Raw genomic sequence first — 124,370 nt, forward strand, 5'->3', positions numbered from 1 at the left:
AAAAGGCTGACATCCTGCTGTGCACTCAATCAACTTCTTAAATTATTTTTTAAGGGAAACCTCTCTATGAAAATGAATAATATGGCTATGTATGAGAGTGCACATGAAAAGATTAACTCTGGAAAACAAATATAAAATTTCATTGTAATAACTGCTAGTCCTAACCATATTTCTTTTTATTGCTCATTTCAGGGTTTTATTAGAGATTCATGTTGTACAGGTAAGAAAGACATTGATGTTAGGTATTATTAGAAACTCTCTATGGATTTTGAATATAATTTGTACCTGAAGAAGTGAAAATTATTTCAGCTAGCTAGTTACAGGACATGAATTAGTTTGACATTAATTAGACTAGTATTATTCATTAGTTACAGATTCCCAGGCAGCAATTGACTTCACATTTTTTCCTATGGCGAAGTCTTAAAACACATTTCATAAAAGACTCAGTGAATTATTTGGTTAAGAAAAACCAGACCTTTCTGACAGAAAATTAATCAGCACACAGCAAGCTATTGACTGGATGAGAAGATTATCTGTAACCACCTAGCAAAAAAATTATTAAATTGGAACAATTTTCCTTCACAAAATGCTGATTCAATGTAAAGAAGAATATTTGCATCACCAAAAATCTAATGAAAATAAAGAAATAATTTTTCCCTCAGCTTTAAACAATGACTTTTTAATTGTCATTTTATCAGTTTTATTAATTAAAGTGATCAAAATAAGATTCAAGAAATACTACTGGGAATGTTTAGGAGTATAGTATTCTGATAATGTGAGGAAGCAAAAAGAAGGAACAAGGGAAGAAATCCTGCATGTGACTATTCCACTCTGTTTCTCCCTAATGTTAAATTTTTTTTTGACATGTAAGTAGAAGTACTCAATTTAGAACATTTTGATAATAACATAATAATAGTTAAGAAACTGAAAATATTATGCCAGATTGCTCTTTTCAAAACAAAATATCAGAAATTCTGTTTCACCAGTAAAATTTTACCACAATTTTTTGTTGGTATTTGAATTTTTTGTTTGTTTGTTTTTTGCTATCAAATAGAAATTTCAGGCCTTATCAGATCAGGTAACCCCCTCTTATGTTGCACATCAACTACACACAAGACGTTAGCATACCATAATTGCTTTGGGTTTTTTAGGCTTCAAGGTAATGTGTCCTGCTGCTTCAGATTGCACCCATGTTGGCGTTAGTGTGACTAAGACACAAAATGTTCATCTTGTACTTGATCCACCGATGTACAAAAGTCACTGTGTGCCAACAACCAGCAGCAAAACATAATAAAACTTGCTACACTCAGAACTACACTTGTCAGTCAGCATGTCCTTTCTGCAACCTCACATATGCCCTAATTGCTGTTACAAGTGGCCTCAAATATAGCTGTAAAAATGATGAAATAAAAAATAAATTCTTTCACAGCACTAGCTAGTTACCTAGTTCTTACAAGTTTTGTAATGGATTTCCTGAAGTTCTGCTTCTTTGAGATAAATGTCTCAAACTTCAGACAGCAAGTATTGGCAGCTGAAAGCAATAGATCTCCGAGGTTTGTAAACTGGACTGAAAGTGTTATGGAAACAGATTTATGTTCTGCATATTTTAAATTGCTGAGGAGAACTCAGTATAAAAGATGCAAACTGCAAACAAACAAACAGCCTTATTTTTCTGGGTTAAAAAAAGACGTAAACAGAGCTTGTTTGCTTGCTTGTGCGCACCAGGATTTGAAGAGATGAATGGTAGATTTTTGATTTATCAAACTCTGCTGACTCAGTCTTTATGTTATTCGTTACTTCTGAATTGCAAGGGCACATTTCTTTCCCTCAGTAATTTTTTTACATACTAGAACATTAACATATTGAGAGAAATATCTAAGAAGAAAAATAAGCAGTTGCATTCTGTGTTTTTCCATTGGCTTGTTGTCGTTGCTGCTTTAGGTGCATTTTGCCTAAAAAGTGGTCATATTACTGATTAATATATTGACTTAGTAATTTAGGGTTAGATGTCAATAAGAACTATTTTACAGTAATACATTAATTCTATTATGCTATCAGTCCTTCATATGTTCTAAAGACAGGTAAAACTGACAACAAGGGCTTGGGCAATCATAATATTCAGAAAAGAAGTTAAAAGAAAGAAAGAAAAACAAACAAATGAGTAAGAAAATATCCTAGAAAGAGTACAATAAACTCTGTTAGTACCCTCCTGAGCATAAAATAAAGCACTTTTCCCCTCCACACCGACAGACAATTAACTGGCATGTTAACAAGATACATCAAGACTTAATAAGACAGCACCATTACCATGATTATCACCTTATTAATTTCACGATTATAAGCCGCACCATTTTGACTAAAATTTTGGTCCAAACCCAAAGTGCGGTTTATAATCAGGTGCGGCTTATATACGGACAAAGAACAAAAAGTTGCTGTTTTAGTTTGGAGGACAAGTGTCTGCTGAGAAAGGCAGGAATTTCTCTTTGAAATGGAGAATGTAAACCCCCTCCCTCCAAATTATAATTTTGAAATCAAGGGGTTTTCAGGTAAAAATATGGGAATTAGGAATAACAGTTCTTTACTAGGGAAATTAAAATAGAAATACAGTAGTACAAAGAAACAAACCCCAAACCCTGACAAAGTCAGAGTACAACCTGACACCCCATCAGGCAGGGTGTTGGTAGCAGTCCCATTAAATGGTGGCTGCAGTCCTCTTGGAGTGATAGATGTGATTCAATTGAAGCAGTGGTTCTATAGAAGGTGGAGTTTCCCACTGGAGGTCCAGTGGTGATGTGGAGGAATCCGGTTTTCCTCTGGAGTCCAGTGGAGAAAGGGGCTCCCTTAGTGTCCCAAAACCTCTGTTTTTATCTTGGTAAGAAATGTTGGGCTCTTCCCCCTGGTTGGAGCATCTCCCAATGGGATGCAGTAATTTTATCAGTCCCACAGTGGGACTCAATGGGCCATTAGCAGAAAATGACTCGCTGGAGGAAGGATGGGTTGTGAAAAGATAAAGAACAATGCCCTGCCTGATTTCAATGGATGACTCATTAGCAGAATATCTGCCGTTGAGATAAGGATCACTGCCCCCACCCTCAACAGATGGTGATAGAATAGATACCTTTCATCACACCCTGTATTGTAATGTGCGGCTTATAATCAGGTGCGGCTTATCTATGGACAAAGAACGAAGTGTTGCTGAAACCCAGAAGTGCGGCTTATACTCAGTGTGGCTTATAATCATGAAATTACTGTAATTCACCTATTAGTAGAAGTGCCGTACTAATCGGATTTTAATGCATCATTTTAAACATGAAGATAATATTATTATAATACTCATTAGGGTGATGTCTGTTGAAGTAAAATTTGTAGTACATATATTTGTATTTTCCTAATACAGCTAAATAGCCTACATCCTCTAACGTAGAAACAGTGCCTAATAAAATGTCCTGCTATTATGCATGAATTTGTGACTAGGTTTTCAGGGCATTTGGAATTGAATCCAGAAAAAATCTTAAGTACCTCACTTAAAGAAAATATGGGTGTTTGCAACTAAGGAAATTATTCACTCAAATACCAGATGCAATAATAGAAACAACTTTCTTTATCTCACATTACAGTGTGGTCTGATAAAATCTACCATCAGTTTTAGAAGAGGGATAGAAACTCAGGACCTCTGCTTTGAAGGATCACTTTAGCACCATCAGATTCTTGCAGGTTTATCACTGCCGAATTTTACACTGTTCTCTGAGGGCACTGCTTCAGCCAAGAAAGAAAGCAGAAATTCAGCTAAGCCAGGAGAACATAGCAAAGAATAGAATACAAAGTGTGGGCCTAAACCCCTTTTTAACTTTTTTTGGGGGAAGGTGGGGAAGTGCCACATCATGTTTAATTTGAAACAATCTCAACAAACTATAAATACGTTTTTTACACTCACTTTACATGAGCTGTACTGTTACAGATTAAAATTTACCACTTTATTAATAATCACCTAGGATGTTTTGAAACAAAACCAATTGTCATTGACTCTGTCAGGCTTTGGATTGGGCCCATAGACATTCATTTGAGAGATCAGTGTGAGAAATTAAGAGATTATCTCATTTGAATTTCATACAGAAATCTCAAAGAGATTTATTTTATAAGAAATAGTAGACTTGCTATGCTTTGCAACAGTTAACTCTTAACTGATTTACACTTGATAACTGTTGTGGCCAATTGAGAGCAATTATTGGAAAAAGTTTAAAATCTATCTTAAAAAATCACTTTGAATGGGTTTTCAGACTGGGAACTATGTATTGGACCCTGCTAGCTTCAAGGCCTGCTAGTGGGGCTATTATTACCTCCTCATGTTCTGTTTCCATTCTCAGAATGAGTTCAATCCTAGGTCTACATGTGAAATATTTACGCCTTATGCAAAGAACCAGCTTATTTGTGCAATGAGTCTATGTTGAAGTGCTGCACATTGGTTTATTCAGTCTCCTCTTTTGAAATATGATGTGGTCCCTGATGTGATGTCAAACTTGACACTGTCTGGCTGAGGGATAAAGCTAATTAGATAAAAACTAGTAAGATACAGAAATAACACACCTGAAAGTTTAATACTGAACTTGAAATTAGCCGGAAAATAATTATTCTGGGCACCCAAAAGAAGCTTGGGTCTTTTTTCCTGATTAGAAATATTAAACCTATATTATAATCATCAATTCTAGATGCTTAAATAAGATGCTCAAATCAGTAGTGCAGCTAGCTTAGATTTTGGATATTGTGAGTAGAATAAAGATAAGTAACTCAAGAGATCAATTTAGTCTTAATGTGGGAAGACGCACCACAAGAATTTCCACATTTATTATAAAATGAGTCTGCCACCCCACCAGACCTTTGGTTCGGACTTTTGAGTTTCTTAAGTTTGGTCACCAGCAGTTAAATTTGTAGTATGAAAGAAATAATAAATTAATTAAATTAATTAGCATTGTTAGACAAAGAAGTATAGAACATGGAGGGGATGGTTCATATTAATAAAAGCTGTATAGACTTGTCTTCAGGAAATCAGATATTGTTGTTATTTGTACTATTTCACTGAATATAGCTGTAAAGTGGCAAAGTTTGTAAAACTACAGGAAAAATGAAAATTGGAATTTGAAAAAAACCATAGAATTTCAGATATTCATGAAGGTCCAGTTTGGCACACAGAGGTAAAGTGTCATATAAACCAGATTTCGACTACAAGCCACTAGTTAAAACAAGTAGTTGTGCCATCCAGGACAATTATTACTTCAACTTCAGTGTTACAAGTTGCATACAGTATTTTTATGTGATATGTGTTTAGATGAATTAATTTACATCAAATTTATTTACTTCAAATGTTTTGGAACTTTTGGGGAAGTGGGGGAGGTTAGGTCAATAACACACACTTTTAGTTTGTGATATTTGAATGGGAAGTCACAGTTTCAGATATGGCATTGCTGAGGTTTCAGAATGTCACTCCCCAACCCAGAGCCCCCTCTACTCTGTTGAGAGAGACAAGCGACAGCGATTATGGGTTAAAGATAAGAACTTTTTACTGGAAACAGCAATGAGAAAAGTAAATGAGCAGGAACAGCAGAAAGGTTAATAACAAAAGTGTAGGAAAAAAAGGAGCAGAGCCAAGCTCAACTGCAGCTATGCCATCCAAAACTGGTCTCTCTGGCATTATATTGCTGCTCTGCTCACCAAACTTTTTCCCTGAATGACACTCATTGAAAGGTGGCAATTGCTAAATATTGGATATTAAAAATATTCAACCAGTAAAGAAACATATTAGATGTTTTACACATTTTAATCAAATGCTACAAATATTTAAAATAAAAAGCACAATACTTTAAGACTGTTCTAATAAAAAACATATTAACTTTTAATCACAGTTGCTTCATAAACTCACAGCTCACTTTGCCACACAGCTACTGGGTATTTTAAAAAGATATATTATCCTAGCAGTACTTTCCTTCAGGCAGCACCAGAGGTAAAATAAATCAGCAAGCAGAAATAAGTCATAGTCATCTCTTGTTTTGCCTTTAGGAACCAGATACACATCAACAGTACTAGAGATACTGCCATAAAACTCAGAACATAAACTGAGAGGAATCAGCATGAAAATATAATCAATATGTCATATTATGAATTGTACTCCTGCACATTCATGTTTTCCATCTCGTTTCCAAGTAGGAAAAAAAAAAGAATCTTAATGTTCCTATTTTAATATAAAATTGAGCTCCTCGTGTGTATACTCCATAGGGAACACCCTCCAAGTCTCCTTTGTGTTTCAAGAGTTAGGATGAGAATTGTGGATGTATAGAAGAAATAGTTCCAGCTCAAACCAATGCACTTCTTACTTCCATGATAATTCCAATTGTAATTTGGACAATCTTGCGTACTAGTTACTAAAAGGGGAGGTAAGCAGTTGGTTTCAGAGCATTTGTAGATTTTGTCTCAGTTGATGGTGGGCAAAGCCCTTCATTAATCTAAAGCTAAGTTGCATTTTTGTTAGGTGGAGCCTTGGCTTCCATTCTCACAACTTTCAGGGACTCCCGGGCAGTTTCACCATTTCCCTTTTCTAGTCCCATTTGACATGGAGTTCACAAATGGAAGAAGTGTTCCTCTGGGGCTTCAGGTCCATTCTCTGGTGAACCATGTCATGACCATTATGTTCCTTATGTCTTTCCTGACTGGCTACCTTGGCTCTGCCATCCTGCTTTCTATCTATAAGACCAGGTAGAATTCCACAATGCCCTTGCTGGCGAGCTTACAGGTATCGTATGTAGCTATCCTCAGAATGCACATGTAGGCCTTGCTCAGATGCTTGTGCAGTTGAATACTGAGAATCTCCAGGAATGAAGGGGATGAAGACTCCTTAGCCTTTTTTGGACAACCTGTTCCAATATCTTCCTGAAAATATTTTTTGTAGTATTTTTTCATAATTTGTATTGTAACTTGGAATTTTTGCCCCTTTTCCTAATGCTGGAAAGAGCCTGGCTGTATCTTCTCTGCATTCCACCATTAGACACTTGAATACCATAAAAATAGCTGCTTCTCTTTGGCTTTCGATACTAAAGGCAAAACCTCTCTTCCTGGACCTCTCTTCCTGCGCTGTGTCCATCCAGATATCTTGGCTGCTTTCTGCTGGAGTAGCTCCAGCAAGTCAATGTACTAGGAAGCTCAAAGTTGCAGTCAGTACCCTCCAGGTAGTTTTCTGTATCCTTTCCTCCAAGATCAGAGCTCATATTTTCAGAGTCTAAGCACATTATGTACTTCACAAGCAGAGATAATGTGAAATGGGATTATTAAGAAAGTAAATGCTCCATAAAAATTGCCACTTGGTCAGTTTACTCTCTACAAGTGCACAACGACTTCAAAGGCATGAAAGATAAAAACTGAAAATTAATGATTATATTATGATTGCAGCAATGATGATCATTAGAGAAAAGAGTAGTGCATGCCTGGGAAATGTGTGAATCATATCTGATTTTTCTGCCCTTGCTCTCCCTCATAATACTATGAAACATGTTTCCTCCAATAGATTTTCACCATTTTCACCATTTTCTGTGAAGCAAGTTGCAAATAGAAATTCAAATGGATAGTATTTAGGTATTTATAAAGGTATTCAGGTATTTATGAAAATCATATCCCACAAAACATACAAATGGAAAAAGTCCTCAAACATTCAGTAAATAGTTTATGTTTCTATAAAACAAACATAATAGATTTTAAAACAATTTCTTTTCTCCTTAAATTGTATAATGATCAATCAAAAGTCATTTTCGTGAATCAGCTCACCAAAAAATGATAGCTCATTTGCATGCTAATGCAACAAATGCTATGCCAATGTTTTCAGTGGTTTTTTTATTGTACATCTTACAGCGGCAGATTCAACACTGTGAAGCATCCATGAGCATTATAGGAAGGGATAGATAATGATAAACCTTCTTAATTATTGCAAGGTTTGGGAAGGATACACATGTTCAAACATCTGAATCAAAATCTGGAACACATGAAGCTGACAGAGAAATACACAATAAGGTCTGGTGGTCCAACATTTTTATCTAACTCTTTAATTTTATTTTTCTCTGAATTGTATAACTGTATTCCCCACATTTACACTTCAGCAGAGAAAAATGCTTTTCTCCGGTAAGCTGTGAATCCTCTTAAGATAGAGGAAGATGGAAACCTCCTTTCTCTGAGAAGAGCTGATATTGACAGAGAGTAGGGCAGCAGCAAAGCAAAGCTTGTTCTTGGACCAATTTCCATAGCCCCTGGGAATGTAGTGTAAAGAATTTCGGTAAACAATTACATTTCCACAAAGAGATTCAGGCTGCTATAAATCACTTCACTTCTTGTTCTTAAACAAAACCATTTCATTTACCAACTACTTGCTTTTGACAGGCTGTGGCAGGATGAGAGAAGGAGACATCTGTGTTGCAGCTTCACTGTCTTGAAAGCTTAAGAGTTTTTAATGTTTCTGCGCCAGAATCTCTGAATACTTTAGACCACAACACAATAGATGTTTTTTCCCAGAAATTTTGTAGTAAACATGACATATGAGAGATGAAAAGAAGGAAGAGTTTGAATTCAGTATGGGAGTGCATCCTGAGATATCCATTACACATTCTTATACATGTCAAGGTAAGGCAATAAACTGAAGAGGACTAAAAGTTGTACTATGTTTACAATACATATCAATATATCTGAAGGGAGGGTGTCAAGAGGATGGATCCAGGCTCTTCCCAGTGCTGCCAAGCAATAGGACAAGAGGCAACAGGCAGAAACTGACGCACTGGAAGTTCCATCTGAGTATGAGGCAGAACTTTACTGTGTAGATGATCAAGAAGATTGCAGAGAGAGGTTCTGAAGTCTCTCTTATGGGAGGTACTCAGGAACCATCTGGACAGAATCTTATGCCATGTGCTCTGGGATGACCCTTAGGCAGGGAGGTTGGACCAGATGGCCCACTGTGGTCCTTTCCAACTTGACCCATTCTGTGATTCTGATAGGTACCAAAATCCTATCACCAGTGGATTTATAAGTGTAATACCATCATTGATTCTCCATAAACCTAGACACTGAGGAGCAGAAATCACATTGAAAGTCAACAAAACATATACTTTTGTCTATGCCTTAGATTTTACTATGTTTTACTATCATTTCTCCCTAACAGAATCACCCTCAAGAAATCCTACTACTTGTAAAAATTAATGAACTTTTAAATAATTCATAACCCTTGAAATGAACAAAATCAATTTTGCCTGCCAACATAATTTGAGAATGGGGAGATATTAAACTTGAATGCAACAAAATCTTGGTAGCATCTAAATATGAAAAAGTAATCTGTTCTGTTTCTTATATTATAGCACTCTTCTTTTTCCCATCTCTTCATTTTTCCAATGTTCTCAGGAGTGGCATCTCTTATGCCACTGCAGTGCCTTGAAACATCTAAATGATTTTCAGCTGTAGCATAAAGAAATTAATTCATTTGCCCAGAATTGGAAAATCAAGGAATAGAACTGATACAAGTTCAACACCTAAAAGAGGATGAAACATTGCTGCGGATGTGCTTATAATACTGCTGAAGATACTGTTAGTCCTCCACTTAGACAATGTTAGCTAACAGAGTAGAGATTTAGGACTGGAAATGTCTTAACCCAGTTTGTGTCAAATGCATTGCAACCTTTGTTAATTTTCTATAAATTTAGTTAGAAAGTACCTTTGTGTGTCAGTATTTACAATTCAATTTCAGGTGTCACAGGACTTTGCTGTCAGGCAAATGGAGTTTAAGGTTAATAATAGCATTAATAGGGAGCAAAGCAAAGTTTGTACGGAGAGAGAGGGTGTTTTATAATTTTATATGCTATATATTACTGGAAAAAGCCCCAAACAAATCTATAATGCATAAACTTTTCCTAAACTCTGAAAGAGATGCCAAAATTATCAGGATTTTAAACCATTCATTAAAATTATTTTTCAGGGTTTTACACCCCAAGTATGGGCATTTTAAATGGTTTCTCTCTGAAGGAAAACATTTCAGCTCCTTCTTTCAGGAGGAAATATTTCAGCTTCTTTCTGCTTTAGAAAGTAGACGAAAAGCTGTTTGACAGTAGGAAAATAGGTGTTCAGGCAAAAATTATATTCCACAGCAATCTGATTCTAAATGGACAGTGGGAACAAGTCCACTTGACTTACTACAAACCACATACCCCTTCTGCAAATCAAGTACCTCCTTCATCTGCATGCATTCCTTTGCAGTGTGCACATAAAAAGCCTTAAATAGTGTAAGAAGGTATTATGATTAAGAAATGCAGCCATTTGATCCTTATTCCTTATAAATGTAGGTAATTTCTTATTTACACAAGTATGGATGGTTTTGCAGGTACTGCATATTTGAGTAATGATTATTGCTTTGAGCACAATGTCTATATGTTGTTACTAGATCCCTAATCACGGAAAGCTGTTATTCAGCTATAAATTATTATCACGACTTCTATTACACACATACTAGTTATAGTGCAGTTTTCTTTAAGATTGATATGGTAGATTTCTACAAAAATAGCAATGCAATGCGAGTAATATTTTATTTTATATCTTTGGAAGTGTGAAAGTAGGTCAAGTTCTGAGCCAAAAAACATGTTGAAAACTTTTAATTATATGCTGGAATGCTGCAGAAGATTACACTCACTTCATAAGTCAGAATCAAAACCGTGTTAGGTACATTAAACAGTGGGCACTCTGAAGTCATTCAAGTGATTGCTGTAACACTCAACACTTATTCACCATGCATCCAAACTTCCTCCACTGCAAAACAGTTGGATGAGATTGTGAACATCTTTTAAATCAAATGTCATCTATCAACAATAAAACTATGAAGACTGTCTATTTTGATGCCATGCTATGCATAAGAAAAAAGCAAAGTTTGTTACAATTTGAAAAGAAAAAAATTCCCAGACCATTGTCAAGTTGAACGTCAAAGTATGGGATGGATGTCAATATGTTGAAGATAAAAAGGAAATATTACAACAGTAGGAAAAGAACCTCTGTCTTCCCATATAAAGTTGGAATCTCTTTGGCTACAAAGAAAAAAGTTACAGGGTACCAAGGCACAGGTCAGGCTATTGAAAGATTGGGGGATTGAAAGAATTTTGAGAAATTCTTCACGTGAAGAGACAATTTGTATAAGAAAGGTGTGTAGATGGGAAAACTAATCAAAAAATATTCAGATATGATCAGCTCACTTGTTTGATTACAGAGAAATTTTAAATGAAAATACTTTCAATACTTTCAATGTGCTGCTGAAAGCCAGTGTTCTCATTTGATGTCTGGTTGATTCTTGCATGATTCTATGAACTTAAATATTATAAGCTTTGGGATTGTAATGATCAGGTATAATTTAGTAGAAATATAACAAAAAGGCATAAACTCCATGATGCTCAGCAATTAAGAGAAGTGGGGAGTAAGAAGGAAGTTGGTTTACTACACTAATATTTTTAATTAGAATTTTCTGATCAAGAAAATAGTACAGTTGTACTCAATAGGCTTCTAATTTTCTATGCTTATGTACTAAATGATCTGTTGAATGCAAAATAGGGGTTTGATTAATCTTCTGACTTATTCCTTGTACAAAATCTGATGTGAAGCTTAATGTTCTTATTTGAAAGAGAAACTTTCTCTCACATGTTTGTTCTAAAAAAAAGTATTCAGATGAAAATTAACTTCTAACCGCCTGGGGGGAAATGTTGTTTGTTGTATAAATAGCTATAAAGTCACTCACAATGAGAACTTTTAACACAGATTGAAAAAAAAAAAAAGAACACCCAACCAAAACTATGACTATGACATGCTGGTACTCCAAGACAGTTTAAGGATTTAACCTGCACATGTGGTAAAAAATTAGCCAAGATACATGGGTATTTATTTGGTGACACCTTCATTCGTGCAGCAAAACTCAGATAGTCATGGCTTAAATCCCCAACCCTCCCAGTTCAGTCTCAGTCTGGGGTTAACCCTCCACCATGAATGTTAAAAAGATGGGAATAGGCGATTTTATTTACTGTGAATGAAAGTAAGACCATACCTGAGAAGGTATTTTTAAGTTAGGTGATCAAATTTACTTCGGTTTCTGGTTATTTATCTCTGGTTTATTAGGGCAGCTTCAGGAAAGACCACATGCAATAGCTGGTAACCAAAAGGAGGTGACTAAAGTTAGCTGACTTACTTTTCCAAATGCCTGATTTCCTTACAGTTAACAATCCCCTACTTAGTATCAGTTAATGGGTGTATATCCAGTCCATGAACAAATGAGTCCATCCTTAGAGTCCTGACCAATTGTAGTATCAGCTCTGACCTTTATGAAGGGAGATAAAAATTCCTCCTGTGTGCTCGTGACTTCCTTTTCAGTCAGTGTCAGCTGGCCAACTCCCTTCTAAAACTCTCACTGAAACATTTCATCCATCTTAGAATCACCCATGGAAAAGGTCCTGGGTCTGCCCTAAAGCTCCTAACAAACAGCTTAAAAATTCCAATTTGTTGGAACACAGAAGCCTGGGAGTTTTGACCTTTCTGTACTTTATGACACTGACCCCACAAGGGAACACTGCTTTTGACTTCAGGCCTTGGAGAAGGCTTCCAAATTTGAGTAATGGAATTAAAATCACAGGTGTGTAGTTAGAATAAAAGTGTAATTTCACATAGTGAAGGGTTTTGAATTAGGGTTTTAAAATATAGAAAGAAGTATGGCACAAGATAGAAGTTCTTAGGTATTGTCTCTTTCTCCTTTTCTGTTCCTTCTTCATGTTATCAGACAGTAGATTTTGGTTGGATAGTTAGTGCTGCACTGCAGGTCACAGAGATTTGGTTATTGGGTCAAAAGTATAAACAATATAGATGTTAGTTTTTAATTAGACTGTTTAGCCTTAAAAAACCTTGTAACTACCTAGATGTACCTCCATTTTGCTCACTTTTAGCAGGAACTCTCTGTACTATAGATAGGATTTAATAAACAACCGAACCTGAACATGAAAAAATGCGTCTCCTTCATGTTTTAATCCTAACTCTAAGTAAAGGCAGAAGAAAACAAAAACAAGCCACTAATTACAGTAATTTCACGAATACAAGCCGCAGCAATTTGACAAAAATTTTGGTGGAAACCCGGAAGTGTGGCTAATAGTCAGGGGCGACTAATTTGTGAATAATTTTCTGACATTTACAACCCCAGACGTGCCAGCCAGGGTGCCGAGCCAAGCACCTGCCAGTAAAAACCGGCATTCCGCGATTGTTACAGTGTTACTGTGTTGCCCTGGTTCCCTGCAGGCAGCATGGGGGTGGGGAGAGAGGCGGGAGAGCTCTCTTTCCTCCTCTGCCGCAGCCCAGGGGAGGACGGGGGGGGGGGCGCGCTGCCATTGCTGCGGTTCGGGGAGCCGACGGGGGGGGGTGCCGCCATTGCCGCGGCTCGGGGAGCCGACGGGGGCCCTGCGCCGCCATTGCCACGGCCCGGGGAGGACGGTGGGGGGAGGCGTCGCCATTGCCGCGGCTCCGGGAGCCGACGGGAGCCCCGCGCAGCCATTGCCGCGGCCCGGGGAGGGGGGAGGAAGTGCGCGCCGCCATTGCCGCGGCTCGGGGAGCCGACGGGAGCCCCGCGTAGCCATTGTTGTGGCCCGGGGAGGCGGGTGGAAGCGCGCGCTGCCATTGCCGCGTCTCGGGGAGCCGACGGGAGCCCCGCGCAGCCATTGCCGCGGCTCGGGGAGGAGGTGGGGTGCTTTGTTCGCTCCCGCCGCCGGCGCCACGGGTGCGGGAAAGCTCCGTCCCCGCCCACCGCCGCTGCCGTAGGAGCGGGGGAAGCTCCGTCCCTGCCTGCCACCGCGGGGCAGCGCCGACCCGGGGTGACCGAGCCCAGTGGCAGCGGCGGCCGGCCCCGAGCGGCAGCACCGGGCTGGGCCACCTGGCCCCGTCGGCAGCCCCTAGCGGGCCGAGCCTGCACAGCCTTAGCTCAGCCAGTAAACCCCACCCTCCCACGGTTCTGTTACTAATTGCACACGGGTCCTCGCTGCGAACGACAGAGCGACTTATATTCGGTTGCGGCTTATTTATGGACAAAAATCGAAATATTTGCCAACACCCAGAGATGCGGCTTATACTCAGTGCGGCTTGTATTCGTGAATTTACTGTAAGTAGTACTACAAACCACTTACACCAATTCTTTGCAAGAAGGTCTTTAAGGCATCAACCTTTGCACTTGCACAGAACAAATCTTTACACTTCTAAAAAAAGTGAGCTGCCCCACTGCAGATGGATTCAAGAAGGAACTTCAACAACAAATGGCCAGCCTTGTGCGATGGGAATGAAGAATATTATGCTTGATGATTCAAACTGCATCCCTCAGGAACTGTTCCCTTGCTCCCAGAAATTGAATTAACAATGAAATTAATGAAGTTACCCAGTGGACTTCGACCTTCAGAAGTTGAAGGTTCATGTCTATTTATGCATGCAAATGAATGTCAGCAATCAAACAGTTATATCTATCAAGTCTTTACTGATCTTATGAGCAGTCACATAATCCAGCAACAATATGAGTTATTCATATTATCAACCTGGCTCACTGTGAATCATAGTGTTCACTTCAAAGTACAAGTGGCCCTAATAAATTTTATCCTATTTTAAAACTGATTTCTAAATTCCTTTTTCACTGCCCAGTGGACATTTCAAGCGGACATTCCAAGCGGAGTTTTATTACCACGTATGCACCAATTCAGAGTTGCCTCCTCAACACTATGCAGCACTGAAACTCTGGGGCTTCAACTGTCATGTTGTGCTGATATATCTCCTTGCCAAGATAGTCTCCAAGGTTTTGTTTTTTAAAACAGACCAGAATTTTGGAAATATAAGCGGTTTTCAGAAATTATAGCTAACAAGGTGCTCATAGCAAATTAGTCTTTTAGTATATGAAACATAAAATTTGGTACAAAGTACAGTAATATTTGACATATGGATGTGCAATCTATTTCTGATGTAACAGCATATCTGATGGTGTTAAAATCAGATTATTAAAATTACTAGAGATGACTCTGCCCAAATTAAGGTTCAAGTGAGACCATATGCCAAAAGCAATAGCACAGATTTTATTTAGCAGCAAATGTGAGAGAAACAGAATAACAAGGGGGCAGGGGGAAAGAAAGAGAGTGACTTTATCCACAAGTGGCAGGGGGAAAGAATCCACAGAATGCAGAATCTGTTGCTTTTATAGTCACTCAGATTCAGGTAGGAATGACTAGGCATCTTCCCTTGGGCAGAGAGTTTCTCACTGGATGATGTAATGTTGTGAATCTCGGGATATTTTATGAGTCTTTGACATCTTCAGAGATGCTGCAGTTGTCTCTCAGTGTAATTGAATCAATCACGATCCATCAGTCAAGACGAATACCTTCATCCTACATCTCAATGTCCCTGTCTCAATTAGAAAGGGACTATTCACAGATTAGTGATTATGTAAGGAAGGACATTGCCATGATGAGGAGGACTTATTCCACCTCTCAGGATTTACCTCTCATCAGTCTCTTCCCTTATCTGGAAACCAGACTTCCAGTGTGACCAAAATGAGCCTAAACCATCCCTTGAACCTGTTGCAAGTTGCAATACTTTCGAGAAATCTCTGGAGGTTCTGTCAAGTGTAACATTATTTTAAATTACAAAGATATTGGCAGGCAATCCATTGCAAAACATGAGTAGTTCAGACTTTCAGAACAAAAATAATTTTCAGATCAAAAAATTTTCAGATCAAAAATAATGTTAGATGCATATTACTTTACTGATCCTATGGACTGGAAGAGCAGATGCTTTAATGACCACTAGAGGGTAATTAATTTATAGTATTTCTGGGAAAAGATAATGGCTAGGATTTCAAAATATCAGAGATATTCTGATACAAGATTATCATACTCTAAACTATCCATTCTTTACAGATTAAATTCCTAATCAATTATTTGATACTATTCTATTATTTTAAGCTCCAGAATGTTGTTAAAGTCATTTGATGTCAGCCGAAAAGCCGCACTTAACAGTCAAAAAAACCCTACCTTGTATGTGCCAAATCCCTTACATTCCATGGCCTAATTTGCTGCTATTTTTAATGAACAGATTTTGTGTATTCTAAAATTCGGTGCTTAGTACCAATTTGATACATTAGTATCTCTGAATTCAACAGAATATAAGCTTTGGAACTCTAAATCCTTAAGAATTCATTTCTGAAGGGCTCATCCTCTCTAGAAATAAACTTGATAACTAAAAAAAAGTAGTAGTTTAGGATGATTGCACATAAGTCAATAAACCCTAAAATAACCTTGAGCAACGTTGTTGATGTGTGTACTATTGTGTTCCTAGAAGTCAATGTCTGTTATGTTCATTTTTTTTTTCCCATCTTCACTAAGCCTATGAGAGTATGGTCCCTTATTAATTCAACCATAAAATTATTTGAGTCACAGAAATTATACTAGCTGAGTTGTTATTATTCCCAGAAAATCAAGCTTTAGGTATGAAGTCCATTTAGCAGACTGGTTGATTATGTGTATTAAATTCAATTTAAACAAATCTAGAACAACACAAAGCTTGTATTTGAAGAGCAATTCTGCAGTTGAATCAGGTTTCTTCTTTGAAAATATTTATGGTGCCTTCTGCCAGCCAGATTTCATAAATGTTCTGTAGAAATCTAAGGGATATTTTACTGTATAGAATGTGGCTGGATTATTTCAGTATGGTTTATGAAAATATTACTGTTGCTAAAAACAAATTAAAGATCTAGCACTGAAAAATTTTACAGCTATCAGTTGTGTTATAAACACTGTTTTATGCACACCGCTCTTATTATTAAAGGCATAGATAACACATAGTCAGATGTACATTTGAGGCTAATTCTTACAAATGGTTTGCATATTTATTCTATTTATAGCCACAAAAAAAGTAGCCCAAACACGAAATGTACAACAAAAACTGTAGGGAACTAGAGAATTAACCAGCACCAGGTTATCTGTCTTCTCCCAGAGCCTCTGAACTGTTTTCAAGGAGCTGAGCATTTTACAGAAGGAAATCCTGATTCTTGCCCTTATGGTCACCACATCCCTTCTATCATAAAACATCTCTCAGGATTTATTCACATCTTTCAACTCTTGATGGATCCACCTCAGATATTAGTATGGATTTGCCTGTAGGAATATACAGAAAGATGTAGGTGTTTTCCATCTTGCTCCTCTGCCAAAATCAAAGGGTAAGATTCTTCTGGAATATCACATAAGTATTTTTATTTGAATTAGTTGAAATGTCTGCCCAGGGCAGAAGGAAGATGGAAGGCAAGAAAACAAAAACGTTTTAGGTATTAAACACCAGTGCTGAAAAATATCTATATTCCTCACTAAAACGGACACCAGAACAATTTTTCTTTGATATATATAAAATCTGCGTGTTATTAGAAGTATTTGTATATTCTGAATTACTATGAGATCCTTCATAGCTTCATGTTAATTTCTTTCTGTAATCAGATTTACTAAAGCAAAGCAAGGAATACACAGATTTATAAATACAAATAACAAGCTATACTTGAAAACAATATTTTTCTTTTTGGGAAGTATTGTCTTAAATGTATGCATAAAATGCCAATCATACCTCTGAAACTGCACCAAAAATTCTCTGAGAAATTCTCAGCACTCTGCTTATCTTTGTGTCTCTGTGTAAACCAGACAAGTGCAAATAAATTATTTTCACTCCTACAATCATACTTGAAATATTTGATACAATTTTGTTTATAATTCTGTTGAAAATTCAGTCTAATTTTATTTTGGTTTACATTTATCTCCTTTTATTCTGTTACTCGTGCACTTTTCATGTAGCGGCTTACTTGAAAACATGCCACCTTACAACATTTGGGGGATCCATCCTTACATCAACACGATACTGGGTATGTGATACAGAGAGTCTTGAGCAATCCAAAGGGACGTTGCATGTGCACCCTCATCAGTAAAAAAAAATTGCCAAATAGATCCTGATATAGAGTTTGAAGAAAATATGCAGGGACATGACTGATCTAGAAATATTGATCTCACTCCAATGAATTTTGAATATGAGTAATTTCCAAAATTTCAGTACTCACTTCCATCTCAAGATTTTTCTAGTTTGGTTCCATCTTCCATTTTTTAGACTTAGTCAGAAGAATTAAAGGAAACTTTTAGGTCATAACTTTGAGGACAGAATTCTCACTTATTTGACTGTTTCTTGGTGTGTCTGGTTTTGTGATAGGCCTGTAATCTGAGTGTCCCTGTTTCAGCATATAAAAATTTATTTCCCTATTTCTCACTGTCTGCAAATATATTTTTCAGACTCAGTAGCTGTACAACGAAGAAAAAATAATTCCTAGTGAAGTAATAGCAATTGTTTTTACCTAGTGAGGCAATTACAGCTTAAGCTACCCAATTTCAGATTTAATATATACCCAAAGCAACTTCCTTTCCCAGTGAGAAGAAAAATAAAATAAACTTGTATCTCTGAACATTCTTTACAATGGACATAATGGTTTTACTAATATTTCATAAAAGGTAGATCTTCAGCAACAGAAGAGAATTGGTTTTCAAATTCAGAATATAAATATTCTCTATGACATCAAGAATTCTGAACTAGCAATTCTCTATAAATATAGAAAAAGATGTCAGTGAAGTCTGGGAGTGGTATTTCTATAAGACAGGCCTTAGTGATATAGCAAGTTGTTAAATTAAGAATTCAGAGAAACCCTAAAATCCGAATGAATTTTTTGTTCTGATTTGAAGCAATACTAAGGACAGAACTGGTCGGAACAGATGATATTACATCCTCCTGCCTGAAACCAACAGCCACGTTGTTCTAGCCTCACTAAGGTCCTGCTATCTGCTGCTGTACAACCTTCCCAGAGGACAGATTTAGATTTGATATAAGGAACCTTATTTGAGCAAGGCAAGATAACCTCCAGCAGACCCTTAGAAACTCAACCATTCTGTGATTTTGTAAAGTAGAATTTTAAAAATACATTAAAATTATAAGCAAAAATATACAAGGTTTAATTTGTCTAGGCATGGTAATCATAAGAACTATTATTAAAAGAAAAAAAAAAAAAAACAAAACCACAGGTGTGGGTGTCGGATTTTGTATTTTGGGGGGTTTCTTCAAGAAGTGAGAGAGGAGTTGAGGAGCAAAAGCCATACCAAAAGACTGCTACACATAAGTGATGAATTTGCCAATCATGTAGAAAAGACAAAAACATACAGTGTTAAGAAAACAAACAAGACTGTATAGTTATATCCCAAAGTGGCAACAAAACAATTTACATTCTAATAAAAGCAGAGGAAGATGTTAAACAGAGGTTAACAAGGCTAGATAGTTTCAACCAGCAGGGCAAGCTGTAACTGAGACGGTCTCTGCTGATTATTGCTGATTTCCAATAACCTTTAAAAACCAAGGAAATTCCAGAAGGCTGAAAGAAACTGTGGAGTGCAAATACTGAAAAGATGACCTGCACATTGACCAGCCACTCCAACTAACATTGCTGCTAGACAAAATAATTGAGACAGATTAATAAAAATTTAAATGCTGTAAATGCAATTACAGTAATTTCACAACTATAAGGCACACCCTTTTGACTAAAATTTTCCCTCGAACCCGGAAGTGTGCCTTATAGTCCAGTGCCCCTTATCTGATAGACAAAGTTGCGACATTTGCTACCCCGGAAGTGCAAGCTGCGAGCCGAGCTGGGACCCACGGGAGGCGCGGCCGCCGCACGGGGAGAGAGCTGGGACCCGCAGGGAAGTGCAGTTGAGGGGGGGAGCCGGGACACAGCCGGGAGCTGCAGCCACAGGGAGGGACCCAGACTGCCTGTGGTTCGGGATTGCCATGGTTCAGGGTTGCTCGCCCTCAGTTGGCCATCTGGTGTGGTCACCCTTCTCAGCATGTCCTCTGGTATTGGTCTGTCTCTGTAGTCTCCTGGGAACCGCTTTTCATTTACTCAACAGAAGACGTGCTAACGAGTATTGCACTCAGTGTCTATAAGCCCCTAATTACCAGGATTAGATAACAAAGGGCATTTCATTACACTAAGGGACCTGGTTGTCCCCTCAGGCATTGCAGCCACTGGAGCAGTGAAGCGAGATGGCACCACCAGGTCAGTCGTCCCAGGTTTGAGAAGAGTGAAGGGAAATAAACTCCCCAAAAAACTCCCTAGCTGCATCTCTATTTCCATGTTGTTTTGCATGGTTGGTTGCTTTTAATTTAAAATCTGCCTCGTAAGCTAGTCTCCTCTGTGGAGCCATGCCGAGCTCATGCTCGCCATTAACACTCACCCTCAGTACCGCCTTCACCCGCCACGTAGGCAAGAAGCTTTTCTCTGATTGGTTTATCGTGGTCAGAAATGTGGGATTTGTCTAAATCTCCACGCCCAAACAATCCCAGGGGGAAGCTGGGACCCGCGTTTCTGACCACAATGAACCAATCAGAGAAAAGCTTCTTGCCTACCCGTGAGTGAAGGCGTTACTGAGGGTGGTTGTTAACGGCGAGAGTGAGTTCAACACGGACCACACCAGATCCTAGCCGCCAGCGAGCAGACCCTCCCCATGTGCAATCCGGCTCCCTCCTCGCGGCTAGAGCTCCCAGCTGGTCCCAGTTGTGTCCCCGCTGTCTGCCAGCTGTCTGCCTCCGCTCTCTCCCCACTCTGTCCCGGCTGTGTCCCCGCTCTCTGTCGGCTCTCTCCCAGCTCTTTCTCAGCTCCTGCTCAGCGGCTGTGGGCAGTCCCCAGCCGCCCCAAACCGTGGGCAGTCCCGAGCCGCACCAGCCGGCGTCAGCAGCGTGCAGGAGTGCCGGGGCCCACCCGCTCACGGGGAGGGAGCCTGGGGCTGCATTTAAAGGCTACACCAATCTCTTAAAATGTTTCCAATTTGAGCACATGCCAGTAAACCCGCAATGGCGCGATTCTGTTACTAATTCGTTACTTTGTTGCGCACTGCACGGCTCCTCGCTGCACAACAAAAGTGCACCTTATAGTCCGGTGCGCCTTATCTGATCTACAACGTTGCAAAATGTGCCGGCTCCCAGGGGGTGCGCCTTATAGTCCCGTGCGCCTTATGGTCATTAAACTACTGTACTGAAAATTAACATATTTTTTTAAAAGTAGATCTTAGTAAAGCATCCTGATCTTCTGAAAGCTTCTTTCATTTCTGAGAATACGAGATTGGATTACAAGGAATTTGCAGATATACATATATATGTCTGTTTCTGCATACATTAATATAGTATGTATTTTGATTTCTGAAGGCAATTGAATGGCAGTGTACACTATTTTAACCAAGAGTCAAAATTATTGCAAATGTGGCACTCTAAATATCTCAAAATGTAATCGTAACAAAGGAAATGAGTGGTTTCTAGTGAAAACCAGTGGAAGTCTGTTTTCCAGTTCTTCATTGTTTGAACAGCAGAAAAATGCATAGTCTATCAAACTGAAGATGACTTGAAGTTTTCATGTCAAAAGCTTGTGACAACTAAGTCAGCTGGTAAAAGGAAGCATTAGGCATTTCAATGTGACCATGTTTGAAATCATGAACTTAGGGTAAAGACATAGCTCCAGACCAGGACATTCAATGCCAGGAGGAAATACGTCAAAACCCTGACAGGTATGTGACTTGGGAAAGAAGACAAAGAAACTGTACCCCTCTGAAAAATGAGACAGAGAATCTGATGACAACTGACATGGAGAAGTCTGATGTGCTCAGCAACATTTTTCCTCAAGTTTTCCCTGCCAACTGAATTTCCCACATCTCTCAAAACCCTGAATATAAAGGCAGAGACTCACTCTATCATAGGAACAGACCAGATTCAAGGCCATCTGGGGAACCTGAACATAGACCTAAGTCCATAGAACCTGATAAGATGCATCTCGGGGTCCTGAGGGAACTGGCAGATATAAGCAGCTCTCTATCACTTCAGAATAGTCATGACAGTCAAGCAAAATCCCTAATGTCTGGAAAAAGGAAAACATTGCACCCATTTATAAAATGTGTAAAAATGGATACACTGAGAACTGTCAACAAGTCAGCCTCTGTGACTAGGATGTTCATGAAATAGACTCTCCTAGAAACTCTGCCAAAGAATATGAATGACAAGGAGATATAGTAGGGAAAGTAATTATGGTATCATGGAAGGCAAATCATACCTGAAAAGCCTGCTGGCCTTCTACAAAGGAATAACTCTGTTGGTAGACGAGAGAAGAGCTTCTGATATAACCTACCAGGTCAATGACACAGTTCTACACAACACACTTGTCTCTAAAGTGGAGAAATATGGGTTTGACACATTAATTGTTAGATGGATAAGGATTTACTGGACAGCCATGCCCAACAAGTCAATGGCTCAAAGTCCAAATGACCTAGACTATGGGGTTGAGTGTACCCTTAGCAAGTTTGTGGAATGAAATCAAACTGAGTGGTGCTGTTGATGTGAGTGAGGGAACAGATACCATCCAGAGAAACATGGGCAGGCTTGAGGAGTGGTTCCATGTGAACCTCATGAAGTTCAACAAATCCAAGTGTAAGGTCCATCACCTAGGTTAGGGCAATCTCCAGCAGCAGTACAAACTGGGGAATGAAAGGATTGAGAGCAAAGAAGTGCTTGGGGATAGTGGCAGATGAAAACTCGTGTGAGCCAGCAATGTGCGCTTTCAGCCCAGAAAGCTAATAGGATCCTGGAATGCATAAAAAGCAGTATGGCCAGCAGGTTGCGAGAGGTCACACTGCCCCGCTACTCTGCTGTCCTCAGACCTGATATGGAGCACTGAGCCCAGTTCTGGGGCCCCCAGCAGAAGAAAGACATTGACATATTGGAGTTTGTTGGCATGAGGGCCATGGAAACAGTCAGAGGGCTTCTCCTTTTCATAAAGAGAAGCTGAAAGAATTGAAGTGGTTAATCTTGGGGAAAAAAGGCTCTAGGCAGACCTTTCCATACTTAAAAGTAGCCTACAAGAAAGATAAAGACATATTTTTTCCCAGAGCATGTACTGATAGTATGAGAGGAACATCTTTAAAGTAAAGAGGGCAGATGAAGGAATGAATCGGAATAGACTGCCCAGAGAAGCTGCAAATATCCCATCCCTGGAAGGGTTTAGGGTCAAGTTGGACAGGGTATTGAGGAATCTGGTTTGGTGAAATGTATCCCTACTTGTGGGGTGGGGTTGGACTAGACGACCTTTTAAGGTCTCTTCCAACCCAAACAATTCCCTGGTTCACTGATTCTATGATCTGTAAAGCAGAAAGAAGTAATAATACAATCTACCATAACACTATAGCTGGGCTGGATAGTTTCTAGCTTTACAAGTTATGAATATGTAGATTTGGTAGCATAATTCACTCACAGAATTCCTCGCACACAATTTTTTTCCATATGAATAAAACCTATACGCTGTACTGACCTAAAGTCTAAAATTGCATTTTATGTATAATTATGAACAGAGTTAATAAAAACAGTCCCTATAATTAGATTCTAATAGTTGTGTTTTGAAAAAAAATAAATCTCAATTTCATTTGTAATATCTGATTATCAGATTTAACAGGTCAGGATTATGGCACAGCAATTAAGCAGTGAAGGAATTTCAATTGAGTTATTACCTGTGTACCTAGCTTTCACAAACAGTTTAATTAATCAGGAATCAATGAAGACTATCTCCCTTAGTTTCAGGCTCAGCAAATTACAGTAATTTCTCGACTATAAGGCACACCCTTTTGTCTAAAATTTTCGCCCGAACCCAGAAGTGCGCCTTATAGTCCAGTGCTCCTTATATATGGGTAAAAGTTCGGAAATTTGCCAAGCTGGAAGTGTGAGCCACGAGCCGCGGGGGGAGCCGGCAGGGCCGAGGTTGCTGGGTGGAGGCGGGGCCATGAGGCTGGGGCTGCTGGGTGCAGGGGGGTCCAGGGGCCTGCAGCGCCCCTCCTGCCAGGTACAGGCAGGCCCGGGGGCCCACAGCACCCCAGCAGGCATGCCCCAGCCCCGGGGAGGCTGCACAGAGCGGCAGTGGGCATAGCCCAGCCCCGGAGAGGCGGGGCCGAGCAGCGGCAGGCATAGCCTGGCTCCGCTGGGTACAGGTGGGGCCAGGGGCCCATGGCTGCCGGGTTGAGGCAGGGCCTCGGCCAACAACCACGTGGGGGGAGCTGGAGGTGGATCCTCGCTGCAAAAAAAAAGTGCACCTTATAGTCAGTGCGCCTTATATGATCTACAAAGTTGCAAATTTTGCCGATTCCCGGGGTGTGCGCCTTATAGTCCGGTGTGCCTTATGGTCATGAAATTACTGTACTCAATACAGTGAGAATCAAAGAAAAGCCAATGGAGTCAGTTTATTGCTAGAGGAAAGTGTAGGAAGAGGGCAGAGGGTTGGAAGTAAGATGATTAACAAAATCAGAACGGAGGCATGTGAAAAATGGCAAATGAATTAGGAGCAGAAGCAAACAGGTGTATGATCTGCTGGTGTACATTTTTTGGAAAAAGTTTGGAACAGTAATAGATATCTTCTCTTATCTAGGGAGAATTTTTCTATCATTTCTAACAACTTGGCTGTACCAGGGAAGAAGCAGGTAGGGCACTCATCATACAAATGACAGTATGCCCGCTAGCATAATTTTTTGGCTGTAAAACCAAAGGAAAAAGCCAGCTTGCTGAAGCTTGGGAGCGTGTATCCAGCAGAGCCTGTCCTGTAGAGGATATGCTTCTGACTCTGTTCCTCACAGAACCTCCCTCTTTTCCTCATGCAATGCTAATGCTGTGGACAGGGCAAACTACTCCCTGTGGCTCCATTCCTCAGAAGAAAAATAAATATTGTGTGGGAGACAACCTGAGCCCTTGTTCAGCACATCCCTCTCCCTTTTTTTCCCATAGCCCAGAACAGTGGTGGTGGCCACTAGTTTTAATCTCTGACTGTGTTTTAAAATTAATTCATTAACCTTTTTTTTTTTTAAAAGATATTTGAATTTTTATTGGTGTTGAGGGAAAATATGTTACTATATTTCACGCAAAATGTAGGTAGAGTCTAAAGATCTTAGGAAGGTATCTGTGGTTGAAACCTGAGTCAACAGGATGTAAATTTAGGGGTTTTTTTGTTTTCCTGTGTGTTGGTTTGCTGCTCTAGAGGGTTTGTTTTGTTTTGTTTTGTTTTGTTTTGCTTTTTGCTTTTCCCAAACCACAGTATTCCTTCTATTTCCATAAAATTAGTAAAGCACATCCCAATTTAATTGCATTTCAAAGTGTATTCCAATAATTTTACAACAATGATACTTAAAGCCAGTATGTAAAACATGAAAATGTTAAATAGGCTGTGTTTCCTACTGTGTTTCATCTCATTGCTTTAGGCCTTTAGACAATAATTCTTCCTTTTCTTCTCTGGCAAACCTTCCATCACAGACTTTGTGCTTCTCGTTATGGAAATGGACCCTTGCAGTCTCCTCAGCTCATATCTTTTGTATTGCCTCTCTCTTTATATTCCAGGTTTTCATTGGGTTCACAGTAAATGCCAGCTTAAGTACACAAGATGATTAAGCAATCAATAAGAGACATTTTATCAATATTTAGGTGATGATATATCAGTTTTACAAAATCAAACAGAATGTTTATGTTATATTTAGACTCTCCTTAAATTTCTACAAGAAAAAAATACTTTCCCTTTAAGCTGGGACTTAAATATTCTAGATACAAATAATAAATGTTCATTCTAAAACATTATATTTGTTTGTGGGACAGAAAATCCTTTGGCTAGAACAGTTCAAATGCTTTCTGGCTTCTAGAAAATATTTTTAGCTGCGTATTTATTTACACATTGAAAGCTGTAACCCAACTTGAGCTTTTATCCATTTAAATGCAAAACTGGCAACAAAGTTCTTAGCCATGCTGAGTCAATTTTAGTCACTTATTTATTTAAAACATATTTTTGGAGCGCATATACCTCTTAAAATAAAATATTTGATAAATATTTCAAATGGTGATAAATATTAACATCAAATAATGAACCGTAAGTGTAAATAAGTTTGCCCATCCCTCAATGGACTTAGCATGATCGTTTGCGTAAGTAAAATGTCCGAAAGAACCATCTCTCCACCAGGAGACTGTAAAATCAAAAAATCTCTAGCTTTTTTTAGGCAGAGAAAAGAGGTAAACGTGAATGTCAATATCCTTTTCTGCTCTGAATTATCTGCTGTTCAACCTGGAAGACCCAATCAGAAGAGGCTGTCTACTACTACAGTGAATGAATACTGAGACAATTTCTGAGGTAAGAAAGGTCTCAGCTTTATTGCAGAGTCATTAAAATCAAGTGCTCAAGTTCTTTGTAAATGTTAAGCATAGGACTTAAGAATTCTTTTATATTACCTATGTTGTCTTCACAGTTGGAACTGCAAGTGGCTCAAAAGAATTGATTACTGATTACTGCAATTTTGTACATCACCAAATTTAGAGTTTTAACATGTTCTGCAATTAGCTGGCAGTCTCAGATTATCTACCTATGTAATGCCAATGAAGTAGCTGGATAAATGAAGTGCAGTACAGATAAAATCAATGTTAGTTCAAAGGCTGAAGTCTGAAGAACTTTTTAAATAATTTCTAGTATCTCATACCAATGGACTGAATCATGAACTCATTAACAAAAAACATAACCACACTGTTCCTAAAATCTGTGCCATAATTTCCATTTTCTTCAGCACAAGAAGGCACAAGCTAATGGGCTGCTCTCTTATCCTACAGGTCTTCCTGAACTTTTAAAGAAGGATCTAATCTCTATGTGGATTTTGAAATTAATGCTATAATTTTAAATTATTTAAAATTTTTAAGACTAATACATTTACCGAGTGACTCATCTTTTCATCTAATGAAGAAGACGCATCTCTCTTCTCTAACATTTCCTAGTTGAAGTTTCCTACACATTGCACTTTTATATGATGAGCATGACATCTATTCAGGACATAGACACGAGCAGGGGAACACCTCAAAATTTAACCAGTTACCTTATTTTGACCTTTAAGACTGATCACTCAGAGTGAGATCAGCTTTTGAAAATCTAAAAAAAGAAAATCCAGAAACTCCCCCATGGTTTGTGCTTAGTTTGTTATTGTCCCAAACATTAAAAGTATTACAGTCTTAAAAACTCCTAAATATTGTGACAAATACTAAACTGTAAACATGAGATCTGACAATTTTAAAGACTTAGAGATCCAAGTTAAAGTCCTGAAGAACTTCTAAAGGAAAATCTCCTGTCTGTAACAGATTCGTTGTAATGTGATTTATTAAAGAAGAGGTGCAGTCTTATTTCTAATTAATTATATATAAATAATTTCCTATCACAACTGCAGTAACTGAAATAGTCTCCTGTGTTAAAAGTACCCGAGTTTAAAAAAAAGTAAACAAAAAGAGAAAATAAAATTATATTTCTCATCTTCTTTCAAAAGAAAAAAACTATTCAGAAACAAGTTTTCGATTCACAGTCTTCAACTTCATCTTCAAACTTTCTTTTAGATTGGACTTATTAAAGAACTTTTCTTAAAGAATTTATTGGATTTCCAAAAATATCATTAGGTCTGAGACATTATCTAACAGAATAGATGACATCTCATATGCCCAGGACAGGTGTACACCTTTCACCAGACCAGGTTGCTCAGAGCTCAACCCAACCTGGCCTCTTAAAAAGAACTTTCTTGTACAATGCCTTGCTCTTTCAAAAGGGACATTACTCCTTTCCAATACTTTTCTCAGGAAAATCTGGGTGTCGTGCAGTCAAAGGTAAAAGATGCATATTTTTTCTGTAACATGTCTTAATGATTTATTATACATGCCTCCCATTTGATTTCTGTACCAAGTCTTGTAAAATGGGTTCAAACTTCAGTTTGAGCAGTGCTATGGGACCTATGACTAAAGTAAGACAAGTATCAGAACTAGAAGTTTTAATAACTCTGTACCGATTACATTTGCATTGCATAAAAAACCACATGATATAAAAACAAGAAAAAACTTATCTGTGAAAGATAATTACTTGCAAAGTGAATTCCTTTCACAGCGAAGGAGATGATCCTATAATTAATACCTTGAACATTCTTTTTAAGTAACAAGGTTGCTGCTTTGTGTGTTTGGGTTTTTTATAGGAATACAAATGAGTATTAGTCTACCCATATTCATATTCTTATCATTTAATCTTAGCCACATAAAAGACTGTAAAGTACTAAATTTGTATTTTCTGTGTTACTTTTTATCATGTGATGACCTCTCCTGGTTGAGTTGTTCATTAGCCTTGATTCCAGAAGGGTGTTTTCATTCCTCCAAGCTTATTTAAAAAATTAAAAGTGCAGGAATATGAAGAATTCATTGCCAGAGTATGAAAACATGACCATGAATAGTACTGACAGTAAGATCTGAGCATTAATGTGTGTGATATTGTATCACAGTGTATGTTTATTATACCACAGGATAGGCTTTCAACACCCACTTCATCTAGAGATAAAACTGAATGAGATTAAAAGCTTTCAACATGATCACTTCTCAATCAGTATTACTGAGAGATTCCATTTTAACGATTTTGTTGGTGTGTAACAAAAGTCTGCTATGTTCTCTTCATTTTTTAAAGCAGAAGATGCACGAACAGGGGAAGACACAGCTACAACCACACTTTCAACGTATTCCAACTGGTTTCCCTGTAGACAGGACACCAATGCAGTTTGCCTCATCAGACCCTGAATTTTCCCTTCAGGGTGGATGGTAATTTAGAAACAAAATTAATTTTGGATACTTTCCAGCCTGGCCAGCATACTCACTTTCTTTGTACACCCACTGTTGGTGCTGCGTTGCTCCTCTCTCTCACAAGAGAAACATGACCTTTAGGAAATTCCTGGTTTTAGCAGGCAGAGCTCTCCTCCAAACTGCCTTTTTATGCTGCAATATTCAGTACGGTATCTGCCCCTTAGTGAGCTGCCACGTAGTGGTCCCAGAAAGACAACAGCTCTGGGGAACAGCAGTTAATCCTACCTGATGTTCACTGATTATTGACACTTGTTCTCCTGTAAACACAGATATTCCAGGAAGAACTCAGTCTTTTATGGTAAAAAAGAAGATGAAGTAGGTTAGAGTTTCACAGATAATTTCCATAAAATCTGATTATACCTGTAACGGAAAACTTACATATGTCACAAAAAAGCACCAAAAAGCAAATTAATAGGTAGCCCAACTACACCAACACCAACAATGGAATGTCTCCCGGCTCCCTCCCGGCATGTCCCAGCTCTCTCGGCGCGGCAGCCACGGCTCCCGCAGCTACCAGCTCTTTCCCCGCGCGGCAGCCGTGGCAGGACCCGGCTCTCTCCCCATGCGGCAGCCGCGGCTCCCACAAGTCCCAGTTCTCTCCCTGCACTGCGGCTGTGGCTCCCCTGGGTCCCAGTTTTCTCCCCACATGGCGGCCGCGGTTCCCTCAGATCCCAGCTCGGCTCGCAGCTCGCACTTCCGGGGCGGCAAATGTCACAACTTTGTTCATCATATAAGGTGCACCGGACTATAAGGCGCACTTCCAGGTTCGGGCCAAAATTTTAGACAAAAGGGTGCATCTTATAGTCGTGAAATTACTGTAGTTTCTTTATTGAATATCATGTACTGGTGAGAAAGAAGCAGTTATACATGTCATAAAGATGGAGACAGAAATCTGTCTGAAATAAAACAAAATTGCCTTTACTTATGACAGTTATTGTCACAGTGAGTGAGAATGTACATTTAAGTTGCCTTTTCAGCTGGATTTTTAAATATTACAGTATTTCAGAAGTGATTAATGTTAGGTGCAGCACAAGAAAAGGCACTATGTTACTTTAACTTGTGAATCTGATGGTTCAATGGCCATGTGTCCCTGGAATTCTCATAGAATAGAATTCAATTTCCTGCTTGTGACTGGAAAATGTATTTGCTTTCAGAAAAGTTCTATTGCAATAGTGAAATGATTGACATGAATTCATGATGAAGCAGTGCACTACATACACTATTCCTTTAAACACTACGCAGTGCTATGCTTTCCTTGAAAATACATTAGCAATAACAAATATTTGTTTTACTGACAAGAAATTAACACTTTTTTAACTAAAAACTGAATGAGGGTTTGTGATTTCAAACAAATCATAATCTACTGGGTATCTACTTTTCTAGAAGAAAAACAAAGTATCTAACTTAAAACAGAAACATTAAAAGTAATTCATGCAGAAGTACCACAAATTCCATTTTCCATTATTACAAAAGTATGAAATACCTTGATATATTATTACTTTGTCTAGTTGCCCTTCAGAATAAATTATTTTCTGGTGTTCCTTTCTACATAAAAGGCTTAACTATTTCACCTAAAGTTGTTGTGTGTCTGACAAAGGCACTTCCAAAACTTTGGCTCTCTAGCAGTTTGATACAAATGTCATAGCTTTAAAATGTCAGTGTCTGGAAAGCTTAGATATTCAAAGAAATATCTTCATGTCATTCTTCACAGTGAAAGAGGAGGCAGGTGTGAGCATACCCACGAGATGAAGACCTGGCTGTATCAGTAGCAGCACAGGCAAGGTTTTGGCCTCTGTGATTGAGGAAAAAGTACTTTGATGAAATGAGGCAAGAGTGTTTTGGCAAATGGGCTCATTAACCTGGAGAGAAGAACTGTAGCTAAGGTATATTGGGGTAGTGTTGTCATAATTCAAAGAGAAGGCATGGTGCAGGAGAGTAAAAAAATCATTAGGGCACCAGAGGGAAATGAAACTTGCATGTTTTCATTCTTTCTCTTCTCTGCTAAAAGAAGACTGTAGGTGATGGAAAAGTCCACTTTTTGGGAAACACATGAGAGCTGCAGAGGTTGACACCATTACGTTTACAGAGATGTAGTTTGGTAGATCTCACCAGAGCACTCCAATGACCTGACGCATGGTTTTTCAGGAGGGACAGGCTGGAAAGGTGAGGAGGAAGGGTTTTGCTGTACACAAGGGAATGGTTGGAGTTCACAGAGCTTTCACCAATGAGGAAGTGGTGATGAGTCTGCTGAGAATTTTTGTTTAAGTTTAGAGAAGAGACTGTCATGGGCAGCATAGGCTTGTGCTGCAGAAGAAAAAACTAAGACATAAATGAAGCCTGCAAACAGCCGAAAGAAAATTTGCAATCACAAGAATCTGTATCTGAATGTTTGCTGTAAAGGCAGGAGAACTGGGCACAAACAATCCAGGAGATTTTTAGTGTGTAAGACAATTTATTGTTGCAGGTAATTGATCAGCCATTCAGTGAAACTTTCTTCAAACTATTGCTGTTCACAATCAGTAAATAAATCATAAAAATTTAAGTAGGATAATTAGGTTACAAGCTGTCTCTAAAATAGTAAGCAACCAGACAGCTACAGCTCTTGACCTTCTTGCTGACCAGTCTACTCAGATGAGAAATGCAATATTCCAACACCGGATGGTCTTAGACTATTTATTAGCAGAAGAAGGGGGAGTGTGTGGTAAATTTAATGACTCAAACTGCTGTTTGCAAATAGATGACAATGGAAAGGTGGTGAAAGAAATAGCAAAAGGAGTAAGAAAATTAGCTCATGTACCCGTCCAAACATGGAAAGGATGGGAATGGGACATGTTTTCATGGCTATCTGTGGGTTAAACAACTGCTTTTCTTCCTCTTATGTGCTGTAGCAACTCTAATCTTTTTACCATCCCTTGCTTAGTACAACTTATTCAACATGCAATCGAAGGAATGGAGGTAATAGCCATGCCTACTGATCCAGAGATGGCTATAGGAGGACAGAAACTGATGTCACTGCAAATAATTGCAAAACCAAAAAGGACCTAGGAACAAGAGATTAAGTTAATGATAGATAAAGTTTGTAAAGACAGTTATATAAAAATTAAAAGGGGAGGGATTGAGAGGAACGCTGGATTTGTATTTACAAACAAACTGTGGGTCTGCTGGTAGATAAGGCTAGCACTCAGAGATAGAAGAAACAATGGGATTGATTGCACTGATTAATGAATGGAAAAAGACATTTGCCTTTACAAACAAACTGTAGAAATGAAACTGGGTATTGGAAGATGAAAGAAACAATGGGGGGGGAAACTATGAATTCTGTAAGAATTAAAAATTGAAAGGGACGGTTATACATTAGAGGGGAATCTTAGGCGTTTGGGAAGTCTGTGCCTCTCAAGTACCTCAGACAATGGGGAAAGAGAGAGGGAAACGCGGCAGGGAAAATAGGATAAAAAGGAGGCTGCGTCCTCCAAAAATCTGAGAGATCCCAGGGGAATGCCCCATGGCCTCTCCCTTTATTTGAATAAGGCAAAAGGGACTCCTTTGTCTCCTTTTTGGACATAAACCTCTAGGGTTTGTGGATTAACTTTCCTGATAATAGCAAAGGGATAGAACTAACTAATGAAACTGCATTTAATATAAATAATTGGATTAATATTGGACAACAAATGTTAAATGCTGCTTTAAAAGATGATAAAAACGCAATTAATGCTTTAAAACCATGGAAAGTTATCTTGAAGTTGCTAAAAGATAAAAGCCGATTTCTGCATGGAAGAAAATGTACCTACTTTATGCGGAGAGACTTTACTGACCGGCAAAACTTTAATAGCCAGCTCAGAAACTCTTAATTTATCCAAAACGGCTGTAGAGGAGGGAAAGAATTAACCCCAACATGGCGGCGACCGCTGTAGAGCGGGGAGAGAAATAACCCCAACATGGCGGCGACCGCATGGCAGCCGCACGGAAAAAAGAAACAAAAAAATACCAGGTGGAGCACAGCTCCAGCCCGGACCAGCTCTGGTGGGAGCTACCCCTTGCTCCGACCCAACCCAGCTGGGTGGTGCTCCCGGTCACGGCCCTGTCTCAGAGGGGAGGAGTCCCGAACCCGGCACAGCCTCTGCAGGGCGTGTCGTCGGCAGAGAAAGAAGGCGCGGGCCTGCCCGGAGTCGCCATGGAAACCCCTGCCCACAGCTGCCCGGAGAAGGAAATCCCCGATGACGGCACTCTAGGAATACCCAGGAGCACCTTGAGAAGCCACCGGAACCAGAAATAGAAAGCGCCAGAGCTCCGAAAAACTCTTTAGCTCCGAAAACTTCTAGATCACTCACTTGCACAGTAAAGGGTGGTCTGAGAGTTCTTATTTTGCAGTCAGGGCGCAGCAGGGCACGAAAGAAGACTCGAGAGCTGATGTTCTGAGGTTTCCAAGGTTGTTTATTCTTCCTTATCTAAGGAATTTTCTGTCTACCTTACAGCGGTCCACTCTGCAACTCATCCAAGGCTGTTCTCCTGCCCTCCGGGGCAGGACTTATCTTTTATACCCTAATTTACGTCTACTTTATTTACAATTAATCACCAATGCTTTATACCCACTTTACACCGAGCAGTTTTCCTTTCACCAATCCCGAGTTGGCATCCTGGCCCAGAAAATGGATGCCATGAAGAAGAAGAAGAATTTCTTACTACGCCACAAATCCTCCATCTTGTGTCCAAAACCCCCTAATATAAACAATCTTTAAAACCTTACTTTTCTACCTTTTAACACACCAATTTACACTCTACTTATTTCTGTAATTCTGTATATAAAGATGGTAATTTCTCCCAGGGACTTAGATCGAACTCACAGGGATTTTTGGCACCTTGCCAAGGCTTCTGAGCCCCCTGTACTGGCTCCAGGGAAGCCAGGGGAATATCCTGGGTTCCCACATCTCCCCCCTCTGTTTGCACTACAAGAACCCCTTTAGTTGCCCTGTCTATAGCCCACCATATGCATTGAATAATGCATGGCAAAACAAACAACAGAATTACGAGTCCTACCAATATATACAATCCTATCCTTTAAAGTTCCCTCCACACTGGCGAAAAGCTAAAAAAATCAAATACACCATCCAACAACGGTCCAGTAACTTCTCCAAGTTTGGTTACACCTTCCTGTAACTGTTTTATATCTTTGTGAATTGATTTGGAACGATTGGATAGATTCATGCAGCACATTCCCTCAAATTCTTCACATCCATGTCCATGAGTTAACAATAAATAATCGATTGCTGCCCTGTTTTGAAGAGTGGCTCTCCTTACACTGTCGACATCTGTTAACAAGTCACTCATTGCAAGTGAAACTGCTTTAGAATGTTTGCTGAGCCAACAACCTATATGATCCAATTGTGCCAAGGCCGCCCCCGAAGCTATCTGGGGTGAGAAAATCGCTGCTGCGATTCTCCGTGCCTTATTCCATGTGTAGACATTATCATCACAATCCTGATCATATTGTTAAATTGCTGTCTTATTTCTATTTTTTTAACTTTTTCAAAATTTTCAAGTCTGGTGTTAAAAGCGAAAGCCTCCCAATGCTGCATGGACCTCCCTATATGTTTGCAGGGATACCTGGCCAAATTCTGTCCCCACATATGAAAAATGTTGCTCTTGGCAATTGTGCTGGAACTCGAAAGGATGGTTTGTTTGATACCCTAGTATAATTACACCAAAAAGAAGCATTTTTATATACATTGCGAATCGGAGTGACATCTAACGTCTTATTATCTGCTATTCCCAAAATGTTAAACTCTATACAAAAGTCCATCATTGTTGACCCCAGAATTTCTAATTCTTGAGGTTCAAAAGGAGCTACTGGAAGAAATTGAACCCACCAAGCATGTTGTAAATGGCTTCTTTGGCTTGGAATGCGTCAAACATATGGTGTCTAAACCCGCCGCATGAGCTAAATTCTCCCAAACGTTCTCCCTTGGTTGCATTATTGGTAAATCCGCCCCACTGCTTAACGCAATAGACAGCATCATTAGACATAAAACCATTGGAATGAACATTTTCAATTTCCAGTCCTTAAGTTCTTTATGTGTTGTCCAAAGAGGAGTTCACGATCTCTGCTTCTGGTTCTGTCCGTGAGCTCTCCTCTCCACGTCCAGGGACTGTATCTGCTTGTGTTTGAGCCCGATACGGTTTCACGTTTCTTGCTGGCACCCACTTCGGCCCTCTCTCTGTGGAGACACAAGCAAAACCCTTCCCCCAAGTAGTTACAGTAATTTCACGACCATAAGGCGCACCGGACTATAAGGCGCACCCCCCGGGAGCCGGCACATTTTGCAACTTTGTAGATCAGATAAGGCGCACCGGACTATAAGGCGCACTTTTTTTTTGCCGCGAAGATCCGTGCCACACGCAACAAAGTAACGAATTAGTAACAAAAACCCGCGATCGTGGAGTTTACTGGCAGGGGCTCAATTTGGAAATATTTTTCAGAGATCGGTGTAGGCTTTCAAAGGCAGTCCCAGGCGCCCTCCCCGTGCAGTGGGCCCTGGCACTCCCGCCCGCCCCTAGTGCCGGCTGGCGCGGCTCGGTGCAGCCGCTGGGCCACCTCCCCATTGCGGCTCCGTTCTGCCGTGGTGCTGTTCCCCCTCATGGCTCCGCGAAGCTGCCGTGCCATTCCCTCGCTCAGCTCGGGGCTCCTGCCATGCCACCTGTCCCTCACTGGGCTCGGTGCCGCCACCATGCCGCCCGTCCCTTCCTTGGCTCGGCACTCCTGCTGTGCCGCCTGTCCCCTTGCTCGGCTCGGTGGTGCGGCCGCCCTGCCGCCCGTCGCTCGCTCGGCTTGGTGCTCCTGCCGTGCCGCCCGTGTCTCGCTCAGCTCGGCGGCGCCGCCGCCCTGCCGCCTGTCCCTCGCTCGGATCGGCTCCGCTGCCGTGCCGTTCCGCCTCGTGGCTCCGTTGCGGCACCATGCTGTTCCCCCTCGCGGCTCTGCGGAGCAGCCCTGCCGCCTATCCCTTGCTCGGCTCGGTGGTGCCACTGCCCTGCCGCCCATCCCTCGCTCGGCTCGGCGGCGCCAACAGCCCTGCCTCCCGTCCCTCGCTCAGCTCGGCGCACTGCGGCCCTGTCGGCCCCTATCGCGCTGTGGCCCCGCTGCCTCCAGCACCGCAGCCCCACTGGCCGCGCCTGCCCTATCAGCTGTGGCGCCGCTGCCCCCAGCACTGCGGTCCCGTCGGCCCCTATCGGGCTGTGGCCCCGCTGCCTCCAGCACCGCGGCCCCGCTGGCCGCGCCTGCCCCTATTAGCTGTGGCGCCGCTGCCCCCAGCACTGCGGTCCCATCAGCCCCTATCAGGCTGTGGCCTCGCTGCCTCCAGCACCGCGGCCCCACTGGCCGCGCCTGCCCCTATTAGCTGTGGCGCCGCTGCCCCCAGCACTGCGGTCCCGTCGGCCCCTATCGGGCTGTGGCCCCTCGGCTCAGGCCGCCGCGCACAACAAAGTAACAAAGTAGTAACGCCTCCCTGCCCACACTGCTCCCGGTGCCTGGGGCCCCCAGGGCTGCCCCTGCCTTCCAGCCCGTGCTGCTCCCTGTGCCTAGGGCCGCCTGGGGCCGCCCCCCGCCTTCCAGCCCGCACTGCTCCCTGTGCCTAGGGCTGCCTGGGGCCACCCCCCGCCTTCCAGCCCGTGCTGCTCCCTGTGCCTGGGGCTGCCCGGGGCTACCCTCTGCCTTCCTGCTCGCGCTGCTCCCTGTGCCTGGGGCCGCCTGCGGCTGCCCCACCATGGCTACTCGGCGCTCCCGCGGCACCGCCCCCCCTCGCAGCTCTCACTTCCGGGGTGGCAAATTTCGCAACTTCATAGATCAGATAAGGCGCACCGGACTATAAGGCGCACTTCCGGGTTTAGGGAAAAATTTTAGTCATAAGGGTGTGCCTTATAGTCGTGAAATTACTGTAGTTTGAAAGGTCCTCTCATTACCCAAGAGCTGCAGAAAAGTGGTAAGAACAAAGAAAGCCTGGTTGCACCAAGGATTGTCTTGGGAGCAGGTGAGCAGTATGGAGGTATAGATTCTTGCCTTGTGTTGTGGGGAGTGTGGAGAAACGGGCAGCTGCCTGTTGGGCAGCACTACTCCCCAGATGGGCCCTGGATGTCCAGGTGTGCTGAGGGTGCTCCAGCCTGTGCTGCAGGCTTCAACCATCTCTGCTAAAGAAAGCTGACCTGGAATTGCACTGATGACCCTCTTGCATTCCTGATTAGCGTTTGCAAATGCAAGACTTTTTAACAAATGCAGTTTGGCTGCTTCATCAGTCACTTGCCTATCCACTGCTTGAGTGAGCCTATCTGTGAATGAGGAGTAACTCTCTGAAGCACCTTGTTTGATCTCTGTATAAATTGTGTCTTGCATACCTGCTGGTGCAATCTGTAGAATTGCCTTACGGGCAGCTTCTTTTATGTCTATCAATACATCACGTGGAAGTCTCGCTGCTTGCTGAGCTGGGTTGTCCTCTGGTGGATCACCTGCTAACTGCGCCAAAGTGAGAGCTGCATTTGGCCCACCTTGATATTTTGTTCTCAGCTCCTGCAGAGCCCTTCTCCATCTGCTGTCCCAGATGAGTGCCTGTGTGTCTGTAAGAATCAATGACACAAGAGACCTGAGATCATATGGAGTTAAATCATATATGTTGAAAGTACCTTTTAAAAGTTGTTTAAAATATGAAGATCCCAGTCCATTGTCTCTTATTGCTCTGATCAAATCCTTGATCACTTCATGAGTTAATCTCTCCCATCTTGGGTTCTGCCCTTGGGCATCATAAGCCACTGGCATTGCAATGTCCCCTGTACCAATCACTGGACATGCTCTATCTCTTGCCAGATTTCTTCTTATGTCTGCCCAATCTATCACTGCCTGCGGTGCAGATGGTTGTGCTTCCATTGGCACTGACCTGTGGGAAGAAGCTATTTGCTGTGTCTGGGTCTATGCCGCTTCACTCACCGATATTGCTGGTACCTGCACTCTCTGTGTTGTTTCTGGTCTTGGCTGTGGAACAACGATCTGCGACTCTTGAGTTGTCCGGAAAATCTGTGGAATCTCTGCCCTCATCTCTGGATGAGATTCCAAGCTTGCTCCTATGTGCTGCAAAAAAGCTTTGATAATTTCTTTTGGAGTCATAATTGATTGTCCTTGGCCTGATGCACTAGCACCTGTTGCCCACGCCGGAATCCCCTCCGACGCTGTAATACACAGTGTATCACCCTGTTGCTCTTTCGGACTTTCCTGCAACCTTTTCTTGGAAGAGGATTTTTTGTAAGAAGTTGGAAAAAAGTCTTGTATTGTTAAGGTTTTGCCACTAGCTGTTCGCCCCGTTAGGATTGACTGTGCCTTTTGTTTCACCTTTTTGCTGCTTATTTTTTCTGGTGAATCTGGGAAACTCTTCAAAGTTTCACACAGTTCCTGCAACTTCTGTGAAACACTTTCAATTATTGCTTTCCTGTGAAACTGTCTGCTTGGTTGCCACGGAAGCGGAGACTCACTGCCGAGACCAGCTGTGTCTGTGCCGAGGGAAACGCCTCCTGCCTGGGCACGCCCCGTCTCCGCTTGCAGAACCCCGGGGGTGTGGTCACTTCTGTCCCGACCACGCCTCCCCACTGCCCGCACCGACGTAGCCCTGCCCTTGGACACGCCTCCTCTCGTATCCTGATCTCCCTCACTGTCACTTGTCTCAGCCCCCTCCGAGCTAGACCCGCCTACTTCGCTCTCATTTGAGCTGTCACTTTGTTTTCTGCTCCGCCCCCTCTTCGCTTCCGGACTCTCCGCCCCTATCGCTGACACTTCCGTGTTTCGCGTTCCCCGCGCACGCCCACCGCGCTTCGCCGCCATCGCGCACGCGCCCGACGCTGTCCCCGTTGCTATGGTCACCGCACTTGCTTTTTCTGTGTCCGCTACGGTTCGGACTGTTACTCCCCCCGCCGCCGCCGCCGCCGCCGCCGCCGCGCCCGCGCTATCCGCGCATGCCGCGTCCGACGTTCCCGCGATCGGCATGGAGCTCGCCGCCCCGCCCACACCGGGGCTGGAGGTCAGCGCAGCCCTCCCCGCTCCTGGGGTTGAGGCTGGCCCGCGTACCCCGGCCGCCCCACCCGTCCCGCGCGTCCCGGCCGCCGCCGCGATTGGCTGAGTCCCGCCTATCCCCGCGACTGCGCGCACCGAATCCGCGCTTTTCCCCGCAGTGTCCGCGGTAGTTTTTGACTTTCCCGTCTCCGCCTCTTGCCCCACCCGTCCTCCCTAGAGGTGCTTGTACCGCCCCCCCGCGCTCTGGGGACAAGGTGTCTGAGAGGCTGTAAAAACAGAAATCTAAGTCCTCCAACTCACTCGGGAAAATTTCTAGCTTAAGCTTTCCTTTCCTGGGATGAGGTGTTCAAGGTATTCCTGGGGATCCTGGGGTTTCTAGGGATACACCTTGACCTTCTTCGGGTCCTTCATCTATATCTGAAGCCCCTTGCTGATAGCAAGATTCCTCCGCTGGCTGATGGCCAGACGGCAAAAGACCTCCCTCCCCCAGCTGCTGGCTAGAGTGGGATCCTCCCTCTGCTCCCGAGGGACCCAGTATCGCTCTTCGGCAACTCTGTAAATTTGCACTTCTGTGCGAAATAACTTCCAGCATCACCCGTGCCGGAGACAAGAGCTCTAACGCCTCTTTATCTCTCTAAGTTGCTAAGTGGTACAAAGATCTATTGATCTGTTCACAAAAACTTGGCTCGAATAATAAATCCGCCTCGGCACTTGGAAACCTGAGCTTCACCCATAAAAGCAGGCTTTTAAGTTCCTTATCTGGGATGGGCATGGGATGAGCTGACATCTCCCCTTTTAGGGTGGCTAGGAGATTGATTTGTTCCTGGCTGAATCCACCCCCCATGTTCTGAATTTTGACCTGTCTTACCAAAAGCAAGTCCTCTAAGTCGAGCCGGATGGTTTTTCCTGGTCTCTGGCCAGCAGATCACAGGAGAGGAGTCCCGGGTTTCCTCCCTTCCGATTCTGGCTTGGAGCTGTGATATATGTTATAATTCGTGTTTATATAAAAGGATTGTATGAAATAAAATGAAGTAAAAAGACACTTAAAACACCAAGCACCCGGGGCCATAGACAAGGGCCGTAATTAGCATGTCAACAGACCTAGCCCGGCTATCTCCACAACGGACTGGAAGAGGACCTGTTAAGTACCACATATCAGACAGCTGATCACCTCCGCTGGTTCCCGTAAGCACTCCCACGGAAAATTACACATCAATGCAGAGCAGACACAGCCTTCATCAACACGCAGGAAAGACCTTTGTCCAGGGCAGCACCAGAAAAAAAGATTTAATCTAAATATGAGAATCTGCAGCAGGAACAAAGGAAATTCTCGCCTCAGGCCAGGAAAAACTGTATAAAGCTGGACTCTTTGAGATGGCAGGGTGTAAACACAGGGGGATCTGATGCGGTAGAAATCAGATCAGCGTGTGTGTCCACCCAGTGCCGACCCCGGCTCGGCGCTGTCGTGTTTTCGCTTGTGGCTTCCCAGGACCGTATTTTCGGTCGCAAAAATAAAAATTGCTGTTTTGCTATTTAATTCGACTTGATTCGCTTATTATCTATAACAGAGCTGTCTTCCGCTCAGCGAAGGTCAAAATCTCTTCCCTGCAGCCTTCTCTGGCGTGCCTGCCTCTGGGATGTCTTCGGTCGACGGTGCTCACCTTTGTGAAGCCACCTCGAGCCCACTGCGCTCTCGCCCTCTTCTTGCTGGCCCTCTTCACACCTGCTTGTCGCCCACTTCACGCCCACGCCGAGGCCAGAGCTGATGCCCACTTCACGTGCCCACCCAGGGACGCCAAACTGTGACAGGCGGCGACCTCTTTTATGGTCAGAGATCACTCACCTGCACAGTAAAGGGTGGTCTGAGAGTTCTTATTTTGCAGTCAGGGCGCAGCAGGGCACGAAAGAAGACTCGAGAGCTGATGTTCTGAGGTTTCCAAGGTTGTTTATTCTTCCTTATCTAAGGAATTTTCTGTCTACCTTACAGCGGTCCACTCTGCAACTCATCCAAGGCTGTTCTCCTGCCCTCCGGGGCAGGACTTATCTTTTATACCCTAATTTACGTCTACTTTATTTACAATTAATCACCAATACTTTATACCCACTTTACACCGAGCAGTTTTCCTTTCACCAATCCCGAGTTGGCATCCTGGCCCAGAAAATGGATGCCATGAAGAAGAAGAAGAATTTCTTACTACGCCACAAATCCTCCATCTTGTGTCCAAAACCCCCTAATATAAACAATCTTTAAAACCTTACTTTTCTACCTTTTAACACACCAATTTACACTCTACTTATTTCTGCGACTCTGTAATTCTGTATATAAAGATGGTAATTTCTCCCAGGGACTTAGATCGAACTCACAGGGATTTTTGGCACCTTGCCAAGGCTTCTGAGCCCCCTGTAGAGGCTCCGGGGAAGCCAGGGCAATGTCCTGGGTTCCCACAGCTGCAATTGTTTCATTGTATCAAAAGCCGAAAATGGATCAATTCCAAAAGATTGCAGCACAAGAAAACACTCAGGACATCCAGGAAAATAATGCAAAACACCTTAATGTTATCAAAGAGCTGGAAACAGCTCCAGCTCCATCTGATCCTGCAGTGATCTCCGTAGCCAAGGTAGTGACCACACTTTCAAATTCATTTACATCTCCAGCTGAAAACTGTAAGTTGTTAAGGAAAGAGGGAGAAAAACTGCCTAGTTTAATCAATACCCAGCGTCCATAGGGACAGGGAAATTTTTCCCCGGGAAAAGAAACACACACTAACCTTTCATTAAGCTATAAAGGGGAGAAACACAAAAGATATAAAAAGGGAATGTTTGCAACCAAGTATCATTTCCAAACAGCCCACATGAAAAACCACCATCTCAAGGAGGGGGTGAAACTCAAAAACCTTCACAAACCAGAATGTGGGGAAAAACCCTTTAAAAGAACCCACCAAGTGAAAATCAGCAAAAAAAGAATTACCAAAATAAAGCTCTGTAGGAACAATAGCAAGCAAGTCAATCTAAAAAGATATCACCAGACACATAGAAAAGCTAAAACACAGCGACAGAATATAAACTATCTTTTCAATATATGTAGCAGGATATTACAGTAATTTCACGACTATAAGGTGCACCCTTTATACTAAAATTTTCCCTCGAACCCGGAAGTGCGCCTTATAGTCCGGTGCGCCTTATCTGATGTACAAAGCGGCGAAATTTGCCAAACCGGAAGTGTGAGCTGAGAGCCGTGGGGGGAGCCGGAAGTGCCACAGCAGCCGGCTGGGGGTGGGCCCAGAGGCCCGTGGCACTGCCCCTGCCGGGTGGAGGCGGGCCAGGGGGCCCGAGGCACCGCCCCTCTCCGATCCAGGCAGTCCTGGGGTCCCATGGCTGCCGCGTGAATGTGGGCTAGGGAGGCCGCGGCACCCGTCTTCCCGGGTCCAGGCAGTCCCGGGAGCCCATGGCTGCCGCGTCAATGTGGGCAAGGGGGGCCGCGGCACCCGCCTTCCCGGGTCCAGGAAGTCCCGGGAGCCCATGGCTGCCGGGTGAATGTGGGCTAGGGGGGCCGCGGCACCCCCCTTCCCGGGTGGAAGCAGTCCCGGGAGCCCATGGCTGCCGGATGAAGGCAGGCTAGGGGGCCGGCGGCACCCCCCTTCCCGGGTGGAAGTAGTCCCGGGAGCCCACGGCTGCCGGATGAAGGCAGGCTAGGGGGCCGGCAGCAACCCCGCTCCTGGGTCCAGGCAGTCCCGGGGAGCCATGGCTGCCGCGTGAATGCGGGCTATGGGGGCCGTGGCACCCCCGCTCCTGGGTCCAGGCAGTCCCGGGGAGCCTTGGCTGCCGCGTGAATGCGGCTAGGGGGGCCGCGGCACCCCCGCTCCCGGGTGGAAGTAGTCCCGGGAGCCCACGGCTGCCAGATGAAGGTGGGCTAGGGGGCCGGCGGCACCCCCGCTCCTGGGTCCAGGCAGTCCCGGGGAGCCATGGCTGCCGGATGAATGTGGGCTGGGGGGCTGACGACACCCCCACTCCTGGGTCCAGGCGGTCCCGGGGGCCCATGGCTGCCGGGTCCAGGGTGGCCTGGTGGCTCGCGGCACCGCCCCTACCGGGTGGAGGCGGGCCCGGCGGCCAATGGCTGCCGGGTTGAGGTGGGGCCTCGGCCAGCAACCACACGGGGTGAGCTGGGGGCGGGGCCTCGCTGCAAAAAAAAAGTGCGCCATATCTGATCTACAAAGTTGCGAATTTTGCCAAATCCGGGGGGGTGTGCCTTATAGTTGTGAAATTACTGTACTTGCCTCATGTCTTGAGACAGTGAAAATAAAAACTGGAAAACTTAAAGACATTAACCCAAGTGATGTTTACCCTCAGGAGGGTTCAGCAGCTGCTTTGCCCATCTCTAATCTAAATTCGTCAAAGCCTGTATATTTTGCAAACTTTACTAACTTAATATTTTCCTTGTTAACTTGTTCTCCTACAGTTGCTAAAAACGTGTTTTATCAATGCAGCAAATACATGTTAATATTTTATAAGTATATGTTGAAGTTGGCACCACAATGTTTGTTAATGTTGTCTGTATACATTGCACTAGCATTATATATCATTAGCCATCCAGAAAAACTTGAGGATGTTACTTCCTTTAACATTATAAATTTAATGAATAAAAATTATGTGAATTAGTTTGGTAGGGGGTATTTCATTGTCAAATTAAAATTGCATGGTTTTCTAAAATACTTACCACTTTTCAAAATTTAGCAAAGGTTTGGTTTTAAAATATAATAGAAAAATATTTTACCTAACCTAATATTTCAGCTCTGGCCAGGTTGGAATACTGACTAAGCCAAAGGAATGTGTACCATCAAAACCTTCTCAGTCTATTTCAATCGTGGCCAGATTGGGATTGACTGACAAAGAGAGAAAATTATAAAATTCAGATATTTCTGAGTTAAAATTGAAAACAAGTAATTTGGACTAGTTGAAATAGCCTTGCAAAAGCTAAAACCTTTTACTTTGAGGTAAACATAAAGAATCTTATCAAGAGAAAATTCTCCTAAGTTATCATTTAAAAGGAAAATACTTGAACAGTATTAAACAATAAAATTGGATTGTAAAATATCAACAATTATGATTTTCACCAAACTAAGGTAATTCAAAATGCACATTTTCTCTGTTCTAATTTCAAAAAACAAAGAAAGGGGGAGTAAAGTGAATTGGAAACATTTGTGTTCTTAATTGAAACAGTCTTAAGTTAAAAGGTTTATTGGTTAAATAAAAAACGGGAGACTAAGGAATAAAAGAAAGATGTATGTTCTTATTAGAAATGGTTTTAAGTTAAATGGTATTTTGCTTATAAAATGTTAATGGTTTCAAACCGAATGGTTCATTTTTAATGTTGAATTGTAACATTATAATTGAACGTTGTAATTGAACCTGTAATATGAGTAACAGAGATAGTACATATCTCAGAAATTGCTGATAACTGACACTTTAGATTTCAGTGACTTAGCACATGTTGGTGATCAAAAGGAGGGTATATCTTCCACACTTGCTTGTGAAGATAACAACAAGGAGAGACCAGAACCTAGACAGGACCCCTGGATTTACACAGCAAGAAAAGCTGAGATGTATAAAATCTACAAAGAGCACAACAGCAAAGCCCAGTTCACCTGTCACAAAACTGAGTTTATCTCCTACTGCAGAGTTGAAGGACACTGAAATAACAAAGTTGTTTGTTTTCAGAATAGTTTCCTGTTTACAAATTGTTTTGCTAAGTTGAAATTTTGCAGTTTTAAAGCTACAAAATATTCTCCTGCTTATAAATTGTTTTGCTAAATTGAAATTTTGTACAGTTCTGAAGTTAAATGTTTTAAGTTATAATGTTGTTTAAAAGACCAAATAATTCCTGAACATAAGTATTGCAGCCTCAGGTATGGGAAATCCATCGACGACCAAGAAAACTAAATTTGGCAAAATTTTAAATACGTTGTCAATGTCATCTTGCATGCAAAAGGATCCTTACAGGTAAGATAACAAAGAACAAGCTGCATATTTGCATTTTAAATTTTTTTTTCAAATTAATAAAAAAGAAACTGGGAATTGTCACAGTATAAGCTGGCTTATACTGTACCAAATAAGGAAAAGGAAATATGGGATTTTTAAATGGAAATTCGGGATTTTCGGGAAGACAAAAATTGAGATGCTTTTAATTGGAAATCTTGGGAATTTCGGGGTAAAACTCGGGATCTTTTCAATGGAAACTTTGGGATTTTGGGAAGGAAATTTGGGGAATCTTAGAAGGAACATTTGGGATTTTCTAACTGAAAATCTGGGATGCTTTAACAGGAACTTTGGGAACTTTTGAAAGAAGTTTTGGGATTATTCGAAGGAAATCTTGGGAATATCCACCGAACATTTGGGATCTTCCAGAAGAAAAACTTCGCGATCTTTTAATTTAAAACGTGGGATTTTTGGGTGGAAATTCTGGGAATTTTCGAAGGAAATGTCGGGATCTTACGAAGGAAAATTTGGTATTTCGGGAAAGAAAATTTGGGAATCTTTATCATTTCATTCTTCGGGATTGTCCTATGCCTCGAATACGAATTTAAAGTCGCTCCGTTTGGTCGCATCCCACGTCGAACGTCGAGCGAAATCGATCCCTTCGGTCGCGCAGTGCGTCTCGTCGAAATCGACGATCACCTTCCCACCGGAGACGGATCGCTTCCGCGTCACGAGACGGCCGAGCGATCGAACATGTACGATTCGTTCGCTCTCTTTTCGCCCTTTCTCTTCCCCTTCTCCTCCTCCCGCTCCTCCGTTCCGGCCGCCTTCCCGTCCCCATTCTCTCCGGGACGCGCCGCCGACCGGGACGGGTCCCGGGGACTCGGGATCGCCCGCGAACGCGAGACGGCACCCCCTCTTCGAGTGCCGAGGGAGGGATCGAAACCCCGAGGGCTCGGAACCCTCTTGTCCCCGAGAGTCGCGGTCGGGCTCCCGGAGCGCTCGGGGTCGAGATCCCCCCGCACCGAGGCGTCGGGAGCCGGCTCCCGAAAGTCGGGCCCGGCGGGCGTCCCCGGGAGGGGGTGGGGTCGTGCTCCGAGGCCCGAGGGGCGGATCCTCCAGGTCGGGCTCGGGAGAGGCCCCGAGAGGATCGGGCTCGGGAGACGGCCCCGAGCTCGGGAACGGGAGCCCGAGGCGTTCGAACGATCGGGACGGAAAAAAAAATTCTCCGACATGGGGACATCCCGGTCCCCACCGCCGCTTCCTCCGAGGCCAGGATTGGAGCCGCCCGAGATCGGCGCGGCGACCGCCGAGACCTCGGGATCCGAATCGCCCCGACGCGGATCGGGACGGGGGGAATCCCCGAGGATCGGGGCCAGGAGCCCCGGAGCTCGGGACCCCTTTGCCCCGAGCGCGGGGACGGGCGCCCCGCGAAGACCGGGGACGGCGTTCCTCCCCTCGCCCCACGCCTAAGTGTCCCGGGCCCGGGATCCCCGACGCTCGGGCCCGGCGAGCCGAGTGCTCGGGCTCGGCAGCCCCCGAGTGGTCGGGAAGGGCGATCGGGAGATCGGGATCCGAACCCCCTGCCGTCGGGACGACGGCCGCGGGAAAAAGAGCTCGGCGTCGGAATCCCGAAGGCGTCGGGGCGGCGAGAGGGACCGGGCGTCGGGGTCCCGCGGCAGCGGATCGGGACGGCGACGACCCCGAGCTCGGGCTCAGCGAGCCGACGACGAGCTCCGACCGTGAGCCCCCGAGCGGGGGTCGCGATGGTTCTTTCGACCGCGGGGCGCCAAAGACAACGGCGAGAGACCGAGGTTTCGTTCGGCGGCGAGCGGCGAAGCGGTTCATGGAATGGCGAGAGGGAGAGAGGTGAGAAGATGACGGACTGGAGAGGGACAGAGAGAGACAGAGAGAACAGGGGTAATAGGTACCAACAGATGGGACGTCCCCAGATCGTCCGACCATGTCTTCCATTCGTGGGCAGAAAGAAATCTCCAAAGTTCCTTCGGAGAGTAACCATTTCATAGTCCATCTCGAGGCCAGGGGCCGCTGGCCGAAAGGCAGGGAGATTTACGGGCTATGGTGTTCAGAGGACCGTGGCTTCGAGAGTCAGGCGCGGAAAGTACGGCCGCTCCAGCCCCGTACTCGCCCGAGTCCCTCGTACCGTGCCGGCCTGGCGCACACGCAAGCATCTCCGCGCGGTCCCTCGGGCAGAGCGGAGCTCCTGGCCAGCGTGAGAGGCGGGGTCCCGGGGTCTCGGGGGTCTCGATTTCTGACGGCGATCGTGAGGCGGATCGGGCGATCTTCGGACCAACCCTTGCAACCCCCCGCCGCCCCCCGAGTATCGGGCCGGCAATCCCGAGGCGGCCGGGCTCGCGCGGTCTTTCCTCCCGGGCCGCTCGCCCTCGTCGTCCCCCTGGGCCCTCCCCGGGCTCTTTTCTGCCCCGCGCCCTACCCCGTCTCGTCCCGCCTTCGTGCGGGTTCTGCCCGGTCCCGCTCCCTTTTACCTCCCGGTTCGCTACTGCTTCTCCCCGCGGTGCCTCTGTCCCCGTCTGTCCCCGAGTGTCCCTGCCGTGACCCCGGGATTGCTCTCCCGTCCCTTTTTCCTGCTGGGACCCTGTGCCCCTCGTTCCCCCTCATACCCTCTTTGTCGAGCTCGTCCCCCGTCTCTGTGCCCCGGTGGTCCCCTCCTCTGGGCCGCTCCATTCCCCTGTCCGTTGCCGGTCTCTTTGTGGTGTCCTCCTGATCGTCTCGCCGTTCTCTTTCCCCGAGTGTCCCCGGGTTCTTCCCACTCGCTCTCCCCGATCTTTCCACGTCCGTACAGTTCGCCCGTCTTCTGCACGGTCCTTCTCCTTTCCCGTGCCTGATGTCTGCCGCGTCTCCCGGCTCTCCCCGGGTCCTCTTCTCCCCGCGTGTCCCCACTGTCTTTAGCCCGGGATCTCCTGCCCTGAGCTTCCCGGTTCCTCGTTCACCGTCCTATGTTCCCTCTATGTCTCCTTCCAGGTTTGTCGTTCCCTGATGTTCCCCTCTTTCCTCCGGGTGTCTTCCTCAGGTCTTGCCGGTCCCTTCCCGAGTCAGAGCGTGTCCTTGCCGGTGTCCTCGTCCTGATCCCGAATGCCTTTTCCCCCGCCGTGATGTTCCCCGTGTCACGGAGCTTGTTGTTCTTCCCGCTGCGTCCCTGCGGTCCTTTGGCCCTGGATTCCCTCGGGGCGCGTGTCCATTGTGTGCAGTTGTTGCTCTTCGTTTTTACCCCGGGAGTCTTTGCCGGTCCTTGGCGTCTTGCTTGGCGACTTGGTCACGGTCTCTTCTCCCCGAAGCTTTGTGTGCCCTGATGTGTGGCCGCTGTTTTTCCCCTGGAGCTTTTCCCCATGGGACACCGTCAGTCGCCTGGGGTCTCCTTGGTAGCCTTTTGGCCGGTCCCTGTTTGCGCCTCTCACATCCCGCAGGTCGTGGCTGCCTTGTGTTCCCCGATGTCGCCCCGGTCTTGTCGCAGGTCGTCCGGTGTCTTTGCACTTCCTTTGCCCGGTTTCTCCTGGGTGACTTCTTTTTCCCTCCGGAGGCGTTCCTCAGTTGTGCCATCGGGAGTCTCGTTGTGGCTTTGTCCTCCACGCTCCCGCCGTGGCGCAGGTGTTTTGCCCCGGTTTTGCCCTGGGCTGTGTTTGCTCATGTGCTCCTCGGCGTTACCCAGGAGTCTCTTTAGCCCGGGCCCCGCAGGTGGTCGGTTTGCCCGTCAGTCGCCCCTATGGTCTTGGCCGGTCTCTTGTCGCCGATGTGTCCTGATCTTGCTTTCTCCGCGGTTTTGCCCGGGCTGTCTCTGCCCGTGTGCCCCTCGGCGTTACCCAGGAGAGCCTTTGCGCCGTTTTGCCCGATTCGCCGCTCCCCGTCCTTCGGGCCGCCTGTCTCCCCTTGCGGTTCCTGAGCGCTCCTCTCCGCAGCCTTCGCCCACCAGTAGCCGGGACGACGGTCCATTGTTTGTCCCGGGAGCGGCCGCAGCCGCGCTTCCCTGGCCCCCGGGCAGGTGCGGGGCTCCCCCGGCCCCGGCGCCCAGAAGCGTTCCGCGGGGAGCGCGGCGACCTGGAGGGGGCAAACAGGTGGGGTCCCGGCGCAACCTCGGGCCCTGCACAATGTGTGAGGAGTGCGGCAAAGGTGAGTGGGAGCCTGACAAATGACGGGAGCGTGGCACTTTGCGCCGCACTTCGCATAGCAGGGCACGGCGAGCGGGGCGCGGCGCGCCACCCGCTTCGGGCCCTTGTGTTCTCCCCCTCTTTTGCCCCGGCCTGGCCCAGAGATGTCTTTGGTGCCCTCCTCTTGGCCCTGTTCCTTCGCTGCTTTTGCCCTTGTTTTCTACCCCCCGAAATTTTTTTTTTCTTTTTTTCCCCCCGGTGTTTTTTCTCTTTTTTTCTCCCGCTTTGGCGCTTTGGGGTCCCCCCCGCTCTTTTGCCTGGTTTCTTCCCCGCCCTTGCTCTTCAGGGGTTCCTTCCCCCGTGAGTCCCTGCTGTTCTCCCCCTTTTTTCCCCGCGGTGTTGGTTTTCCCCCCCTTTCCCCTTTTCACCCTCTCTCTCCGCATTCTTTCCCCGGTTTTCCACTTTCTCTCCAGGCTGTTTCCCCGTTCCGTTCCAGCCCCCTCCCCCATTCGCCTCGTTTCCCCCGCTTTTTGCTCCCCGCCCCGCCTCTTTCCCGGCTTCTTCTCTAGTTTTTCCCCGGGTTTCCCCGTGCTTTGCCCCCGGTTTCCCCCTTTGGCCGGGATCTTCCCCCTGGATTTTCTCCCCTTTTCCCCGCCTTGAGTTTCCCCTTTTTCCCCCCGGTTTTGTTCTTTCCCCCCATTTCTCCCCCCTTGCCCTGTTTTCTTTCCGCTTTTTTCCCCAGCCTTCCTCCCCACTTTGTTTCTATTTACCCCCCAACTTGGCCGTAGTTCCCCTCTTTCTCCCGGTTTCTCCCCCTTTTCCCCCTGTTTCTTTCCATTCTTGCCCCGGCTGCCCCCTGTTTCCCCGGCTTTCTCTACCCCGTTTCGTTCCAAGTTTTTGTTTCCCCCCTCCCCCTATTGTTCCCCTGCTGCCCCGTTTTTTTTTCCCCCTTTCCCCCCCGGTTCTCCTGTTTCTTTCCCTGCTGTTTTTTCCCATTTCCCCCCGGGTTTTTGTTACCTTCTTTTCCTTTTTTCCCTGGTTTTTCTCCCCATTTTTCCTCCCGCCTCGCTTCAGGTTTTTTTTTCCCCTGCGTCTCCTGGGCTTTCTCATTTTTTTCTGCAAGTCTTCCTCGTTTTCCCCGATCGTTCCTCCAGTGTTTCTTGCCATTCGCCTCCCCTCGTTCCCTGGCACGTCTCCCATTTGTTCTTCCTCTTTTCTCCCCGTTCTTATAACTTTTTTTACCCCCATTTGACCCCCCTCTCCCCTGTTCTTCCTGTCCTTTTTGCCCTCCGTCGTTTTCCCATTCTCTTCCCCCCGCTGGTGTCTCTTCCTCTTCCCCTCTTTGGCTCTTTTCTCCCCTGCTTCTCCCTCCAATTTCCCCCGAGTCTTCTCTTTTCCCCAATCGTTCTCCCCGTTGCCCCGCTTTTTGCTCCTTTTGTTTTCCCACGGTTGCTGCCCTCCCGCTCTCGTTTCCCCCCTGAGTTTTCTCCTCCCCTCTTGCCTTGTCGTTTCCCCACTTTTCTCTTTCCTCCGTTCCCCCGCTTTTTATCGCTTTCTTCGTCCCATTTGATCACCTTCTTCCCCTGGTCGTTCCCCTCTTTTCCCGGTCTTTTCCCCGCTTCTTTCCCCATTCTTCCCCGTTCCTCCCCCATTCCTTTCCCCTTTTTCCCCAGTTCCTTTTATGCCTTTATTTCCCTTTCCTCCCCTTTTCTTTCCCCTCCGTTTTCTCGTCCCCTCTTTTCAGTTTCCCTTCCCCTTCGTTCCCTGGGTGTTTTGTCCTTTTCCCCCCATTTCACCTCATCTCCCCACATCGTTCCCCGGGGGTTCTTTCCGTTCTCCTCCCGTCCCTCCCTGTCACGTTCCCCGTTCCTCTTTCCTCTTTCCCCTGCATTGTTATCATTCTTTGTCTTTCCATTCGATCCCTTCTTCCCCCCTATTTTTTCCCCTTTCTTTCCCCCGTCCTTCTCCCATGTTTTTTTCCCCCCCGGTTTTGTTTTTTTCCCCTCTTTTCCCCCTGTTTTTTTCTGAGTTCTATCTCCCCTCCCCCCCCCCCCCCCATTCCCCCCCCTTGCCCTCCTTTTTTCCCCTTTTTCTCCCTCGGCTCCCTTCCCTTTCTTTTCGTTTCCCCCCGGGTTGTCCCCTCTTTTCCCCCATTGCCCCTCCCGCTTTTCCCCCCAGTTCTCCCGTTTCTTTCCCCGGCGTTCCCCCTTTTGTCCCTGGTTCCTTCCCCTCGCCTTTTTCCCGTTCCTTTCCCCCGCTCCCCCCGAACTGCCTCCCCTTCCCGTCTGTGTCTGTCGCGGCTTTGCCCCTGTCTTGCCCCGGCTCGGTGTCCGTCCCTCCTTCCCCCCGCTTCTCCCCTTTCGCTCCGGGACGTTCTCCCCTCTCTTCTTCCTCTTTTGTTCCCCCTTGCCCTTCTATTTCTTTTCCCCCTCACCCCCCTCTCTTCCCCATGTCGCGTCCCCCCGTTCTCCCCGAGTTTTCTTCCCCACCTTGATTTTCCCCCCCCCTTTTTTTTTTTTTTTTCCTTTTTCCCCCGCTCTTTTCCCTGGGTTTTCCCCCCGCCCCTTTCTCCCGCACGTGTCCCGTCCCCTCCCCGCCCATCTTTTTGTTCCCATTTTCTCCCCCGCTCGCCGTCGAGTGGTTTTCCCCCCATTCTTTGCCCCCCTCTGCCCTGCTTTCCCCCCCCCCCCCCCCTTTTTTTTTCACCCGTTTTTTTTGGTGTTCCCCTTTCTTCTTTTCTTCCCCATGTCGTCCGTGTTCTCCCCTGTTGCGGCGGTGAGCGGTGGTGGAGTGCCGCGACCTTCTGGAAAGGACGTCTGAGAGGCACAGGCATGTCCTCGCTCCCGGGTGGAGCGACCAGCTTTTTTGTGAGGCCCCGCTTCGGCCAGCACTGGAGAGAGGGACGGGAGCAGCATTTGGAATTCCAAGGCGAATTGGTCTTCTTCCTCAGAGGGGTCCAGGGATGAACTAGCTCGAGGGGTCTGAGGGAGCAGGTTTCATACACGGGATGAAACTGAGGATAACAGGGGCGGTACAAAGGGGAAGGGGGGGGGGGGCAATAGGGCACAACCGATTAACATATTGTGGGAAACCAGGATATTCCCCTGGCTTCCCTGGAATCTGGGCAAGGTGCCTTGGCAAGATGTCCAAAACCACTGTGAGTTCGATTTAAGTCCCTGGGAGAAATTACCGTCTTTATACGAAGAATCACAAAGTCACAAAAAAATAAGTAGAGTATAAATTAGATTGTTAGAAAGTAGAAAAGTGAAGTTTTAAAAATTGTTTATATTAGGGATCTGAACACAAGATGGAGGAATTAGGGCGTAGTATGTCTCTTCTTCTTCACGGCATCCATCTTTTGGGTTAGGATGTCAGTTCTGGACTGGTTTAAGGGAAAACTGGACAACGCAATGTAGGTGTCATGTATTGGAGATTAATTATAAACAATGTATGAGTAATTTATAGTATAAAAGATAAGTTCTGCCCTGGAGGGCAGGCAGAAAGCCTTGAAGGAGGTGCAGGATGAACCGCTGCAAGTCAGAGAGAAAATTCCTTAGATAAGAAAGAATGAACAACCTTGGAAACCTCAGAAAACGGCTTTTGACTCTTCCTTCGGTGCCCGGGTTGAAAAATAAGAACTCTCAAACCACCACTATGTGCGGTGAGTGATCTCACACCCTAACAGAGATCGCCGCTGGCCACACATATAACAGAGGGGCATATCGGGGATAACTTTTCCATCACCACTAAGAAGAGGGAGTGCTTAAAGGCATTTCCTCCAGGGGAGGGGGACAAGTTCTGTCCCAGGTGGGCCATCGGCCTCCACACTGTTTAACAAGGAGCTGTTGCACTCAGCTTATTGACTGATTGTACCTTATTGCTTAAATGCCAAGGCTGCTTTAAATTGAGACTGACTGCCACATACGATTTTCAAATCAAGGACATTTGTATCTTGGGAACAGTCAATTAGTTCATATTTGCCTCATAATTTTGTGTCTTCTATATGAAATGGACAGCATCCCTGACAAAAAGTAATTTTAAAAAGAATATAATCATCAGACATTAAAGAGGCTTTTGTGGTTTTGCTTTTAAAGACTGACATGGTTTATATCTTATTCTAAGTAGGAATTGCAAGGGAAAAATTGCAACATAAAACGTCCCATCTTTCAAAACAAATGGTGAAGGCAAACTTTACTTACTTTCTAGGGTTACAAGCCAATTTTACACTATAATTTTTCTGTTGCACTGTGATGCTCCTTTTTTTTTCCGCTACGGGCTTAAACAATAAAGATTTGCCTGATTATACAATAACAAATTCAGTATGCTATTTCCAAATGCAAATTATAACATTGAATTTTCCTTATTTTACTCTCACATTCAAGTACTTCTACTAATGACAGCACCTGTACTAGGATTAAATCTAAACAATACAGTTTCTATTGCAATTCTGTGGAACAGTTATATAATAAAATCAATTCTAGGTGAAATGGAGAAAAGTGAAAAACTGCATTTCTGGGTAAGAGGGCATTTGTATATCCATTATTTAAAAGAACCTTCTTTAGTTCTGTTTGATAGTGTGTACAGAGGACAAGAGAAACTTATACGTTGACAGTGGCTACCACACAAGCGAAACACTTCACAGGTACTCAGATATGCACACTACTTCTTTGGGAGGATCTTTACCACCATCCTTGGCATCTCAAATAAATCTCTCCTCACACGGAAGGTGTTATTCAAACAGATACCACATGAGCTCAGTAGAACAAGAATGCATGGCATAAGCACTTTTGATTTACTAAGAAATGTTTTCTCAGTACTCACCCAGCTCTGCATACACGTATATATACAATGCCTTAATAGTTTCCAAGAATAAGCCTGTAATTTTATTGCTCTGTTTAATGACTAAGTGTACGAAGTTGTGAGGAAATACTCCATTGGTAGGTGAAATAGATGGAGATAGTAGAGGTTCTGAAATATTCCTTTCTAAATGCACAGGAGGTATTTGTCCCGTAACTGACTCTGCCAACAGAAAGATATGTTTTGCGATCAAAAGGATTGCACTTAAACCCCAATTTCTAAAATACTGACATTATTCCAGTATTCTTTAAAAAATAAGAGTAGGACTGAGATCTGTGGAGAGTCTTCTGTTATACATGCAAAGGCATTAAACCTACTATAGTCTTTTAATGTAAGAGAGAGTATTTCCAGTTAAAAAATACAAGATAAATAAAAAGTAGAGCAAACTCCATCTATGTGTCAGGCAGGTGTAAGTTTTACTCTACAATTTAGCCAAGTACAGTTCAGAAACATGGAGTAGAGAGACAGGTGTTCAATTAATAAGTGTCTTCTATGGAGCTATGTTTCTCCATTCTCAAATGTGTATAATAAAATTTCTTTTGACCCCATGTCAGATGAACAGGATTCTCCTTTCTGGCAGATCTCCAGACAGTTAACATACTACTCACAACAGGTGCAATGAAGAATGTCCCATGAGATTAAGTGCAATGCTGCACTTCTCCACTTGTGACTGATTCTCTCAGTTTTTCCTTTCTGACAGTCTTGATTTTTCAGACCTTTTAAAGTTCCATGCTCTTCATTGTCCTGTGGGACACATCCCAATCTCCAGAGACCAAAAAAAACCAAAGTCTTGAAGAAGAAGAAATCCTCATGTCCTACGGTGAATCTGCAAGCTGAAGGCAAGATAATCAACATACAGAACAAGATACCAGAGCTAAAATGAAGACATCTGTGTTGTCTATACTATTGACCGGCAGACCACTACTCCAGTCTATACATTTTACCACCAGGATGAGCCCAATTTGAGCCTTGCCTGAACTGCAGACAGATTGCACACCAGCTAACTCTCATTTACCTGGAACAGATCCTTCATGACTGACAGTATGCTGAATTAATAATTATGAAACATTATGAATCCAGGTAGCTACTCAATATTAATTATTACAAACTGTGTATAGATAAATCTATTAGGCATAAAGTTTTCCAAGTCTGAAAGTAAGATCAGACCTAGACACACCTAAATGCCATAAAGAATTTAGAAAGCAAAGGGGTGCTCCTCAGCAGGAAGGACACAAATCTGTCTTCATCGATTTCAAAGCAGAACAATGCTTTTTTACTTTTTTTAAGCTAGCAACACTGCATGATTTGCAGTTGGCTTTAAAAATAAAAACAGCTTGTAGAACTTTTATTGCCTATTCATGCTTTAATAGGTGCTTTAATATGAAAGGAAATTGCCCAAATATTGCAGTAAATGTAACTGAGTAGTGCCATTCTTTTACTTTTGTTTTTGCTTTCTCAAGCTGATTAAGGTAGAGATGAATCACTGTGTCCATAGGGACTCCTTAGGGAAATGTCTTCATAGGGAGGGTGGATTTTGCAATTTCTCACAGTAGCATCCTTGGGAGCACCCACACTGGAGTATTTTTGAGTAGCAAAAAGCTGGGGATGGACTCTGGGAGCTCATCCAGTGCACTTCTACTCAGGCTGGGATGTAATTGCTCCTGCTCTCCTGTGTACTCTAAAAACTCTGTGCGGTCCATGTTGGGTTCTCAGCATCATCTGTCCCATGTGATGGTTCCCATCCTGGTATGTCACTCTGCTTCCTTCATACAAAATGGTTTCACTTGGAAAAGACCAGTTTGGGTTTGACTTGAGACCAGAGGTTTGGAGCTGAGCAAGCCATGGCCTTTTGCTGGGGATCTTCTAAAGCAGCAGCATCTCAGTGCTCTTACTGGTTCTTATCACACTCTACAAAGGCTGTAGGAACAAAACTCCACTGTAGTCTTCAGTGCCTGTCCACACCATCAGACAGGCTGTTCCAAATCTCTGCTGGTTCTGCAGACTATTGGCTCTTGGCATTTAGTGCAGATTTTCTTCCTCCTGTCTGCTCTTATGTTGCAGATCACACCATTTGTTTTGTGAGTGGTTTTATGTCCATCACAGAGGTGCAAACCCATTGTCTTGTTTGCAGCTTTTCCCCTCAAAGCTTCTGATTTAATCCATGCATTCCCTAAAGTGGCCATGGGTCGTTTTCCCTGGTTGTTTAAATTGACCAGTTTGAAGGAAGGGTAAGCAGCACTAGCGAAGAGGTTTCCAGGTGGAGCCAAAACATCCTAGAAGAAAGTAATCTGGCTTCATACTTACACTCCAGAACTGGTAGCAGGCTTAAAAATCCCCCATGAACCCATGGCATTGTTTGCTAATTGTTTGTCATGTATAATCCAGATTAAATTCTGCTATAAATGCCATTCTGCAGGTAATTTGAGCAAGTTACACAGGCCTGCAGGTATGAAACATTAGTTAATTCATGTATTTCTTAGTGTGGTATCTTTGCATTCTCCATGTAATGTTAGCCATGGAGCCGAAGTTTGCACTGGATTTCCTAGAAATTGCTGCAAGTGGAGAGCCAGGAGGATCGTCTAATGCATTTTTGGGTAATGGGAATTAAATATTCCCTGGTTTTTCTGGTAGAAATGGGCTTTGGAGAAAGCTGAGGTGAACTCCAAAGTCTTTGCAAATAACTAAAGTGTGTTGTTTTAATTTCCTCCCATGTTGGCACGATCCTGATGTTTGAAGTGAATCTCTTTCATCCAAACTGAGCTAATTAATACATTCTCAAGTGGAAATGGAAAACTATTGACTGTTGTCCTTTTGACACCTTTTTTTTTGTCTTGCAAGGCCACATGACATTTTCCTCTCAGAGAAAACTGCTTTCCTTCAGCTGTTCTTGAAATGGTGTTTTCCAGTTCTTTAGCTCTTCCACTTTCTCCGAACTTACCAAGAAAGCTATTTAAAAACTTACAGCATAAACTGGACTCAGCTATCTGTGCCTTTTAGCAGGCACTCTTTCCCCACAGTTGGTCAATGAGTTTATGATAAATGTCAACAATTTAACCCTCTTGGTCAGAATTTGTATTTTCCATTTAATGTCCATGTAGACCTGTAGGCATTCCTTCATCTGTCTTATCTCTTTTGGTTTTGAACTCTTTTCTTCAACTTGCCAAAATCTGTTTGAAGTCTTGTCTTTGAAAGTTCTTGCAGCCACTCCCAATATGTTGACCCTTCTAATTGTTATAGTTGCTTGATTTTATTGTGTTAGCCAGTAAAGAAATTGTTGAAGGTAGTTGAGTCTGAACCATTTACAAGATCAAATTTTAAGTTACAAGTTACAAATTACAAGTTGACAGCCAACTACTGATGACACTTTAAAGTACAATTTTCCAGGAGCTGTGCCCTGTTTCATGAGCTTGCTTAGGACGCTGCCACCTGAGGCTGTGGCAGAAAACCCTCTTGAATTCAGGGCACATCACAACTGCTGCTGTCCCATGTCTGCCAGCACAGTTCCCCTGCCAAGGAAACCAAAATAGCTCTACGTGGCCTGTTCTCAGCAATTTCATTGCTACTTCATTGCCTTGCTATTTGCCTGGTGCTTATACACTGTTTAGCAAATAGTCTTTTTTTGGGATTTATTTTTTTCTTTAAGGGTTTCAGGGTGACTGTGGCCTCACAGCTGTGCTGTTGGTGCTGAACAACAAATCAGTGCCTGAGGTTGAGAGGAACTCAGGGGAGGCTATGAACTGGCTGGGGGTGTGGGTAGCAGGTCTGACCCTGGCTCTCAGTTTATTTGAATTATATGTGAATTTATAGGTGCACTTTGTGCTCTGCACAGCTTTGTAATAACCTCCTGTGCAGTGGGAGTTCTTAGAGCTGCCTTTTCCTTTTGTAAAATATAACTTGGATTCCACAACAACTTTGCACTTCAGTATTTTGAATTTGAGTCATATCTTTAAAAGGATGCTCGTGCTAGCTTTGCTATGAACTGAAAAACTTCTGGAATCTGCCTTTGGTAATGCTGGCAGCATGGATGGTTTTCTTTGGTCTTAAATTTTTGAATGCTCAGCTCCTGCTAAGAGCGAAATCCCTGACAAAAATATTTTGCTACTCATCTTGAGAATAAGACCTGCTTTCTCCCCAGTGTCAATGACTGACAACAATTTAAACATCTCTAAAAATAACTTTTGTAAGTAATTCAGCAATGAAAAATATTCTTATTATATTTCTCTGGGTGAAGCAAGATCATCTTATTTGGAATATACTGTTGGTAATTTTCAAACCTTTTCTGCTCTGCCTGGAGTATATTAGAAATGGGAATTGCTAAAATGTGAATTAAATTCCAGATAAGAAAACTTCTGTTATGCAAAGGAAATTCCATTTTGGCTCTTAACTTACCTGTTACATCCCAGTTAAATAGAAAATACTCTTGGTTTCATTTTTCTTGTCAAGGACTTTGTTTTTTATTTTTATAAATACAGCATCCATCTTGTGTTAGTTTACTGTCTTTTTTCTTCTTCTTGAGCTCACATGAAATTGCAATTGAGGCTTTTTTTACATGTGGAACCATACATGCACTCTAGATAGTAGCTAAAACCAATTAATTTTTCTAATTAGCAAAATATTTTTGGATTTTTATTTTTCAAGGGATGTATATGGAAACACAGTGAAAATCTTGATATTTGAAGAGACATGCCAGTGTCTTTTCTGAAGTGATGCCTTAGGAGACTGAACACAGGACAACTATGGACTGTGTAAAATATTCTTCATCTCAGTGCTGCCACCAGGTTTACCTTGCCTATGCCAGAGTCCAAGTTTTAACATTCCAACTTTAATGTGCATCTCTTTATACCATGGAAGGTGATTAAGAATCTGCTTTTCCTTAGTGCCCTTTGTCCATAGGTCACTGCATGCAAGCAATATAATCTTGTCATCCTGAGAAGAGCAGATGGGCTGGTTCCTTCTGGAAAACAATAATTCACTGTGCTTTTCACTTTCCCCTGCGAAATTTTGTCTTTAAAGCCCTGCTGTGATGGCACACCTGGGAAAAGGAGGAGCAGGGGTCACTGCTTAGTGCTTAGTGCAGGATTGACTTTTTCTCCTTGGAAAGAAAGAGGAGTCCCCACGGGAGGGGGGCTGCATCCTCGTCAAAGGCAGGGCCATGAGCTGTGGGACTGTCTCCCACTTCAGGTGCTCTAAGCCACACTCAAACACCAGTGCTGAAGGCATCTGATTTCTGTCACCTTTTTCAATCACCTGACTTTTAACCTCTGAGACAATGATTTGTCCTTCCAATGTGGCACTCAGTGTAACTTCTTTTCCCCAAATTAAGCTTTTATTTGTTTCCTGTCACAGCACAGATGATTTTGAGTACAGTAATTTCACGATTATAAGCCACACCATTTTGACTAAAATTTTGGTCTGAACCCAAAGTGCGGCTTATAATCAGGTGCGACTTATATATGGACAAAGAATGGAAAGTTGCTGTTTTAGTCTGGAGGACAGGTGTCTGCTGAGAAAGGCAGGAGCTTCTCTTTGAAATGGAGAATGTAAACCCCCTCCCTCCAAATTATTATAATTTTGAAATCAAGGGGCTTTCAGGCAAAAATATGGGTATTAGGAATAACAGTTCTTTACTAGGGAAATTAAAATAGAAATACAGTACTACAAAGAAACAAACTCCAAACCCTGACAAAGTCAGAGTATAACCTGACACCCTGTCAGGCAGGGTGTTGGTAGCAGTCCCATTAAATGGTGGTTGCATCCTCCTGCAGTGACAGATGTGATTCAGTTGAAGCAGTGCTCCTGCAGAAGGTGCAGTTTCCCTCTAAAGGTCCAGTGGTGATGTGAAGAAATCCCAGTTTTCCTCTGGAGTCCAGTGGAGAAAGGGGCTCCCTTAGTGTCCCAAAACCTCTGTTTTTATCTTGGTAAGAAATGTTGGGCTCTTTCCCCTGGCTGGAGCAACTTCCAATGGGATGCAGTAATTTTATCAGTCCCAAAGTGGGACTCAATGGGCCATTAGCAGAAAATGACTCACTGGAGGAAGGATGAGTTTTGAAAAGATAAAGAACAATGCCCTGCCTGGTTTAAATGGATGGCCCATTAGCAGAATATCTGCCATTGAGATAAGGATCACTGCCCCCACCCTCAACAGATGGTGATAGAATAGATACCTTTTATCACGTTCTTTATTGTAACTTTATTGCGGCTTATAATCAGGTGCGGCTTATGTATGGACAAAGAATGAAAAGTTGCTGGCACCCGGAAGTGCGGCTTATAGTCAGTGCGGCTTATAATAGTGAAATTACTGTAATCCTGAACCCTGTTTTTCTGGCATCAATGAACCCCAGGGAAGCAACTTGGTTCCTTTGATCAGTGACAGCTTTGGAAATCCTGGTGCCTTGCTCCTGTTGCTGTGTCAGTCACACATCTGGAGCTGGCAGTAGTTTGTCACACATCAGATGTTTTGGAAGAATGGCCAGTGCAGCTTTTACCTGTGGCAGAAAGTTCTGTTCAGCCTCGTGGTTAGATGGAAGGTGTTCCCCTGTGTTCATGTCTGTGTGCATAAATAAATGTGCATCAGTTCAATTTCTAGCGTAGCTTTCTTGGAAATCTTCCAATGGTCATATTTTATTTGGGAAATCAGTTTTAAAAGGCTAAGTTAAAAAAAATTAGCTAAAACATGTATGAGAGAAGTTTTATATTAAACCAGTCTTCTGGGATGCAGGAAACTCAAGGTCAAGTTTCTGCTATGCAGGTTTTCCCTCTGCCCTCCTGTGAGTCCTGGAAGTATTATTTGCCTGTTTAGAACTATGCCCGCCACATATTTAGTTTTCATTTTGTTTTCAAGCTCCTTCCCAGTCTGAAAAGGGAGAATAGGATCTAGATTGCTTTTCTAGTTTTGGTTGAATATTTGTGGTTTACAGTTCTAGATGAAAGTAAATGTTTCTAAAATGGCAGGATGTCTTCTTTAAATTTTTGTATCCCTATTTCATTTTGAAAAGGACTGTTGAAGGGAGAAGTTATTTTCTTATGTTTTTGTTGTCTTCTGAAATCATAATATTGTCCAAGTCTCTACTGTGTTTGTGTAGGTTCATATGTATACAAGTTTTCTTTTACTGCTAGTAAATCATCTTTCTCAAGCAGTGTTTTGGGAAATATAGAGTAAAATATCTTGATTTCTAATGCAGCCTCAGCTGGAGCTCAGTAGGAGCTCAAACAATTACCCTTACCAAGTTGGGGCCAAAGAATGCTGGAAGATGTGTCCAGCCAGAAGTGATCCCGTGCTGTAAGACAGAACTAGTTTTTCTCTGTTCTTTGACAGTCTGGGCTGAATAATGCCTTTTACAATTTTTTTCCCCAAGTACAGTAATTTCACAAATACAAGCCGCATGGAGTATAAGCCGCACTCCTGGTGCGTCGACAACATTGATGTCTTTGTCAATAAAAAAGCCGCACCCGAGTATTAGCCGCACTTTCATTTGTAGCGAGGATCCGTGTGCAACTTCCACAAAATTGCCAATTAGTAACAGGATCGCGGCATAGTGGGGTTTACTGGCTCGGAGCGGGGCCGGGTAGTCTCGACCTGCTCATGGTTGCTGACGGGGCCAAGTGGCCCAGCTCGGTGCCACGGCTCGGCGGGGCCGCTCAGGGCCGGCCAGGCGGTGCTGCCGCTGTCGCCGCCAGGCTCGGTCTTTCCCCCTCACCGTCCGCACTGCTGCCACCGCATTTGCTCGCCCTGGCCGGCACTGCAGGTCCCCGCACTGCCAGGCTCCCCCACGCTGTTGGCCCCGGTTCTGCTGGGCTCCCCTGCGCTGCTAGCCGCGGTTCTGCTGGGCTCCCCCGCACTGCTAGCCGCGGTTCTGCTGGGCTCCCCCGCACTGCTAGCCCCAGTTCTGCTGGGCTTCCCTGCGCCGCTGGGCAGCCCCACTCGCCGGGCTTCCCGCTTCTGCCATGCTCCCCTGAGCAGCCGGGCTCCCCTGCACTGCTAGCCCCCGCTCTGCCGGGCTCGCCCGCCCTGCTGGCTTGGGCTCTGCTGCCTGCCCCCCGCACCGCTGGCCCCGCCTCTGCCAGGCTTTCCCACCTCTGCTGGGGCTGGCCGGGCTCCAGCTTGGCTTGGGGCTGCCGCGGGCTCTTACTTCCGTGTTGGCAGCTTTTAGAATATTGTTAATATATTAGCCGCCCTGGAGTACTAGCCGCACTTCTGGGTTTCCACCAAAATTTTGGTGAAAATGGTGCGGCTTGTATTTGTGGAATTACTGTATTTGAATAGCTGGTTTATTCCATAGAACAGGTTTTGTTCAGCAGCAAGCAGCAAAGCACTTTATTGAGGGCAAACAACTCAGTTTTGGGGTAATGGTGAGAGGGACAGAGATAAAGATGAGGTAGAGAAGAGAGAATAGGGGGAATAGCTACCAGCAGATGGGTCTTCCATCTGTGGGGAGAAAGAAGTCTCACAGTCTCTACAGAAAGTAGTAATTTTATAGCCCATTTTAAGGTGAGTGGCTGCTGGCCAAAAGGTAAGGAGATTCATGGACTATTGTGTGTGAGGCCTATCGCTCAGGCGCAGAAAGTACGGCTCCTTCAGGCCATACCTGCCTGAATGCAGTGCACCTTGACAGTACAGCACACACCTGAACACAGTCCATTGGCAAGCATCCACCCTAGCCAGGCCCAGCAGCTCCTGCCCGGAGTGAGAAGTGGGGTCCAGGGGTCTCAGGGTCTCAGTCTCTGATGATGATTGTGAGGCAGAATCAGGCAATCTTCAGACCGACCCTTACACCACCCCATGAATCATGATCATTGCCAGGAGTGCTTCTTTGTGGTGTTGTTCTGAAGTCCTCAGGACTTGTCCAAGTTGGTAGCACATCCCAGAAAAATAGAGACAGGAAGGTAGACAGAATAGAAAAGCAGGCAGAAGATAAGGGAAAGAAAAAAAAAGAAAAGGAAAACAAACAAATAATCAATTTTCAATTATTCAAATTTTTTTTTCCTTAAGTAGAAAATAATCAATTTCTGATTACAAAGAAAATAAAAAATACAATGCAACTAAAATAATAAATTTTAATCAATATTCCAAAAGGAAAACGACTAAACTAAGCAATTTTAAATTAATATTCAAAAATGCAGCACAAACAAAAAATAAGCAGTTTTAATCAATAACAGGTTCTACAAAAGCAAAAATCACATCTTGCATTTTTAGTGAAATTACAGACACAAAGATTTGAATAATTTTCCGTACTCACTACTAAAACAAAAAAACAAAAACAAAAAAACTATTACAAGCAGTTTTTAAGCGTGCACATCTATTGCCTAAAGGTGTTTCAAGGAATTTCGTTTGCATGATTTTCAAAGTTACAATCATTCTGTTCTGTGTCTAAGAAAATATCTTGAGCTCTGATTGCGTTACTTTCACAGATAAACTCCCGTTGTTCCCAGACAATGCAAGTTTCCAAATTAACAGTTTGCCACTTCCCACCAATTTGATGGGCCCATTTTCTATGCTCAACGGATAGAGAACAGCTCCTTCATGATTCAGCCCTAATGCAATGACAGGGAATATTGAATGCACTGAAGCATTGCATTCTGTCAGTACAAAGGCTGTGGCTGTGTTTGTGCTGGGGTCGTAGGTAAAATTTAGTAGGTTCCACCAGGATTGGAATTCTCTTTCAAAGTTAGTGGCAGTATCCCAGATTACCAAATTTCAGTAGGAAAAGTACGTTCCTCACCTCCTCTTATAATAGAGGCAGCAACTGATTGCATCCACAATTGAGCCTGGACACAACTTAGAGCTAAAGAAATGTTATAGCAAATTTATCCATCAGATCCATCAGTATTTCTGAATCAATGCTATTCAAAATTCCCAATCCTGTTCCCACAACACCGGTTATGTCTCTTATTGACAATTTGTCTTGTTTGAAAAGCTATGCCAAATTAAACAATTTTAATTACAGTAATTTCACGAATACAAGTTGCAGCAATTAGACAAAAATTTTGGTGGAAACCCGGAAGTGCGGCTAATATTTGGGTGCGGCTAATTTATGAACAAAAATGTGATATCTGCCCTTACCTAGTATCATACCAGTCCAGTCCCAAGCCAAAACAGTTTGAAATCCATGGTTTCCCGTTGTTCTGATGATGAACCAATCAGAGAACAGCTTATTGCCTGCCTGTGGATGGCGGCGTTACTGAGGGGTGGGGGTTGTTATCGGGGTGAGTTACCTCGGCGAGTTACCTCGGCAGTTCGATAAAAGTGTGTGATATTTCTCTGTACTTTTTAAAGTGTTTTCAGTCTTGTGTGGCTGCAGGGCTGGCTGGGCTCGCAGGGAGAGGGCTGGGGGAGCCGCTCAGCCTGCAGGGAGAGGGCTAGAGCGGCCGCTCGCCCCGCGGGGCTGCGAGGGCTACAGCGGCCGCTCCTGTGCCAGCACGGAGATGTGGCTCCGCTCGGAGCTCAGCTGCCTGCCCGCGCGGCTGAGCGGCTGTTTAAAGGCAATGCAGATCCATTGGGAATGCTCGCAAAATGACCACACTATTGTTCCTGTCTTTTTCGGCTTGTAAATAAAGGGTGTGTCTTTTTTCACTTGGAAACAATGTTTCCGAGGTCGGCAGTAAGCCAGTAAGCCCCGGCGATCCCGCGATTGTGTTACTAAATGACGACTTTGTGAAAGTTCGCGGCGAACTAAAGTGCGGCTAATATTCCGGGTGCGGCTTATTTATTGACAAAGACATCAATGTTGCCAACACACCGGATATGCGGCTTATACTCCGTGCGGCTTGTATTCGTGAATTTACTGTATATACGGTCCAATTTCAAAAATTTTCAGGTTCAGTATAACCGGTGGTTGAGTGTTAGGTGTTACAACATTAACATCAGGTTATCCCCAGTATTTTGTATTATTTTTACCACACATGATTTTACGGGAAAAATTGTACAACAATTAAGTTAAACCAACAATTCTGATTTTAGATTTCAGAGTATAGAATACAGCTGTGAGGTCCTGTGCCATAACCATATACAAGTTTGATGAGGGATTCAGCAATTTATCTTCATGTCCTGCAGTGTTCCGTGAAAAGTAAACACAACAGAATCTGCCACAAAGAGGCAGGGGGTTAAAATGATGGAACTATTCAGCATGTAACGTGGACAGGAATTCTGTTGAGTGGAGGCCACTCTGTACCTCCTTTAGACACAGCACAGGAGTCAGTGTTGATGCAAACAAGAGAGGCAATCTGTACCTCAGGTTGGAAAACACCCCAAACAGCTATCAGCAAACTCCAAACTACTACTAGCTCCCTGTCTCTTATCATTCTTTTCTTAAACCAAGAATTTCCTGTCTGTTTGGGGGAGAAAGGAGAGGCTACAGTGATTATCGAGGCAGGTTTGTTTTGGCTACTAGCCAAGCTCTCAGTTTCTTGAATTGTCAGATTTTTTACAGCTCCTTTTGTCACTGAGAAGGTGCTACAGTAATGCTCTATCTGGTCATACCACTTCCTTACTGAGGAGCTCTGGACCAACCCGTCAGCAGGGAGGGTCCCAGTGGTGGTTGTCTTCAATGCCTTCAGTTTCTGAGAAGGTTCTTGAGTTTTCGCTGGGGTAATTTGAAAATTAAGGCTTTCCAAACGGGAGATTATTTTTTGTTCAATATTCCCCACTACTTCTATTTCGCCTTCTCCCACAGAAAAACTATTAATAAATTGATAAACAGCCACGTTGTCAGGTTTGGGTTTTTGCACTGGCCATATAGGAGAGTCAAAAGAAGAATTAGTATTAATTATTGTTTCCTGGTCTTGCAAATCCTGTATAACTGGTTTGATCCCTTCTTTGGCACCAGAGGGAAGAGGGCATTGTTTTACATTTACAGGTAATTGCACAGGTGATTTATAGCCAGCAGTGAATTTTATTTCAAGCATAATTTGCAAGCAGGCAGCTTTGTGAAAGTTTTCTATGAGTTGGTTGGGGGTACCAATTAAAGCTACAGGGCCTTTCCTTTCCAAGAGGTGAAGTCCCCCTGCCCAATAAGCTGAGTTAGGGACCATGAGTTACGTTGGTCTCCTGTTGTTAAGGAAACCCCATGTCCCCAGTACCCACTAATTACTTGGTCTGACAATTCAGCAGCAGTGAATAGGATTTCTTTAGTGGTTACTTGTGGGTCAAAATCCTCATCATTGATACAATTGAATTCTGGTTTAATTACCGGTTTCAAGCTAGGGCAGCAATGTTCCCCACAATTTCTCATCCCAGTTAGTTCTTTATGACGATTTATTTGATTGATTTCCTTCTCTTCTGTTTCTGTTGGTGAGTCAGTGTGTTTTAATGTTTGGAGATATTCTAGTCTTAGGGAGGCTTTAAAAAAATTAATTTCATCCCTTAAAATGTGATTCTTATTCCTTTTTTCATCTAATTGTTTTTGCAAAATTTCCACTAAATTTTGTGTAGAGTCAATAATTGCTTTTTCGTCACTTCTTCGCCTAGAGTGAGTTTCCATAGTTGCCATAAGGCAGGCTCCCAAAACTGAGCAGAGAATGGTCTTATTTTGGCCCAGTTTGAATTTTGTTTGATGTTGCAAAGATTGTATTCTATCAATCACATTTTGTAGATTAAATCAGTTATTGTGTGCCCATTCTTCCCCCACTTTAGATGGTTTGGAATTGTATTTAGCCAGCAAAGCATAAAATGCAGCTTTATCTTCTGTACTATGATTTTCACTCATTTTATGGGTTAGAGAAGAAGGACTACTATAGGAAAACTAGTAACTTAAATCACACACACAGCCTTCACTGTGTTAAACCCCTTACTTCCCGGAGAAAAAGAACAGAAGCAGAAATTACACACACATACAAGCTACACAGGAAGCACCCTTTCTTTAAGCAAAGTCAATACAACACATATAACAACAGGAAAACAGGAAAAACTTGCACAACTTAAAATAAAATGAAGACAATGTCCGCCTAGGCTATCCAGTGCTTGCAGTCTGTATTGTCTAAATGAGGAAGGCACATCTGCACAGAAGGAGACGGCTTAGGTGGTAAGCAGGGGGAAAAGGGAGTTTTGTTATGGCAAAGATAAATCTGGAAGTGCACACATCCCAACGACTGCTTCATCATCTTCATACACAAATTCCATCCACCATTAACTCCAGCAAAAAGGAGACACACGTTTTCACAGCTTTTACCCAGTGCGCGTGGGTGTGGAACACTGTGGACACCGTTTAGAAAACCTTGTATAAAGGTCAGTCAGCAAACGGGAACAACAATTTCAAAACTGGAAAATAATGTAGTCTTTTGCCATGAAAGGCAATGGAAATAGTAGGAACAGTGCAAGGCAAACCATTTCTCTGATACTTTCTCAGCACTCCTCCTCCGCCACGTGGAAAAAATCACTCCCCAAAGCAGCACAAGAACATGCAGCCAGTGAACATACAGGCTGCTGGCTTAGTAAGAGAGCCAGGCTTCTGAGAACAATCCTCAAGCTATCTCTGCCAGGAACCATGAATGTGGACAAAATGCAATCTCCTCCCATTCCTCATACAGGAGTGGATTGATGTTAATAGAAAGATGAATTTTCTACTAGCGAGCAAAGAGATTTTAATCCTCTGCCTTGCAAGCATGGAAACAAACCTTTCCAAAGACCACAACTAATTGCCTTTCTATGTAAGTGACAATATTGGGGTTCTTCGTTTCCCGCGTGACCACAAGTTCTTTCCACACCTCCTCACAGTCCTGGTGCTGAAGATCAATTTGTTTTATGGCCACCTACTACAACGACGTTGAAAGCCATTAGGAACAGACATTACAAGAGCCTCTTTCTCCACCTGCTCAGGATGCCTTGTGACTTCAGTTAAACAGGACTCTAAACATCAACCACAAAACACTAATAACACTCTCTGCACACACAGACTTCTCAAATGGCCTTTGTTTGTCACCACTATTATCATTTGCACACGTTTTGCAAGTCAAAACAATTCTGCTAAATTATGGTCTTTGCTCTGTTGAGGAAAAACTGAAACCTCTGAAAATACATTAGCATTTCTAGGGGCTTTGACCAGTGTTTCAGAAACTGCTGCCATTCTGGGTTGTGTGCCAAATAAAACACACACATACATTAGGGAGAAAATGCTGTCCAAAAAAGAACTCCAAGGCGATTCAAAATAAAGTTACTATCCTAGCAAATCCTAACTCCTTCACTTTGGATTTTGCATCTCTGAAGAACATTCTTGAACATGGTTTAGACTAGTAATTATTTAGTGGGTGTCAAAATGCACAGCACTGCAGGTGGATAAGGAAACTACGAGGAACATGGAGCTCTGTGTGTTGAGAGTCAGAAACAAGAATTCAGGACACTGAACCTTTAGCCCAAAGAGCACTGGGGCTCTCCAAGACACCACCATCCTATAAAGAGATGTCACTGATACAGGACCAACACAAGGCTCTAATGTTTAAGGCTCTTCATCAACTTCCTCTCATCATTCTGTGTGTGTGTGTGTGCGTGCATGTGTGGACCAGTCTCCTGAGGACTGAAATGCAAAACTCCACTCCAGACAAGATCTCTCCATCTTTAGGTCTTGCCTTACATCTTCCAGTTGAAACACATGATGGAAAACAATGGGAAATGCTATCTGTGTCTAGGCTACCTAGGCTTAAAAGGAATGGGGCCAGAATGCTGGCTGTTTCCAGGAGCTAATCTATGCATATTTCTCCTGTAAATCCAAGAATGTCTGTCCCTCTCTGAAAGACAGCACTGCCATCCTTGCATTCATCTAGGTAAGTAGGAAGGACAAAGTCTGTCCAGAATGCATTTTGCAGCCTACCCCCAGGCAGCATTCTCCTTCTGCTCTGTCCACAGAAGGAAAGCCTCAAAAGCTGCAAAATCTTCATGGGCTGTTGGCATTTACCGTTCGTCCTGTGGTAGTGTCAAAAGCCTAATAAACTGTTCCAAAACCCCTGGAAACAGAACAGTGGCAAGAACAGAGAAGCTGTTCAGGAGCTCTCTGCCGCCTGCAGTGTCTCTCAAACACCAGGGTTTATCTACTCTTTAGCCAGTCGCACAGCAGCCCAGCAGCCCTCTGCCATGCAGCATGCCCAAGGGATAAGCTGGCCCAACAGGAAGAAAAAGGACTGCTACAAATCTCAAATGTACACACTAGATTATGTGTGCAGGGATATTGTTCACCTTTCCTTTTCATGTCTATGCATGTGTCATGCATTTCCAGGCACTGAAGCACACAGTCCTGTTGGGCCTTATCACCTCTCTCTTTTGATTCTATCTCTAAAAGTCAGGCAACACGACACAGCCTTTCTTATGGTCCTGAGCACTGAAATTGTTTTCCATATTATATTGGAAAGAAATGCTACTGAGAGCTGTTATTTGACAACTATCAGGTGGGGAGCTGCTCTGTCTCTGCTTGTTCTTCACCCATTATTGTGGCTCTATATTACTTAGAACCATACAAAATCATGTCTCCTAGGAAAAGAAGCAAACTGCTTCCACACACTTGAGGGATAGGAGGGCTTGCAGGTCCTGCTCCTTGAGGCAGGCAAGACATTGTCAACTTCCAGTTATCTTTGATGATGCCCAGTGATCAGTACTGAGGCAGGGACAATCTACAGCCAGGGTTCGAAAATTCTTGCAACTGGTCTGACTTCCCACTTGATATTACAGCAGCAAAATACCTGGCCCATGGTTCTGTAGAAGTAAGCGTGGCTGCACTCACCCACAGCCAATACATTTCCACCCAGTGTATTTCTTTTCCAGATGTCCCACATTTACAGCATGTCCTGAAAGAAAAAAAATTCAAGAAGCAAACTTCAAAACAGTGATTGAGGTAAGTACAGTAATTTCACGACTATTAGGCGCACCCTTTTGATTAAAATTTCGGCCTGAACCTGGAAGTGCACCTTATAGTCCGGTGCACCTTATATATGGACAAAGTTCGGAAATTTGCCAACCTGGAAGTGTGAGCTGTGAGCTGCGGGGGGAGCTGGCAGGGCCGCAGCAGTCAGGTGCAGGTGGGCCCATGGGGTCGCGGCTGTTGGCGGGGCCACGGCCAGCAACTGTGTGGGGGGAGCCAGCGGCGGATCCTTGCCGCAAAAACGTGCTCCTTATAGTCCAGTGTGCCTTATATATGGGCAAAAGTTCGGAAGGTTGCTGACACCCAGAAGTGCGCCTTATAATCCGGTGCGCCTTATAGTCGTGAAATTACTGTACTTAGTATTCCAAGAATGTTTACTGGCTGGGTATTACCCATGATAAAGTTTCTGGTACCGGAGGAACATGCAGCAGAGGGGCTGCAGGCTTGCTCCTGGGAATTGCCTGCAGGGCAGTTTTATCTGACTGTGCCACATAGATATGTCTCTGATGTATTTCCCAGCCATTCAACTAACATATCAAAGAAGGACTGTAAAAAAAGTATCCTCTTTTTCTTCTTTTGGTGCAATTTGAAAAGACCTCTTCCTCTCTGATTCCTAGGGATTGTTCTAGGAATATAATTTTTTAATATTTGGGGCATTTGAAAACATCTCTTCCTCTGGTATTTATGCTGTCACCTGATATTCTTTTCAAGGAGGTTGGGGTAAACAAAATGTACAACTCCTATCCAAATGAACTGTACAAGGAATTGTAGAAGCACTAACAGTCATTAAACCAACACTAGTATGAAACCAGCCCACAGTCCTCTGAAGTATTTTGTCTCCAATGACTGGTGAAAAGTCAGGAGTTCAGGGGCCATCTAGGAAGCCAGTTATTCTGATTAGTTTGGCCAGAGTAGCCCACACATGTTCACTGAGTCATTTGCTGTGTTGCAGCCTTCTGCTGCTCAGGAAACAATCCCCGCTTTTGCCTTTCCTGCAAGGGAAGTACAGACAAAGCCCACCCAGTCCCAGCTGCCCTCAAAGGCAAGAAGGAGTCACCCAAGTGCACCCTGGGTGCCTCCAAGCACATGAACAGCTTCTGTAGGGACTCCAAAATGTCTGTCTGACACCAAAGTCAGGAGGAGGAAAATGTGGTACAGTTCATGCTGAGGCAAAGATACAACACACTGCTTGATCGCACAAGGACATACTCAGCAGCTCCAGGCAATGCTTCTCTCTCTCCTGGTGCAGCTGCTCTGATTCCTGGCTTGAGCTGGGTGAACTGCTGGTTCTGTGGTTTTCAAGCTGCGCAGAGGAGGCTTCTTTGAAGGATGCTGCTACAGGGGCAGCTTTGATGGCATGGCCCGCATCCATCTGGGAGAAAGAAATTTGTTTGTGTCAGTAAGGCAGCTGGCAGAGATGTCTTAGGGAGCGCTTTTCAAAGGCAGGCCCTTAGGAACAACATTTGTGTTAGGCTGCAAGCTGAGCTGTCCTCTCTTTCACCTCAAGTCAGACCTCACCAAGCAACCAGAGACTCCAGCTTGCCACAGCCAGCTGTGAAGCCAGGTGAAGCCAAGGCAAACGCTGCAGCTGCTGCTCTGCCAGAGAGCCTCAGCTGGGCAGGGATGGCACCCACTGTGCCGTGGGCTGTTCCTGCCACCAGAGCTGAGTGATGCTTTTGAGCCAGCAGTGACAACTGGCGGGAGAACGAAGGGGCCTTTTCCTGCGGCAGCACTTATGGACACAGCAGGGCCGCCTGCGGGACAGAGCTTCGAACCCCACAAAGTAAAGCAGAGGGAGACGGTAGGAAAAGGCTTCCTCTGAAGCCTTTTTTGCTATGGAAAAGAAGGGAGCCAAGTGACAGCATCAGCAGCAGGGCCCGATCCCTGCTCCCTGCCCGCAGTGAGGGGCGGCTGCCTCTGGGGGGCGCCATGGGAAGGGAACGCGCCTGCGCGGGGCGGGCGGGGCGCGGCAGCCGCCAGGGGGCGCCGGGGGCGGGGCGGGGCCCCTCTGTGATGGGGTGAGCCTCGGGCAGGTGCGAAGGAGTGCGGAGGCACAGCCGTGCGTGTGCGTGCGCAGCGCACAGCGCCAGGGCATGGACAGAGCCAGGGCATGGCCAGCTTGAGTGCAGGCTGCCAGGAACGGAATCTTGCCATGGAGTGCAGGATTTCGGGAGTTTTGATTGCCAGGGCTGCGCTGAGCTGGCAGGGCACAAAGCCTCCTCAAGCACCAGTGCCTCCTCTCCAGGCTTCCTGCAGTGCCTTTGCCCACAGGGTCCAGTCAGCTAGGCTGGGGGCAGGCTCCGCTGATATTAGGAAGAGATGTTTTCCACAGTGGAAAAAAGCCAAAACAAAAAAAAGCAACCAACCAACCAAAATACCTTAAATCCCCCAATAAAAACAGAAAGAATACATTACTTTCTGGGCTGAGTTCCTCAGAGGTGAAGCCAAAATTCTGAGGTTCCCAGAGAAATACAGAAATAGGACTGAAGGCACCATCTACCCCTCCGCCTTAAGGTCCAGAATCCTTTCTATCACAGGAAAACATAGAACAGAGACGCTCAGGGAATAAATTTAACTCTAATGATCATTTGCTTTCTGGTGTTTGAGGCTCTTACTTGCATGTCCAAGGAAATACAGAGCCCTGGCAACCCAAGGCCTTATGCCGAGCAGTGAAACGCACAAGGGCAGGGCAAATGGCTGCCAAATTATAATTTCCACCTCACAGTTGAAGCAGCAGCAGCAGGAGCAAAAGGGAAATGTCTTGTGACTTCTGGACAGTCTCTGGGGATACTTGCTGAGCACTAATTCTTGCTCACTTGTTCACTCACTTCTGTAACATGTCAGCATTGCTTTGGCTGGTCCCTCTCCATTTTTAAAGACTACCAAGACATTTGGGCACTGCAGGCTTAGTTACCCATAAATAAAGGACACAAGTGTTGATGAACTCCCAGTAATTTCAACAGCAGAATACCTGCCCCCACTCCGAGATAGTTCTTGTTTAGATAAGAAGCTAATTCTGGTTTCTTTCTCATGCTTCTAGAAGCTGGAGATTTGGGTGCATTCCTTTAGTTACATATAGTTAGAGAGCATCTGGCAGATGAAGCGTGTATATGTACACTATGAATGACATTAAATATTGACAAGTCAGGCAGGAGAACACTGTGTTCTGTCTACCTGCAGAGTGACTTGGAAGTGCTGATGAGCTCAGGGCTGTGAGCAGAGGCTGGACTTTTGCTCATTGGCAGAGACTTTGTGGGCACAGCCACCCGTGTGGGATATGCCAGGCAAGAGCAATTTGAGCTTTGGCTGCTCTTACAAACTCAGCTGGGCTTTCTGTGCTGGGTTAGGTGATGAAGAAAGGCTGCCCAATCACCTAGAGGGGCCTGCTTTGCTATTTGAAGTGGTAGAAATAGTTTTACTGTATCTCAGTTTCTGTGCAAGCCATTTTCCGTACTCAGGTGAAGAGATCTCAGGCACACCTCTCTGGAAAAACTGCCACTCTGTGCCAGAAACAATTTCTCTTCTTCTTCACAACTTGTAGGTCAGAGAAGGAGAGCCTGCAGTGCAGCCTGCTGGAGGCTTGGCAGCACGTTTTGGAGCTGGAAATGACCGAGAGCCATCTGGAAAGCCAATTCGGTCAGCCAAAAAGGCCAAGGAGCTGATCCTTGGTGAGAGCCTCATGTGCTTTGTTTCTGGTGATTGTCCTGCCTAGTGCAGTTGCTCCAAAGCCAGCTCTGTCCGCAGGGGTTCCGAGGAGTGAAGCAGCTGGGGGCTGGTCCCTCCTTGCCTGAAACTGAAAGGGCTTAAGGTCAGCAGAGTCCTCTGCTTGTGTAGTGTCTCACTGTTACCATTTGTTATGTTTGCAGAGGATGTGAAGAGCCTTCGCTGTGAACTGACAGCTGTAAGGCCTTTCAGCAAGCGGCAATGTGAAAAAATGGCTGAACAGCTCCGCTGGGCTGAAGGGCAGTGTACCAATGCTCTCAGACTGTGGCACTGTGCTCAGGAAGAGGAAAACAGGAAGCTGGAAAAACTGGTAGGAAAGAATACGTCCCTGAATTTTTCAGGCAAGCTTGGTGGGCTGGCTTAGCAGAAGAGCAGTCTGAGTATGTGGCATGGCTGCAAGCCTCTGCTGTAGGTCACACATTGCTGGGCCAGGCAGCAGAGGGCTTCAAGGGCTCGTACTTGAGAACCTGAGAAGCTCCAGAGGACAGTGCTGGGACAGTAAATGCAGCCAAAGTTTGAGGATGGGTATAAGCCAAGTTGCCCAGGAGGCTAGGTGGTCGCCACACAAAGCATGGCAGCCAAGGGGCAGGATCTTGCCCACAGCCTCATGTCATGCAGCAGACTGCTGGGCTTGCTTCCAACTGCTGTCCCAGCACCTGGGTTCCTTGTTTTCTGCCCTTCCACGGTGGACAGACGTCTTCCCTTTGGGCCTGAAGCATATGCAACAGGCCCCACGTTGCAGCTGGTGGCCTGTCTTGGGATTAGGGCAGCAGGAAATGGGGACCTGCTGCTGTCCCCCAAGAACCTGGGTGAGGTCACCGGTGAGGCAGGGTGGGGGTGAGAGTGATGTGGGCTTTGGCCATGGGCACTGCTCGGCTGGGCTGGAGCAGACCCGGCTGTGCTAGGGCTGCTCAGCTCAGCTGCTCCGGCTGTCACTGGGGCTGTCCTCAGGCAAGGCAGCTGTTCCAGCATGGTTTGGGAGTCATGCCAGCTGTGCCAGGTTGCTAGGGGCTTCTGGACAGTCCCACCAAGGCTGCTCTCACCAAATCCTTGCTCGGTCAGCCTGGCTTTTGTTTCTAACCGTCCTGGGCAGGTTCTGAGTTTTTCTCTTCCCTGATGGGAGTGCAGGTGCTGCCAAGAGAAATGTCCCGATACTGCCTCAGTGTTCCCTTTGCTTGCCCAATGTTCCTTCTGCTGTCCCTGTCCAGGAGGCTTCACAGCAGGGGAGGAAGAGACTGAGGAAGAGCCTGGGAATATCAGCAGCTGGAATCCCTCCTAATTTAGTTTTATTTATAGATGTGTAGTGTTGCAATGAGATAGCCACAAGAAAAGACATATTTACATATGTAGATTTATATGTGCATAGATACAGTCATAAAAGTATTTAGTTGTATTTAAATATGCACACACATACGATGTCATGTAGAGAACATGTATATACAGTAATTTCACGACCATAAGGTGCACTGGACTATAAGGCGCACCCCCCGGGAGTCGGCAAAATTCGCAACTTTGTAGATCAGATAAGGCGCACCAGACTATGAGGTGCACTTTTTTTTTGCAGCGAGGCTCCGCCTCCAGCTCACCCCATGCCGTTGCTGGCTGAGGCCCTGCCTCAATCCAACAGCCATTGGCCCCCGGGCCCGCCTGTACCTGGCACGGGCAGTGCCCCGAGCCACCGGGCCCCCTGCACCCGGCAACCATGGGCCCCCGGGACTGCCTGGACCTGGGATGGGCGGTGCCACGGGCCCCCTGGGCGCCATTCACCCGGCAGCCATGGGCCCCTGGGACTGCCTGGACCTGGGAGGGGGGGTGCTGTGGGCCCCCTGGCCCGCCTCCACCTGGCAGCTGTGGGCCCCCTGGCCTGCCTCCACCCGGCAGGGGCGGTGCCGTGGGCCTCTGGGCCCGCCTCCACCCGGCTGCCGTCGCACTTCGGGCTCGCCCCACGGCTCACAGCTCACACTTCCGGTTTGGCAAATTTCGCAACTTTGTACATCAGATAAGGCACACCGGGCTATAAGGCGCACTTCTGGGTTTGAGGGAAAATTTTAGTCAAAAGGGTGCGCCTTACGGTCGTGAAATTACTGTTTATATATGTATTTATGTGTGCAGGTATATACATATATGCATGTACAGTAATTTCACGACTAAAAGGTGCACTGGATTATAAGGTGCACCTCTGGGAGTTGGCAAAATTCCAATCTTTTCCCATATATAAGGCACACCGGACTATAAGGTGCACCTTTTTTTTGCAGCGAGGATCCACGGGCAACAAAGTAAAGAATTACTAAAGGAATTGCGTGATCGCGGGGTTTACTGGTAGATGCTCAATTTGCAAACATTTTTCACAGATTGGTGTAGCCTTTAAATGCAGCCCCAAGCGCCCTCCCCTTGTGTGGGCCCCGCACTCCTGCCCGTCCCCGGCGCTGGCTGACAAGGCGCGGCTCAGGGTGGCTGTGGCTTGCGGCGGTTTGAGACTGCCGTGACTCAAGGCGGCTCGGGGCTGCTGTGGCGCAGCCATGGCTCATACTTCTGGGTTGGCTTGGAGTGGTCGCGGCTTCTGCGTCAGCCCGCTCCCTCCCTCCCCGTGCCCCACTGGCAATCTGGGAGCGCTGCGCTGCCCCGATGCTACAGGTGCCCCGTGCTGCGCCAGGAGCTCCATGCCCCCCTGGTGCTCTGGGAGCTGCATGTTGCTGTGGGGCCCCAGTGCTCCGGGAGCCGCCTGCCGCTCGAGGAGCCCCGTGACCCCTGGCGCTGTGGGAGCCCTGCACCCCTGAGACACTCCAGGAGCCACGTGCCGCTCTGGGAGCCCCGCGCCCCCCCGGGCTTTTCCCCCCTGCCGGCACTGCCCTGATGCTGCCGGGCTCGCCCCGTGCCACGCTGCCGTGATCCCGCTGGGCTCTCCCCATGCCGGCACTGCCCTGATGCTGCTGGCTTTCCCTCGACACCCGTGCTGTGCCGCCAGGGTTTCCCCCCCACGCCGGGCTGCTCCGCCACTGCCAGCTTTCCCCCCATGCCGGCACTGCCCCAATGCCGCCAGGCTTGCCTCGATCCCGCTGGGCTCACCCCAGACCGGCTCTGACCCAATGCCGCTGGGCTCGCCCCACGCTGGCACTGCCCCGACGTGGCACTGTCCTGATGCCGTCGGGCTCACCCCATGCTGGAGCTGCCCCACGCCGCCGGCTTTCCCCCCCTGCCTGGGCTGTGCCACCAGGCTTTCCCCCCCACGCCCAGGCTGCTCCACCACTGCTAGCTTTCCCCCCACGCCAGCGCTGCCCCAATGCCGCCAGGCTCACCTGGTGTTGTTGCTGCCCCGATGCCGCCGGGCTCGCCCCATGCTGGCACTGCACTGATGCTTCTGGGCTCACCCACACTGGTGCTGTGCCGTTGCCACCTGCTTTCCTCCCCAGCCTGGGCTGTGCTGCCGTGCTTTCCCCCACACCGCCTGGCAGCACTGCTGCTGCCAGCTTTCCCCCAATGCGGTGCTGCCCCAAGGCCACCAGGCTCGCCCCATGCCAGTGCAGCCCCGATGCTACCAGCTTTCCCCCCTGACCTGGGCTGCACCGCCGGGCTTTCCCCCCTACACCTGGGCTGCTCCGCCAATGCCAGCTTCTCCCCCATGCTGGCGCTGCCACAATGCCACCAGTGCTGCCCTGACCCGGTGCTGCTCCAATGCTGCTGGGCTCGCCCTGATCCCGCCGGGCTAGCCCCAGACCAGGGCTGCCCCGGTGCCATCGGGCTTGCCCCATGCTGGTGCTGCGCCGATGCTGCCGGGCTCGCCCCGTGCCGGTGCTATGCTGATGCCGCCAGCTTTCCCCCCCAGCCCAGGCTGTGCCACTGCGCTTCCCCACCCCCCGCCTGGGCTGCTCCACTGCCGCCGGCTTTCCTGCCGTGCCGGCGCTGCCCTGATGCCACCGGGCTCGCCCCGCGCCGGTGCAGCCCCAATGCCGCCGGGCTTGCCTCACGCTTGCACTGCCCCGGCTCGGTGCTGCCCTGATGCCGCTGGGCTCGCCCCGCACCAGCGCTGGCCCAGCCCGGCGCTGTCCTGATGCTGCCGCTGGGCAGGCTCTGCTCGGCTCGGGGCTGTTGTGGGCTCGCACTACCGGGTTGGCAAATTTCCGAACTTTGTCCATATATAAGGCACACTGGACTATAAGGCGCACTTCCGGGTTTGGTCCAAAATTTTAGTCAAAAGTGTGTGCCTTATAGTAGTGAAATTACTGTAGTTATATGTGTATCATTCTGTCTCTAAATGTACGTTGTTCTATTCATGTCTGTATTTAGTTCTCTTAGCATATATACATTGTGTATTTGTATAATTCTACTGATGAAGCTGTATGCATTTTTATATTAGTACATTGACATCGATATGTTTATATCTAGTTTTGTTATGTATATTTTTATATGTCTTGTTATATGTAATATGGAAAACTTAATACATATTTGCACTATGTATTGTTATGGGTATATATGTATATATTTCTATTTAAATATGTATGGAGTTGTATACTTCTGTCATTCTAGTTGTTTAGTTTTAGGCCTAGGGTTATTTAGAGAGGAATGGGATATTTCTGTATTTGTATATAGGCTTTAAAGTCATAGTAATAGGGTATAAATCGTTAAACTTCAAATGGTCTTTGTGTATGAGTGGATTAGAGGTCTGAAATAATTTAATTTCCTAAACTGAATTTGATAGTTCTCTGTATTTACATAGCAAGATTGTAACAATAAATTAGTTTTTTAAGACTTACATTGATATTTATATCTTTATATGTAGGCAGATTGGGTGGAGCAATTTATAAGGAATTAGATTTTTATGCTGAAGTTGATTTGAATGTATTTGTACATTAGCAGTGCAAGTGTATTGCAATAAATTAAATGTTTCAACTAAAAGAAGTGCAGATTTATGTTATCCAGAGCGATTAGCAAATGTAGATATGATGATGTTGGAGGATTTTTGCCAAGAACATCTCCAGTCATGCTCAGTAGATCCCCAGCTGCCGTCAAGGTTGGCTAGGAAACCACAGATTTGGGATGGTAGCAGAGGCACACTGTTGGGAATAACTCACTGCAAAGGCCTGTGGAGAAAACAGGACTCCACTGAGAACAGAACTGCAACTAGGAGGCATGCACTGAGGAGAAATGCATACTCCATCACACAGGGAGTTCTTTAGGAAGTGCTCTAAGTTTCCCTCTGAAGATCATCCTGCAGATGAGAACCGAAGAGGGATCCTGAGCCAGCTCCCTGACTTTGGCACCACTTGGGCAAATGAGCTGGAACCTACATGGGTCATTAGATGTAATAATTTAAAATCCTTAATAATGTTTCGTGGAATCTGTACTTGCCTACAGTAATTTTCTACTTCCTAGAAAAAAGATTATTCTCTCTTGTCTGGGACTGTACTGATATGATCTGTGTTTCACCTTTTGTCTCTCTTTAACTGGGATTCATAACTGTGGGGTCCCTATGAATCAAAGACTCATTCATTCTAAGTATGATTCAAATATTTCAACTTTGTTCCTGGTCCAGCAGGCCAGAACTCAGATGACAGGGCAGGATGATCTTAAAATTTTTCTGCTAGTTCTGCGTGCTCTGTGCAATGCAAGGAGAAAAGCAGTATTTCCAGGAATAAATCCAAGACCAAGTGAAGAAAATAGAATACAATAATTTCAGGATTACAAGCTGCACCATTTTTACTAAAATTTTGGTCCGAACCCAAAGTGCGGTTTATAATCAGGTGTGGCTTATATATGGACAAAGAACGGAAAATTGCTGTTTTAGTTTGGAGTACAGGTGTCTGCTGAGAAAGGCAGGAGCTTCTCTTTGAAATGGAGAATGTAAACCCCCTCCCTCCAAATCATTATAATTTTAAAATCAAGGGGCTCTCAGGCAAAAATATGGGAATTAGGAATAACAGTTCTTTACTAGGGAAATTAAAATAGAAATACAGTACTACAAAGAAACAAACTCCAAACCCTGACAAAGTCAGAGTACAACCTGACACCCTGTCAGGCAGGGTGTTGGTAGCAGTCCCATTTAATGGTGGTTGCATCCTCCTGCAGTGACAGATGTGATTCAGTTGGAGCAGTGCTCCTGCAGAAGGTGCAGTTTCCCTCTATAGGTCCAGTGGTGATGTGGAGAAATCCGGTTTTCCTCTGGAGTCCAGTGGAGAAAGGGTTCTCTTAGTGTCCCAAAACCTCTGTTTTTATCTTGGTAAGAAATGTTGGGCTCTTTCCCCTGGCTGGAGCAACTTCCAATGGGATGAAGTAATTTTATCAGTCTCACAGTGGGACTCAATGGGCCATTAGCAGAAAATGACTTGCTGGAGGAAGGATGGGTTGTGAAAAGATAAAGAACAACGCCCTGCCTGGTTTAAATGGATGGCCCATTAGCAGAATATCTCCCACAGAGATAAGGATCACTGCCCCCACCCTCAACAGATGGTGATAGAATAGATACCTTTTATCACACTCTGTAATTGTTACGCAAGACAGTCGCCGACACCCGGATGTGCGGCTTATAATCAGGTGTGGCTTATAATTGTGAAATTACTGTACTTTGCAAGTATTCTTGGAGCAGGATCCAGATCATATTTAACAGGTGTTATACTGCAGGTAGTACTACACAGAATTTCAGGACAAAAACCAAGTATTTAAGATTTGAGGAGCTGTTAAATTATGAAATGAATGAATCTCAGATGAATAAAGCCTGTCTCAAAACGGTCTGCTGAAACACTAATTGAACACAAGCACTGGCCTGACTTATAAGAGAGTGATGAACTATTAACACTTGCAAGAATGGCAACCACATGAGACAAAACACATCTTGATTATGCCCTGACATCACGTGAGAAGTGTGAAGAGGTCAAACCATAAATCTCGGAGTATGCCACGGCCTTGTCCATAAACTCAATACGTCTGAGGTGCTATGTCAATAACAGATGACCAAGCACACCTGTAGTAACCACACTATAAAAGCAGAATAAACAAGACTTTATCAGTACCTGAAATGCTAGTCCTTGGGGTAGAGATGTGACAGACCAACAGCAGACTCACAAATGACTTGCTTTTTTTTCTTCTTGTATGTGTGGTGAGTTTAAACCCTATCAGCCCAAGAACCCATGGACTACGTGTAACAGAAGCCTGACTTTTCAAGTATATGTATGCAAACTAGATCCAGAATTCCAATACTCTGACATCACAACAGTCAGTTAAAAGGCCAGGGTCTTCACCCTCAAGAAGGTCAGTCATTCAAAATAATCTGTCTACTCAAAATACACATAGAGCCTTTAGGGAAGCCTGGATGCTCATTCAGAAGAGGATAAGCTTGATTTCCATGTGTGCTTGCCTCTCAATACAAGATTGTGAAACTAATGGTCTGTATCCTGGCATCAACAAAGCGGTGTTCTGAGACCTCACGGCTGCCAGGTTCTGCACACAGCCCCAGGCAGCTTTTGAGTTTAAGAGACTTTGCATAGTCCTGTATCTAGGCATAAACCTTGGAAACAAGAGTACGGAACCTGTTTATACTATAATCTCTCTCTGGACCTCAGTCTGCTGAGTTTTACCCCACAAACCACCTACTGGGATTTCCACATAAAGCTGAACACAGGAAACCACATTCCACTAGCTTCCAAAACACAAAACCTGCTTTCCTTAGAATCCCATAGCATATGCTACTAAGTGTGGTGTCCTCAAATTAGTTGTGACTCATTACCAGCCCATGCCTGAGCTCAGAACATCAGAAAGAAATTCAGCACTTAACATCAGAACAAATACTCTAGAAGACTGTGTCCATCAAACAAGGCTTGCCTTCACATTATCATATAACCCCAGAGGAACCTACACCTGAAGAACATCAGAGAATTTTGTACCCTGATACCAGAGCAGCAAGACAGCAGTTCTGAGCCAGAAACTCTGAAGGCACACAAACATTAAAACAGCAGGATCAGATTTATTTATCCACAAGCCTCACACAAGTGTGTGCTCCTACTGCAGCCAGCCAGATGATGTGCCAAGCTATGAGCTCATGTGGTGTGGGCTTGGGATCTGTCCCACAGAGCAGTAGCTGAGCACAGCTTCCGTCAAAGAGACCACCTGGAGAGAGATGGTTCAGCTCAGCATGGAGAAAGATGACTCTCAGTCATCCCACACATGCCAAAAATAATGAACAAACGTTCCACAGAATCCATGCAGCTCCAGCCAAGTCTTTTTTTAAAAAGGACAGCAGTGAGTTTACTCTTTCTTATGGCATAATGCAGCCATTCATATGTGATAGCTGGTCATTTAATGGGATTTACTCTTGCATAACCCATACAGCACAAACGAAGGAGAACAATGACAGAGGCTCCAATCTAGACATTCACAGGTTCTTGTAGCCTTCACATGGATAAAATATCACCAGGTGCTGACACAGAAAATTAGTTCAGCAAGCTGCATAAACAGAAAACTTCACCCAGAGACATGACAATAATGTTTAGGCATTTTTGATGCCTGCTCTCCTTGTATTGATCCCATCTCATTCACCCTGGCTCTTCCCATTTACTTATTAATACTGCAACTCAGTGAGTAGACAGGAGCCAGCATTTTCCCTTTTCTCCCATGGGATTTTTTTCACAACTATGAAAAATGTTAAACTCTAATACCTGGTATTGATCATTGAGCTTCCTACATTCAATGTTCTTTAAAAAGTAGTTATTGTATTGTCATTCCCAGTAATGGAAGTCATAAGGTATATAGGTGTTTAAACAATGCATAATGAAAAGACTAGTGCAAAAATCCTGTAAATCAATTAAAAATAATTTTTTTCTTTTCCTGTGAAATACATTTTATAGTCTATGAGCAGAAGACATCAATATCTAAACTCTTGCATGTATGTTATAGAATGTCCTTTGTCAACCAGTCACCTCAGCCCTGAAGACAGGAACTCATGATTCATTGCTGTTTAGCTTCTAGAAAGGGAGCCAGTTTAGAAGATGTACTGCTCAGTCACAATCAGTAATAGCAAGACTAGTACAACACAGTACAAGGCCATCCTGCCCTCAGTGCTGACTACTATGGGTGAATAGGAAGGTACTGCTGCAGTGCTTCTGCACAGCAGTGACTACAGGGACAGCATGAAGATCCTCTTCCTCCTGCAGCCTCCCAGAGCTCCTGATTCTGAATTAAACCATTAGGACTCCTTATAGTTTCCATAACTTGTAGTTTATATTAATTTATACTAGTGTATCTCTTATTGGTTATTTCAGATAAAACTTTCAAAATGTTTTTGCAAGTGAAGGGCTAGAAAACTACATTTTGTGGGTTGTGGACCAGCCCATTGCAGATTAGCTGTGAAATTGGAAAAAAGGGACAATTTAGGAGACTTCTTTCTCTGTACAGACAATAGGCCCTCTTTTGAATCACTCATTATAATTCCCTGGTTTGATGAGACCACTGAGGACTGAATGACTTTCCTTGGAAATGCAGCACTGGTTTCCTTTCAGAATCTGATTAATGCTATTCCGGTTATACAGGAGAGAAGGCAGTAGCCTTTTTGCCACAGTAGCTTTGAATTCTATAATAATTTTGCTGATTTGAAGACACTGACGGAGGGGTTGCAATTGTCATTTTGTTAAGATAAAATGAAGTGTAGGAAGTGAAGGAATATGCTTTTCCAGTCTTGTCTCCTGCTCCTGTGACCACTGGAGAAAGCAAAAAAAGATACAGATTACATTTGGAGCTCTGGTTTTGCCTCTTCTCTCTGAATTGTTTAATCTTCATCATCTGCTTTCCTTGAACAAGGCAACCTAAATTTCTCCACTGAAGAATAGAATCAATCTTCTAAATTTTTTTCCTTGTGACCTATGCATCTCTTAGTTCATTCAGCACTGTCTTCAAAGCAAATCTCTCCCCAAGATAACCCATGTGGTACAGGACATAGTTATTGCTCTCATTTTCAGTGGTGTCAACAAGCAACAAGTCTATTGCTGAAAAGCTAGGAGAATTTTCTTCCATATATGTATTTTCACCAGTTCTGTTTTGCAAGCTTTGAATTTATATGCTGGTGGCAGAATGATAGGAGATAAAGACTAACTGGTAATTGAAACTGATACACAATTTCTCACACAGGATTTCTGTCTGTAAAGCAAGATCACATCAAACTTGCCACCATCTATAAAATGCTCCTCCTTCAGAGCTGTACTACACAGTCTACTTTTGGATTTAGTCTTACTGGGAAAATAAACAAGTGCTGATATTCATAAAGTACCCTGAACTTCAAACACTATGCATATAAATACCAAAGAGGAGCTATAGAAATAAATATCCTTAACATCTTAGAAATACAGAAGAAATAAAGTAGCAAAGCACCAAAGCTGTTCCAAGGTAAACCTGATAAGTTTTAGAGCAAATGAAAAATGAGTCAGTATTAAAAAAAATGGATTCAGGACTTCTGTGTGGCCAGAGACACAGAAAGCAAGGTATTTTTGAATGGTTAGGTGCTGCCAACAGAAGAGCAATTACTCTCTCATTTCACAGGGAAGTGTTGGATATTTAGTTTCCTAACAGAGCTGTAGATGAAGAGCAAATAGTCTGTTGAGAAACAAGCTTCCACATGCCAACCTTAATTTTCATGATTTTCAGAATCTCATGTGCCACATGACACCGCAAATTATTTGAGCCTTACGAATTTGACTGGGGCCAAAAGACTTTGTTTATAAATACAGAGCGTAAAGGTCCATTGACAGAAACAAGCCTTCCAGCCTTAAGTGGAAAGGAAGATTTTACACAGAAAGTTCCACATGCTGTTCCTCATCTCGTACACAGAAAGGGAGGTCCTTGCCACACTTAAATCAAAATGAGGCTTATGCACTGCCTTAGAAGTATCTGGTATTCAGGCAAGTCTTCTACATGGGAATGGATTTAATTTATTAATCCACTATGAGATGTGATAAGTAAACATACATTTAATAGTTACAGTAATTTCATGACTATAAGGCGCACCCTTATGACTAAAATTTTCCCCTAAACCCGGAAGTACGCCTTATAGTCCGGTGCGCCTTATATGATCAACAAAGTTGCGATATTTGCCACCCCAGAAGTGAGAGCCGCGAGGGGGGGCAGCGCCGCGGGAGCGTCGAGTAGCCATGGGGGGGGCAGCCGCGGGCAGCCCCAGGCACGGGGAGCAGCGTGGGCTGGAAGGCAGGGGGCGGCCCCAGGCGGCCCTAGGCACAGGGAGCAGCGCGGGCTGGAAGGCGGGGGGTGGCCCCAGGCGGCCCTAGGCACAGGGAGCAGCGCGGGCTGGAAGGCAGGGGGCGGCCCCAGGTGGCCCTAGGCACAGGGAGCAGCGTGGGCAGGGAGGCGTTACTACTTTGTTACTTTGTTGTGCGCGGCGGCCTGAGCCGAGGGGCCACAGCCCGATAGGGGCCGACGGGACCGCAGTGCTGGGGGCAGCGGCCCCACAGCTGATAGGGGCAGGCACGGCCAGCGGGGCTGCGGCCAGCAGGGGCCAATGGGGCCGCGGTGCTGGAGGCAGCGGGGCCACAGCCCGATAGGGGTCGACGGGACCGCAGTGTTGGGGGCTGCGGCCCCACAGCTGATAGGGGCAGGCACAGCCAGCGGGGCTGCGGTCAGCAGGGGCCAATGGAGCCGCGGTGCTGGAGGCAGCGGGGCCACAGCCCGATAGGGGCCGACGGGGCCGCAGTGTGCCGAGCTGAGCAAGGGACAGGAGGCAGGGCAGTTGGCGCCACCAAGCCGAGCGAGGGATGGGTGGCAGGGCAGTGGCACCACTGAGCCGAGCAAGGGACGGGTGGCAGGGCTGCTCCGCGGAGCCGCAAGGGGGAACAGCATGGTGCCACAACGGAGCTGCGAGGTGGAACGGCACGGCAGCGGAGCCGATCTGAGCGAGGGACAGGCGGCAGGGCGGCGGCGCTGCCGAGCCGAAGCAAGGGACGGGCGGCATGGTGGCCACGCCACCGAGCCAAGCGAGACACGGGTGGCACGGCAGGAGCACCAAGCCGAGCGAGGGACAGGCGGCATGGCGGCGGCGCTGCCGAGCTGAGCGAGACACGGGCGGCAGGGCGGCCGCGCCACCGAGTCGAGCAAGGGGACAGGCGGCACAGCAGGAGTGCTGAGCCGAGCAAGGGACGGGCGGCATGGTGGCGGCGCCGAGCCCAGTGAGGGACAGGCGGCATGGCAGGAGCGCCAAGCCGAGCGAGGGAACGGCACGGTGGCTCCGCGGAGCCATGAGGGGGAACAGCACCACAGCAGAACGGAGTCGCAAGGGGGAGGCGGCCCCGCGGCTGCGCTGAGCCGCGCCAACCGGCACTGGGGGCGGGCGGGAGTGCCAAGGCCCACTGCACGGGGAGGGCGCCTGGGGCTGCCTTTGAAAGCCTACGCCGATCTGTGAAAAATGTTTCCAAATTGAGACCCTGCCAGTAAACTCTACGATCGCGGGTTTCCGTTACTAATTCGTTACTTTGTTGCGTGTGGCACGGATCTTCGCGGCAAAAAAAAAGTGCACCTTATAGTCCGGTGCGCCTTATCTGATCTACAAAGTTGCAAAATGTGCCGGCTCCCGGGGGGTGCGCCTTATAGTCTGGTGCGCCTTATGGTTGTGAAATTACTGTAATTACATATTTAAGAGAAGTATTTCATATATTTAATAATTTTGTATATTTAGTCCCATCAAGTCTAATGCAGAAAAAAGGAATCAACCACAAGTCTACTGTTCAGGTAATTTCTTAACAACAAGCTGCCATCAGCAACATCAGTAGCCAAGGAACTCAGGAACGGCAGCATCTGTTCATTCCTGCTTTATTCTAATGATCTAACAAACTTAAGAACAGCATCAGTGATCAATAGGAAGAAAAAGGTGCTTGTTAAACTTTGTGTTATTTTATGAAAACACATACTATCTTACAAAAACACTGCCAAATGCCTTTGAAGATTTTAGACTAATGTAAGTTTAGTTCATTAATGGTATCATTAAGGATAGGTCAGCATTTTGGAAAAGAACACACTGGAACAACATCAACAGGAGTAGGAAAGTTGCTTTGAAAACTGGAGAACATATGTTAGACATAAACTAGCAGCTTTGCATACCAGAAAACTGAGAATCTGGGCAATGCTATTAAAATAAAAGCATCTGCAGCAGAAAGAAAACATCAGAAGTAGCAACAGGGAGAGAATTCACATCCACATACCGGGAGTGCGAGTTGTTACCAGTCTGACTAGTTTTCTATTCTTCCCAAGGACACAAAACCTACAGGCTCATAAACCCAAAGCTTTAGGAGAAAAGAAAAAGGACCCAACCAAACCATACATATCAGAAACTGTGTTTCATTTGAAGGAATAGGGTAAAGAAATGCAAGGAAAGCTATTCCATGTTAGTAATGTAACAAGTAGAAAGTGAAGCAGTTTCCCTTACCTGCCCTTCTCCCATTGACCGAAAGAAAGCCTAAGGTAAAGAATTCCAGATATATGGGAAAAGGTCTTTCATAAATCTGATGTATTTTTCCAGAGCACAGAAACAGATCAGACCCCCAACAAGACTGAGTAGCTGATGCTGGAACACTTCCATGGCAAGCAAAGGTAGTGAGCTTGTATGAATCAGACACTCTGCATGGAAAATGCCTCTTTCCAGCACACTGTTAGTCTCTGATACTTGGCAGAAAAGTGAGAGGATTAATCAAGTCACATGATTTTTCCAGGAAATGTCCAGGATTTAGATTAGCATAACATCCCTACATTACACCCACATTTGTAAACTACTGAGATAATCCAAATTAAACAATGATTTCTGATGTTTGCCTTAGGGGAAAGGTTTCACTCCTTTTCTGGAAACTGCACAAACCCAAAAACTAATTTTATTGTTGTTGTTTGCATTCACAGGGACCAGAGATGGGTCTAAACCAAATCTCTGAAAAAAAATACTCCAAATAGAGATCAACACTTCTTCTTACAATGAAGAGTTAAATTATAGCCCCAACACTTCTGGGACAAATTCACACTGACACCAGAAAAAAAAAGAAAAAAAAAAAGAAAAAAAAAAAGAAATAGATTTATCATGTTACATTACTGACACCTTCAGATAGAAAAGAAAATGTCTAGATCACATGGAAGGTAACACTAGCTTATCTGTAACAAGAAGAAAAAAAAATCATAACTGTCTTAGCTTAACAAAACCCAGTTTCCTCACACTAAATCTGTCTTAATTTTCCCCTCAGGGAAAGTAAGCCCAGTCAAATAAATAAGGTTTGAATATTACATTTACAAAAGTATTTACAAACAGTCATGAATAACCCAGAGAATCACTCACTATTCAAGGAATACTTCAAATTTGAAGAGGTTTCACTGTTTCCTACATGAAAAAACAATGGTAAAATTTAAATTAATTTTAATTTGAAATTAATTTTAAATTAATGCCTCCAAACTTAAAAGAATCCCTTCTATTTGATGAATGGAATCAAAACACAGTCTTCCACAGCTGTCAGTCTTCTCTTCTGGACTTCATTGTTCTGTTTCCATTTCCTCTTCCTGCGGTTTGTAATGGGTCTCGGATAGGTCTACAGAGCTTCACAGGCCCAATATGAGTAAATCAGGCCAAGATAACAAGAAAAAAAATGAACAAATTCTTCAGAATGTGAGGAATTTTTCATTGAGGCCCGTGTATGTTTTGCTTCTGAGGTAAGGTTTTTTCACCTCTCTGATTTCCACAGGAATCACTGAAAGAACTTTACACAGTGAATGGGTAGAAAGTTCCTTCGGTGACCACATTTTCTCACTTAATCTCCCTTCAGTACAGCCAGGCCACCGCTAAAAAATTCCCATAAAATTTTGAGCATGAACAGGTCAATGCACAGGACAATATTGTTTTCTGGTCCAGTAATTATTTTTCTTTGCATATTTCCATGTAAATATTCCCTGACACCTGTAATGGTATGAATATCATATTTAAAACCTTAAGTTTATTAATACGAAATCTGTAGAAAAGTAAGCAGCTGTATCCTAAAAAAATCAATTTTGAGTTCCTATCTTATTAACTGAAAGACACAATTATTGACATTCTGGATGAAACAGCCATGCAATTTCCTAAATTCTAGCATGATAGTTTTGCCTGGCTGAGTCCATGTTTCCAGAATTTTAATTAGAAATTTACTGGAATCAACAGTATCTGATATATAGAGGAAAACACATAAGTGGCTGAAGCTGAGTTTCTTTGTGAAAATATGCAAACAGTTGCAAATAGTTCTAGATAGTACCTATTTCTTGTTATTCCTAGATTTATTTTTTAAACAATCTTGATTAACACTGTCATAAAGACTATGATTACCAGGTCTGTATTTCAGGTGAGAAATCTAAGTCTGAAGCACTATTACATGAACAAGAAATTAAATAAAATCACTTCCACTGTGGTACAGAATGAACTAAAGAAACTATTTTAGGAACATTATAGCAGATGATCATGTAAAAAGCAAATATCTGTGTTGTTCATGTGCTTGGTACAATTACATGTAACCATCCCCCCCAGAAAAAACCAAAACAAAACACCTGTTAATCTGTATATTTTTATTTATAAAAGGTATAGCAAAATATTAATGAATTACATGCATATGTTAGATGTTCCTTTGTGGGAACTACACCTTATTTAGCAGGTGCCTTTGTGTGTTCATCAGTATTGCAATCAAATGGCACTCATACTAACTTCATAATTAATGAAAACCTTCCAATACCTTATCTCATGGCAGAGTTAAGGTTCAGTGACTGGAATTATGGAGGTAGAAATGATCTGAAGAAGGAGGAACCTTATAAAAGAATATACCCAAAAATATTGTTGGTTTTTAAGCATAAAGGAAATATTTAAAAACAGAAGATCACTGAAAAATATTTGCTGCAATGCTTTCCCTCCACAGGTCTTCAGCAAACAGAAAATAAAAGTCACATTCTTAGCCAGCAGTGAGAAAATGGATAGCTCAGATTTCTCTTCTCACTTTGATTACGCCTTTAAATGCCACTTCTAGTATCTGCAGTCACTGTTCCTCTTGCCATTCAAATCCACGAAGGCAGTCACTTCCCGAAGCTTTTGGTGTGAATTACCCACGTTTCTTAGATCCAATTCAGACTGGTCATTGATGTGCTACACACAGAGTAATGCTTTTCAGATTTTCTTAACTGTATTTTAATTCAAGTGGGGATCAAAAAAGTCATTAGACCACCATGGTTCCATGTCAAAGTCTTTCAAAATCTTCTTTTGATTTGATTATTTTCAAAAATCTTGGCTCATGCTTGCAGGGAATTGAGAACTTCAACAAGATTAATTTCTCTGCTGTCTTCCAACACTTCAAAGCTCCTACCACATTTTCAAAGGTTCACACTTTATCCTCAGAGAAACAGATAAGCATTGTCAAGTATTTTCAAAGAAAGAAATATAGATGCAGGTGTTATTGAAATATAGATATGGGCATATTTGACCCAGATGATAACTCAGTCCATGAGTCTGGACCTCTTTACCACTGTACTATCTGAGCCTACTGTAGTAATCCCCAGGCTCATTATGATTCCTTGCTGATAAGCTTTTACTGTATATATAAGACACAACAGGACACTAGCCATTTCTCCTTATTGAAACACAAGTCAGTCCTCCACATATCTATGTTTCCTTTTCCTACCATGTTTATACATAGTAGCACCACTTCTCTGCAGAGAGGCGGTTACAAGCAAAATGTGAGAGGAGGGGACTGTGATATAAAAAGAAAAATGTATCTTAACAAAAATAGATTTGTTGATACTGGCTCACAGACACACACACACACAAAAATCTTTAAATATTAAAAAATCCCCTGTCATTTCCCTACTCTCCTTGCTCTGCTGCAAAGTTATGAGGGCTCATTCATAACAACAGTGACAATTGCTGCAGAACACTGTGGTGTGATTGAGGATGACAAAAACACAGAGAGAGAATGCCTACACAATGCACATATATGGACATAGCCTGAAAATTTTAGTTGACACTTACACAGGGAACAATCTGGGCGCAAATATCCTCTTTGCCCCATATGTTCTGTATCACTTACCCAAGAGTAAATACATGCATGAAATCAATCTGAACCACTAGGATCTTTCATCTCCTCACTGATACCAAGGATTGCATACGGAATAAGGCAGTGGTGAATGAACCTCATGATCTTTACAGGGAGTTTTGCCTCAAGAAACTACAGGCAGCCACTGAAACAGAACTCAAAGATCTTGTTGAAATAGCACCCAAGTACAGGTAAACACAGAAATTCACAACTTGAGATTTTCTCATAGCATTCCTTCCTATAAAATGGCTTGCAGATTTAAAAAAAGTAAAAAGCAAACCAGTTTACATGTAAAAAACATGGTGTGCAGGTGTGCAAGAATGTTTCTAAGCCAGAGAATTGTGTGCATGTCTGTCACAATTGAGGTAGACTTTTTTTGTTGCTCCAAATATGTTCCAGCATATACTTATTTAAGGTCTTGGCAATGCTAAAGAAACTTGTGTCTTCAGTCTCTTTCAAGGCAGGCATTTTGCCTAACTCTTTGACATTGAAAGTGCATTTTCTTCATCCCCAGGTTGTGCAGGCTTGCTGTTTCCTCTTAATGTTAAAAATGAGTATCTCAGTCCTCCTGCCATACTAAGGAAAAGAGAATGAACAGTGGTGTCAGAGATATGTCACAGATGTCATTTCATAGGTATGTACCTTTCCTCCTGAAGGGCTAAAGAACACCAGCTATCATAAACTAGGAGTGCCTCAGAGTTATGTAATCCATCTGAGAAAGCAGCCCTGAGCAAGCAAAGATCAACTACTAGTTGCTCACACAGATTCATAAACACAGACGATAATCTAAGCACAGGAAGTTAGAACTTATATTCAGTGGGCACAACTCATTCAGTCAGTGTTCTCACTTCCCACACCACACCTGGTTTTTACTTGGCAGCCTCACAGCTCAGAACTGCTGCTCATAACAGAAGTAAAAAGAAATAATTCAGTTCCACACAGTAAAACTGCGGGCATATATTCACAATTAGGTCTTACCACAGTAAGATTTAGTATCTGAAAACAAACATGAAAAGACATAACTAACTGTAATGAACTTTACATCCTGAGGTAATGCTTCTTCAGGCCAGTAGTTTCAAAATTGCATCACGCAAATGAGTCCAGTCAAGTGAAACCTAAAACTAGAACTCACTGAGAAATTTTCAGCTTTAATAAAAAAAAGCTATTCAAGTTTCACTTACCAAATATTTAGCCCTACAAAGTTCAACATGGAGAATATGTAATCTCCACCAATCAACATTCCAATGTAAGCAATGGATATATTCTGAAAAGGAAACAAAAGTAATCCATTTTTTAAAGTCTGATTTCATCTCCATGAATACAAGTGCTTTTCTAAGGAAATAGCTATACTGTATTGCTGACCACTCTAATATCAGCCTTTAAATTCATTTCATGGGATGTCAGCCTTCTAGATAATGTAGCAATAAAAAGATTAATAAAATCAGTATGTTTTCTAAATGTATGTGACCTTCTAGGGGAAAAAAGCACTATCTGATATTAGGCAAAATGGAGCTAAGGCCACTTTTTCAAAATTTATTTCTTTATCATCTTCGGAATTCAAATCCCATTTCTTAAAAGTGAGTTTTGGGTTCTCCAGCATAAAAAGTTGCAGTAAAAGTTCATCATTATCAGCTTAAGAGGGTTATCTGCTTACTTTTCCAACTAAATGTGCAGTGAAATCACTTGGTACAGGTTCAAGACAGGCACAGTTTAAAGATTCTACCTCTCATCTACCTGCATCAAGTTTTGGAAAAATAGCCCCCTAAAGACAGAAGGAAAGATGTAGAAATGTATAATCATTTTACCAACACGGTGTTGCTTTCAATTGTTTCAGCAGCTGGCCTGGACAATGACATCTGTCTCTACCAGTATCTAATGGAGAGCGCTGCAACATAACCTGATTCTCAACTTCAGAGCTGCTCAAAGTGTGTCAAAGAGTATTACAGCATAGAAAACAGAAATGGTCTTGCCCTGACTTAATAGTTTGATGCAGATATATGAAATTTAAAAGAACACTTTCAGGGCCACAGAACGAAAACTACTAAACTAATCTTGCAGCTTTCAAAAAAGAAAAAGAATGTAGAAAGAGAAGTACCACTCTCCTTTTGCAGATTTTGTTATGGTGAATGTGTTGTTTTCCTTAGTCATGGATGGGATTCACTAGTGTGCTTAAGCTAGTTTGAATTCTGAAAATGTTTTGCTCACAGCTGCTTAAGTTTTATCTTTACTCAAACTCTCAGCTTTACAGTTCTGTGCTTCTCTCCAAACTGGCCTACAAAAAAAAGAGCACGGGCAATGAGGGATGTTCCTAGACCTGCTGTCCTCATCAATACAAAGCAAGATACACAATTTTAAATTAAACTGGGTTAAAGAAAACAGACTGCAAGGACACCAGGTCCAGCTTTTAAGACATACATGTTTCGGTGTTGATCAAATTGACCAGAATTTGTAGAAACTGGAATTAAATAGTCCCTTCAGCTAGAACATTAGTTCTCACACAGAGGCTGAGGCACTTAACCATAAAGCACACTCTCTACTTCAGGTTAGTCATTATTCTGTATCTATGGAAGCCCTATGTATCAGCTGCAAAGGAAATCAGTTTAGCCCAAAGTAAAAGAGGGTTAGTCCCTATCAGTTCACCTGGATTTGCATCAGGGCATCTTGACTAACACACGGTAACCTAATAAACAACAGAGGCATAAGATAGTGCCTGAGGAAATGTGGCTAAATGTACATCCTTTAATTAAAATTGTTCCAGTTTCTCTTGTAGGAGAAATAAAAATAGATCAATAGTAACAATGTTTTCTGGAGCACATCTGACTTTCAATGCAAGAGAACAGGGTCACTTTGTGGTGTGACTTTGGCACAAGCAGCGTCTCAGTATTAGCCCTCATTTTGAGTTTCCATCCCAAAGAAGAATCAAGATCACTGCTGAGCCAATGCTCTTTCCTATCTATTTGAGCACTTATATTTCCCTCTTCTGGTCCATAACTCACCTTGATGGCACCAACTACTGTTGTTGTGAGCGCAGAATTGTAATGACTGCACAGGACAGTAGAATACATCAAGAGAAACCTAAATAAAGGATAAAATTTTATAAATTCCTGCCAGGGAGCTAAGAAGTTTAGCATTACTTCAAGATGGTCAACGTTTTCTGGATCAGTGTTTTTCTAGGCTCTGTAGTCCCATCTGTTTCCAACCCTTATAAAAGAATTTCTGTGAATCTCTGTTTAAAGTTTATGATGGGCATATACAGAATATTCAAAATAGATGTGAAAATATGCTACTTGAGCTCTAGCAGAAACATCTCTTCTTTCTGTGCTGTTTATATATGAGTATTTGAAGTTAGTTTGACCTCTCAGTTGCAATGTGGAAGAGAATAAATTTATACAACTTTATACAATTCTTTTTTACTCTGCAGTTTCAACAGTATGAAAGCATTGTTTCATTACTTTTAAGTCTCCCACACTTTTCCAGCTGTTTTAAAGAACAGACACACTGAAACAGTTCCTATACTCAAGGACTTAACGTGCTATTAACTGCAAAAAAGGTAGGTGATCGAAAGAGACAGACGGAAGACACAGTACAGAAAATAAAAAGCTAAATGTCATGTTGTCCAGCACCGTACAGTGAAGCCAAAACTGTGAGGTCAAAAATCCACACAGCATTGAACAGTTATTTACACCATTGGAGAGAATTAAAAGTTAAGACATGGAAAAAAACCATTTCCTTTAAACTGTAACATAACTTGTATTTGAGTTTTATATTTGAGATTTGCAATTTGAAACACTGTCATGGAAGCAACCTGTTTGGTTCCCCTATGTCCTTACCCCAATAAGCAGGAAAGAATAAATTGAAACACAAATAAAATATTTGTCCAGTGCTGGAAATGTGTTGCCTATTAAAAAAAAAAAAAAGAGAGAGAGAATTATGTGCTATATAATCAACTGTAAGCACATATAAAACATACTTAATATGAAAATATGTAAATTCACAAAAAATGTTTAATTCATACCAAAATTATGAACCACACAAGTACACACTGTAAGCAATGAACATAAACGTATACAGAAAACTGTGTTTTGTTGTTTTACCGACAGATACTAACACTGTGAATAATAACATATAATAGTGTTGATGTGAGACAGACGGAAACAGCAAATACATAAATAATTTCCTCTAAATCTCTTCCCCACCACAGATTGCTTCATGAGCAGCTTTCAAGGCCCAAGGCTGTGTTTCTGAGCATTACTAAGGTCTCTCAACAATGAAGATCAATGAAAAGGCTCAATCACTCTGAAGTATCCTCCATAGTGAAGTGCAGCAAACAAACACACAGTGTCACACAGTCACTATGAAACATGTCACAGGTTCTTTTCCATCTCTAGTAACTTCTGGATATGCCTCATTTTAATCTGGTTAGTTTACACTTGCTGCATAAGCACCAAATTCAGCTAAGGCTGAACACATCCCTGAGGAAGAGAATACAGGCCATTAGTCCATCCTGAGCTACAGCCAGCTGAGCTACAGCCAGCTGAGCTACAGCCAGCTGAGCTACAGCCAGCTGAACCTCCACCATGTGAGGTAATAGGTAAAAAGGATCTAGCAGCTCTGCCATGCTAGAATTGTGCCGGTGTGCAACAAGAAGCTGCAGAGTGTAACAGAGAGCCATTCTGGGGGTTCCTTCCTCTTACATTGCATTATGCTTTCCTGTCCTCATAGTGAACCAGTTGGTGAAGGAGAAATTAGTAACTCAGACATTGACTCACAGACTGCAATCTCTTCAAGATTGCAGAACTATCTAGGGGACTAGAAGCATGTCCCTATCACACAGACGTGGTACTGATACTTTGACTTCACAGCAAAAGACGCACACTGTGTGAAGGGAAGAAGCTCTGTCAGGGCAAAAACTGGTCTAAAAATCTCCTAAGTACAAGGGTTATCTACCATCATTTGCTGACCTGTCATCAGTATTCTTCCATTTTCTATGTTTTCTCCATGATTTGATTTCTGTGTGTCACACTGATACTAGTTATCTGCATCATTTAATAGGACTTCTACTATTAAGTGATTAAACTAGGTGATGCGCGGCAAGCACAATGTTTTTCTCTAATAGACGTTTATTCTCTGCAGATAACTGAGAATTAAGTTGTTTACAGCAAACCAGCCAGTGGGCACAACACACTCCTTTATTTTCCCCTGAAAGTAAGTAAACCCAACAAGGTAAACCCAACAAGGTAACAAGTAAACCCAACAAGATAAACTTCTCTGACCAGGTCTCCCAAAATGTCTCCAACCCTGTGTGCTGGAAAAGCAATTGAAATCTTACAGCTATACAAACTTTTCCAAGATAGGCAGCAGGTACATTTTCCTAAATGGCACAAGGTCATGCTGGACTGATGACATAAAGAAATTTCACATTCACAGCAGACCTAATTCCAGCACTTTCAAGGAATCATAATTTTTCTACTTATAGCAGAATCCTAAGAGCACAATGACAAAATAATATGAGTTCAGGGCAATACAACAAAGAACATTGCAATGGCTTTATACCCTCCAAAGAATTTTCCACGGCAAATGTAAAATATTTCTAGAAAGGAATATAAGAGACTGGACTCACTTTACTATTAGGAAAAACGCAACTTAGCAAGTCTGTGAGGGAGCCAGGAAAACCTGGTCTGATATTTTATAGGTCAGGACATACTGCCTATGGATACTGTAATATGATTACCTGGAGAAAGTCACGCTCTCATTCTATGAGAATGAAAAATGTAGGTTACCTGATTTGGCTGAGATTAACAGAAATCTGCCCTGGACATCAGCATGTGAGAAGGACTTGAAATTGTCTGTATAGTTGTAATCTTGTTTTATAGCATGTGGTAAACCACACAGTGCAGCTGGATTCTCAACCATTTGCTCTAGCTGGGAGTCCCCAAACATACATTAGTTCACAGACAAGGACTCAAATAACGACTATTGCACAAATACAGCTTCTCCTTAAGTGAATAATCACAAGTTCTTATCTGTAAAGGACAAATCCAACTTACACTTTTTAAACACTAATCACTAACAAAGAGGTAGGATTACCTCTTCAGAAACAAACAAAAAGTCCCTCCCACTCCCCAAAAGAAATCTGAACAAAACAACATTATCAGTCTGAGATACGCAATATTGCTACTTACCTGTTGAAAGTCTCCAGTAGAAAAGCTAAAAATAACTGTTGGAATCACCATGAAACAAGCATTATAAAACAGGACACCGTATTTTCCCAACTCCTGTGAAAAATGAAACATGCTTTTGGCATTAAAAACCACTTGGGAGCAAAATACGACATATTAGTTTGGTAATTCTTCTGACATTATTGTCAGTAAGTAAACAGAATAGAATACGTATCAATTTAAAACACAAACTTGCATTCATCAGATTCAGTGTTTTGTACTAAGCCGAATTTCCACTTCAGTCACTTTGTCTGCGCACTCATCAGAGTATTACTGCTCTGTTATACCTTGGACACTTTCTATACAAGACCAGGAACTTTCAAAAGTGCCAGTCCTAGAAGTTCTTTGGGTTGACTTCACTGAAGTCTCTGCCTGGCAAGGAATTACCCAGTCCTTCTACTGCAAATCAACCATAAAAACACGTAACAGGAAAATGAATGAAGTTTGACTCATGGATAGAGCTCTGTAATCACTGATAATTGATGTAACTTTATGCAACTTGAGGGGTGCCATATAACCTGTGGGTTAACTTGCTTGACACAAAGGCAGAAGATTAAGACAATGAAAAAATAGCCTTCCCTTCCTCCAGATTCAGCCATGTTGTTTAGAAAATCTCTCCAGCCTATCTCTTCTCCCGTATCTTGCAGAAAATGGTGAGGCTGTTATGTGTAGCTCATGAATAAAAATGCAGTCTGGAATCGACTAAGATGTCTACGATTATTAAAAAAACATATATTTCTGCTGTACAGAGTAAACCACAGAAGTCAGAAACCAAACCTCTATCCGCTTTGCTATAGCTTGGTATGTTTCATGCCACTGCATTTGAAGAGCAGTCTGCCCAACATTTACATAAGTAAAATGTATCTCGGTATCAGCTAATTCCTTTTCACACCTGTCTTTGCTCAGACCTGCTTTTAGAAAATCAAAAATGACTACAGTTTCTGTGGTTATGACTCAGGCTGGACAGTTCTCTGTCTATTTAACATAAACCTCACATAAAGTGTGTTTCTAGTCAAAATGTCATCATCCCTATATAAATATGTATCAAATTTAGAGGTAAACTGTTTGCTTATGATTTTTTTTTTTAACGTAACTACAAACTCTGCCTGAAAGACTTGAGAGAAAATACAAAGACTGGCCAGAGATACAAATAACAATTTTTTTCCAGGATGTTTTGTATCAAGAATGTATATATCAACTGAAATGAGAAAGTAAATGAAGTTATTTAGGAGTTTATAATGGTAAGTACATAAAAGTCATATACAGTAATCTCACGACCATAAGGACTATAAGGTGCACCCCCAGGGAGTCGGCAAAATTCGCTACTTTGTAGATCATAAAAGGCGCACTGGACTACAAGGCGCAATTTTTTTCTGCAGCGAGCCTCCGCCCCCAGACCCCTCTGCACGGTTGCTGGCTGAGGCCCCGCCTCCACCCAGCAGCCATGGGCCCCCGGGTCCGCCTCCACCCAGCAGGGGAGGTGCCGTGGGCCCCCTGGCCCGCATTCAACCCGGTAGCCGTGGCCACCTGGGACCATCTGGACCCGGGAGGGGCTGTGCCGTGGGGCCCCCTGGCCTGCCTTCACCCAGCAGCCGTGGGCCCCCGGGCCCACCTCCACCCGGCAGGGGCGGTGACGTGGACCCCTGGGCCCACCTCCACCTGGCTGCCGTGGCACTGCCGGCTCCCCCCATGGCTCACAGCTCACACTTCCGGTTTGGCAAATTTCGCAACTTTGTACATCAGATAAGGCGCACCAGACTATAAGGCGCACTTCTGGGTTCGAGGGAAAATTTTAGTCAAAAGGGTGCGCCGTATAGTCGTGAAATTACTGTAATAAGTAGCTGTCTTGGGGTGACTAATGTCCTGGGGTGATTTTATGATGCTGAATTGTATCCCCATTCACCTTTTTAGCCCAGAAATAAGTTTTGTGACTTTAAAACTAGGTCCAAGAGTGAAAGGAGGGAAAAGGAGAAGAGGTAAAGTGTCTGAGGTGGTTGTATTCAAAAACATGGAGAGCTTCAGCTCTCTCTCTCAGTGTGTGTTGTTTGCAGCACAGACAATGGGAGAGAGCTCTCCTTCTCTTTTAGTTAGTTTTTTAGCTAGCTGAGGCAGAGAAGTTCCCTGGACTGTGACTTTTCTTTTTCTTGGAACTGATTAGCCCTGCTCTGGACTGAAAACCCAGAAAAGCACCAGAAGCTCACACCTGTTGCCCACTGGGGCTGGGATGTGGCTTTTACCAGCACGGGAGGGACTGATAAGAGACTGAGCGAGCCCAGCTACACCCCCCAAAAAGGATTCTCTATCTGAATTTGCCATCTCTTCAGAACAATGAGAGGTCCCATTGTTTAATATTAATTTTTTTCATGTTTGTGACTACTTTGCTCATTTAATAAACAGGGTTTTTTTTACTTTTCTCAAGGGAAGTTTATCTCCTGAACAGGTAGGGGGAAGGGCCACTTGAATTTGCTTTCTAGAGCGATCCCTTAGGAGGTTTCCTCCCTACATTTGCCCACAGTTATCATATTGTTATAATGCTAAATTCAATCTCATCACCCCACAGTTACCTTTGGATCAATTTTCTGCTTTGTATAAACTCCATTTGCTGCTGTGAAGATATCGTTTAGCAACACATAGATGTAGCCCTCCAGATTGAAAGACAGATCAGATCTGGGAAAAAAAGAAACACTATATTGTAAATAAGCAAAAAATATGCAATGTGTTGTATTACCTTGCTTACCAAGATGAAAACTGTGAATGAGGATATGCAAATCACTCCAGCCATCACAGGTTTTGCTTCAAGCCTTCCTTGTAAGTTAAAGTACTTTCCATTCCTCCAGTTACAGGACCATCACAAATGAGACATCAGACAGTTTCTAATACTCAGTGTTATAGTGGCAGGAAATGTTCAGTTTTCATACAGAGAAAAATTCCACCCATCTCAACCCTGACAACCAGTGCAATTATAACTGAATATACTTACCTATTTCTTTTATTACAAAAAGTGGCTAGGGAATAAAATTTGACTGTTTTTTTACAGTCAGAGCAGACATACTGTCACTCCTTGTGTTTTGACTTGTTACCTCATAAATACAGGGTAATTAATGTGATAGGACATGACTCTGAGTCACATCACATGGAAATTATTTACCCCTGTTCATAGAAAAGCCAGGAAACAAACAATCAAAATATTACCTTTCCTGTTAGGTAAAGGAATGTTTAAACAGAAAACAGAGGACAACAGCATATGGGTTCTTTGTGAACGTTATCTCACAGTGGAACTTAATCCAAAAAAAGGTGGGATTTTAATGATTAAAACAAAAAGGTCTAACCTACATTTAACAACCAAAATATCAGTCTTTCTATCCAGAGCAAAAACATACTTTTCCAAGACGATTAAAATACACTGATACCATGAAATAAAAGCAACATTCCTCACATAGTTTTAACTTGCTTCACTTATGATCCTGCCAACATGGAAAACCTAGAGGTGGAAAAAGGCACATCCAAATTCCTGTCAGTAGGAATTATATCTTTTCTTTTGTATAACTGTACCTCTCGGTGATGCCACTAGATGTCACAAATCAACTTGCTCCAGAGTAACTGATCTCAACTTCGGTTTACTTAGAACTAAACAAGGAAAAAGTCCTCCTGTTGTCCCTCCCCTCATAATATGGCTTTGTATGAGAAATTAAAACCTTACCCAGCGGCTATGAAAGCCCCAAGAATGATGGTAAATACGCTGACTATAATATTCAGTGGGTATCGCTTCCTGTAGGCAAAAATTGAAACAGTTCACATTTTCATTATTTGAAGCAGGGATTAAATGGCTGTCTGCCTGAAAAGTTTCAAAGCAATTAATAATCACAGAACATTTAACAGGAGGGCAAAGTCTTAACTTTACAGAAACAACGTGATTGCCCATGTGGCATGCTGTCAGACCTTGGCCCTGAGAATGGAGATTGAAAAAGCACTGTGAGCACTCTCTTACCAGACAATTATAAAAGCACAGATTAAAGGTTCAAAGTAACAGCACTGAACTCAACAAATTTAATGTGTACGGATACTCATAATAGACACATTTCAATGTGTTCCAGCAGTCCAATAAAGGAAAATCACTGTACATCTCTCATGCAGTTTTTCATGTCACCTTTGTTGAGGAAGATAATATACGGTACACTCTCTGGATTATTTTTAAATAGATACTTATTTGGAACTCAAACTGAAACTTTGTACTTGAAATGCCTTATGACATTCTTCACTACCACATCAGTGCTGCCACAGAGTAGTAAAAAGCATACAGTAAACCTATAAAAAGGTTTATACACGACTTTATTCGGAAATACCTTAAGTATTCATTTTTTGCATTACACTCCAGTATGCCTTACAAATATTCCCCTAGTCCTTATTCTGTCAAGATAGACTGAGAGAGAAGATCCATTAAAATAAGACATACAATACTCTTGAAGAAATGCTCTGGGAGAAATCCTATGTGTAAAGCAGCACATCTCTGGACCACTGTCCTGAAAATAAAGCGCTGAGCAGACTCTAGATAAATTAGGCTTTGATTATAATGACTCTCAGAGTAACAACCCAGACCCTGACGGTTTCAAAAATGCTGATATAAGCCTGCACAGACTCTCTAGAGTCCTTTCATTTTCAGCCCCGAGGAAATACATTGTCAGTCTGCACCAATACAGCATTCTCCTCCCAAACTTTCCTTTGGTTAGGACGTTGCTTGCACTCATATGCCCACTGTTTTTCACTGCTAAGCACTTCTCATCTCACTGACTCACATTTTTTTTTCACTTCCTTGTGGAAGTCTTCAGGCCAACAGAAGACAGTAAGTCTTGCTTCCCATACAGAAGTTAAAACTACTAAAGAATTCCAGAGCATCTCCACACATGAATCACACTGATCAATTAACTGCTGCTTCAGCCAAAAGGAGATGACTGCTTACCTGAGGGCTTTTTGCTTTTTTAGCTTTCTCCTGACCATCACTCTTGTATTGCCTGGGTTCAGCTCAGCAAGCTGTTTTTCTCCTTGTGAGTTCATCTTGTGAGTCCAGCACCAGCCATGTGGATAGAACTATGAAGTTCTATACAAAGTATGATGTATTTATACTCCTGTTCTTCCAATTCAGTACTACTGAAATTAGAGATTCTGAGCAGCTAGCATATCCTTCGTAATTTCTCATGAAAAATAACACAGGTGTCTGTAAATAAGGAATACTATGATCTAACAACTGGTAGATGCCATTTTGCTTCATTAAGCTGGTAACCTTCCTGACTTGACTCAGACAGTTACTCTAGAAAAGCAGACTGCCACGTTATCAGCATTCTTTGGAGACATAAGGATCTCTCTGTTTAAAGCAATTTAGAAGTCTCCAAGATAAGACACAAACATAAGCACTGAAAGTGTCTGAGTTGTGTCTGTTGACCTGAAACCCATGTAACAGTCTAGAGAATGAGATATGAAACTGAAGGCAAGTAGATTTTTTTCCCTTCACTAAAATGCATATATCTATGTCTTCAAAAAAGCTACATAAATCAGTTTCTTTGCTTTTCTCTATTTGTAAGTAAAAATCACTCATTGAATATTCTGATGAGATTACATAAGTAATTAATTTGATATGTTCTAAAATAAAGGTATCTTAAATGAAAAAAAACCCAACAAAATAACAAAAAAGCAAAAACACAACCCCAAAAACAAACAAAAAGGATCACCCAAGTATGATGATTTCCAGCAGTAAAGTAAGTGGAATGGTAAACTTCCTGAGCACTGTAAACATCGGCAAACTGTCAAAAAAACAAAATAAAAATCCAAGCATAGTATCAGATTAACAGTATTCTTACATTCTAACTCTTATTTTACTAGCCCAGGGAATGGAACAATTAGCCCAGCAATAACAAACCAAAACAAACACCAAATCATTTAATACTCATATTAAAATGTCAGTCTGATATTAGATGCACATCAGACAACCAAATCATTGAAAGATAGCAAGTTTGCCAGTTTGTAAATCAGTGCAACTGGCTATGTTCTGAAGGTCACTCTGCATTACTTAAATGGAATAGAGTAGGTATTTTCTACCTGCCCTTATGAAAGAATTCTTTCTGCAAAATTCAGAGTTAAATAAAAATTATTTATATTATAAACTTAAGAGAAGACCATAAACCTGTCTCTGAAAACATATAACAGAAATAAAATACAAAGAAAACATGCTTAGTAAACAAGATGTGTTTTAGAAAAATTAAAATAAATCCATGACCAAAAAATTAGAGGAAATACAAGAAACATGAAAGGTGGGCCCAGCCTCAACTACAAACAAACAGGGTTTTTTAGCAACATATTGTTGATCTTCATGCAATAATGCAGTTGGAAACCTTTCTGTGTGAGAAAACACGTCTCACACTTTGTAAATGTGACAGTATTGACGTATGGACCAATTAATCCCCTGGTTAAGACAATTATTAACAATTGCATTAATAGATGACACAATTCCTAATACAATATTTAGTAATTTTACAACAGATACTTTGAATTTATGCATAAGATTATCTGCACCTTCCAGACAATGCACACAAGATGGAGAATTCATTGATATAAATAAGTGTCATACATTGTAACAAATGCAGTGTAACAAATTGTTAATGGTAGAAACACTGCTGGCATTTTAAAGTTTTTGTTGTAAAAATCAGTTACAACTAGTAAATCTAGGAGAGGTATACCAGCCACAAGAGAGGGAGAAGGTACATTTACATACCCTATTAAACATTAACATTTACAGTCAAAGAAAAGGGAAAGAAAAAGCCATCTTTTGCATTTTTGAAACTACTTTCATATTCACAATGGTTGAAGTGCTACTAGGCACAGTACTGCCTAAGTCTTTCTGTCTGTTTCAGTGGAACAGTTTGTGAACACATTCAACAAAGAATTGCCAAATCAGGCATCTAGTGTTCACAGTTAGAGAATATTAATTCTATAAAGAAAAAGAAATGTAAACAAATTAAAAGTAATACCCTGGGGGACCTCATCACTCTCTACAACTCCCTGAAAGGAGGGTGTAGTGAACTGATGGCAGGTCTCTTCTAGTGTGCCTGCAGTGAAAGGACCAGAACAAATGGCCTTCACCTGACATAGGGGAGATTCAGACTAGATATTAGGAAAAAAAGTGTCATTGTTAGGGTGATCAGGCATTAGAGTGGGTTGTCTAGGGACATGGTGGAGTCACTGTCCCTGAGGGTGTTTGGATCTGGTACTGGGTGATAAGATTACTGGTCCAGAATTACAGTGCTAGTGCTGGGTTGACAATTGGACTGGATGATCTTAAAGGTCTTTTCCAGCGTTGACAATTCTATAGTTCTGAAGTTCTATTTTCCTTCCTAGCATCTGTCTTGTAGTTATGAAATGCACACAAACCTGCAAAATTCTGTTTTAGTCTAGTTTGGTACCAAACCCTCAGGAGGCTGCAATGAAATAAAAAACCACCACAATGGTGCTATTGTATCCTCCAGTCCTGCTGCAGCCATCAGGCTTCTGTGCTCATCTTGCACAGAAAATATGGTCATTCTGTTACAGCATGTCTACATTACGTACACCTTTTTAGCACTAGCATGGAAGCAACTCTCATGGGTCTACACTCACAGGCACATGGGAGTCAAGGCACCCTTCAGCAGTGCTCCCTGACAATCTGCTTTTGGCACTCAGCAGGGTTAGGCCACTACCACCACTGCACTACACAGCAGTTTTGGTGATTCCTAAATATCTGCCATGGCATCATTGAACAAATTTTTTCCTTATGCTTTCCTTCAAAAACACCTTACAGTTTGTCAACTCTCTGGTTAGGACAGGCAGGAAAAGCTGGATGCTTGGGCGTGAGGTGAATGTATAAGCACTTTCATGGTTACACAGGAATATTGTGATTTTTATGTCAGTACAGGCCTGGCTAAGCTCCCCTTAAAGGAAGCAGACAACTTATAAACGGATCAAATATTTGGGTAAAAATTCCATAATAGTACCGGGGGTTTAGACAGACAGGCAGACAGACACAACATGAATTTAAGACTCTAGACAATGCTCTTCTTTAGTGTTCCTTTTTTACCCCACAAGAGAAAAGGGTAAAATCCAAACAGTCTACTTATAATTTCTACTTACTGTACCTGAGTTTGCTGGTACTTGATAATCCACTTAAGTGGTTTCCAACATAAATCAGAGGCAGAGGAAACAACTGTGATAAAATTAAAAGCACAACTCAGATTATTTTGTTTAGAAGTACTGTTGAGAAACTTTACTTGATAGAATTTGATACCTGCCATATGAGATGCACTTTTATCAAGAAAGAAGTTTTTTCTTTTTAACAGGAAAAAAATGTAACTAGGCTGCAAACTCATCTGCAGCTCCCATTTATGTGACTGGTCATGCCCATAGCCTCACTGATGTCATTAAAGAGTTGCAATCTACCACTAATGAGACTTAGAATCCATTTAGAGTAAATGTTAATCACTTTTATTCTAGCTACTATAATCCTCAGATTAATACCCATTTTAGAATTTAATTTTAGATATTAAAGTAATATTAACAAAAGTAGCTAAATAAGCAAGTGAAGAGGTGGGATAAAAAGGTTAATAAACTGTAAGTATGCTGTGCTTCTCTATGTACTCTACATATATTGGTACAGCACGAAGCCACAATATTTTAGATCTACACAGAAAACTACGCAATGTGAGACACTAAAAAGGAAAGATAAGTAATTATGAGTAAATTAAACTTTGCTTCTACCAAAGAGACTGACTTGCATAGAAATATATGGTCCATAACACAATATAGCTAAACAATAAAGGAAGTTCAGGGCCTTAAGAAAAAGTACAAGACATGGATCCCTACAATAATCAGCTGCAATTCAAAGCCATTAATTTTCCTGTTACAGAAAATATTACAGTATCACAGAATGGGTGAAATTTGTGGAAGATTTAAACTAAGCAAAATAATCAATGGGACAAAGGCAGTGTGTACATTTAGTCCCACTCACTGTCTGTCAAGAGGAGCTGAAATGGCAGAAAGACATAACAGATCCTCTATCTTAATGTGTTGTTTCTACATAGAGACACTTCAGAGGACACTAAAGTCAAAGGTTATGCATTCTTAAAACTTTGCTGCAAAAGTACACAGATGAGTGGGGTGTATTTTATCTATGCTAAAAATTCTGCATTTCTTTCACAGCAAGAGAGGAAAAAAAGTGAAGTAAAAGTTAACTGATAGTCAACTGAAGTTAACTTTTAAGTGAAAGTCACAGTAAAAGTAAACAGGACTATAAAGAAAGCTGGAATACGAGTAACGATAAATATTCAGCCTGTCGACATAAGTTTGCAAAAATTTTATAATGCACTATCTCATCTGCAGACTTTTATTTACAACATTTGGATTCATTTCATTTATAGGCTAAAAACAGTAGACATTATATTATCTTTCCTCTGAAATTCATTCCATTGTAAAGACAATATTACAACATCCAGCATAATAGAAGAGATCAGTGAATCATTTACTTAAAAAGGGTCAGGAACTTCAAAGCTTCATCACTAAAATAAGCATTTCACTACTTTAAAACTCCAGTTGAATGCACTCAAGACATAAACCAGTTGAGGAGTGAAAAGTAATTATTATCTTAGTGTCAAAGCAAAAGTTGACAAAAGGGTAAGGAATTGGCCTAAGGGTTCCTTAAAAAGTAGAGAAATCAACAATGAGCAATCCAGCTGATTCACTATGACTAGTCAAATCCAGCACTACAAACAACGTGCAAGTCCTGGAAGCTAAAATGCTGACTGGTCCCAGCCTATCCAGCAAAGTCTTCCAAACAACAGATATTATTAGGATAAAGAAAATTTGTGCTGTATTTTTTTAATGTAAGTTACAGTGAAGACAACAGCAGAGAGGGAGCACAGCAGGACTTGGGGAGAATGGAGGGAAGAAACTTCTCAAGGTCTCAATAAGTTGTTTATGTGTGGAACTCACTACTACTCACTGGGAAACCTTTCTTATTCTGGAATAAAGAAGGATTATCCACTTTATGAATGATACCATGGATTTTTCTCCAAGACTCGTACATGTAGAAATCCCAATGATTTCAACACGTATTAAGAACAAACACATCTGTGAGACATCCATCGTAAACCTCATACTGATAGTAAGACAAGATTCTGCAGTAAAGATGTGGGCCTGAAAAGCTATATTATCTGAGCCCTGTAACAGAGCTGGGAACACTCCCTGTGTCCTGGAGCAAGCACAACTGATACCCTGCAACAAGACATAAACACACAGGCTAATGCATCAAAGAAACATTCCAGCAACATTGCACAGATGCAAAAATCTTCGAGGATCATTGCTGTAGTCATTTCACACCCTAGTTCCCAAACTGAGGTAAGAGGAGGTCCTCTTACATTTGTTCTGTCCTGCCTCTTTAGACCATACACATTTAAGATCTAATGATGCAGCTAGTCACCAGCTACAGCATTTTCAGTGGGCATTATTTTAGCCCCTCCTATGGAACATAAATCTTATACTGGGAGTCAGACTTTGTTCTCGTTTCTCATCTATCACATTATTTTTCTATTATTTTATCCCATGCTCCATTCATATTTCCAAGCAGTCTTTTTCTCTTCATGCTGTGTTCAAAAGTCTTTTGCAAACACATCTCCCATTGATCCCACAGAGAGCTATATGCAGAAAAACCCTTCAGGAATACAAAAGAATTCATCCAGCTGTATAAAAGTAGAGCACCTTTCCCATGTACTGCATAACACAATGGCACCAGATTTCTCTGCAAACAGAGTTTATCACTATAGCCCAAACTAGAATATTAAATTTAGGGAAATTAAAGTTATCAAATAAATTTTTAATTAAACAATTATACAAATAATCCCATTTGAAAAAGAAATGCTAATGTTTTTCTTGTCTTTGTAAGAAAGAATGTTATTATAAGAAGTAACTCTTCCTATTAATACCAGGACATATGTGATCCTTACCTTCACAGGTATACTTTTATCAAAATCAGGGAAGTGAACAATCTTATTTAGTTTTGACACATACAAGATAAGTATAGTGGCGGCCATCTAAACAAAAAGAAAAAATTAGAAGTTGTGTAAGACCAAAATTGTAACGTATGAACGAAAAAACTGCTTCAAACACAAAATCTTTAATACAAATTTGACAAATGCTAAGTTTTATGTATTTCTCTAAAAGAACAGCGCAGAACACAATTAAGAGATTGAAATAATTTTGCTCTTATCAATTTTGCCAGTTATTTATTTAAAAGGAAAATACACACATATATTTTACTATCCTGAAGAAAATTAGTGAAACAATGCATGCTGAGAAAATAAGATAGGACACAATCCCAAATAAACCATAAAATTTTTATTCAGAGAATTGTTTAGTCTGCAGAATCACTCCCAAAACTGTTTTTGGCAATGTAAGATGGAGATTGTCTGTTGACAACTTGAGGAAGAAATAGTAAAGATGCAAACAGAATGAAGAAGAATATTTGAGCAATCCTACATCATAGGTGTTAATGCTGTCCCCAAGGAGTCAAAACAAAGGGTCAAATTTTCCTAATACAAAAAAACAGTACAGTAATTTCGCGATTATAAGCCACACCATTTCGACTAAAATTTTGCTCCCAAACCAGAAGTGCGGCTTACATTCAGGAGCAGTTTATATATGAACAAATTTTGGAAATTTCCCAACCCGGAAGTCCGAGTCAGCAGCAGCCCCGAGCCGAGGCAGAGCACTCCTGGTTCTGGATGGTGGGGCAGTGGCAGCGCAGTGGCAGCACTGCCCGGCCCCGGGGGGCGCGGTGGTGGCACCAGCTGGGCAAGCCCCTCTCCCTCCTCCCGGCGGCAGCAGCCAGGCACACCGCTCCCCTGCCTCCCGGCGGCAGTGGTGAGCAGGGCTGGGGTCGCTCCCTGGTGGCCACCCCGAGCAGGGCCAAGCCAGTAAACCCCGCGATCCCACGATTCTGTTACTAACTGACAACTCTGTGAAAGTTGCACGCGGATCCTCACTGCGAACGAAAGTGCCGTTTACCATCTAGTGCAGCCTATATATGGGGGAAAAACAAAACGTTGCTGACACCCCAGAAGTGCGGTTTACAATCGGTGTGGCTTGTAATCGTGAAATTACTGTAACTGACTATCTACAGGATGAGGTGGAGTCATATTCTGCAGACTAAAGCATTATACCATATCACATGGACTTTATATAGTGTTCAGGAAAACCTTGGAAGGATCAGTCAATAAAAAAACAGAAATGCCATTAAGTCTTAGATTTTGCAAAGAAAAAAGCTGCATCAAGACATGAATGATTGCCACATTTCCTATCCTTTCACTGAAACATGATCTATGGTTCCTTGGGCAGTCTGGATGCATAAAACTCTATCACATCACTAAGTCTTTACAAGACATTTTACTCTCTCTAAGAGCAGAGATGTCAGACTTGCAGTACCCTGTTTTCAATTCTTCCCCACTACCCCCTGCTGTGTAGCCTTGGCAGAAAGCAAGTTATCTATAAAATGTGTTTGCCTAAAAAATACTTGTTTCAAGGCTCAATCTTTATCAGTAATCCCTCTGCAATGATACATTTTCTTTATGGACCACAAGTATTTGAACTTTGGCTTTATGATGCCTCCTAATAGCAAAAAAAAAAAAAACAAAAAACATTTCTGCTGCAATATGGCAACTTACCCATGGGCAAGTAAAGCAAGAAAGAATTAAAATTTTGCACTGGTTCTACTGGAAAACTTCTGGGAAATGAGGTGAAATTTATGAGGAAACACATGGCTTGGCTACAAACAGGCAATATCTCTGCATGTAGTCCACAAAGGCTCAAGGACCCTCACAGAATGTAAGCACTTGCTACAACAAAGCTAGACAGTTTTGAAGGCCAGATTCCTTAATTACTGAACTCTACAAGGAGAAAAAAATAGCATTCCAGCCTTTTATATGACTCTGTCCAGGCAATAATTTTGACTCAAGCTCAAAGCTGCCTATTTTCAACTAAACAAATAACAGTTCCTTACAGAGTATCTAATTCAGAAGACAAGTAGTTCACTATAACTGCTTGTTATAGCGAATTTACCCCCTAAAATCTACCTTTATTATTGTTAGTTTACCTTACAAAACAATGAATAATTTTAGTATGCTTTACTTGCAAACATACCTGTCCAATTCCAAGAAACATTGGTGATGGAAAGCTGAAAAGCATGAACAGATATTTAGTACTGAGGAATGGAAAGAAATCATTAGGAAATACCAATGTCAACAATTAAACATGAGGATGACTGGCCTGTGTTTAAGAGCTCAGGACTACACTTACTGTAGTTGTAATATTGCATTTCTGCAGTCCAAATAATACAGTCCATGCACAGTTGATCGATTCTGAACTGCTAGTTGTTTGGGAAATACTCATAAGTGAAGGTAAGAGAACTCTCTCCCATTAGAGAACTCTTAATGCATTGTTTCTTGAGTAGCTTCACATATACCTTTTGAATCCTGATATGGCATAATAACTTAAAACCTCTTGCACTTGCTCTAACATGGAAGCTTATCTCTACAGTCCAAACATACTAGCAATATGTTTTTGTCACAATTAAGTTCTTAGATAAATGTTGTAGAAACATCTATTTCCTACTAAATTAACTACATTCCTACTATAACCCTTTGGTTGGCTTTAGCCGAAAGCACAGAATGGTTTAGGCTGGAAGGGACCTTTATTATCTTTATTTATTCTTTATTATCTTTAATTTCTATTTCTTTATTACCTTTAGATCACCTAATGCCAAACCCTTTGCCATGGGCAGGGACACCTTCCACTACTCCAGGTTGCTCAAAGCCCCATCCAGACTGGTCTTGAGCACCTCTAGGGACGGGGAGTCCACAACCTGTCTGGACAGCTTACTCCAGCGCACCACCACTCTGACAGTAAAGAATTTCTTCCTAATATCAATCTAGACCGCTCCTCTTTCAGCTTAAGGCCTTTCCCCTTTGTCCTATCTCTGCATGGCCTTCTGAAAAGTCCTTATTGAGCTCTTTAGGTACTGGAACGCCACAATAAGGTCTTCTTGGAATTTCTCCAGGCTGAACAACCCTGTTTCTCCTGCCTTCACAGGAGAGGTGCTGCTGTTTTGTGATCACTGCCACTGTGACTAGTGGTCTTCTCTGGACTAGTTCCAACAGGTCCGTGTCTTCTTTCTCTTGGGGGCCCAAGACCTGGATGCATTAGTACAGGTGGGGTCTCACCAGAGCAGGGACACAGAATACCCTCCCTTGACCTGCTGGCCACACATCTTCTGATGCAGTACAGATGGTTGGGTTTCTGGGCTGCAAGCACACAGTGCTGGTTCATATTCAGCTTTTTGTCCACAAACACCCCTAAGTCTTTCTCCCCAAGGCTAGTCTCAATCCATCCTCCATGCAGACTGTATTTGTGCCTAGGACTGCCTCAATCCAGGTACAGAACCTCATACATGGCCTTGTTGAACTTCATGACATTTGCAGGAACTGCTGTACTCATGCTTGGTGTGGTGAGAAGTGTACATCTCAAATTTACATAACTGGGATGGGAACAAAGCATTGACAAAAGAAAAAAATGTGCTGAATCACAGCAGGAAGGCCATAAGAGCATTACAGTCCTAATACAGAGTTAGGAGCAACCAAAAAGAAGTTCAGGGAAACAGAAGTATCGGAGGCAGAAAAAACAAGAAACAGCAGGACTTCCATTTAAAGTCATGTGACATCTAAAATGCCTTTTGTTTAGTATTTACAGCTACTCCACACAAAAATGGAGAGTTCACCCATCTGTTATCTCCAGACATTTATGATTTGCAGAGGCTTACATATTTCCAGCAATGCTGTAAGGTCTTAATACAAAACTTAAGCTAACTGATGGACATACTGCACTCGATTATCTCACAGATGTGCTAGATCTATGCCAAGGACTTGCAGGAAGCTGCAGTCTGTAGGATAAAAACCACTATAAAACAAAACCTCGACTTGCACCACGTACAATTTATGAGACATATTAAATACAGCTGTTACATGTTCAAATAGCACTGAATGTTAGAAAATGACAGCAAGCTGGGCTTTTTAACTTTCTTTTGTTTTTTCTTCTTCTGATTTTGATTCAAGATGAGCTAAACCACAGCAAAAAACAGAGCAAAGATTTTAAGTAAAAGATGCTAATGGTGAGAAAAATGGCAGTCACAGGACAATCACAGAACCATAACTATCCTGAGTCAGAAGGGACCCACAAACACGATTGATGTCCAAAAAGTACAAATCTAGATGGGGAAAGTATGACTTGGAGATAAATGCTCACATTTCTCTGTTTCCCACGGCTGAAAGACTAAGAGAAAAATGCAAAGTGTAAGAGGTTTGCAGTTAACGCTGTGGCTTTACACAATGATAGAGGTTGCTAATTATCATCATGATGGAAATTAGCTCAAGTCAAGGACAGAATCTTTCAGTATTTTCACGATTAAGGCATTTTACAACCTTCACTTTTCTGGCTACCTCAGTAAAGAAAGGTGCTGGAAGGAAGACGCTGTTCGGCAGGAACAGTTAGGGCATACGGGTGTCTCAGGTGATGCGATCCCCTGGGAACAGCGAGAAGACCCCAAGGAAAAGCCAGGTGCTGCCGGAACTGTGCCTGCCGTCGGGCGGTGCTGCAGAACTGGGCACAAGTGGGGTCTGAAACAGGAGAAGCTGGCCTGGCTCCCAGTCCCTTACCCACCAGCTGGCTGCCCAGGGATCCGAGCTGCATGGCAAGGGGAACAGGAGCGGGAACGCTTCTCCGCCGGGCCGGGCCGGACACCCTGGCATCGCCCGGCACCGGCTGTGCCAGCACCCGCGGGGGGCTCCGCCCCGGCGCTCACCTGTAAGCGCTGAGGAGCGCCTTGTTGACCAGCACGGTGAGGAAGGAGCTCGCCCCGTAGAAGAGCGCCGAGAGCACCCTGGGAAGCGCTGGGGTAGCGGCGGCGGCGTCCGCCTCCTCCCCCGCGGCCTGGCCGGCGCTCATGACGGCGACGAGCGGCGCCGAGCAGGGCCGCACGGCGGGCGGCACCAGCGCGGCCGTGGGGCCGCCGCTCCTCCTTCTCCCCGGCCCGTCCCCGAGCGGCGGCGGTGGCACCGGGTCCGGGGCGCGGCGGCCCCGCGGGCGGGTCTGGAGCGGCGCCGCGCCTCTCCTGGCCTGCGGGGGGCGTTGCCGCCGCTAGGGCCGGGCGCGGCCGGCGGGGCCGGCACCGCGCTGGGCCGCCCGCGGGGCCGCCGCGCCCCGGCACAGCGCCGAACGCCTCCGCGGCCGCCGAGCTGCAGCCCGGGCCCCAGCAGCGCCCGGCACCAGCCTGCCGAGCTGCAGCCAGCCCCTAGCACCCCCAGAGCTCGCACGGAGGGATGGACTCTCACAAGTGCCTCAAACCGTAAAAAACGCTCTACGGAATTTGCCTCGGGTGGTTTAACTTGTGTCAAATTTCAAGGGACAGGGAAAATAAACACCTTCAATCTTCTCCACAACAAGTCGGGCTGTCAGAAACAAGGAAGTGGCTGAGTATTTAATAATTGCCAAACAGCACACATTAAAACTAAAATTAAATCAAGTTTTTATTCAAAGCATCTATTAAAACGACAGCACATCAACTCTTCTGCTTTTAACTCATGCCAAACTACAACTGAAATCTTTCAAAGCACTGAACAATGCCTTGTATGTAATCACTTAATAAAACAAAAAGCAGTCTTCCACATCTCATCTTTGCTTTTTTCACTTGGTATTTTACCCAAAACTTGTCATGATCCAAAACTGCTTCAGCTGTCTGAATTTTGTCGATGGCAAAGTACAATCCAGTGTACTTGTAATACTTCAAAGACCTGAGGAAATATTCTGGCTGACTGAAAAAAAATTCAAAAACCTCAAACCCAACAACAACAAGCAAAAAAAACCCCAAAAAACCCCACCAAAAAACCAAAACACCCACAACCAATCCTGATGAAGTAATATTCCAGTCTGCAAGTGGCTGGTAATTACCCTTTTGCCCTGTGAAATATTACTCAGGAGCAGTTATGATTCAGAATTACAACAGATGTATGTTCAGGGCTCATTTTGGAATCAGACTGTTCACACAGAGCCAAATGAACAGTCAAGCATGTAATATTTTTTAGAAACTCAAAACCTACATACATGAGTGAATTACCATTTTTATGCAGGCAAAGAAGCCTTGTATGAGTAGTGTTTCCTGTTTTTTTCAGAAGCTGAAACAGAAGTTAAACCGTATCACTGGTGCAAAATTACTTACATTCAATGCAAGAGACTTTTTAAAAAAATTATTCAATTTCTTTTTAGTTAAGTGCATCAACACAGGATTTAAACAAACTGGGTTAATGAGATTTTCAACCACAACAGGTTAGCAGAGGACATACTTCAACAGCTGCAGTTTCTGAAGTAAAACCACTCTGCTCTTCTGGAACAGCTGTATGCATCTGGTCAGCCTATATCAAGTGATTGATAAAATGTTTTCTTCCATTTCAGTTCAAGTGAGAGGGAGAGAGGCTTCCCTTCTCACCTGAATTTCCTGACTTCCAACGAGAGGAACAAGTTAAAGCAAGCAAGTCAGTAAATACACATTATTAATATCCCCTTAAGCAGTAGCTTAACAACAACAACAACAACAACAACCAACAACAAAACCACACACAGAAAGTCCAATCTGAAACCAAAGTTTTGTTAGCCTATTAGGAATCTCTGTCTGCCTTCAAAGCAAAATATGATAAAGAATCATCATGAGACAATGCTACTGAAAGTATCCAAGATTCACAAAGTGACAAGATACCCTGTTAAACATTTTATATCACCATCTGAATACTAGGCAGCATTCTGCAACTTATTTGGGAAATATATGAAATCACACTGTTAACACACTTGTAACTACCTTTGGAAGCCTATTTTCTAATTGTATAGCGAATACTTTTCTGCAGTGTTTATAGCTGTGCTACGGTTAGTGAACAAAAAATCGGCATGTTATGCTGGAGTAAAGCAGTAAGGTGGGCTTTATGCACAGTAAGTATGGAGGCTTCTATTTGCTAATCATTATAAAAGCAATACTTTAAAACTTAGTGTTTGCTAATAGGAGACCTAAAATAGTTTACTACAAATTTATACCACCCTGTAAACAACCCCTTTATTAACAAAATCAAGTGCCAAATCACTACAGGGCCCAAAATCACCTGAAAAAATATTACCAATTGTTTTCTTTTTTCTAGACTTTGCAAGACTAATCATTTTCAGATAAAACAATGTGCAAAACTTCCCAACTACACATGTTAGGAATAACAAGTGCTACCAAGAGATTCTGCTGAAATCAAATCAAAAAAATGTGAAGCAGCAAAGTCAAGCCTCATACCTTAGGCAGTCACAGTGAAGATATTCCCTGCATGAAGCATTTTCTTTCCCTGTACAAGTTGAGATAACTAACCTTTGCCCTTTGCCTTGGAGATGCTAGGTAAAGATATACTGACATTAGAAAAATGTGGTTTCATTGCTGTTTAACAATATCCCCAGACCCATCACTTTGCTAGACAGTCAGATAAATACTTCTTTGTCAGCCTTCTTTGGCCACATGTACCATCCTGCTAATTGTGAACACTTTGTTCACAAAGTATTTCCTGTGAAATCTGCTTCAGATAAATGAGTTAACCTTGCAAAATCTAGCTTTCCATGACACATAAATTTGTCAACCCTGCCTTATGCAGTCCCATATTTACAAAATACTTAGAAATTTTACATCTGTCTTCTACCTTACCAAAAGTGCAATTCTCTCACCCCATGTTATGAGGCAACAACATTCTTCATAAATTCTACAGAATAGCAGCCTATTATAAGCAAATAAGGTGCTTAGCTTATGCTTGGGAGCTAACTGGTTAAGGAACACCAGAAAGTACATTTTTAATGGGCAGAGACTCTCCTATCTACTGTCGCAGGGGTGCCACAGCTAAGTTTGCGAGCTCAATGAGTGCCAGCGCGCCATGCATGCGTTCACGCTGCTCCTGGAGGCGGCGGTGCCGGGCAGCTGAATGAGCGCCGTTTTTCTCTTCATCATCCTCTTCATCAGACTGAAGATACTCCATTGGGTCCTGCTGTTCCTGATCCGTTTTCTGGATTGCTTTGGTCTTCAAAGCAGGAGCACGCTGCTCTCTAGTCTCCCAGTATCTGTAACATCAAATGTAAGGGATACTTGTAAAATATATACAACTGACTCACATACTAACAATTCAAAATGAGCAAAAACCTCCCAAGTACTAGCTTGCATCCAACTGGGCAATGCACTTGGATTTATCTTTCAGCCCTTACATGGCAGTATTTAAGCTGTCAGAAACCTTCTTTATCCAGTGTTTTAACTGTAAAGTGTCCAAGTGAACATCTGTGACAGATTTCTTGTCTCCATGGTGTTCTCGGCAGGCATTTCTCCCTAGGCATACAGAGCCCCTCATACAAATGCAAATTCAGCAAAACTGTAGCGCTAGCTAATAAAGTATTAGCAGGTGTTGATCAAGCAAAAAGAAGTATTTAAGCAGAGAGCAAATACCAAACAAAACAAAACTGTAAGAAAAAAAATTTAATGAGGAACATTGTCTTGACCAGGAGTTCATAATTCTTTAAAGGGAGGCAAGGCTGTGCTGATGTGTACCAGAAGAACATCTAGTTTTGGTTTCTTGGGATTTTATTGTCCTGAAGAATAAATATTGTGTCAGACCACCCTTTTAAGTATTGAGAAAGATGACACCATGAGGGAACTTACTTTGCCAGCCACTCGGCCACAGCTTTATTGTCAGCTGTCTGCTTCTTACTCAGTATGTCCGTGAGCTCTTCCCTCTTCAGTCGGGCATATGGATGTTTGGGACAATGACGGTTTGCATGTGTGAATCTGCTTAAACAGCCTTACAAAAACCACAGAGTGACCATGAAGAATGTGTTACAGAAAGCAGCCAACCAGAGAAAGTATAACATCTGCGGGATGGAAATGCCACTGATTCCACCCTTTCCCATTCACAAAACCCTAGGTTTGGTTGAAAACCACAGGCAAGGTTCCTAACATGCCCCATTATTTAATACACTAGTATCCACTGACAGAGAATGTATGCAATCCTCAGATACATACTTGCAGAATTAGGCAGGTTCTGCACTGCTCTTCCCTTCCCAAAAAGTTCCACCAAAATTAAACTTCAAAGCTTTTGCCATGTGAACATGCATACATTTCTGATATTAGTCTGACCCCAGAAAGCTGCAAATTGTTTTCTGATGACTCACCATTCTCTGAGCAGACAAAAGGCTTCTCTCCTGTGTGGAGACGCTGGTGAGTTTTGAGCTGCCCACTCTGTACAAAGGCTTTCCCACAATCTGGGTAGTCACATAAATAAGGTCTTTCACCTTAAAAGTAGTAACAGAAGAGATTTATGACAGATAAATAGAAGTGTCATAGTATCCAGTGGTGGTCCCTGGCTTGACACTTGTGTAAATTCTCCTTTTACCCACTCAGAAACTTACGTCTACTTAAAAAACCCTAGTGTACTTTGAAGTGCATAATCTATGCTACTGGACAACATACCTATTTCCAAAGAGGAAAAAAATATTATACTTCTCCTAGTCATATTTTCTATTTTAACACTATTAGACAGCACTACATAAGTTTTGTGAAACTGTGAAAGAAATATATGAAGTAAACAGACAAGTAATGTAATTCAGGTAAGCAGAAAAATTTTATCCTTACTATAGCCTGAACTAGGATAAAATATCTGCAGTCATCATTTTTACAAGGTTGTAGAAGTAACTATTAGGAGAAATATCTCATGTTTAAGAAAAGCTACAATGATGGAGGCTGCATGAGAAACTTATTCCAGATTTAAGTTTTGTTAGGCTAGGCTTGCAACAGCAAGAACAAAGCTAACAGGTGTCTCCTTCCTCAAGCACTACACAAAGGCATGCCATGCCACCACCCTCAGGAAGGCAACAAAATGAGGATGAGTCCAGCTCACTAGTTCAGAGGAATAACAGGGTTAGTTCAACACATTGTAGGACCAAGTGAAATAACATCTTTTGACCAAAAAACATGAGAAATGCTGCTGTTTAATATAATTATCTAGATTAGTCATAGTGATTTAGGTCAAAAGGAGATGCTGAAAGCCAAGACTTTTGAGGGATTTTGTTTGGTTGGTTTGAGAGGAGTGCTGGTGGTTGTGTCTGTTTTGTGAGATACATTTTTTCATATTTTATGGTAAATATGGTGTTCTGTTGAAGAAATAAAATATATTTGCTTGGTTTTTAAAAAAAACCCAAACCACATCTTCAGTTCAAATTCAGCTGAGTATTGAGTGAGTTCATCATACATTTTAACTTAACTGCAAATTGTCTTCTAAACAGAGTTCAGTAAATTTGCATGATTTCCTCCGCCCTAGAAAATGAATTTTAGGTGGTGATAAAAAACAACTGGGTGATGATTTTAAGCTTGTGGACTCTTCTCTTAATATTTAAGCACACTTCCTGGAATGTTACAATTCTGAAGTTGCCAGCCCCTTTTTGAGTTACAGTAACCTCTTATGAGACCAAAGTATGATTAATTTAGCAGTTACAATAAAATCATAACAGGTCAAGTTTTTTTGGGGTTCCTTTCTATTTGTCTGGGGGGGTTTAATCCCTTCACTAATTCTTCCTGAGTGGAAGAGTTCACACCTTCCTTTTACTCACCAGTGTGAGTTCGTTTATGGGCTTGCAGTGATTTCTCTCGTGGAAAGACCCTGTTGCAAATATTGCAGCGTATCCTGCTGGAAGAGTGCTCTCCTTCACTGATCAGGTCTCGGACGGTGTCTGCTCTTGGACGGCCACGTCTTATCCCATCCTGTGTGTAAATAAAGGCATCTAAACTCAGGCACTTCCTCCCCCCAACAGTTTGGCCAACAGGCACATTATCCTCTGGAGTGATGGTGTGACCAAGGATGATTGCACAGAGCCATGATTGTGCCCAGCTCATCCCTAACTCACTCCTTACTGGCTGCGCTGCAGTGGGTGCAGGAGGGGAGATCACAGGCACCACCATGTGCTCAGCAGCAAGAGGAGAAACTGACAAGGTCACAGAATCGGTCAGGTTGAAAGGAGCCACACTGGATCATCTGCTCCAACCTCCAATCTCCCTGCTCAGAGTCCTTCTAGAGTCCATGGCACAGGATTGTGTCCAGGCAGTTCCCAAGTATCTCCAGTGAGGGAGACTCTCAAACCTCTCTGGGCAGCCTGTGCCAGTGCTTGGCCACCAACACAATAAAGAAATTCCTCCTCATAATGAGGAAAACGTCCTGTGTATCAGTTTCTGCCCGTTGCCTTTTTCCCCCCCATAGCTTGTCGCAAGCAAGCAGACCCTGGCTCCATCCTCTTGGCACCCTTGTTAGATATTCATATCCATTAATAAGGTTCTCTCTCAGTCGTCTCTTCTCGAGGCTGAATAGGCCCAGCTCCCTCAGCCTTTCCTCCTAAGAGACATGCTCCAGACCCTTAATCATCTTTGTTTTCCTACACTGGACCCACTCCAGGACCTCCGTGTCTCTCCGGTACTGAGGAGCCCAGAACGGGACAAAGCACTCCAGATGCGAGGAGAGAGAGGGCAAGGATTTTTTTTCGATGGCGAAGGTGCTTTTTTAGGTTTATTTTTTACTTTAGAAGGAAGGGAGGACGGGCAGCGGCTCCGCCCCCTGCTCTTCCCCGCGGCGCGCGCGCCGTTGCCGGAAGTGACTTCACTTTAAATGTCCGGAAGCGCGGGAGGGGCGCGCGCCGCGGAGTCACCCTGTAAGCGCGCGGCCCGCCCGCCCTCGCCCGCCCCGCACTCACCTTCAGGTGCCGGTGCCGGCCGCCGCTCCCCGGGCTCCCCGCCTTCTCCTCGTCCCCGCCGGGGACTCTGCCCGTTCCCCCACGGGGCGGCGGGAGAGCTGACGGGCCGGCGGTGCTGTCGCTGCCGCCGGGGCTGAGGGTCACGTTGTGCGCGTTCTCGCCCCAGCGCCAGGGGTAGACCATGAAGTCGCTGAAGCCGGGGCTGGTGGGGACAGGCGGGACGGCCATCGGCTCCTCGCCCCCGCTGCCCCCCGAGGAGGGTTTGATCGGAGTGGTTTTGATAACGGAGACCAGGACGCGCTTCGGGGAGTCCTGGCAAAAAATCACCGTGGGGTGACCCGGCGGGACCCTCTCCGCCATCGCCGAACCCTCGCGGGCAGTGGCGAAGGGAGCGCAGAGAAAGAGGGAAAGGAAGGCGCTTCGCAGCGGCACGGCCCCGCTGTCTGCGCCCGTGTCCTGGGTTGGGCCGTGCAGCTGCACGGAGGTCCCGCGGCTGTCGCCACCTGTCGCCGCCCGGGCCCGTCTCAGCCGCTCATCACCGAGGACGGCGGCTCCCTGTGGTATCGGTGGCTTCCCCTCCGCACCCCTCCGCTTCTGCGGCCACCCCCGAGCGGATCCTCCAAGTCAGGGGCAACCCCCGGCCATGGCAGCGGCCGGAGCGAAGCAGTCACAGTGTCCCCGCACCTTTCCGAAGCGAAGCCGGCACCGCTGGCAGTCCCGGTCCCGGCGATGCCCGAGGAAGAGCCGCTGCCGCCGCCGCGATACCTCTGCGCTCGCAGCCCGGGCCGAGCCCCAGGTTTTCCCGCGTTACGTTTCGCGCCCGAGCGCAGCCAATCACCCGGCCCGGCGCGGGTGTCACGGGGAGTCTGTTCCCGCCGGCCAACCGCTGGGCGGGAAAGTCCGCGGCCGCGCCTCTAAGAGCGGGGCCCGAGGGCGAGGCCGTGCGGTTGCTGCCATCCTATTGGGCAGAAGCCGGGCTCAGGGCCCTGAGGGAGGCGCTGATTGGCCGGCTGCGGAGCGGGCGGGGGCAGGCAGGGGTGGGGCGCCCGGGCAGGTTTGGCGCGCTGTGGCTGTGGGCGGGCTGCGCGGGCCAATCCCGTGGAGGCGCAGTGGAGTTGGCGCGCCCGGCGCTTAAAGGCGTCTCCTGGGAGTGGGACGGCGGGTCCTGGCTTCCTCTCCCTGGGCTGGGGGAGCTCTTCCTTTTGCCCTGCCGCGGCCCTGCCCTTCAGCGGCGGACAGACTTGGGAGGGAACTTGCGGGCTGGGAGCTGCCCCGTGAGCTGCCGCCGCTTCCGGAGAGATCGTAGGGCGGGCGGGGTCGGGACGGCGCGGCCGTTATGGCGCTGGCGGGGCTGCCCTGGGAGACGCCCCGTCGAGCAGCGGTGCTTGTGGCAGCAGGGGACTCGTAGCTGTACAGCTACATGCACCGGTCCCGGGATTGTGAGAAGCGGGCACGAGACGTTGTCACGGCCTGGAGTCGAGAATTTTAGGAAGTTCTTAAGGCAGGTGGTATTTTAAGAGGACAGTGCCAGATTTATTCAGTGGTACTCAGCGGTAGGACGAGGAGCAATGGCCCTAAACTGAAACACAAGAAGCTTCACCTCAACATGATGAAAGCTTCTTTACATTGAGTGTGGTAGAGAACTAAAGTTTCACCTCAACATATGGCTGCTCCAGGTTCAGAAAATAACTTCCATTTATTACATTAGAGGTTAAAATTTGGGGCCAATACCAGGAGCACAGAGAACCCACAGAGCTGTAAAAATGGTGAGGGTTTTTCCCCCCAGATCACTTGTGCATACTGCAAACTGCTGCCTTGTAAGAGTGTTAACAAACATCACAAGATGACAAGAACTGACAAGAACAGGAAAGTGCAGGGAAGAGCAGGTTAGCAGCATATGACTACTAACTTTTGGATAACGGGGAAAGCCTACCAGTTCTTCCAATGCAGAGGCTGTAATACAGGACTGCAGCATTTCTTATCCATCCTGAGATCAGCAGCCCTTTCATTACGAATTATAGCTGAGTTTGCCTCGACTGCTCTTTTAAACCAACTAAAAATCCTCAAATGTTTACTTAGGCAAATTCTTGTCCATTGTAGTACTATCGCAGCTTCTCAAAGTCAGTGCTACATGTTGAAGTCCTACCATTACTATGCCAGGTCAGGCCTTGCTTACCAGGCCAGAAGAAAATGCTGCAGCTTATAACATTTGTATCCAAAATGAACAAATAGGTTTCCACATGCTTGGATGTGACCCCCTCAGAAACCTTCCGCCCTAAAAATGGCCCATGGTAAATAGTTCTGGTAATTAAACGATGTTGTAGAGGAGTAGTAATACAGAAAAACATGTTAAAATCTACTTAAAAATAGAGAGGAAATTACTCATGTTAAAATAATTGCATCCCAAAACCACACTGCAAATACTTTTCATAACTTCCCAAAACTACATGCCTAATGCTTCAGATAGTATATGTAGCTGCCAAAGAACTCCAGTGATGGATGGAATTAGCATTGTGAGCTGGTATACACACCTGTAGATATTGGCAGTTCATTGTGAGTAACTTAATGCCTCTGTATTTAACCTATGCTGCCCCAATGTACACATTATGTTTTGTGATGACTTTCAAGGACCTGGCAGCAGATTAATTTATTTACATGGAACTTGTAAATTTTTCTAATGCCAACTAGTATAGTTTTGTTAATAGAGGCAACACAAGAGAAGGAAGAAGTTAGTTGATGCCACATCTGATATTTTAGCTGTTCTGAACAATAGTGTTTCATATTGCAATATCCATAACCAAAGAGAAGTGAACTTTTTTCCAGATACTGCCACTGGAAGAGAAAATGTGCATGTAGAATGTACCTAGCCTAAAGGGCTTAAAACACACTGCTTTTCAGTACACAGTCATAGGTATGGTGATATATTGTTATAGTAGTTCATGTAATGTATAAAACGAGTTCTAAAGTAATCTTCTGAACTATAGTGTCTTCAGAATATTAAATATGTTTGCTTTTCATAGCATTTTGATGCAATGCTACTAGCTTAATGTGTGTCGTGGTTTGACCCTGGCTGTATTCCAGGCACCCATCAAAGCCTCTATCACTTTGCTCTGCAGCTGGACAGAGGAAAGAAATTTTAACAAAAGGTTCATGGATTGAAATAAGGACTGGGAGAGATGTAGCAATGTATTTGTACAATTTAGGCCACAATGTATTCCACCCAGTGCATCAGCCAAGCCATTTTTAGTTGTTCTTATCAAGCACTCTGGAATTTGTCAAGACTACTGAAACTCAATTGTGCTAAGTTGAGAAAGAAAAAGCTAAAAAACAAAATACCAAGATTATAAAAATGATAAAGAAGGACCATTAAAACACCGGACTCTAACCAATCATATTTCCTGGAAGGTGTGTGTAGAACTTGTAAACAAAATAATACCAATCAAGTAATGCATAATTGCGTGAAAGTAGTTTTAAAATATATAAGTAAAACACAATGTAAACAATAAAGTAGCTTCCACTTAATCATATTGATGAGTTATTCAAAAGTCCTAAGTTCCTACAGTGAGATCACTCACCAGTACTGTCATGGGAAAATCAGGCTCAACTTAGAGATACAAAGTGAATTTATTACTGACAAAATCAGAGCAGGATAATGAGAAGTAAAATAACCCCTTAAAAACAGCTTCCTGCCACCCTTCCCTCCTTCCAGCTCTGCCTCCTACCCCAGCAGTGCAGGGAGACAGGGAATGAGGGTTATGGTCAGTTCATCACCCAAGGCTCCTCCTGCTGCTCAGGGGGAGGAGGTGTTTCCCTGCTGCACCATGGGGTTCCTCCCACAGCAGACAGATCTCCATGAACTTCTCCAGTGTGAGTCAATCTCACGAGTAACAGCTCTCAGTGACCTGCTGCAATGTGAGTCCATCCCACAGGCAGCATCCTCCCAAAACTGCTGCAGCCTGGGTCCCTCTTTTACAGGACACAAGTCCTTCAAGGACAGTCTGCTCCAGCATGGGGCTCCCTTGGGCTCACAGACTCCTCTGTGCATCTACCTATTCCAATGGGGGCTCTTTGGGCTGCAGGTGGATGTCTTACCCCCACGGACCTCCATGGCTGCAGGGGCACAGCTGCCTCATCATGGGCTGCTGCATCAGGGGCTGCAGGGGAATCTGAGCTCCGGTGCCTGGATCGTATCCTCCTCCTCCTTATCCACTGACCTTGGTGCCTGCAGAATTGTTCCTCTTACATGTTCTCACCCATTCTTCTCTGGCCACAACCACATTTGCATAATAACTTTTTCTCCTTTCATCCTGTATCTGTTATTACAGGAGCATTACCACCACTTCTGACCGGTCCACCTCAGCCAGTGGCACGTCTGTCTTTGGAGCCACTGGGGACTGGCTCTGCCAGACATGGAGGAAACTTCCAGCAGCTTCTCACAGGAATCACCCCTGCAGCTACCCCTCCTCCTAAGCTTGCTCTTGCAAACCCAATTCAATACATCACAGCATCAATATTTTAGTATAGAAACAAAAAAAATGTTCTCTCTGAGAGTTAAAGGACCAAAACAATGAAACATGATACAACCTACAGTCAGATCAAATCCTGCTTATTACAACAAAGCATGCCTTTTATCACACATGACATAAGACAGAAATTATAAATGGGTATGGAGCAAGGATTCAAGAGAAAGCAGGAAAAATACCTGTGTTCTATCTAGCTAATTAGACTCAAGATGGAAACGACAATTACAGAATTTGAGGATAGTAAACTCTTTCAGAAATAAAAACAGCTAACTCTGCAAC

General features: G+C 43.8%; 3 protein-coding genes across 16 annotated transcripts; all 3 read right to left on the bottom strand.

The window, feature by feature from the left end:
* Positions 1-33,688: 33,688 nt before the first annotated feature.
* On the bottom strand, positions 33,689-38,751 carry LOC117010969. 2 transcript variants are annotated; one of them, XR_004420805.1, is made up of 3 exons: positions 37,793-38,751; positions 37,207-37,425; positions 33,689-35,039 (listed from the first exon to the last, which is right to left on the bottom strand). XR_004420805.1 is itself a non-coding variant. In XM_033086131.1 (2 exons), the coding sequence occupies exons 1-2, from the start codon at positions 38,675-38,677 to the stop codon at positions 37,372-37,374; spliced, it is 939 nt and encodes a 312-aa protein (XP_032942022.1). In that variant the 5' UTR covers positions 38,678-38,751; the 3' UTR covers positions 36,694-37,371. The 2 variants fall into 2 exon arrangements, 1 of the variants encoding a protein (XP_032942022.1); XM_033086131.1 differs by lacking the exon at positions 33,689-35,039 and having other exon boundaries at positions 36,694-37,425.
* A 14,445-nt stretch (positions 38,752-53,196) lies between these two features.
* On the bottom strand, positions 53,197-112,748 carry SLC35D2 (solute carrier family 35 member D2). 13 transcript variants are annotated; one of them, XR_004420803.1, is made up of 14 exons: positions 112,583-112,748; positions 109,870-109,903; positions 107,679-107,765; positions 104,820-104,887; positions 102,384-102,455; positions 100,361-100,429; positions 99,225-99,327; positions 96,625-96,717; positions 93,439-93,517; positions 91,624-91,706; positions 70,869-71,031; positions 69,522-69,585; positions 62,445-62,658; positions 53,197-54,653 (listed from the first exon to the last, which is right to left on the bottom strand). XR_004420803.1 is itself a non-coding variant. In XM_033086122.1 (14 exons), exons 1-13 carry the CDS (start codon positions 112,723-112,725, stop codon positions 60,337-60,339), a joined length of 1,089 nt encoding a protein of 362 aa, XP_032942013.1. In that variant the 5' UTR covers positions 112,726-112,748; the 3' UTR covers positions 53,197-54,653; positions 60,306-60,336. The 13 variants fall into 13 exon arrangements, 11 of the variants coding, with proteins under 11 accessions (XP_032942013.1, XP_032942014.1, XP_032942012.1 ...); XM_033086122.1 differs by lacking the exon at positions 62,445-62,658 and adding an exon at positions 60,306-60,367; XR_004420802.1 differs by lacking the exon at positions 53,197-54,653 and adding an exon at positions 60,055-60,367.
* Positions 112,749-113,288: 540 nt separating this feature from the next.
* On the bottom strand, positions 113,289-120,010 carry ZNF367 (zinc finger protein 367). Its single transcript, XM_033086274.1, has 5 exons — positions 119,569-120,010; positions 118,438-118,588; positions 117,004-117,123; positions 116,495-116,633; positions 113,289-115,905 (listed from the first exon to the last, which is right to left on the bottom strand). The coding sequence occupies exons 1-5, from the start codon at positions 119,926-119,928 to the stop codon at positions 115,665-115,667; spliced, it is 1,011 nt and encodes a 336-aa protein (XP_032942165.1). The 5' UTR covers positions 119,929-120,010; the 3' UTR covers positions 113,289-115,664.
* Positions 120,011-124,370: the final 4,360 nt, after the last annotated feature.

This window comes from Catharus ustulatus, chromosome Z (assembly GCF_009819885.2).
Source record: "Catharus ustulatus isolate bCatUst1 chromosome Z, bCatUst1.pri.v2, whole genome shotgun sequence".
NCBI classification, from domain to species: domain Eukaryota; kingdom Metazoa; phylum Chordata; class Aves; order Passeriformes; family Turdidae; genus Catharus; species Catharus ustulatus.

Coding starts and splice junctions, on each gene's coding strand:
- SLC35D2 (XM_033086120.1), bottom strand. CDS start 112,725: ATGAGCGCCGGCCAGGCCGCGGGGGAGGAGGCGGACGCCGCCGCCGCT. Junction 104,888..107,678: donor ATAAAAGTATACCTGTGAAG/GTAAGGATCACA, acceptor ATTTTATCACAG/TTGTTTCCTCTGCCTCTGAT. Junction 91,707..93,438: donor CAGTAGTTGGTGCCATCAAG/GTGAGTTATGGA, acceptor TTTCCTTTTCAG/AATATATCCATTGCTTACAT.
- ZNF367 (XM_033086274.1), bottom strand. CDS start 119,928: ATGGCGGAGAGGGTCCCGCCGGGTCACCCCACGGTGATTTTTTGCCAG. Junction 118,589..119,568: donor GCCGGCACCGGCACCTGAAG/GTGAGTGCGGGG, acceptor ATTTACACACAG/GATGGGATAAGACGTGGCCG. Junction 117,124..118,437: donor CCATAAACGAACTCACACTG/GTGAGTAAAAGG, acceptor ACTACTTTTAAG/GTGAAAGACCTTATTTATGT.
- LOC117010969 (XM_033086131.1), bottom strand. CDS start 38,677: ATGGCGGCGAAGCGCGGTGGGCGTGCGCGGGGAACGCGAAACACGGAA. Junction 37,426..37,792: donor TGCAGGTACCAGCAATATCG/GTGAGTGAAGCG, acceptor TGATTCTTACAG/ACACACAGGCACTCATCTGG.